The sequence below is a fragment of the Mobula birostris genome, chromosome 25 (genome assembly GCF_030028105.1).
Source record: "Mobula birostris isolate sMobBir1 chromosome 25, sMobBir1.hap1, whole genome shotgun sequence".
Classification (NCBI taxonomy): Eukaryota; Metazoa; Chordata; class Chondrichthyes; order Myliobatiformes; family Myliobatidae; genus Mobula; species Mobula birostris.
This window is the reverse complement of record NC_092394.1, coordinates 32,109,497-32,253,675: the sequence shown is the minus strand read 5'-3', so window position 1 is coordinate 32,253,675 and position 144,179 is coordinate 32,109,497.

Genomic DNA, 144,179 nt, shown 5'->3' with positions numbered 1-144,179 from the left:
CAATTTAACTCTTTGCTCAATCATACTCATGTATGATTGAATGATAATTAAACTTAAAATTGAAACTAAAACTTTTTATGCATGTACTTTGCAAAGGTCCCACAGAATCTTATAGGTTTTCACAAGATCACCACTAAGTTGAAGGGCAGGTTAAAATAAATTAACACCATCCCCTTGGTGAATACCAGTGTTTCACCGAGGCTTGGCATTTGGAGCCTTGACAGTAGGCTCCAGTTCTGACTGGGATGTGTTGGGCTGGTTCATGAGGTTAAAATTGTGTCATGTTCTGAGCACATATGACACAGTCAACCCAGTATGTTTTCACAACAGATCTCATATTACCATGTGCCTCCACTTTCTTATCGTCCAATGCGGGAGACTAGCTTGAAGAAAATCTGGGCCAGGAAAGGATTTCGTTTGGAAGGAAGTCATTTATGCCTGGGTGATTTTCACTGTTCTCAACACTGCCAGAGTGATTCTCACTGTAAACTTGGCTGGAGTTCGCGAAGCTGCAAGGTGCGAAACCCACTGCGCAGGCAAATCATAAGACTGCCTGAGCCAAGCTAGTGGAAGGCACAATAGCTGCTGGTTCGGAAGGGATCTCCCCAGATCTACCACATCCACACCCACACGCAAACAAAATAAGGAGAAGCAATGAAGGTGTTTGTTTTAGAGTCCAGACTATTAGCTCACACACATCAGGAGGAGGACAGAGTTAGTGCTGTTTCCTTCAGCTCTATACCAACTACAGAGGTGGCAGACGAGGGGTACAATGCACAGGAGTAGGAGGAAGCCACCCAGTTCTTCGAGACTATTCTACTGCTCATTAATGTCATATTACAACTTTACCAAACACTGGTTAGAGTACTGTGAGCAGTTCCAATCACAACGCCAAAGGAACGATGAGATTATATCACAAAGGCTGCAGAGCAGATTCACAGGGTGTTGCCTGGATTTAGATATTTGGAGGATTTGGACAGGCTGGGTTTGTTTTTTCTGGAGCAAAGGAGTCTGAGAGAGGTCCTAACATAGATGTATAAAACTATGGGAGGCACAGATAGGGTCGATGGTAAGAATCCTGTTCTCATGCTTGAGTCAATTTATAATCAGAATCAGGTTTATTATCACCAGCTTGTGACATGAAATTTGTTAACTTAGCAGCAGCAGTTCAATGCAAGAGAGTGTATTCTACAAGAGGGAGCAGGTTTAGAAGGAATCAGAAGGGCACACTCTTCAGACAGTAAGAGGCTGCTAGAAGAGGTAGTGAAACCAAGTACTTTAACATTTCGGAGACACTTGAATAACCAAGGTATAGAACACATACCATGGACCTAATATGGGGAGATAAGATCATTATAGTTAGGTTAATGGTCAGCATTAGCATGGCTGACCGTAGACCTCATTTCTGTGTCGTACAACTCTTTGGCTATGAATCTGTGATATGAACAAAGACATCAATGCTATTTTCCAGAATATTCCACATTCAGTAATGTTTAATCCTTTAGTGTCCAGAAATCTATCCGTTTCTTTATTTTGAATGGACACAAAGACTGAACTTCCACAACCATCCAGGACAGAGAGAATTCCAAAGGTTCACAGTCTTCTAAATGAAAGTAAAATTTATTACAAGAATATAGCGGGAGAATGCGCAAGTGACAAGACCATAGCGCGGAAAATGATAAACTGCAAAAGTGGAATGCCCCTGATCTAAATCACCCTTCTTCATAAATAGCACAATGATCCACAGTATAGGCAACCCAGGTTCAATTCCTGCTGCTGCTTGTAAGGAGTTTGTAACTTCTCCCTGTGACCACGTGGGTTTACTCCAGGTGCTCCGGTTTCCTCCCACAGTCCAAAGACGTACTGGTTGGTAGGTTAATTGGTCATCGTAAATAGTCCCATGATTAAGCCAGAATTAAATGGGAGATTCCTGGGCAAAGGACCAGAAGAGTCTACTGCACTGAGTCTCAGAAAATAAATAAATAAATGTAAAGTGAAAGACAGACAAAATGCCTCAGTACATCCGATCCCTGCTATTCCTTAACAGGTTGCTCCAGTTTCCTGCCAGAGACTGAAAAAGCAGAGAACTGGGAATTCCTCAAGATTTTGATGGCATGGCCTTAAGTTCACAACATGAGACACAGAGCTGGCTGCAGAGAGAAGTGCAGGGGAGCATGAATGAAAATGAAGGACTCAGAATTCGAGTTTGTACAAGTTGGGCTTCAAAATAATGATTAGGTTTAGTTTTGATTTTCAAAGACTCCTTTGATGCTGTGGAACCTCATTGCAGCTGATTTTAAAACAAGCCCAACACCTCTGGTATAGATTGCTCCATTTCATGGCAAAGAATTTTGGATATGATTCAGATACTGCACAACCGGTGACTACAGACTTCATTGAATGCCTGGAAGTCATACAGATGAGCTGTTTGCTACATTTTCTCAAGCTTCTGATCTGCCGCATTCCTGATGCTGATGCATCCTGATCCGGCTATGCACACAAACAATCATCTGCGATTAAAGGCGGGATGTTGGAGAGAGAGCTGATTGAAATTTGTTTTATTTATACTTACGTGGCACAAGAGTAAACGCTGCACAACAGCATCTTCAAATGAGTCTAGAAACAGTGAAAATGTAATGCAACACAACCTCTTCTGTAAATATGTCCCTCAATATGCAGAATGACCCTCTTATTTGCTGCTCATACCTCATCACGGCAAATTGAAGCACACTGGGGAATATTCCTTCCAGCTGAGGCAACAATTTCCCTACAAATCTGTTGGGGCCATCTACTGTATCTGGTATTCCTGATGAGGTCTCCTCTACATTGGTAAGATCCAGACGTAGGTTGGTGGACTGCTTTGTTGAGCGCCTCCATTCCATCAGCCAAAAAGTGGGATTTCTCAGTATCTAACCATTTTTCTTCTGATCTCCATTCCCATTCTTACATGTCCGTCCATGGCCTCCTCTTTTGCCATGATGAGGCCAGGCTCAAGATGGAGGAGCAACACCTTATATTTCATCTAGTTAGCCTCCAACCTGATGACATGAACATCTATTTCTCCAACTTTTTCTAATTTCCCCTCCCTCAACCCCCTTCTAACAACATGTTCTGGGATCTTTACAACTCCTTGAGGCGAACTGTGAACTAGTTGCACGAATAAGAGGTTTCAGCCATAAGGTTAGACAGGAGAACCTGAACTTGTCCATGGGGGGAAGAAGTGAGAGGAAAATTGGCAGAGATGTTCAAGATAATGACTGGTTTGAACGGAAGATGTAATTGGGAAATGGGTAGCTTAGATGTTTGGGAGTCATACTGATTTCAATGTTTGGGCAAAAGGTACAAGGGGGAATGCGAAGGAAACATTTTTTACTTAATGTTATATTGTGTGCATTTCTAGTCACCACACATTAGGAAGGAGCTGATTGGTCTGAAGAGAGTACAAAGGAGATTCAATCAGATATAGATAGGACTAGAGGCTAGAGGACTTTAGTAATGGGGCTGAGTTGGACAGGTTTGCTTTTTCTAGAGTGAAGGAGGTTGATTTGTGACCTTATAGAAGTATATATGGTTATGAGGAAATATATATAGGATAATCAAATTATTTTTCCTTACCGTAGAGTATTAACAGATAGAGGGTGTAATTTTAAGCTTCGAGGAAGGCGTTTTAAAGGGGATATAAGGAGTAAATTTTTTTACACAAAGAGCAAAATTGGTGGAGGCAGCAACAATCATTATGTTTAAAAGGCATTTAGATAGATACTTAAATCAGCAAACCATAGAGATATACGGCTGATCGTATGGGATCACTGTAGATCAGCTTGCAAGTGCTGGGTCAACGCACCCTGTACTGTACTGAACGGCTCTATGTCTCAGTGTCAGTCATTGTGTTCTGAGCTTCAAAATCGTTGCCTTTAAAAAGGAATTGGGTGAGAATCTGAGGGAGATCCATTCATGGGGGAGAATCGAGGAAATGGGGCTGACGGTGTTCATTTCCAGAATCAACCTGGCAGAACTCCTCTGCACTGCTACCAATGCAAGGATGTCTTTCCTCAAGTAAAGAGACCAGTCTGTTTCAATTCAGTGGGCTGAATAGTCTTCATCTGTGCCATAACAATTCTATGGTGCTACATGCATGTCTGTAAATAGCATGGATGATGCGGCAGGAAGAAAAGCCTTTTTGTTTACAGTACAAAGATTACAATTTTGTTACCTAACTATGTCTCCTGATTGCCAGTCTGACCTGAATTGACCTGATCTTGCCTATAACTCTAATGCTTGAATTCCATTTCTCCCTGTGGTATCACTTCACTGAGAAGAAAAGCCCAAATAGTGCTCACTGTCTGTAAAGGGAAGAACTGCCCGAGGCTTTCGCGATGCTGTGAAGAATGCTCGAAGTGGTTACACGGGATTTGCTTCTTTACAGAGTTAAGCTTAGTTCAGAAAGTGATATAAGTGCTTGCTCTACCAAAAGAGATGATAAAGTACATTCTATGGCAGGTAATTGAAGTTGCTTGAGCTGAATCAGTAACTTACAATTAGTCAGTAGCTTCAGTAAAAAGCACAAAAAGCAATTTAGGTCTTTATTTCATTTTTATTGCAATTGCTTTGAACTTTCCTGCTAAACACTATAATTTAGTACTTCCCCACAGGATGAAAATAAGCATGATGTCTCCCATTGTAATTTTCTTTCACTGAACAACAGGCTTATCAACACATCAATGATTCACTACTGAGCAGCCTTAGGAAAAGGGGAAGCAGTTACTGATAGTTTTAAAATTCAAGCTCATTACAACATGACTACCATCATGACACAGACCTGTTTTAAGAAGAAAAAAAGTGGACAATCCCAGAATATCAGCTATAGTCATGGCCAATTATGAGGTTGTCACGAGTAGAAACCTTCCCGGAATCCTCCTTCCTCTGTTAAATTCACAACTCCCCCACACTAAAATAATTCACACACACGCATCATGCACTTCTCTCTGCAGTGGAACCGTCATCTTCAAGCCTGTGGGAATGCCTAAGAAGAAGAGGGCCCAGGACACCACAAGGATAGTGTAAGGACGCAACTTATATCTTTGTCATGGTAAACAATATGGCCAAAATAGTTGATTTTCTGGCTGAGACCCTTTGCTAGTGGAGAGTCTCGACCTGAAACATTGACTATCCATTTCCGTCCATAGATGCTGCCTGACCCAATGAATTCCTCCAGCATCTTGTGTATTGGGATCTTCACATCCCATTATCTGAAATCTTCTGTGGTTCCAAACCTTAAAGAGCACTTTGCCACATAGAAATCGATCACCTGCCTTGAATAATGACAAGCTATGAAAGCAAAAACGAGGTATTTTGCTGAATAGATTTGTCCAATTTATTCCCTAACAGATGTCGTCACTATGAATGGGCATGAGACCTTCCTGTAGTAATGTTTAAGCTGCACCCTCTCAAGGCTGATTTATACTTGTGCGTACAGGCTACGCCGTAGGCCTGATTTATAATTTTGTGTAGCCCTATGCCGTAGTGAGCATGTGTAGTTGTGTCTGTGTCACTCTGCAATTCACCGCCAAAATGTTAGTTGGCAGTAGGGTTTATGCCACTGTGTTGAGTTTCTCCATGACAGACATGGACAAGGAAATGCATTTCAAATATTTTTGGATGTCGGCAGGTAGATTTGACGATTTGGTTCATCGTCTCCAACCATTTATTTCGCATCAGTGTACAGACATGGCGGAGAAAAGCAACTGGCAATGCGATGCTACCAAGTGGACCAATCACAGTTGTTGCGATCTGCGTCGCCGCGATGCGTGAGTTACATTTTTGGGGAGGTGCACGTCACCCTATGGTGTAGGGTATGGCGTACATTTGACACAGAAGTATAAATTGGGCTTTATGGGGCAGCACGGTGTAGCAAAGTGGTTAGCACAATGCTTTACAGTACAGATGACACAGGTTCAATTCCTGCTGCTGCCTGTAAGGAGTTTGTACGTTCTCCCCGTGACCGCGTGGATTTCGTCCGGGTGCTCCAGTTTCCTCCCACAGTACCGGTGGTAGGTTAATTGGTCATTGTAAATTGTCCCATGATTAGGGTCGGATTAAATCCGGGAGATTGCTGTGTGGCATGGCTTGGATGGCTGAAAGGCCTAATCTGCATGGTATCTCAACAAATAAATAAATAAAAACCTATTGTTAGAAGCCTGTCAGCTATTTCACAGTAGTAACTCATACTCCCTGCCATCGATGATGACGTTCTTTGTTTTGAGATGCAGTGGCCTTGACTTTGGCGCTTCTCCCCACCGAAAGCACTTGCTTGTTTATCCAGATGGACTCTGTGTGATCAAACACTAAGCTGTACGCACAGCTATTTCATAAAATTATTCCACTACACCTAAAGCATGTTGTGCACCAGTAAATTGGGCAGTAATGATTTTGAGTATTAGGGATGATACAAAGATTACCTGAAGGAAAAGCTTGTGACTGAAGAATTGTGCTCCTATGAAAATGATGCATATTTATTAAACCATGACAAATTTTCTTTCCACCATTACTCTTAATAAATATAATTGTATCCACAAAGCTGTGGTGGAGAGGATTTTTGAGTTCCACTGCATTCCAAAGTGGGGTACTAGGAAATCAATACAGATAACCACTGTTTCGTTTTTTTTTTGCCATAATGATCAGTAATTCCCTTTGGGATAAAAGTTACAAACTGGTAACTTTACCCAGTGGGTCAATTCTGGGGACATTTCATCATGGTCTAGAATGGTACAGTAATCATAGCCAATCTTAGCATTGGCAATCACTACAGATTAGTTTTGATCTACTTTAAGATCAAAGTTAGCATTCTCATAATCTATGTGGCATCAAATCTCAGCTCCCTGTTACTGCTGTTTCTTAATGAATTTTATGACCATAAGACACCGGAGCAGAATTAGGCCATTCATCACATTGAGTCTGCTCTGTTATTCCATCATGGCTCAGTTATTATTCCTCTCAACCCCATTCTCCTGCCTTCTCCCCATAACCTTTGACACCCTTACCTATCAACCTCGCTTTAAATATACCCAATGACTAAAGAAATTCTTCCTCATCTCTGTTCTAAAGGGGCATGTTTCCATTCTGTGGCTATGCCATCTGGTTCTAGACTCTCCCACTATAGGGAATTATCCTCTCCACATCCACTCTATCAAGGCCTTCCAATGTTCAATAGGTTTCAACAAGGTCCCCCCTCATTCTCCTAAACACCAGTGAGTACAGGTCCAGAGTCATCAAACACTCCTCAAATTTTAATCCTTTCATTCCTGGGATCATTCAACTGAACCTTCTCTGGCCCCTTTCCAGTGACAGCACATTCTTTCTTTGGTAAAGAGCACAAACCTGCTCACCACATCTTATAAGATAAACTTGCAGCTTGCATCATCGCTACTTGCAGACAATAGCCCACTTGCTTCTAAGAAATATAACCTCTTTTCTGAATGCCATACACTTGTGAATTATGTGGTGCAATAGGTACAACTCACACTCTTGCCCCAAATTAATATCGATTCCTGTCCAATCCTTCATTGTCGCTGAGCGTAACTCCTTTCATGTTCCTCATGAGCAGTTTTATGACCTGAAGATGTGCAGTGTTTCAGATAGGTGGCTCACCACACTAGCGTCATGAGAACTTCTAGGATTGGCCAACAAATGCTGGCCTCACTGATGGCACCCTCATGCAATATGAACAATTGCAAGGAAGATCACCTGAAGGGAGTTAGCCCATGTTAGAAATTAGAAATCTTCACTCTAATTTAATCTTCAAATGAATTGTCACTTAAAGAACTCACAGTAAAATATTGGATAGCATAGATGTGAAATGGATGCCTGAGGATTCCAACTGATGGACGTATTGCATGCATCCATTGCATATCTGAGGGGTTCATCGGCCATATTGGATCAGGGTCCATTGGTACTCAATACATGTGCCAGGAAAATCGAATTCATTGGTTAGTCTATCTAAATAGGGATCATTATGGTGAAAAGGGAAATATTTAAGTATGAGATATTTACTGTGAATGTTAATTGCATGAGAGGGAAGAGGAAATTTGCTATAATATGGCCAACAATGTCCATTAACATATAATTACAGAAGAAGAATTGTTTATCAATTACTACAAAGTGGTTCACTGTTCTGTTCTTTTTAATTAGCCAGCTAGCCAATGTACAAATGATTGCATAATTCCCCTGCCAAACAAGCTCGATGACTGCTCTGATATAAGTGAATGAGATTAATTTATGAGCAGAATTTACATGCAACTACCCTCCACTCACTGCCATTTTTTTCTCAAGGAAGTTGCCCTGCCTTTAGTTGGAAAAGTTGTAACTTCTGTTGTAAAGTTTGCTTTGTTGTGTAAAAAATGTAAATAAAGGTGTTAATTTGTTGTAGAAAAATGATGCTCCTTTCTACAGCATGGTTGAAAATTTGACCAGCTTGGAAAACAGATTACGAGTGTTGGTAATCAAACATATCCTGCTATTGATGCAAAATTTTTGAAACCAGTTGGCTTATTCATCAATTCACAAGCTGAATGATTGACCACTGCACATTCTGTTTCTGGTCCAATATTTTGCAGACTGCTCCAAGTGTTTCATGTGAGGATGGCTATTTTGCACTTTCCTATGACAGATGGTCCTCAGGCCTTTTTCATGAGTGCTCTTAGTCAAAGTGCAATATGGCTGTTCCATGGGGGCCGTGTTCCTGATGAGGCACTCATGCTACTGTCTGAAAACTTTGGCTGCCAGTCGCACTGGCCTTATTACAGCAGTAACAAGATGCTGCTATGCACAATTCCCTAGCATAATCAAAACTGTTGGCAGATTCATTGTTTGCACAGAGAATGCACACAGCCTTCCAAGAATGCTGAAGGACAAAAGGCAAGTTTATGGAAGCAAGGTTAGTTTTGGCTCATATTCCAGAAAAAAAAAGTAAACACACTTCATTTTCTGGGTCAATTTCATGATCAGTCTCGCATTATTTATGTTCTTTCAATTTTCTGTGGTATCTATTTGAAATAATGCTCAAGTTGTTTTTGAGGTAAGGGTTCATATACCCAACGTACAGGCTTGCATAGACAATCATGTTCTAGCCGGGTCCATTTCTGCCTCATGGACATTACACAACAGATGGCAGGTATTTCATTTCACAAACTCAATTACAACATCTCCATGCAAACAAGAAACACTTTGGTATCATCTGGCAGTTAAGGTCCACGGGTTAACACATATTTTGAGTTCCAATCGAAGGCATTCAGAAAGGGTAATAGCTGACAATGTGCCAAGGATGCATTGTGGTTTGAAGGTATTTTCAATAGGAAAATATGCATCGTATCAAGAAGCATTGCAGCTGACAGCATCACTGAAGAAGCACATAAATTCTCTCCCATTAGGTAACGAACACATCAAATCCAGTAAGTGAATGACAGGAATCTGTTATACTGCTTTAGCAGTTTAAAGTTTAGTCACTAACCACAAATTTTGATTGATAGAATTGCCCAGAAAATGGATGCAGAGTGTTTTTCTTTTCAGCACCATCCAATTGAAAGTTTATCTAATCTCGAGTAAACTTCCTGGTTAAATCACGGCAATGAGAAATCCAACAGGCACCTTCAGCCATGCATAATCCTTATGATGCCAAAGGATTTTCCTCTTTACGGACAATGGAATAATTTCACATTTTTGTGCAGAATTTATTTTGGAGCATTGCAGGGAAAGTTGGACTGTGTTGTCTTTGGGTGCCCATTCCTGGCACAACATGATTGTCTTAACCTCTGAGGGGTGACTTGGGAAATAGTTCACAACAGAAGCTTGTTTAAAAATTCCTGTGAAACCCCTTTTTACCAGGTGTCTCTATAGATGCAGCTCATTAGCCCCTCGCTCACAGTCACCAGACTCAGCGGTGAGAAAACCACCTTTTTACAGGCTCCGTGAGTCTAGGATAGATATGACTTGGATCCCACCAAATCTGAGAGGTTGGGATGCCTTGCCCACCCAAGCCCCAGTCTGTGTGAATACTGTGTAAATACTAGCCCCGTGCAATTGCCTGTTGGCAAGAAATAGCAACTCGTACACTGCATACAATAATAAAAAAGTACAAACTTTGTAGATTTCCAAATGTCAGCTTTATCAAACAATAGGAAAAAAAATAAAAAGGGCCCATTAGTCAACCCATTCCAAATGTGCATATAAATTGGAACTCATCTTGCAGTTGTCTTTAACTCACGCGCTGGACCCTCGGTCTGCATGAAAGCACACATCACCTTCCAAATGTCGCTCGAAATCCATCTCAAACAAATGGGCTTCCCCACGGGAGTATAAATCCTTCCCCCTTGAAGCTATTCATCTGCACAAAGGACCTTGTGCAATAGGGATGGCATCCTCAGCCATTTTCCTTCCAGATCTTCTCCCAGATCCCCCCAGAAAGACTTCAACCCACACCAGTGTCCGTCACTGAAAACCTCTCGGCCCAGCGTTCTCTAGAAAACCTTCTCCCAAATCCACCATCCTGATTTGCTGACACAACATTCCTAAGCATACAGACTCTCACAGCTATCTGGATTATTCCTCTTCTCACCCTGTCTCTTGCAAAAATGCCATCCCCTTCTCGCAACTCCTCCATCTCCGCCGCATCTGTTCTCAGGATGAGGCTTTTCATTCCAGGAAGAGGGAGGTGTCCTCCTTTTTTAAAGAAAGGGGCTTTCCTTCCTCCACCATCAACTCTGCTCTCAAACGCATCTCCCCCAATTCACGCACATCTGCTCTCACTCCATCCTCCCGCCACCCGACTAGGAATAGGGCCCCCTGGTCCTCACCTACCACCCCACCAGCCTCCGGGTCCAACATATTATTCTCTGTAATTTCCGCCACTTCCAACGGGATCCCACCACTACGCACATCTTTCCCTCCCCCCCCCCTGCTTTCTGCAGGGATCGCTCCCTACGCGACTCCCTTGTTCATTCGTCCCCCTCATTCCTCCCCACTGATCTCCCTCCTGGCACTTATCCTTGTAAGCGGAACAAGTGCTACACATGCCCTTACACTTCCTCCTTTACCACCATTCAGGGCCCCAGACAGTCCTTCCAGGTGAGGCGACACTTCACCTGTGAGTCGGCTGGGGTGATATACTGCGTCCGGTACTCCCAATGTGGCCTTCTATATATTGGCGAGACCCGACACAGACTGGGAGACCGCTTTGCTGAACACCTACGCTCTGTCCGCCAGAGAAAGCAGGATCTCCCAGTGGCCACACGTTTTAATTCCACATCCCATTCCCATTCTGACATGTCTATCCACGGCCTCCTCTACTGTAAAGATGAAGCCACACTCAGGTTGGAGGAACAACACCTTATATTCCGTCTGGGTAGCCTCCAACCTGATGGCATGAACATCGACTTCTCTAACTTCCGCTAATGCCCCACTCCCCCTTGTACCGCATCCGTTATTTATTTTTATAAACACATTCTTCCTCTCACTTTCCTTTTTCTCCCTCTGTCCCTCTGACTATACCCCTTGCCCATCCTCTGGGTCCCCCCCCCTGTCTTTCTCCCTGGGCCTCCTGTCCCATGATCCTCTCATATCCCCTTTGCCAATCACCTGTCCAGCTCTTGGCTCCATCCCTCCCCCTCCTGTCTTCTCCTATCATTTTGGATCTCTCCCTCCCCCTCCCACTTTCAAATCTCTTACTCACTCTTCCTTCAGTTAGTCCTGAGAAGGGTCTAGGCCCGAAACGTTGACTGTACCGCTTCCTAGAGATGCTGCCTGGCCTGCTGCATTCACCAGCAACTTTGATGTGTGTTGCTTGAATTTCCAGCATCTGCAGAATTCCTGTTGTTTGCGTTGTAGAAAGCAGAACAGTTTGCTTTTTCAGAGCTGCTAAAATGAAATACTACAACATAGCAGTAAAAATCTTAAGCAGGGCATTACATTAGTATATGAGAAACTTGACTAAAAACTCAAGCCACATTTGCCTTCCACCACCATATCACTCCTGTAGATCTCCCTCATACTCATTTCCTCTAAAATCCCTGATCTGCAGCTACCTGATCCAATTCTTCTCTTCCCACTACATTTGCTGGTGCTTTTGAGATACCTACAACAGTGTCACCAATGCTATCCTCCATTTCTGATCTCTGTGTATCAAACAACTTCCCCTCCACTCACATCCCCGCCATCCACCCCTCAGCCCAGTGCACAAAATTCACAATGCCCTGTGTTTGTGGGCTCACAAAGATGATGGTTATTGTCACCCTGCATTAACACCATTGCAGCCCATCCTTCTGCCTTCACAAGAATTTTTAAACAAGGTTCTGTTGTGAACTATTTTGGTCAATTTATGAAAAATAGCACTGAGACAATTATTTGTTCATAACTTGGTGTAATCTATTGAGCCTCTTAAATTTGCCATCTCCAAAACCGTCATCAATACAGTGCATATTTCTGTATTTCCTTGGAAATACAGCATTTGTCCGATTGAGCCTATGCCAGCTCCTAGAGTATTCCCATCAGTCTCACTCCCTCCCTTATCTTCCTGAAACTTGTTCTATCTTATGTGCTCATCCCAGTTCTTGTGCCACAAGCGACAATAGGAGCAATTTCTGATTGCTAACTAACCTACCAGTAGGAGTTCGAGATGTGAGAGGAAACACGTGTGGTCATGGGGAAAGCCTACAAATGCCATGTAGGCATCTTCAAAGGGCAGGTTCGAACCGGGCTTGCAGGAGCTGCCTGGCACAGAAATATCACGGGCACAACAGGTGCCGGTTAGAGCCACGTCCCTGCTAGCATTGATATGGAACTGGCGGCGTAGAGATACGGAACTGGTTCAACCTTGCCTCCTCGGCATTTTAAAGAATGTTACAGTCATTTATGCTCAATGGACCGTTCAGAGTTCCACTAACTGAATTCTGAGTTGCAGTTAATCTGAGAGTCACTGATTCATGGAAAGATACAGTATGTAAACAGGCACGCCCATTTGAGTCCATGCCATCAAGCACCTGCTTACACTTAACTTATTCCATCCAACTTTATCCTCTCCACATTCCCATTAATTTCCCTCAGAATTTCCCATCCATCTACATGCTAGGGACAATTCCCACTGGCCAATTAACCTACTGAATTTCATGTTTTTGATATGTTAAGTGAAACTGTACCCCCCAGAACAAACCCATGCAGTCGGAGAGAGAATATGCCAAGTGCACGCAGACTCACCTAAGGTCAGGGTCAAACCCAGGTTGCTAGAACTGTGAAGCAGCAGCTCTGCTAGTTGTGGCATGGCGCCACAGATTTTCCACTGTAATATGCCGTAACTTTCTGAAATGTATCAAGCTGCTCGAGATACTCGACACTTAATCAAGCCTTCACACAAAAATAACTAGCTATTAAATAAGCAACATATTTTTAACATTTTAATGGATTATTAACAAGATATGCTAGTAAATATGATTTCTCCTGGTCTTGTCATGTTCATGAAGCAAGAAACCTTTCTTCACTCAGCTTGTGCTTTCGGAGTGAGAAACAAATGTGAAAATGAAGCTGAATGACTTCCAGGCGGCCAGCAGAGGTGTGAAGGCATCTGTGTATTCTGGTGGACAAAGCACAAAGAAAATGAAGCACTTTGTCATTTTCTGATTTCATTAAAGCTAACCTTACCTTTATAATTTTTATTCTTTTCCCCATTACCATTCTCCCTTTCCTCTCCAAGGTTTTTACAGGGTGTCATTGTTCCTTTTATTTGTGCCTGTCTCACCAGGAGCCTCTTTGTCTGAATCCATCCATCTGCCCCTGAGAAAATGCTGAAATGCCTTTATCCTATAGGACACTAATAGTACCCTACAGGATTAAGTCTAAATTGTCCCTCTTGGTCCTTCTGAACCCACCTGACATCTTTGACAAGGTTAACCAGACATCCTGCCATGTATTTTTACTGTTATCTAGCTAGGACCACATTCACCTGGTTCCATTCCTACCTGTCCATTAACAACCAAAGAAATCGCCTGCAATATCTGTGCTGATAATGTGCAGTGAAAGATTTATTCTTGCTCCCACTAATAATTCTCATCAATTTGCTTCTCAAAATACATATGTCACCATTTTCTGCATGTGAACTCCATCTTACCAGCACTTATTTTGGCCCTTTTACTATTCCTAAACTATCCAATAGTTTGACCGCAGTCCCTGCCACAGACTATACCCAATCCGTCATGGTCTGGTCTGAAATCTGCATTCCGGTTCACGGTCCGGTCCGCGGACTCCAGACTCCGGGTCTTCTGGCTGTCCCTTGTTTTGGTTGGACTTAACCAGAAGCACCAGATGCTCACCTTGGGGCTGGGAATATAAGTGGTCCTGGGAGCGAGTGTGGTTGCTGGGTTGTCTTGTCAGTCTCCCCTTAGAGCAACCCACTTGTGGAAGGCTAGTGCAGTCATTGAGATATGGATTTGTCTGTTCCGTAGCCCGCTGAGGTTACTGGCTGCCTCAAGTCTTAGAGCCATCCCACACCTAGCTCCCTTCCTGTCCTTTGCCTCCGTTGGGAAAGCCAGGCCGATTGTCATTACCCTGTGGTTCGTTCTGTCCCTTCCTGTCCCTTGCCTCTGTCGGGTAAGCCAGGCCGATTGTCGTTACCCTGTGGTTGGTTCTGTCCCTTCCTGTCCTTGTCGCTGTCAGGTAAGCCAGGCTGTTTGCTGTTACCCTGTGGTTGGTTCTGTCCCTTCCTGTCCTTGCTGCTGTCGGGTAAGCCAGGCTGTTTGCCTTTACCCTGCGGTTGGTTCTGTCCCTTCCTGTCCTTGCCGCTGTCGGGTAAGCCAGGCTGTTTGCCTTTACCCTGCGGTTGGTTCTGTCCTTGCCTCCGTTGGGTAAGCCAGGCCGTTTGCTGTTATCCTGTGGTTGGGTCTATCCCTCCCTGTCCTTGCCTCTGTGGGGTAGTCTCGCATCCTGCCCAGGAGATGCCTCAAAGTACCCTTGCCCCATCATGTCTTTGCCTGGTCTCCAGGAGGCCAAACCCCATCACATCTTCACCTAGTTTGGGGTCCGAGCCTGAGTCAAGACCCAGATTCTGGGTCCTTGTCCAGTGTCTGGTTCGGAGTCCACGCCCAGGCTCCTTGTTCCCAGTCCCTCATCCTGGTCCTGCTTCCCCAGCTTAGTCTGTGTTCCTGTCCCTAAACCTAGTCTGCATCCTGTCCCGTCATTTAGTTTTGTCCTGAACTGTTCCTAGTACTTCAGTGTCTGTGTCTTACATTTGGGTCCGATCCCAATGCCCCCCTCTGTGACACAATCACATCCTCTGACCCTCTATCTAAAAATGGCCTGACACTACGTTGACTTTGGTGATGAGCCCTGACTATTTCTACACTGTAACCTACAATGCAATTTTCCTCAGTCCTTCAATAAACCAGCACTCTTTAATTCTGGCTGCATGATCATCCCTAGTTTAATCAGCCCAAACTTGATGGTCATGCATTCAGTTACCAAGACCTCCAGACCCTCCTTAATCCTCCCAAGTTTCTTAGAATTACTGAGTCATAGAGCTCAGAAACAGATCCTTCGGCCCATCTGGTCGATGCTGATCAAATCACAAACAAGAGAAAATCAGCAGATGCTGGAAATCCAAGCAATGCGATCAAGGTTCTTACCTAAGCTAGTCCTATTTGCCCACATACGGTCCATGTCCTTCCAAGCCTTTCTGATCCATGTACCTATTCAGGTACCTTTTAAATGTTAACGTATCTGATTCCTCTTCCTTCAAGAGAGGTTAAAACATTCTACCAGTTTAATAAAATCATCGGTCTTCTTTGTTTTCTTGTGTGCTTCAGTGACAATTGCCCTGTCTTGGTATATTAAAGATGCTATTTAAATAACAGTCATGGTGCACCACACACACGAGATTCTGCAGATGCTGGAAATCTACAGCGATACACACAAACTACAGAAGGAACTCAGCAAGTCAGTCAGAATCTATGGAAGGAAATAAACAGTGGATATTTCGGGCCAGGACCCCTATTTCTTTCCCTTACCCCCATCTTCTTATTGTGGCTTCTGCCCCCTTCCTTTCCAGTCCCAGTGAAGAGTCTCAGTCTGAAATGTCGACTCTTAACTCTCCACCATAGATGCTGCCTGACTTGCTGATTTCCTCCAACATTTTGTGTGTGCATTGCTTTAGTTCCACAGGTTAGCTTACAAGCAAGTTGACGACACACTTGTGGGAGGAAGTAATGTAGTGGTCTTGCTGCCAAATCCCAAAGGAGTAATTTGAATTTGATGGGCCGAATAACCTCCTTCTGCTTTGTAACCTTTCTGTGAGGCTGTAATTAAAATTAAAGTTACACTGGGATTCAATCTTGGATGAAATCCCAAGTTTGTTGAACAGCTGTGCAGGATGAATTTTGGATTCAGAAGACTTATGCATTAAGGAGCGTGATTAAAGTGCTACATAAATAAAGTCTAGATCTGCTTCCTGTGAAGGAAGAAGTGATAACAAGTGAATTTATTTTTATTCTTACAGTGGCAGTGAAGAGAGTTCATTTTAATGTAATTACACTTAGCACATGACAAGAATTCTGCCTTCACATGGGACCAACTTCACTTTAAAGCATAATGGATGACAGGGACTAAACTTTTGTTCAACATGTTTTAGCAGCACATTCTCCAACAGAATTAAATAACAACCCAGTCAGTACATACTGTCAGCTGTATGATAGTGCAGGTAAGAATTGAAGATTTGATTTGGACTGTTTACATTACTTAATTATAATACAATTGTTTCACCATTGGCATAAGGTTTGCAGGTATATAGATCTTGCATTTTAAATTATAAAATACACCCAGTGGCCACTCTATCAGGTACACCTGTACACCTGCTTAATAATGCAAATATCTAATCAGCAGATCATATGGCAGCAACTCAGTGGATAAAAGCATGCAGACATGGTCAGGAGGTTCAGTTGTTGTTCAATGCAGACATCAGAATGGGGAAGAAATGTGAGCTAAGTGATTTTGACTGTGGAATGATTGTTGGTGTTAGCTGGCGTGTGTTGGAGCCATGCAGCTGTTCTCGATCGGTATTGTACTCATCCATCCCGATCAAAAGGGTGCAACAGTGCCTTTATTTCCTGCGGAGCGTGAAGAAAGCTCACCTCTGTCCCAGGATACTGATGGACTTTTACCACTGTACCATTGAGAGCATACTCACCAACTGCATCTCAGTGTGGTATGGCAATTGTCCCGTATCAGACCGCAAAACACTCCAGCGGGTGGTGAAAACTGCCCAGCGGATTATCGGCACCCAATTGCCCACCGTTGCGAACATCTACCATAAACGCTGCCTGGGCAGGGCGAAAAGCATTATCAGGGATGCATCTCACCCTAACCATGGACTTTTTACTTTCCTCCCATCCGGCAGGTGCTACAGGAGCCTCTGCTCCCACACCAGCAGGCACGGGAAGAGCTTCTTCCCTGAGGCTGTGACCCTGCTGAACCTCACATTCCAACACTAAGTAGTATTTTACCCATATTGTACTGTCTCAGTACTTTTATACTTGTGTGCTGTAGCACTTACTTTTTATTCACAGTTATTTTGCAAATATCACTATTCTTTGCATTTCTGGTTAGATGCTAACTGCATTTCATTGGCTTTGTACCTGTACTCGGCACAATGACAATAAAGTTGAATCTAATCTAAACTAATTTTGTGTTGCGGAGTTCATCATGTTTATTATGGTAACTAGTCACATGAGAGGGGATGTGGTAAAGGCAAAGAGAATAGTCTTGCTTATTCTTGCTTATTTCATGGGACTCTGGGTGATGGAGACCACTAGATGTCATATCTTTTGCTGACCACTCAATATTGCTCAATAATGCTCAATTAGCTTAGCTTTCATGTGGGCACACCTAAGATTCATCACTTCAAGACTGTATGTTTGCTAATGAATAAGAATGGATTGAATAAAGGATTCAACTTTTGGAACGACCATTATTCAAGTAGGTCACGACATGCAAGTACAACAAATCCGTAGGGTTGCCAACATTGGCAATGGTTTTGGTTTTGAGTATCCTCGGATTTTCACACATAACATTCTCCAGAGTTTACAGAGAATGGTGTGAAGAACAAAAAGCATCCAGTGAAAGGCTGTTCTATGGGTGAAAAAGCCTTGTTAATGAGAAAAGCCGGAGGAGAATGGCCAAACTGGCTTAAACTGACCGGAAGGTGACAGTAACTCAGATGACCACACGTTACAACAATGGTGTTTCAAAGAGCATCTCTGAACACACATGTTGAATTTTAAAGCAGAGGGACTACAGCACCAGAAGACCATGAACATACATTCACTGGCCATTTTATTGGGTACAGGAGGTGCCTAATGTACTGGCCACTGAGTTTGTGTTGACAACATGTACATCGAACTTGTTCAAAGCTCTACTGCTGGCTGGAATATTGTGAGCTTTAATCAGATACCAATTGATAAAGAGCTAAGAATATGTCTATATTTATATGAAATATATATATGGATCAAAAAGGTCTGTATTATGAAAAATAATAAATCTCATTTATTGTTCTAAAAGTGCATTAGTGCAGTTAGAATTAACAAAGCATCACAGATGTAATAATTTGTTTCATTCTTCTGCTCATGCATGCAGAGCTCCTGTCAGAACCTGTCAAATAACATAATTGTGAAACACTTGTAAATAGGCAAAATAAAAAATAACAGTGAAACATCCAATTTTTAGCAGGTGAGTCCTGGTGATGTTAAAGTTAAGGCATGCCACTTCCTCACAATTCCCTTTGACAACTTCTGAAAAGTCGCAGTTGTAGAAATATTGGTTGTGAATAATGGTTGTTGCTTGTACGGCTGGCACTCTTGAAGGATTGGATCATGTGACTTGCTGTTTGTAAGAAGTTCCAGAGGAAGTCCGTGAAAGTCTTTGAATAGGCAAAATACACTCTCTCTGAGCTAAATGTCTGAAGTGTAAACTCTTTATATGGACTTCAATACAAAGCATAAAACTTCAATGGATTTGGTTAAAGGTTAACAAACCACAAGTATATATACTTCGTAAAGTTGTGACTTGTCAATATTGTAATGCTCTTTATTCTCACATGCATATTCATAGTCATAAGTATGTAGGTGAGAAATCAGTGTAGACATTGTCTGTATGTCTCCTTGACCTCCCCCCTCCATTTTTTTGTACCCAGTAATTTCCTGGATAATTTAATCTTTAGCCTGAGCTCCATTTTTTTGACTAGTCTTGATGAAATTATCGATAACCTTGTCAGAGTCCAAAAGGTCTCTTCACCTATTGACCAACTGGGAGTAGATATTTATTCCTTCTCCACTACTGACCTTGTGGAACTCAAGTGAATCTGTGCTGATGAGTATTTTTTAAAGTTCTGTTGGAGATAATCACATAGAAATAGGCTGTGTTTTATTATTTTTTATGTTATTATTTGCCACAGTCTGCTTTTCCCAACAACATGCTTTAAATTACATGTGTAGGTCTCCAAACTGAATTGTTTCTTTTTCCTATCACAGGAAAAGAGCAACAGGATGAATATATATATACTAAGTTAAAGGCTCCCATAGTGAGGCACCAAAGAAATTTGCCAACACGTCCTGAGGCATCTACAGAGAGTAATGAGAGGGAGGGAAGATTAGTACTGTTACGTGAATGAAGCCAACAGAGAAAAGTACTGGTAGGTACGAAGCAAGTTCTTTATTCGACAAAACAAGGTACAGTAGGCATCATACAGAGACGCTTTAAGACAAAAGGTCTTGATGGCTCAATGTGGGGCTTGGTATTTTATGCCTGAAATATCAAAGGACAATTCCATATTTACAAATTATGGACAATGCTTTCTTTGAAACTACACAGAAACTTCTCACCTCCATATTCGCAAGCACACCACAGACATCCAAATGAATTTTAATCAGCATTGTCTGGTCTGAGATGTATGGCCTTTAGGAACACATTGTTCAGAGCTGCAGATTAAATCCACAATACATATTCAGATGTGAAGACTGGTGGCCAAAGTGATTGGCTAAATGTAAATGTGCTAAACCCAAAAATTGTTCTAACAATTACCTGCAGCTCTGTTTTGTGCAAAATTCCTATTGCGTACGAGACAGTAATATGAGACAGTATTTTAGTCCACAGGAGCTCTCTGTTAGCTCTAACGTTGCAGGTATCATGGGGCTGAAATTGTCAGGGTTATTTGAAGAGTATATTAAGAGGATCAGAGTAGAATGGGGGGGGAGGGAATTGGTGTAAGGGGAAAGAGGATGAGGCCAGAAGTGTAGGCGGTAGTATTTGTCCATTTCGGAGTTAATTCAGAGACTTGGTGATGCACTACTAGTGTGCATCACCCCAATGTCATCTTACTCTCTTTCATGAGTACCATTACTTTCAAGTTGGCTTAGAGTCATGAGTCCATCCTAAATTCTCTTAGATATCTATGAAGCTTACTCCATCGAATACTAGACCATGAAGTGAATGGTGTGGTTAAACTGTCAATGGCACACATATACTGTCTCAGAAGACAGGGAATACAAGAAGCAAACAGAGAACAAACTTCCCACCCGAGATGGAGTGGGCTTGCAATGAGAGGTCTGCTATAAATAATCACAATTACTCTGTCACAGCGTAGACAATAAAGGAAAGATGGGAAAAGATCTTATAGGATAATAGTCTAATTAAGCCATTTGGAAGTCATCCTAAAGGGTAAACATTAAAGTAATATATGTATATCAGTGTGATCCTTGAAGGGAATATAAAACTCCAGCACTAGCTGTTTCTTCACTTGTAGTAAGAGTTCCTTGCTTTTATCTGAGACTTCACATCCGAAATTATAGGGAATAAGATCATAAGTCCATAAGATATAGGAGCAGAGTTAGGCCATTTGGCCCATTGAGTCTGCTCTGCCATTTCATCATGCCTGATCCATTTTCCTTTCAGCCCCAATTTCTTGCCTTCTCTCCATATCCCTTCAAGACCTGACCAGTCAAGTATCTATCAACCTCCGCTTTAAATATACATAAAGACTTGCCTCCACAGCTGCCTTAGGCAACAAATGATACAGATTCCCCACTCTCTGGATAAAGAAATTTCTCCTCTGTTCTAAAATGACAACCCTCTATTTTGAGGCTGTGTCTTCTGGTCTTAGACACTCCCATCATGGGAAACATCCTCTCCATGTGCCCCCTATCAATATTTGAATGTTTGAATAGGCTAGCACTTTACTGTCTGGAGCACAGGAGATGTTTTATATTTTATGAGGGACATAGATAGGGAGAACGCTTACAGGCTTCTTCCTCTCAAGTTGAATGAGACTAGAACTAGAGGTCATCTATTGAGGGTGAAAGGCGAAACAATTAAGGAAGATCTGAGGGGGATCTCCTTCACTCAAAAGGTGGTACGAGTGTGGAATGAGCAGCTAGTGGAAGTGGTAGGTGAGAGTTCAGTTGTAAATTTAAGAGAAGTTTGGATAAATACACGGATGAGAGAGGTATGGATGGCTACGGTGCGAGTGCAGGTAGACGGGACGAGGCAGAAGACCAAGCTGGCACAGAGTCAATGGACCAAAGGAGAGCTTCTATGCTGCAGAACTCTATGACCTTATGATACTGTCAACAGTTTTTGGTCCTTTACATAAAGGAGTTCGGGGAAATCTCACTAAGATCATCCCAGACATGGAAAAATTGTCTTGAGGAAAGGTTGAACAAACTGAGTTGAGATTAGAAGAATAAAAGTTGCTCTTATTGAAACACTTAATATTTTTAGTGGCTCGATGTGATGAATTCCGGGAGACAGTACCAGAGAGTCATCCAGCATGGAACATAGAACATGCAGTATTGTGTAAAAGTCTTAGGCACATATATATAGCTAGGGAGCCCAAGACTTTTGCACGGTACTGTAGTAATTTTATATATTGCACTGTACTGCTGCAAAATAAAATTCATGACATATGTAAGGGATGATAAATCTGATTCTGATATGGATCTCCCTTGTGGATTGAGAGTGGGAGGGGGTCAGGGAGAGGGTAATCATGCTTGGGAAAAGGGGACTGGTGAGGGAAGGGAGTGGGAAGCACGAAAGAGACATTCTGTAATGATCAATAAACCTATTCTTTGGAATCAAACGCCTTTGCCTGGTGTCTCATGGCTGGGTGTGTCTGCACCTGCACCACCCCACCCCTGGCACATCTTCTCTGCCACCTGTCCCATACCACTCACGCCATTGCCATTCCCAACATCCTTTGCTCCCGCCAGATTTACAATCTTGCTCTCCATTCCACTTTGACAAATACAATACTGTACATAAGTCTTAAGCACCCTCGCTATGTAGTATTTGTGCCAAAGACTTTTGCACAGCACTGTATTTGTCAACATGGAATGGAGAGCAAACCTATCCAGAGCCCTATGCAAGTGCTCCATAAACTACCTCCATATTTCCATCAACACACACAAAATGCTGGTGGAACGCAGCAGGCCAGGCAGCACCTATAGGAAGTACAGTCGACGTTTCGGGCCGAGACCCTTCGTCAGGACTAACTGAAAAACGTTTTGGGCCGAGACCCTTCATTAGGACTGAAATGTCGACTGCACTTCTTCCTACAGATGCTGCCTGGCCTGCTGCGTTCCACCAGCATTTTGTGTGTGTTTCTTGAATTTCCAGCATCTGCAGATTTCCTCGTGTTTCCATATTTCCATTGTACTTTATCCTGAGAACGTCTATTCCCAACTTATGTTACCAATTTCCTAATTGCATTATAATTAGCCTCCCCCCAATTAAATACTTCCCCCAATCAAATTCTTTTCAATTCTACGATAAAGGTCAGGGAGTTGTGGTCACTGTCTTGAAATGAGTCACCTGACCAGATTCATTGCCTCATTCTAGATCTAGTATGGTCTCTCCTCTCATTGGTTTGTCCACATGACATATCATTTGGCCCACTACAAATGTTATTGCTGATCATAAAGTACTCATCTTTACTCATTCTATTTTTCAACTTTATGTCTCTGGTCTTCTGTGCCTTGAGATTCAAATGCTCACCTACCTATTTGACAAATTTTGCAGGGGTTTGTAAGACTCATTTACAGCTGAGAGGATGGAGAATGTCTTCTTTCAGAGGGTTGAGGGTTTTGAATCTTTAGTTCTTCTTATCCCAGAAAGCTGTGGAAGCTGAAAACTAGAATATATTCAAAATTAAGATAGGTCTTTAATTAGTAAATGAATCAAGATTCATGGAGACTGGATGAAAAAGTGAGCATGAAGAAAGTTGGGTAAGTGGAGACCTTATGGAATTGTGGAATAGGTTTGAGGGGCTGAATGGCTTACAATTCCAATAGCCTAAAGGTCTTAATGATGGAATTAATGGTGTGATCATCAGATCTTTCAAAATTTCAAATACCAGACAATTCTTCAAAATGTAATTGTGTTTAAAATGCATCCTTCCCCCAGCAGAGTTGAATCAATATTTGTGAGGTAATCAGGAATGTTGCTTTCAGAACTGTTTCGGGTGCCATTGCTGTAAGTGTATTCTTACTGAAGAGCACTAAATAACAGGTGGCAAGGAGTGATTGCTGAACTGAACTCTAAATCAGAGTTTCAGCTAATGCAGGGGAGCTTGCTTCAAAAATTATCTTTGACTGATCTTAGATATGTATTAAATATACATAAATTATATCCAGGCATTTGCATTTCTTCACACAGTCACTGATTACTAAGACCTGTGTTAGTCCCTTGCTGCCCTTGAGATTGAATTGATATCATTAACCTTAAAAGTGAAATTCAAACATCTGCTACCCATTGTTTAAAAATGTTACTTATTTTGTGTGTCAGACTTTTCTTTCCCATTTAATGCTAAAGATCACAACAGCAGGTGAGCCCTCACATCCCTTGCAATCAACAGTATTTGGACATGTTACACTGGGAAGGTCAAACGGAACCTTCCTGTTATTATAATGTGTTTGTTGGAGAATACACAAACATTCCCGTGTCCCGGTTCATAGATTAGGAAGTATTACCATTCTGTTGAATTATATGGCTTTGGGTATAATCAAGTTTATTAAAAAGTTAAAATTAGCAGCAAGCATCAAATATATGCAGCTCATCAACTAGATTAGAACAGTTAACATACAATCTGCTTTGCAAAATAATAAGATAACAGCCGTGCTAACTCCTAAATGACACTGAGTCTGGGCATGTAACCATGACAGAACATGTATTCGTATTCCCACTGAGTTTTCACATGCTCACCTCTCCACAGGCTGTAGCTCATTAGAACACAAAGAACTAATGAGAACGGCTTCCCACTGAGGTTGTTGCTCTACTCCTTTAATCTCAGGAAATGATTGACAGTCTGAAACCATACTCAGTTGAAGAATATTATCAAGTTATACTAACGACTTCCTAGACCCCATGACAGGCATGGGCACCAATCTATTCACGCCCAGTCCAAAGCCTTAATTGATTGCTTTATGAAAAAGTAAGTAGATTTTTTTTCCACAAAACCATATTGGAATGCCTCCCTACAGAGAACCTTTTGTATAATTATAGAATTCCATGAGACAGAAGGAGTCTATTGTGAATGCACAGGCTCTTTGAGACAATTAACTCCACTGTCCTGGTCTATCCCCATGGCTCGACGAGATTTTCCTTTTTAAGTATATATCCTGTTCCCTTTTGCATGTTCAGATAATATATCTAAGCATAAATATATCCCGCTGTTGTCTGTAAGAAGTTTGTACGTTCTCCCCATGAATGCGTGGGTTTCCTCTGGGTGCTCTGGTTTCTTCCCAAATTCCAAAGACATACGGGTTAGTAGGTTAGTTGGTCACATGGGTGTAGCTGGGTGCAGCGGGCTCGTTGGACCAGAAGGGCCTGTTACCATGCTGTATCTCTAAATAAAAAACAATCACTCTGATGCAAAGTGAATGGAATGCTGTGCTTTGCACTGTCACATACTTGTAGCTCGTGATACATTTGTGAACTTTATGAACCAAGTAATATTTTTGGAAAAGTCTTCCCTTTTGCAAGCCACTATTGAGTCACCACTTAGCATTTTTTCAGCTAGGGCTTTTCATTTTTTTAAAGTGTTACTTCTACTTTGGCTTTTATTCCAATCATTACCATTCTGCCTATTGAAATGTTATTCCGGTTTCACCATATCTGGAGATTGGTTATCAAACAATATCCATTTCAACCATACTACTCTTAATAACCATGCCAGCTGCTGCCATGCTCAATGCACGGACTTCATTGCATTAACCCACTTCATTCCAGTCTACTGTGTCTATTCTGGCAAGAAAACACTGCATATCAGTGCTGCTATGTGTTGTTCTTTTCCATGAACCATGGTCCTTCATATTTCAAAGGGCCTTGAGCCACAGTGGTTCTACTTTGCAGACATTTGCTCTCTCTTCCCCCCTCACCACCCAGAACAAAGATAGGTCGCACTTATTCCATACCACTAGTTTCCATATTTATGCTCTGTACTTAATATAAACTCAAATATGATGCCACCAGCAAACACGTTATCGCTTCCACATAAATCATTCTGAGAAAATATTCCTATCCAAAATCCTTCATTCATTCTTCCATCTCCACCAAAACACACTCTTTCTCCCAACACTTTCCAATACACCATAAATAAGAACATAAGACATAGCAGCAGAATTAGGCCACCCGGCCCATCGAGTCTGCTGCACCATTCCATCATGGCTGATTTATTATCCCTCTCAACCCCATTCTCCTGCCTTCTCCCTCTAACCGTTGATGCCTTTTCTTATTATATCTACCCTAAATATACCAAATGACTTGGCCTCCATGGCTGTCTGTGGCAATGAATTCCACAGATCCAGAATTCTCTGCTTAAAGAAATTCTTCCTCTGTTCAAAATGGATATCCCTCTAGTCTGAGGCTGTGCCCTCTGACCCTGGTTTCCCTCACTATAGGAAACATCCTCTCCATGTTCACTCTGTCTAGGCCTTTCAATCTTCGCTAGGTTTCAATGAGATCCACAGCCCCCCCCCCAAACGCCTCCAGTCACCTAAAGTTGAAGGAGTACAGACCCAGAGACAACAAATAAAGTCAATTCAATTCCAACGCTACTCGTCCGTTAACCCTTTCATTCCTGTGATTGTTCTAATGAATCTACAGGAGGTGCAATACCTCTTCCCCTTCCACCATCCAAGAAAGCAAACTCTCCTTCTAAGTGAAGCAGCAATTCACCTGTACTTCTTGCAATGCAATCCATTGCAGTCAGTTGTAATAATGTGATCTCCACAACACTGGATAAACCAAATGCAGACTGGCTGACCACTTGGCAGAACACCTTCATTCAGATCTGTTTTGGGAGCTCTACTGTTGGCCATATATGTTAATGACCTAGATGAAAATGTTGATGTGTGGGGTTTAGTAAACTTGAAGATGATAAGATGGATGTTACTTGGAATAGTATAGGAGATTGTCACTATAATGACAATAATAATGATATAATGGGATGTAGATCAATTGATTATATGGAGAAAGCAATGGCAGGTGAAGTTTAATCTGACAAAATGTGAGGTGTTGTACTTTGGGAAATCAGATATAACGGGACCGTACACTGCTAATGGCAAGACTGTTAACAGTATTGATGTACAGAGGGATCTTGGGGGTCGAAGTCCATAGCTTCTTGAAAGTGCCTGCACGAGTTGATAGGGTGTTAAGGAAGGTATATGACATACTCGCCACTATTAGTTGAGGCATTGTGTTTTAGAGTCAGGAAGTTATGCTGCAACTTTCTTAAACTCTAATCAGGCCACATCTAAGGTATTGCTTTCAGTCTGCTCACCCCATTATAGAAAGGATGTGGAGAGGAGACAGAAGAGGTTTCCTAGGATGACAATACTCTTTTCTACATATGCTGCCTGGTCTGTTGAGTTTCTCCAGCATTTTATCTGCGTTACCAGGATCCTGCTTGGATTAGAGGACAGGTGCTGTGAGGAGAGGTTGGATAAACTTGGTTTTTTTCTTTGCAGTGGTGGAGGCTGAGGGGAGTTCTGATCATGAGATAGATTAGGCAGCCAGTATCTTTTTCCCAGGGTTGAAACGTCCAATAGTAGAGGGCATGCATTTAAGGTGAGAGGGCTAAGTTCAAAGGAGGTGTGCAGGACAGGAGTTTTACACAGAGAATGCTGGGTGCCTGGAACATGCTACCAAGTGGTGGTAGTGGAGGCAAATACAACACAAGCATTTAAGTTCGTAGTTAGGTGAATGGATGTATAGAAAATGGAGCGATATGGAGGAAGGAGTTAGTATAGTCAGGCATTTAACAACTAGTTTAGTTTCAGCACAATATCATGACCGAAGGGTCTGTTCCTCTGCTGTGCCAGATTATCTTCCAGACCAAGGATTCCTAGCTAGGGGTCCATGGATGCCTTGTTTAATAATATTAGGCCATGGCATAAAAAAGTTTGTGGCCCCCATTCTAGACCATGGGAGGCTCTGAGATTCCAAATGTCCATCATTTTAATTCTGAATTCTACTCTTTCTTTTTGTCCAGTCACCTTTTCAATGAAACCCAATGTAAGCTTAAGACACGGTTCAACCCTCAGGACTGAACTAGTTTGCTTCCCAGGTTTTATCAGAACCCTTCAGCATTAACTCTATTTTCTCTCACCGAAGATCCTGATGAAAACTTCTGGAATTCTCAGCTTTGCTTTAGATTTTTAATATCAAAATTACTTTATAAATCACAGTTCCAGTTGTTTTGTGCCCCCCTTTCTTTTCATTCACCTCCTTCAATAATAAAAACACACAATTCAACAGTTAAAGCAGCATCTGTGCAGAGTAAAGCAGAGTCAACATTTCAGCTCAAGAGCCTTTCTCCAAAACTACTGGGAGATGCACCAAAGGGAGTGTGCAGTAAATGGGACGATATTGAGAGCTGTGGGAGAACAGAAGGACATTGGAGAGTATACCACCGGACCTTAAAGGTAACATACAGATTAATCAAGTGTTTCAAAAGGCTTTTCTCTATAAACCAAGACATACACTCAGTGCCCACCTTATTAGCTACCTCCTGTACCTAATAAAGTAGCCACTAAGTGCATGTTCATGGTCTTCTGCTGCTGTAGCCCATCCACTTCAAGGACTGATGTATTGGGCATTCAGAGATGCTCTTCTGGACAGCATATGGTTATCTGAGTTATTGTCAACTTCCTGTCTGCTTGAAGCAATTTGCCCTTTCTCCTCTGACCTCTCTCATTAACGAGGAGTTTTTTGCACACAGATTGCCGCTCACTGGATTATTTTGTTTCTTGCACCATTCTCTCGACACTCTAGAGAATGTTGTGTGTGAAAATCCCAGGAGTTCTGGAGTTTCTGAGATAATCAAACCACCCCATCTGGCACCAACAATCATTCTACAGTCAAAGTCACTTAGGTCACATTTCTTCACCATTCTGACGTTTGGTCTGAACAACGACTAAACTTTTTGACCATGTCTGCATGCTTCTATGCATTGAGTTGCTACCATGTGATTGGCTGATTAGATATTTACATTAATGAACAGGGGTACAGATGTACCTAATAAAGTGGCCATGGAGTGCAGAGCATAAGAATAAGGAGATTAAACTAGAACCATAAACCATAAACAACGCTAGTTAAGAGCGCAAAGCAGTGTAAACTGTTCTGGTCACCACATTACAGAAAAGATGAGATTGCACAGGAGAATGTGTGGAGAAAACATAAAAAAAACGATGTCAAAATTTGAGAATCGTAGCTATGAGAAGGGTGGGATGAACTAGGCGATGAACTGGAGCAGCACGGTAGCGTAGTGGTTAGCACAACGCTTTCCAGTACCAGCGACCCAGGTTCAATTTCCGCCACTACCTGTAAGGAGTTTTTTACGTTCTCACCGTGACCGCGTGGGTTTTCTCAGAGTGCTCCAGTTTCCCCACGATAAGTTCATAGGTTAATCAGTCATTGTAAATTGTTGCATGATTAGGCTAGATTAAATCGGGGATTGCTGGGTGGTGTGGCTCGAAGGGCCAGAAAGGCCTATTCCATGATGTCTCTCAATACAATAAAAATAATTTTCTTTGGAGCTGAGAAGTTTTGTCGGGAGACTTAACTGAGGTGCACACAAATATGAGTAGTACAAATAAAGTAAATAAGCAGGACTTTTATTTTCCTTTAGACTGAGGGTTAAAAAAGCAGGGACAAATATTTAAAGTGTTGGTTGAAAATATGGGAGGTTGTATGGTTACAGAACTTGCTGCCTGAAAAGATGGTGACACTCATCACATTCAAACAGTATTTGAATGTGCACTTGAAGGGTGATTAACGTAGGTTAGAGAGCTCTTTCTCAGTCAGCACAGACAGACTGGCCAAATAGTTCGTTTCTGCCATAATTTCTATATGATTTAGATTGTCAGGTCATCAACCCAAATTGCCAACTCTCTGTCTGTACATATACACACATAAGTGGAAATGGTCAGCATGCTTTATTATCACTATATTCTTCCCTCAAGCACATCTTTAATGCTCCATTTTAAGCACTCCATGGGAGCACTTCATCACATCAACACTTCATAATCTTTCCTTCATGTTGAGCCTTTCTCCTGAGCCTCTGAAATAAAATGATTCTAGCGAAAAGCAGCTGTTGAGATTACCTTCTCAACGGCAAACTCCAATCCTAAATTGAACCATTCTGCAAAACCTCCAATTTGCTCTTTTATAAATTCTATGGCAGCTCTCGTGGATTTTAATACTAACTACAAATACATTTACCATAAAATTCATCATAGAGCCGAAGCTTATTCGGTTAATACTTCCGACAAATAATATATTTGTGCCTTAAAGCTAGTTGTAGTACTGTAACACCAGGCCGTTAAGCCACACTGATCGCTACAATTGATATGGTAATCTCACAGCTATCAGTAACATGTTCTACTTCAGCCTGCTTTTTACTGTCTGTTGTTCAGATGGACTGGACAGAAAATCCACCCCAAATGAGGACAAATTGCTAAAAATCACACATCAGTAACATAGATCTGACTAGGTTCTTAATCTTCTCAGCTTCTACACGTGTTGAAGCAGTACGAAGCTAGTTAAGGCTGTTTCATTGATAAATTCAGAAATGAACTTTTATATTCTGAATTGGTCTCAGCTGAGTCACTACAAGGAATATATTTAGCTATCATCTCCCCGTTCTAATGAACATCAGCCAGAGCTTTCAGTTCTGATTAAAAATCTTTGAAATCTTCCAGGTCTGAAATCACAGCAAATTTAACAGGCAAGAGCCTATTTGGCCCATCATTTTTGTGCCAGTGAAAAATAATAATACAGCCTAAACCCCTTCCATTACTAGGGTCCGTAGCCCTGCAGGTACATTTCCAGTGCATACATAGGTACATTAAAATGTGTCAGTAATTTCTGTCTCAATCATCCTTTCACCTTCTGTGTGAATTTTCTGTTCTCTAAGCCACCTTCCTCTCAGTTTTGAAGCACATCCTTTGGTCTTTGATCCCTCAAATAAGGAAAACATGACCCCTCATAATTTCAAGCTTCTCAGTTAAATGCCTCCTCTATTCCAAAGAAAGATCTTTAGTTACAATTTTCCACTCTTGAAAACATCTTCATAAAGTGTTGCGCTCTCTAAAGTGGACTGTATACACAATTCAAATTGTCTTTTAACTAATGCGTAAGCATGTCAACTTAACTTTTCTACCCATGCTGTATATTACATGCCTTGGTAAATGAAGGAAAACGTCCCTTATTCCCTTTCAATCCCGTTATTGACCTGTCCTTGTACGGGTCCATTGACATTTACACGAAGGTATTTATGTTCCTCCACATTTCTCACAGCCCTTCCATTCAAATTGTGCTTTAACTAGTGCTGTTAGCATTTACTGTAGTTCCTTATGCTATGAAGTGCCTCTCCAAATGCATTACCTCACACTTCCATGGATTAGATTCTGATTGTGTCTTCCTGCCAATTTGTCTATCTTCTTGCAACCTGAAGTGTTTCTCCTTACTTGCAACCATTATTTTCAAACTTCATTATCGTTTCCCCTGCATTCCTCCACGTTGTTAATCTGTGTTGCAAACACACAAGGGACTAAACTGTGAGCCATGTGGAATGTTACAAGTAACGGCATTCAAATCATAAAAATATCGTCAACCTTAAACTTTTCCTTCACGCCACTGAGCTAGTTTTTGAATCTAATTTGCCATTCTCCATAGGCTTTTATTTTTTCACCAGTCTACCATATAAAACCTCATCAAAGTCTTGCTAAAATCTGTCAAACAAACTGCCCTCATCGACCCTCATTATTTCTTCCTCAAGGAATTCAATCATGGGTGAGACACGACTGCCCCTTAACAAAACACACACTGAATGTCCCTGATTAATCACTGCCTTTGCAAATACCACATTTGACTACTACCGAAGTTAAACTTTCTAGTTCAGTGACTACATCGTTTTTCTTGTCTACCTTCTTAAATAAATGGGTGTAGTGTTGATGGCTCTTCACTGGTTTGGTTCCACTGTTGCAGCTGAGAAAGATGATGATTATAGCATTTGCTGTTTCTTCCCTTGCTGCTTTTTAAAAGCCTGAGAAATATTTCATCCACTTTCAGAGACGCTTAACTGCTTAATATATCCCCTCCGGTATGGCCAGTGATCAGGGCAAGTTCCCCTGACCTCTGCAGTGTGAAGTTTGCACAATTTGAGTGCTCAAGTCTTACTCGCACAATGTAGGTTGGTTCTGGACAAGAATCAGGAGCTGGCATTAAGCAGGAGGCCACCTACTAGCGTGAAAGTTGTGGCTGGGCTGAGTCAGAGAGTCGGACCCTAACCCGTCTTTGTGTGCCCCTGAGAATCACTCTGCTTTCACCGGCTCTCTAAGGATATGAACAGAAAGTTAAATTGCTTTACCTGATTAGGTTTCTTGCAATCCAGCTCTTCGTACTGAAGATTTTAACTGGATGAGAAATCTCATCTATTTAAAACTGGTGTTTGGATGTTTGATTTCAGACATCAATTTAAAAAAGCAGCCAGGGCCTGATAACACTATTGCAAATGAGTCTGTTCCCCCCACCCCTGCCACCGGCTATATAGAAACATAGAAAACCTACAGCAGAATACAGGCCCTTCGGCCCACAAAGTTGTGCCGAACATGTCCCTACCTTAGAAATTACTAGGCTTACCTCTATTTTTCTAAGCTCCATGTACCTATCCAAAAGTCTCTTAAAAGACCCTATCGAATTTGCCTCCACCACTGTTGCTGGCAGCCCATTCCACGCACTCACCACTCGCTGCGTAAAAAACATACCCTTGACATCTCCTCTGTACCTTTTCCCCAGCACCTTAAACCTGTGTCCTCTTGTGGCAACCATTTCAGCCCTGGGAAAAAGCCTCTGACTATCCACACAATCAATGCCTCTCATCATCTTATACGCCTCTATCAGGTCACCTCTCATCCTCCGTCACTCCAAGGAGAAAAGGCTGAGTTCACTCAACCTATTCTCATAAGGCATGCTCCCCAATCCAGGCAACATCCTTGTAAATCTCCTCTGCACCCTTTCTATGGCTTCCACATCCTTCTGGTAGTGGGGCGACCAGAACTGAGCACAGTACTCCAAGTGGGGTCTGACTGGGGTCTGACCAGGGTCCTATATAGCTGCAACATTACCTCTCGGCTCCTAAATTCAACTCCACGATTAATGAAGGCCAATACACCGTATGCCTTCTTAACCACAGAGTCAAGTTGCGCAACTGCTTTGAGCGTCCTATTGACTCGGAGCCCAAGATCCCTCTGATCCTCCACACTGTCAAGAGTCTTACCATTAATACTATATTCTGCCATCATATTTGACCTACCAAAATGGACCACTTCACACTTATCTGGGTTGAGCTCCATCTGCCAGTTCTCAACCCAGTTTTGCATCCTATCAATGGCCCGCTGTAACCTCTGACAGCCGTCCACACTATCCACAACACACCCAACCTTTGTGTCATCAGCAAACTTACTAATCCATCCCTCCACTTCCTTATCCAGGTCATTTATAAAAATCACGAAGAGTAAGGATCCCAGAACAGACCCCTGAGGCACACCACTGGTCATTGACCTCCATGCAGAATATGACCTGTCCACAACCGCTCTTTGTCTTCTCTGGGCAAGCCAGTTCTGGATCCACAAAGCAATATCCCCTTGGATCCCATGCCTCTTTACTTTCTCAATAAGCCTTGCATAGGGTACCTTATCAAATGCCTTGCTGAAATCCATATACACTACATCTACTGCTCTTCCTTCATCAATGTGATTAGTCACATCCTCAAAAAATTCAGTCAGGCTCGTAAGGCACGACCTGCCCTTGACAAAGCCATGCTGACTATTCCTAATCATATTATACCTCTCCAAATGTTCATAAATCTTGCCTCTCAGGATCTTCTCCAACAACTTACCAACCACTGAAGTAAGACTCACTGGTCTATAATTTCCCTTTCTACTCCCTTTCTTGAATAAAGGAACAACAGCTGCAACCCTCCAATTCTCTGGAACCTCTCCCATCCACATTGATGATTCAAAGATCATCGCCAGAGGCTCAGCAATCTCCTCCCTCACCTCCCACAGTAGCCTGGGGTACATCTTATCCGGTCCCGGCGACTTATCCAACTTGATGCTTTCCAAAAGCTCCAGCGCATCCTCTCTCTTAATATCTATATGCTCAAGCTTTTCAGTCTGCTGCAAGTCATCACTACAATCACCAAGATCCTTTTCCATAGTGAATACTGAAGTAAAATATTCATTAAGTACCTTTGCTATTTCCTCCGGTTCCATACACACTTTCCCACTGTCACACTTGTTATGACACTTCAGAAACAATTCATTTTCTGTGAAGCATTCAGGTTTGTAAAATTCAATAGAATATACTGAACTGGACTAAAAGAGTTGACAGGACCATTTATTTTAATGTTAGTCTTGTTATACAAAGAATTTCACTAAAAATATGTGCATCACAGTTCTACATATTACATTAGCATACGGAAACAATTTCTTTCTTCAAAGATCATTTTTAATTGAGAAGCTGAAATTGACACTCTCTTTTTTTTGCAGCCTAATTGTGAAACTCTCAAAGCTGATCATGAAATGCTTGCAGGCACCGGAAGTGTTATAACAAGATCCCAAGGTTTCCATTACTTGTAAAGAAATCTAATGAGAATATAGTGGCTGGGAAGAGCCTCTCTTTAACCAATCTTAATTGGAAAGTGCAGGACATTGGCACATCATTGGGGGCAGTGGCATCTTGGAAACAATTTTTCAAATCACAGTAAAAGGGCACAGTACAGAAAGACAGAAAAGAACACGGTTGGATAAACACCAAAGGTACTGGAGCCACACTGCTCTCATGCACTGGAGCTCCTCAGATCATGCATTTTGGAAACTTTTGACTGCAAAGGCTCCCTTTATGATCAGGTTTGTCATGGGAATAACATTTTGTCGGTTCAACCTCACCACACCTCTTGATGATGTCTTGGAGTGCACATAATGAACATTTACTTGGAAGAATGAGCTGAAAGATGGTGAGTGAAGAAAAAGTGGGATCTCCCAGTGGCCACCCATTTTAATTCCACTTCCCATTCCCGTTCCAACGTGTCAGACCATGGCCTCCTCTACTGCCATGATGAGACCACACTCAAGTTGGAGGAACAACACCTCATATTCCCTCTGGGTAGCCTCCAACTTAATGACATGAACACCGATTTCTCAAATTTCCGGTAATACCCCCCACTCCACCTCTCATTCACCATCCAAATGGCCATTTCCCTTTCTCACCTTAGCTCCTTAAAGAGAGCTGGGAAGGTGATTGGTGAAAGAGAAGGGGGAATCTGATAGGATACAGAAGGGAATTGATGGATATTCATTTAATGCAGGAAAGTAGCACTGAGATCAAAACTCAGTCATAACTTTATTAAAAGCATGAAGGGTGGAATAGCCACCTCCTACTTTCACTACTTGAGTTTTTATGGTCTAATGCAGGAGTTCCCTACCTTTTTTTATGCCATGGACCCCCTACCATTAACTGAGGTGCCCATGGACCCCAGGTTGGGAACCCCTAGTCGAATAGGTATGGAGCAACACACATCAAAGTTGCTGGTGAATGCAACAGGCCAGGCAGCATCTCTAGGAAGAGGTACAGTCGACGTTTCAGGCCGAGACCCTGAAATGTCGACTGTACCTCTTCCTAGAGATGCTGCCTGGCCTGCTGCGTTCACCAGCGACTTTGATGTGTGTTGCTTGAGTTTCCAGCATCTGCAGAATTCCCGTTGAATAGGTAGTAGTAGTCCTACAATTTCATGCCTTTTTACCCAGGTTATCAAACATGGACATCCTTTGCATTTCTTAACAATATGGAGGGATTATCCAAAGAGTGTCAATAATAATTTAGTTTTTACTAATAGCCTAGTATAATTGATCCTTTTTGGTTAATTTTACATTAAAGAACGTCTGAGCCTACGGTTGTGGAAGTTGTCTGTTATGTCTGACAGTGACTGGAAACCTATGTAAATGAGCTTTTAAAGTTGCACTGGAGCAGTTCCACTCTCTTGACCTCAGAAGTCTCGGTCCAATGTCAGCCCAAACTGGGGTCTTTCTTACTTGCTATGGATGACCTTGACATTTTCTGTGCCTTGTCACGCCCTTTGCACCCCATGGAGCATTGCAGTACTGCTTCCTGGCTGTTGGACCTCACAATAGATCTCATCCGCTCAGTCCACCAGAGCTGACTTCGCAAGCTAGGACAGGCATGTCCCTATCCCACCAGAGTATGAGGTCCACAGGCACCCTCCTCTGGTTTATCTCGCCTGTCAAAGCAGTGTACCGGGGTATGGCCTCCGTTGCATGCAAGTAGCTACTTGGAGCCGCACATGAAAACTGAGTGTCCGGTAGGGGCCAAAGGTGAGTGAGATGCCCCAGAATGGACACGAAGAGCCCCTTCAACAGATGTGCTACCCCTCCATGGACATCTCACAGCCTACTGTAGTACAATATTCAGAACTCCATTCATTTTATGTCATGAAATATAGAGGAAGCTTGACCCAAAAGCAGAGCAGCTGAGCAATTCATCAGTGAGCAGTAACTTCAATAATAAATTGCAAAATAACAAGGGGCCACAAAGCAAGAGAGAACAGATACTAACCACAACAGGCAATAAGGTAACTAAAGCCTAGGAGCCAGATGGTTCAATGAGTGAACAAGGACCATGGATGAGACCTGGGGTTAAATAGACAGCCGGTGATGAAGTAGAAACGAGGGGCAGGTGACTCCTACTAGCTGGATGGAGACTGGGAGGTGTCTGCATCTGCAGGCCTGACAGGACCCTCCCACCACCAAGACAAGCTTTGCAGCCCTGTGGACAGGCTGATTCTAAGCCGGTGCCACAGACTGAAGTGTTGCAGGTAAGAATGGGACATCAGGAGCAGCGGATCAGCTGTTGGATGCTCTGTACTTGAGGAATAGTGCTCTCTGGTGGGTGAGCGATTGATGCCAATTCTCTGGGCAGGGCACTCAGATAAAAAAAAGCAGTGTGACAGACTTTTAACACCATAAATCAGTGAGATTTTTTTTATGTCTCCCCTCTCCCTGTGAAAGGAGACACCTCTTTTTCCCTTTATTGGGGAGAGAGAGAGCCTGTGGCAAGTCAAATTGTCGAGTGAATGATTAGTTTTTGTTGTACTGCAGATCGTGGTCTTTATGAGGCAATTTGCTATTGCTTGCTTGATGGGGGGGAGGGCGCTGATGCTTTTTTGCGGAAGTGGGGGGGAGGGTCATTGATTTGCTGCTGCTTGTGCATATGAGGGGAGAGTCAAGGGGGTTTAGGATTCTAAAGTTTTTAACAGTCACTCATTCTTTGGTGCACTCTTCTGCTTTTGTGGATGGCTGCAAAGAACAAGAATTTCAGGATGCATATTGCATTTATTTCTCTGATATTAACTGCAACTATTGAGCCATTGAATATGTATACTGAACAAATTGAGTGATATACTTGAAGCTAATGAAATAGCCAATGAAAAGGGAGTGCCAGTTTTTGAGTGCAATTGGTGGAAGAGCATACAGTTCGTTTTGAAGTTTGACTGCTCCAACCAAACATGATGAAATGAACTTTGCTGGTATCATGAAAATAATCCAGGAGTATTTAGAACTGAAACCATTGTTGAATGAAGAACACTTTAAGTTTCATAAGCAGAATCAAAAGGAAGGGAGGGGGCCATTTCAGTGTACATGGCTGAAATGAAGAAATTGTCTGAGCATTGTTCGTTCAGAATTTGCAACAAAGTAAGACACATACAAAGAGCATGTTGGGAAGACAAAAATAAATGGACTTCAAAGGGAAGACAAAAAGCTAAAGAGTTAAGTTGCAATTTCAAAAAGAGCACTAATCTGCATGTTATTGATGAAAAACCTGATAATGTTATGAGTGACACAGGATTGAGTAGCCTTGAGATTTACAATGAAAAACCTACTGGAGACAAGCAATACGGCTTACACCATACGGAAACACATATTAATTAAAATGAAAATGGACAATGGCTCAGCTGTTTTCAGTCATTCCACAAAATGAGTTTGAATGGCATTTCAAAGATACTGAACTGAAGCCTGCAGATACCCAACTAAGAACTTAAATAGGAGAAAAGATAATTCCTGTGGGAATGATATTTGAAACAGTGAAATTCAAAACCGACAAGCAACATTGACCTTCTCTATAGTAAAAATGGAAGGGCCGACTTGTGGGGTTGTGATTGGCTGACAGAACTACAACTATTCAGGACATTCCCAAAGACAGGTGTGTAAAAAGGGCCCGAAGGGTCATTGGGAACCAGAGTCACCCCAACCACAAACTGTTCCAGTTGGTACCATCCGGGAAACAGTACCGCAGCATAAAAGCCAGGACCAACAGGCTCCAGGACAGCTTCTTCCACCAGGCCATCAGACTGATTAATTCATGCTGATACAATTATATTTTTATGTTATATTGACTGTCCTGCTGCACAAACTATTTATTATAAATGACTATAAATTACACATTTACACAGAGACATAACACAAAGATTTTTACTCCTCATGTGTATGAAGGATGTCAGTAATAAAGTCAATTCAATTCAATTCAATTAATTGAAGATTCATCCACCAGATGCATGCCACATCCCCTGAAATAGAGTCAACTGTAAATGAATTAAGAAAGATATTGGATAATGTCACAGAAGTGTTCAAGAGTGACACTGGAAAGCTCAAACATATCAAGGGTAAAATGCTGTTAAATGAAAATGCCACACCCAAGTTTTTGTAAAGCCCATCGGGTTTACTTATTTCATTACAGGGTATCTGTAAAAGTACGTGATTGTCGTATGTCATCCCGCCCCCACATCATAAGTGCACACCTCAGTAAAAGTAAAACAAAACTAACACACTACCTGGACTCTCATGTTTTAGTTTTTGGCTTTGAAGTTATAAAGCATAACAGAATGGTGCCCATGTCAGATGCCTCCACCTCTACAACAAAAGATCTAGAGGTGTTTAGATGACATGGAATGGGAAAGGTGAGCTCCTCGAAAGAATAGTCAATGGCAGCAGACCAGGTGACTTCATGAGGGAAGGGTTCCGGCCCGAAACGTCGACTCATCGTTTCTGACTGATGCTGCCTGACCTGCTGAGTTCAACCAGCGTACTGAAAGTGTTGCTTTGACTTCATGAGGGAGGTGAGAGAAGTGGCAATTTGGCTATAGTTCCTGATGAAATGGCTGTAGTAGTTGGAAAAGCCCAAAAAATGCTGTAGATGTTGAGGGAGTGTGGTTGGGGCTATTCAACAATGGCATGAACTTTCTCTGGGTCCATGGTGATCCCTCAGAGCGAAGGAAATAACTGGAGTGCAGAACTGGCATTTCTCTAACTTGCAATACAGTTGATTTTCAAAGAGACACTGAAGGACTGAACAGACGTCATCTTGAGGATCCTTAGAGAAGATGAGGATATCATCAAGGTAGATGAACACATAGCTGTGTAACGTCTCAGTATTTTGTTAATGGAAGCTTGGAAAATGGCTTGACTGTTAGAAAGTCCGAAAGGCATCACCAAATCTTTGTAGCAGCCAGTGTGTGTTAACAACAGTGTCTTCCATTCGTCCACCTATAGAGGACGTCCAATCAGGTTGTTTGCACTCTGTAGATCCAGTTTGTTGAAGATCTGGGCCCTGCAGAATGTTTCAACTGTGCTATCCATCAAGGGTAAAAAGTAACAGTTCTTAATGGTGATTTTGTTGAGTCCATTGTAGTCAATGCATGGACGAAGTTGCCCATCTTTTGTTTTGACTAGGAAGAATCCTGCACCTCCTGGGAGCTGAAATACTCAAATGAAACCATGCTGTAGCACTTCAGTAATATAATCATTTGCGGCTTTAGTCTCAGGAGCACAGAGGGAGAACAGACAACCTCGGAGAGGGAAGGTGCCCTGGAGGAGGTCAATCATGCAATTAGGAGGTGGCAGAGTGCCGACTTCCTGTCTACTGAAGGCAATAGCTAAGTCATGGTATCCCTGAGGGAGTTTGGTGAAGTCGAGGGTTTCCTCTGTCTCCATGAATTTACAGGGTGAAGTCAACTGAGGTGGCAGGCAGGTGGGTCCCCAACTCAGCAGTGACCTGGATGAACAAGCAAAGTGAGGGTCATGAGTGGAGAGCCACTTGTAAACCTAGATGAGAGGAGTGTTGGGCAAGTCGATCAGGAGGAAATAGATGGACTCACGGTGCTCTCCAACACTCATGCACACATGCTGTGTGCATGCTCTGACCATCCCAGACCCCACGGGACATCCATCAATGGCCATGATGCAGAAAGGGTGAGAGATAGGCTTGGTAGGGAGTCCAAACTGCACACACAGTGTCCCGTCCAGAAAGTTATCTGCTACGTGGTGAGGGACAGAGAAAGTGAGTCAGGCAATGGTGCTGCACTGAGGGGCTGGGGGGAGATTACCAGATAGAATGTCCCTTGTCTATACCTGGTAGTGACACTTACTGGATGCAGTGGGCATTTGATGTGTTGGCAATTGGTTACTCTGCAGTAAGCGCACAAGTTGTTTCTCCATCAACGGTCGTGTTCTGTGGCGGAGGGGAGTTTAAGGGAGATCTCCATAACTCCATGGTTTTTGGGGTCATTGATGATGTGGATCCTGCAGCCTGGAATGGTTCTGGGAATGGAACTGGGGTTCTGGCTGATGATCTGCAGGGTGGTTCCATCAGACGCTTGTCAATCCAGAAGGCCAGAGTGATGAGGCTTTCAAGATCAATGGGCGCCTCTCAAGTAGACACTTGTCTTTGAAGCGCCCTGAGAAGCCGTGATGGTAGTGGGCCAGCAGTGCTTCTGCGTTCCAGGTGCACACCACCGCAATGGTCCTGAATTCCATGGTATAATCCATCACCAAGCGTGAGCCTCGACGCAGGTGAAGTATGCAACCTACTGCTGCCCTTCCTCTTCCCAGATGGTCAAAAACCCGGTGCATCACAGTGATGAATATTTGTTGCAAATGGTGGTTTTGTTGTCCCAGTTAGTGGTGGCCCATGTCAGAGCTCACCCAGTCAAGGGCGAGACGAGAAAGGCAATCTTGGCTCCTTAAGACCATAAGATATAGGAGCAGAATTAGGTCAGGTGGCCCATCGTGCCTGCTCCGCCATTTCATCAATGCTGATCCAATTTTCCTCGGTCCATAGAGTACAGAGGTGGCTGGATCTTGAAGTGCAAGACGCACTAGGACAGGAAGTTGCGGCTTTGGGTTGCGGATCTATCAAAGTGTTCAAGCACCGGAATATGGGGCTTAAAGGAGGAGGTTCACTGATGCAGAGTTGCTGTATCAAGATGGAGAGTTGGAAGAGAGTGGCAAGCAGATGGCCAATGGCTCCTTGCTGCTTCTGGATCATGTGATTTAATGGATGACTTCCTTTAGGTGAGCATATTCTGCTGGGTCAGTTGATGCTTAGTCATCTTGTCAAGAAACGTAGTGGAGGTTTGACCCTAAAACAGGGTAGTGGAAATGTTCTGGCAGTGTGCAATGACTTTAATAATAGACTGCAAAATAACAAGCCACAAGAGACCAGAGAACAAAAGAGAACAGATACTAAACACAACAGGCAACAAGGTAACTCAAGGCTAGGAGCGATTTTTTGAGGCCAGTTGAACAAGGATTGAGAATGAGAGCCGGGGTTAAATAGGCTGCTGGTGAAGAGTTAGAAACAAATGGCAGGTGACTCCTTTTAGAGGGGCAGAAACTGGGAGCTGCCTGCCTGCACAGGCCTGAACATTCAAAGTGTAAAAACCAGCAGAGAGGCAAGCAGAAATGTACTCAAAGATGTATTTATAGTGCTGGTTCTGACTAATTTGTCAACTTGTCATTACAACTTAATTAAGCTAGCAGAGGTAGACACGATTTAATAAAACACATTCAAATCACAGTTTCTTGCAAGGTAAGCTATATTACCTTTCAATGGTTCAGTAAGTTAATCCGATGAATGGTTGAAAACATAGACCTAGAAAATTTCATGTTTGATCTACAGTCTCTGCTGAGCTCGTAGAAGGAACGTTATAGGTAATCAGCATGTCACCAACATTAGATTTAGGATGGAGAAACAGGTATTCAGAAACATCAATGGTAGTAATGTGATTTAAGTATGGTTAATAAGTTTCTCAGCAAGAAAATATTGTATCTGCCTCAATGAGCATTGAACTGTTGGATTAGAGTCATAGAAAAGTACAACACAGGTCATTCAGCACACTTAGTTCCTGCTGAGCCATTTAAACTGCCTTCTCCCGTCGACCAGCACCAGGGTCATAGCCCTCCATACCCCTGCCATCCATTCACCTATCCAAACTTCTCATAGATGTTGAAATTGAACTTGCATGCACCACTTGCACTGACAGCTCATTCCACACTCCCACGAACCTCTGAATGAAGAAGTTTCCCCTCATGTTCCCCTTAAATTTTTCATCTTTCACTCGTGACCCATGACCTCTCATTGTGGACCATAGAACCTTCTTCCAGCTGACTCCAAAGTTCCCAAATGCCTTCTGGCAACCCTAGCTGAGATTTCATGGGAGTTTTTTTCCAACAGTAGCTTTCTCTTTGCAACTCTCCTATAAAGCTGCAACTAGTGAAGCACCCAGGCAACAGCTGTATGCACAGTGCCTCCCATCTTAGCCACTGAAGCTTGTAACTCCTCCAGAATTGTCATAGATCTCTCAGTGGCCTCCCTCACTAGTCTCCTTCTTACGCGGTTATTCAGTTTTTGAGGACGGCCTACTCTAGGCAGATTTACAGCTCTGCCATATTCTTTCAATTTCTTGATGATTAACCTAATTGTACTCCAAGGCATATTCAGTGACTTGGAAATTTTCTTGTATCCATCTCCTGACTTGTGCTTTTCAATAACCTTTTTGCGGAGTTGCTTGGAAAGTTCTTTTGTCTTCATGGTGTAGATTTTGCCAGGATACTAACTCACTAGTAGTTGGGCAGTCCAGATACAGGTGTATTTTTACTGCAATCAATTGAAACACCTTGACTTCACACAGATCTCCAAAAACAGATCCCCAGTTAACTAATTACGAGTCTTCTAAAACCAATTGGCTGATCCAGTGATGATATGGTGTGTCATATTAAAGGGGGGGTGGTAAATTATGCAACCAATTATTTAGTGCTTTATATTTGTAATTAATTTAGATCACTTTGTAGATATCTGTTTTCACATTGACATGAAAGAGTCTTTTTCTGTTGATCAGTGTCAAAAAAGCCAAATTAAATCCATTGTGATTTAATGTTGTAAAACAATAAAACATGAAAACTTCCAAAGGGGGTGAATACTTTTTGTAAGCACTGTATTTGTACCAGCACAAATGAGCATTTCAAGCATATAAGGCACTGGCTATCATATCCTCAGAACAGTTAGAGATAGGGAATAAATATGGGTCCTGTAGTGACACCCATGTCCCACATGAGAATAAAAAGAATAAACCTCAAATACAGAACATATATTTTATGTTCTCCATAAATAATAAAGAGGGGATATCCATTAAGGAATCCCAATCCTGAGTGTTGTTGGTGGTCCTTAATTGAATTGTGTGGGCAGGAGGCAGAAATGAGCCCAAGTTTACATTTGGTAGTCAGGCAGGTCACCTTAACTCATATGAATATTGATACAGAAGTGATGACCTTCTTTGAGAGGGAGTAAGCAAAAATACACACACTGGATCAGCTTCACAGCAATGGCCTGTGAAATGGGGCACAAATAAGTGTAAAGATGAGTGCAGGCACAGAAGCGACAATGGGTTGTGGAATCTGAAGCGCTAAACAAACTGCTGGGGGAATTCAAAAGGTCAAGCTGCATCTGTGTAGATATTGCTTGACCCACGGAGCCACTCTAACAGAGAAAGGAAGACATTATAATTCAAAACATGCAAAACATCAAAATTATACTTATTAAATTGACATATAAATGAAGTTGAACATAGTGCAATCTGATTTTGATTGATTGAGTACGTTCGCTCTAATGAATTAATCATTATGGACAATTCCCAATATGCACACAAGGGCGAGTGCTGAGTGGCTCTATAACCAGCTGCATGCTCTCCTTTGTGGGTCCATTGATTTTTTTTTTCCTTATTCATAGATACTCATGTACCTTTGTACCTTCACAGTGCAATCCAGAAATTAAATCTGAAAATGCTCCCCAGGTCACTTCCAAGTATCGTCCCAGTCTCAAAGGAGTACAGCTGAATGTAAAGTTGGAACCAAAGCAAATTGCCAACCTCATGTCAGTCTGTTTATTCTTTAAATATGAAATTTAAATGTTCACATTTTGACCATTCTTTGTGCACATTAGTCATACCTTAGAGATAGAGAAAATGGGGAACTGTTGACCTGTTTGAACTTAATGAAAGGGAAAATGGTGAATCTATAATGAAAGATGCAATAATAGAATATTTTGAAAAGGATAACATGATTGAATGAAGTCAAGAAAAACAGAAAATGCTGGCAAAACTCAGCAAGTCAGTCAACATTTGCAAAAAGAGAAAGAGCCAACATTTTGGTTCTGCAACCTTTCAAAGTTCTTGCAAAGGGACGTTGGCTGCTTCTCTTCTACAGATGCTGCCTGACTTGTTGAGTGCTTCCAGCATTTCCTGTTTCCATTTTCGATTTCTAGCATCTGCAGTTGCTTTTAGTTTTACTTGCTGCTGAGTCGTGAGATTATTGATTGATGAAAGTAAAATAATATTTGATAAATCTACAGGAATCTTTTGAGGTTGTAACTAGTTGAACAGAGAAGCAGGAGCTGATGTATTGGTAGAGCCACGGCAAGAGCAGTATTGAAAAAAAAAATGACATGTAGAAATGCAAAAGCAAATATTTCACAAAATGGAAACATCGATGTACCCAACATGGAGGATAGAGATGGAGAACTGACTCAGTATTTTGGGACTTGTCCACATTCTATTTCTGTTGTCAAAGACTGAACTGTCTTGTTGGGTTTCTGCTTATTGGTATGAGACAGTTCACGCTATATACTCAAGGTCATTGAAACCTAAATCCACTGGTTCAGAGTCAGTGAACAAAGAGCATGGTAAGCATCATGGGATAACCCAAAGCTGTCATAAGACGGTCATACTGTTCCCTTATAGCTGATTAGAACTGGTTGGGTATGATATAATGTATGCAATAGTTCTTATTGCTATTGATCTATAGATAACCAAGGATGAACTGAAATAAATTACAATATTAGATGTTTTCCTTTGCTCTGCAGAGGAATTAACTGGAATACACACACACACACAGAGGCAAGAAATCTTAGGTATATATATATATATAAGCTAGTGCTAGGGTGCCTAAGAGTTTTGTACAGTACAATATTTATCAATGTAGAGCAAAGAAAATCTTGCGGGAGCAAAGGATATTGAGATTGGTTAGAGTTGAGTGCCATGGGAGCATTGTGACAGAGCAGGAGTGCCAGGGTTGGGCTAGCATGGGTGCAGACTTACCCAGCTCTGAGACACCCGGTAAGGTCATTTGATTCCAAACAACTGGTTTATTGATCATTTCAGAATTTCTCTCCTGTGCTTCCTGCTCCCTCCTCTCTCCATTCTCCTTTTCCTAACCATGATCCCCTTCTCCCTGCTGCCTTCCCACTCTCAGTCCACAATAGGGACCCATATCAGAACCAGGTTCATGTCATGATTTTTGTTTGTGACAGCAGTACGGTACAATATATAAAGTTACTACAATACTGTGTAAAAGTCTTAAGCTCTCTAGCAATACATACAGCATCTTCCTCAGACTTTTACACAGTACTGTACAGTGTTCAAACAGGGCCTAACTGTTCATGTACACAAGTCACTGAGACCAACATGCAGGTGCAACAGGCATTTAGGAAGGCATTTATCATAAGAACATTTGAGTACGGTGTTAAAGATGTCTTCCCACAATTATATAGAGCAATGGTAAAGCAGACATTGAGTATTGCATACAGCTTTAGTCTAATCCAAAACAGGATATGCTTGCTGTAAGGAGTGTAGAGTCAAGGTTTTCTAGACTGATTTCAGAGATGGGATGTTTACCATATGAGAAAAGGTAGAGTGGAACAAGCCTGTATTCTCTAGAGTTTAGAAGAATAATAGGAAATCTCTTTGTTACATAATCAATTCTTATAGAGCTTGATAGACTAATGTAGGAAGAATTTTTTCCATGGCTGAGATATCTACAATGAACGGTCATGGTCTAAAAATAAGGACCATTTTACACTAAGATGAGCAGAATTTTTTTCATTCAGAGGTTGGTTAACCTTTGCATTCTTTGCATTCTTTAGCTTGTGTGTGGGAGGGGGGAGCTGGGGTGGGGTGGGGGTCTTTGTGGTTCTAACATTTTAACTGCCATTCGTCATTCATTCTTTGGGGCACCCTTCTGTTTGTGCATGTACCTGCAAAGAAAAGGAATATCAGGATGCATATTGTGTACATTTCTCTGACATTAACCGTATCTATTGAAACTTACTGTGGAGCTCTGTCATTGACAGTAATCAAAACAGAGCTCAGTTAAAGGAATTGAGATGTATTGTGGTGGAAGATGAGCCATGAATTCCAGAGCCAGGTTGATGGGGCAAGTAGACCACTCCTCTTCCTATTTCTTATGTTCCCACGCTCTGAAAGTCAAAGTTAAAGTACGTTTATTACCAACGTATGTATGTTATTTACAACCGGGAGATTCATCTCCCCTCTTCCCTCCCACAACAGTCACAAAATAAAGAAAACTGCAGAATCCTTTCAAGGAAAAACATCAAATCTGCCCCCCCAACTCAGATAGTGTGGGAACAGAAAAAAAATGTGGAACTGTGTGTAGATTATGGATTATTGTCACATTTCTATCCCTTTTTCTGGAACAGTCACTTGTTGCTCTTCAAGGTTGGGATCCAGCCTCCTTCCTATTTTAATAGTCTCTTGTACTATTACGCTCTGCTCTTTAACTTCAGATATGAGTAAGAATTCAGGTGAACAATGACTTAAGCATTGACTGGTGGCTTATAAGACTGAAATTAAATGATTCATAATGAACAATGTTACTGCCTCCAGTGTATACAATTTTATGCACTTCACTGTAACTGTGATGTTAGCTATAATTATTTCATGATTGTTAAAACAAATTATTGCATTGTTATGTTATGTTGTTGCGAAGATTTTTCCCTGCAGTAACATTAAAAAACATACCATTCTCTCAGCAACCCTTTTACTTACTGTTTAATTGAGTCAGATCTGGGTCCTTAGACGGCAATGAGGGCAACACTGAAAGTGTGATTCCTTTTGCTGGTCCCTGCTCTTTCTGTAAGGTACTTTATAATTCAGTGAAAAGATATTGGTATAAATAGTTGGAGCTGTTGTCTATGAGGAAAAGTTCATCTCCTGAATTTTCATTGCGGGGTGGGGGGGGGGGGAGAAACTGGGCACAAATTTAAAAACTGGCCTGACCATACTTCATTGTTCATTGACCAAAAACAAGTACTTGTACAAATTTATATAAAGCAACTAGAATTGAAAAATCCATAAGTTTAGTGTTTATTCTGCAATTGGAAAGTATCGGTTTGGCAAGAACATTTTGAGCTTATGAAGTTCAGCACTTTGAGATATTTTACGGGATCAACATGTGCTAATGCACTTTGCTTCTGTGGATGGAATACAGTCTTTGACAGCAACCTTTGTTTTTCCAATCTTTCTTTCTGTCCAATTACAGGACAGCGCTGGCAGTTACTTGGCTGCTCTGGCTTGGGAACAGAGCAAGGCGCCAGATGCCACCTTCTTTTGTTAGTTTTAGAGATACAGCATGGTAATAGGCACTTCTGGCCCAACAAGCCCTGCTGCCCAGTTACACCCATGTGACCAATTAACCGACTAATCCGTGCACCTTTGGGACGTGGGAGGAAACCGGAGCACCTGGAGGAAGCCCACTCAGACAGGAGAGCATATAAACTCCTCACAGAAAGCAGTGGAATTGAACCTGGGTTGCTGTCGCTGTTGTAACGTTACACGAAACATTTCGCAACTGTGCCACCTAATTATATAGACTGAGAAAACTAAATCTGTGATCAGGGACAGGTGGGAGGGGTTTGCTACTGAGCATTCTGTTATGCTTAATAGCTAAACAGCTTATTAGCACAAAAATGCCCCCTAGCATAAACAGGTGCCGTGCTCTATGATAACCAGTGGAAATCTTAGATCCCATCAATACTTTGCATAAAGGTTTGCTTTGATAAAAAAAACTATGGACATTGTTCAGTGCCTGAGAATCAATCGTAAACAAAGAGCTCCCTGAATGCCCTGATTTAAGTGCTCACTGAATGCACGCAGTAGATAAATGGTGGTTGATGGACACCTCTACTGGATGATATTAGCATTACAACTCCAGCGATATTTTTTAATTTATCTTCTCTTTCTTTTTGAAACATCCACTTTGCCCTCCTTGCACCACAGCGTCTTTGTTAGGTAATGTTTAATGAGTTTCTTTGAAATCTTGTAACTGTCCCAACAGAGGCTGCACTAAGTTCCCCAGACCCATTGATACCCTCCACTGCTGTGATTAATGGACTGTAGCCATTGATGTCCAGTAAGCGATGAGCAAAGGAAAGCAAATGCAGCAGGTTTTACATTATCCTGACTGCAACTCGCCCATTCTGTCCTGTCAGCTTTAACCACAGAATTCTGATTATGAAATATGATGTGTGTTGAATCTAATGAGTTTCTTTGCCCTTCCAGCAAGTTCATTCCATTGAACTCAATGCCATCTCATCTTCTCTTACAACCAGCAATAAAAGAAGCATGTTAATGATGATTGTGTGGGTCTTTGCCCATAAAATGTTTGTAGTCAGATCCTGTGCCCAGAAGCAAATTCAGTGTCAGAAGATAAATTCATTGTTCCACCACACAAACATTTGTAACAACACCATAATCATAGACAGGATCAAACGTTAGTGGTGTAGAAGAAATACTAGACTTATCTCTGGAGACCTATAAGATGTTACCACTGAAACAGAGGTATATTAGATGATTGACTTTGATTTTTACTCTTCTATAAACACCATAAACAAATATTTAAAGCAATTAAATAGACTCATTTCAACAAGATACATTATTACACTTGCCATTTGCTTCCAAATTTTGTTTTCATTCTCTATGGGTATGGAGTAAAGATACGACTCCTTCCCTGCACTACTCTGCAGGTCATCCTTGGGCAAGGTGTAGCACTGACTCAGCCCTCCCACCACCCCCCCACCCCGATCAGGGTCATGTGAATGCATGGGAGCAGGTGGTGGGTGGTCGCATGAGCAGCATGCGTGTTATAAGTCCTGGTTATGTGACCACTGATGCCAGGCAGACAGTCTCTGAAGAGAATTGATAATGGCTGGGGTTGCCTGTCTTGTAAAGGCACCGTCCAGAAGAAGGCAACGGCAAGCCACTTCTGTCGAAAAATTTGTTAAGAACAATCATGGTGAAGACCATGATCACCCATGTCATTCGACATGGCTCGTAATGATGATGATGAGTGTACCTGATAACTATAATTGAACCATATTAGAAAATACACTAAGATGGTCAATTAGATCAGGATATATCACAAGTATTGTGACATATTGAGGAATATGGGTGAAATATGCGAATTGTAATTGTAGTCACTAGGCGGGTAATGAAGAAAAGAAATCAATAACTTGGGATACTCATGTGCTTTGTGTGTCTTCACAGTCTTCACATCATGCACCCAACATATGATGGCAATCCATTGATGTATAGAGGCTGCTTTTGAGCATGTCTTTGGTCTGTAACACTTGCTTTCACACTCCTGGGTTCCAGATGTCAGGGCAAAAGAGGAAAGGTACTGGTGACCTGACTAGAAGAATGATTGAGTGAAGTAGAGGCACATAGAATGATATGCAATGTGTACAGGTTCTTGGGCTTCATACTAATACCAATGAATATAAAAGCAGAAAGGTTATGCAAAATCTGTGCAAAGCCTTGGTTTGATGCCATTAGTATGACCGATTTCCCATTTTAGGAATTATGGAGAAAAGAAGGCTGAATTAAGGTGGAAGGAGCTATGTTGAGATGGGCTAGAGAGGTTAGATAGAGAGATGTTTATTCATTCATTCAACGATAGGGGTTTCAAATTTAATTGTTAAAATATTTAAGGGGAATTTTATGAGATACGTTTTGAAATAGAGAGTCTCTTACAATCAATGCCCTGACTGATGAAGACAACCATGTCATTTATCATTTAACTGTGTTTTCACGTCACTTTCAGGAAGCTGTGCACAAGGAGCCCTCAGTACATCAATGCTTCTCAGGTTCCTGCTGAATGGTTGACAAGCTGAATCTGAGGAACTTGGATAGCTGCAATGTACATCACAGTCAAAAGCAACTAAAGGACCCAGTCTCTTCTAAAATCCTTCTCAGTATTCTTTAATTCTCTGAAAGGAAGGTGGGTGAAGCAGACAGGAGTAGGATGTATTGTTTATTCCTAAATAACATTGAGAAACTGAGCTGCAATCCTGAAGAGCTGCGTATTGGAAGAGTTCCCACAGTGCTATTAAAATATTTCATATTTTTGATCCAGCAACAATGAGAGAATAATGATTCTTTTTTTTCCCATTGAGGATGATGTGTGACTAGGGAAAGATCCCACAGATGGTAGTTTTCTTGATTGCCTGCCACCTTATCCTAAGAGTAGAGGTCTTGGATTGGGAAGGAATGAACACTCAGGGTGCTTTGCCTTGGGGAGTGTTGAGTTTCTTGAGTGTTGTTGAAGCTGTGCTCATCCAGGCAAGTGAGGAGTTTTCCATTATACCCCTGATGAAATTTTCTGGATGGTGGGGATACTTTGAGGAGTCAAAAAACTAGCCAATCACTGGAGGATACCAAGTCTGTGACTGGCACTTGTGGCCTCGGTACTTAAGTGGCAGGTGCAGCTCACCTTATCAACATTCAGGATATTGATGGGGGGAGGGAGGAATTCAAAATGTAATACCATTGAACGTCAAAGTAAGGTGGCTAGATTAATAACAGAATGGCATTTATATGGCACAAAAGTTGCTATTAGCTCTTATCTGAATATCATCTTAGCTTTGTTTAGTAAGGACATGGGAGCTTCAATCCCCAAGGAATTGCAAGTATAACTGAACTGTTAAGTCCTGCACAAATATTCCCTTATAACAGAAGGAAGGTCATTGGTGAAGCAGACAAAAGTGGTTTCGGCTTGGGCATTGTCTCGCGGAACGCTGGCAATGATGCCCATTGGATATAATGAATGCATAGAATTTTTACCTCATGAGGTCACTATCCAATGTATAGGAAAGTAGACTTTGATTAACTTCTAATAATTCTTCTTCATGTTGCAATATGTTAAGTCTGATGTTCGATTAATGAAACGGACATAGTGCAATTCCCAGTGCCTCTGCTGCAAAGAAGAATGGAAGTAAGTGGATGGATTGCATTCAAGTAAGGGGAAAATAGAAAAAAAAATTGTAGTCTTAGAGAATCTTCCAATTTTAAAGCCACAGAGCAAATTTACTTTTTAGATTGTAACAGAGTGAACTCCAGTTACCTGAAAGTAATGGTGATGAAGAGTTCATAGAACATATAACATAGGACATAGAACAGTACAGGCACTTTGGCCCATGATGTTGTGCTGACCTTTTAACCTACTCCAGATCAATCAAATGCTTCCGTCCCACATAGCCCTTCATTTTTCTATCATCCTTTTGCTTATCTAAGAGTCTCTTAATTCTCCCTAAAGTATCCACCTCCATTACAACTTCAGCCTTTGTCTAAGGTAAATCTGCAGCACTGACAAGTAGCATCTAACAAGGATATCTTCTTATTCCCCATTTCCTCTTACATATTCTGGCAGCTAGGGTATTTACAGCACAGAACACAGAACAATACAGAGGACAAATGCTTCAGCCCACAATATTGTTGCAACATTTTAACAAGCTTTCTTCCTGAATAGCCGTCCATTTTCTTTCATCCATGCGGCCATCTGGTGTTGACCATCGTATCCAACAATGACAGGAGACCTGTGCGGGAGAGATTTAAAATGGAAAAGCCACTGCACTGGAGCTGTTCTACTCTCTCGACCTTGGAAGTCCAGATCCAGTGGCACAAGTAGTCATCACAGACTGGGATCTTCCTTGGTTGCAATAGATGACCACGACTTCTTCCATGCCCTTCACTCTCCACAAAACGTTTCAGTGTCTTCCTGGCCACTGGATCTCGTTGTTTATCTCATCCCGCCCTGTCTGCATGAGCTAACTTCACATGCTAGGACAAGCATGGCCCTGACTCACAGAGGTATGAGCCCTGCCGGCTACCCTCACCTAGTGTAGCCCACCTGCCAAAGCGGTGCACCAGGTATGGCCTCTGTTGCATGCAAACAGCTACTTGGAACCAAAGACGAGGGCTAAATGTCCAGTGGGCCCAATGGTGAGTGAGTGGCCCCAGAATGGACATGCCAACCCCTTCACCAGAGGTGATACCCCCTGTGCCTAATTAAGAGTTTCTTAAATGTCCCTAATCTCCCTTAATAAAAGAGAACTTACACCACCCTTTGACAGGTCTTACTCAAAGATGTATCCACGTATAAACTAGAGCACGTCCAGCTAGCCAAATCAAAACAAAAGTATAGATGTTGGAAATTTGAATTAATGGCAGAAACCGCTAGAAACACCCAGCAGGTCTGACAGCACCTGTGTAGAAAGAAACAGATGGTTTCAGGTGGAAGCCCATCTCAGAACATTTTCAGCTACTGTATATTTTGATATTTAAAGTCTGTACTATGATCTGAAATAACTTTCTACATTTTTTTCAGTCACTGTCACCATTAAACACACTCTTGTCAAAAAGTATTCCATAGAGGGGTTGAAGTTCATTCTGTTCCTACTAGTAGTATGACTAAATTACAGGTCACAGTGCCTCCGCTGATTTTAATTACAGTTTACTGCCAAATTTTAATCAAAGGAACTGTTTTCATGCCAGCTGTGAAACACAGCCACTGGTAGAAAGTGTAAATGTCAGCAGAGTGAATGATTCAGGGGAGAATAACAGAATCTATCCTGCAAGTCAAACTTGTCAGAGCTTCTTCCTGCCTGAAATTGAAATATATCTTCCTTTGATCTTCAACAGCATATTTCTACATCTCACCTTGCCATGCATCTCTCTTTTCCAGGGGCACCACATGAACTCATGACCACCCACTTGATCTGGTGAGCCCATAATGGAAATGACCTCGAAGCTAGACGTAAGGGAACTAGAGAGGCACAGCTTGGAAATAGGGCTTTTGGCCCATTGTCACCCTTACTATCAAGCACCCCATTTTCACAGGAGTCCTTCATTTATCCCATTCTATTCTCACCTGAATCCCCTCAATTCCCCCTATATTTTACCTCAACTACACAGTAGGGTCAATTTGGGGTGGGCACAACCCACCAACTCTGGGAGTTGATAGGAAACCAAAGACTCCGGGGAAATCCAAAGCATGGTAGTGCAGTAACATCAGCATCATCACCATTATGTACCGTGTCATATGATGTGAGTGATCGTGGCCTTGGCATTGATTGCTCTTGGCAAATTTTTCTACAGAAGAGCTTTGCCATTGCCTTCTGGGCAGTGTCTTTACAAGATGGTGACCCCAGCCGTTATCAATACTTTTCAGAGATTGCCTGCCTGGTGTCAGTGGTCACACAACCAGGACTTGTGACGTGCACCGGCTGCTCATTCAGCGAATCTGCACCTGCTCCCATGGCCTCACCTGACCCTGATCAGGGGGCTAAGCAGGTGCTATATCTTGCCAAGGATGACCTGCAGACTTGCGGAGGGTAGGAATGCCTTACACCTCCTTTGGTAGAAACGTATCTCCTCCCAGCCAACCGAGCACAATAAAATAACTCTCTAAAAAAATGCTTGTTCAGAATAAGATTTACTAGTTATATTTAGAGTAGGGTGAAAACAAAGGTAGCATTTTTTTAAATATCAAGATTTCCCTTCTTATTTAAAACAACATTTTTCAGAGACATATTGTTTTCAAAGTGTCTCCAGAGTGTGCAAGCTCTCATGACTGGGCACTTCTTAGCTTGACAACCTCATTTATTCTGAAATGCTCCCAATGCACCTTCTGGTCTACATCAAGGATTTCTGCAATCATTTTAAATGGAACCAGGGTTCAAATAGGTTGAAAAATATACCGTCCATATCAATGGTTGAATAATTTGAGACATTTGTGAGGACTTTTCTGAAATCTCCACAGAATTTCATGCACAATTGGTACAACTGAAAGCATTTCACAAGATTTATTACACCAGACATTATCTTTCCAGATAAATGATATTCTTGAACTGTACTGTATTAAGTGTCCACAGACAGTAAAGCCCTTTCTCTGTGCATTTTGAAATTGTGCAATTAGATATCTAACACTCAAAATAAGGCTTATAAATAATCTGATTATCTACTGTTTTCTTTGAAAGGATCAGTGCCTCTAGAATTATTTTGCATTATTTAAGACTTTATAGAGCAGTTAAATTCAGAATGCTAAAAATTTGATCTTTCCATCTTTGAACAGAAACATTGGGGAAAGCAAAACAAATGTGAAGACTACCACCAGTTCTGTTCCCTGGCCATCCAGTCTGAACCTAGGCTGAGCTTCCAATCACATCTCTTCATCTATGTCTATCTTTGTTACATCCTGCTGATGGGAACTTTGCCCTTTCTTCTGAAATTTTCACCGTTCATTATTTCAATATCTTCAGTTCCACTCTCCATAAGCTTCTAACTGATTCAAAATTCAGCTGTATGTATCCTGACTTCTGCCAGTACCTCTTCGTATATCATTACTGCCTTTGCTAACCTACTTTGGGGATCCTGATCATTTTTTTAACTCAAGGCGGAGGATTTTAAGTTCCCATTGGTGAGTATCTTTATCTTACTCTCACTTTGCCTCTGTAGTCTCTCTGTTCAGCCTGTATCACGTTAAATCAAATCAAATCATTAAATCAGCATTATCTTGGAAGTCTTTTCCAACAGTAGCACTAAGTACCATACAGTAATAGTATGCTCTGCCCCTTTGAAATGTGTTCCATTTTTCAGGGTTCACTGGTGGGAGAGTCATGATCAAGAAGGCATTTTTATGAATTAAGACTTGTGTAGGACCCATGCACCTGTTTTCTATCTGCATTGTATTCTGTGTTACGCATTTATTATGTTTAATATGGTAATTAGTCACGGGTGGGGGCGTGGTTAAAGCAAAAGGAATAAATTACGTATTCATGTTTTGTTCTGGGCATTTGGTTCTGGGAGCTGCCGGGTGACATATCTATTCTTGAGCACTTAATTAGTGCCTAATTAGGCTTAATTACATTGTTTCAAGATTTTTTGTTTTCCTAATTGCTAATAAAGGATCAAATACATTTCTTTGACTTTTGGAACATTATTATAGGATTGATTGGAAGGCACATCATACAAGGATAGCAACTCATGCTGGGTCACCAGCAGTGGTGTTGGTTTGTTCGAGTTGCTGCTACAGTTTGGTTATTAAAAACTGAATTGCATTTCTTCCAAGTGAATTTCTTCCAATTTCTTAGTGATTCTCTGAAATTCTGTGCCCCAGAGGGTGCATGATCAGATTATTAGATTTATTTTGAGACAGATATTCACTTCTTGGTTGTTTGCTAACTTAGCCTTATAAACACAGCATCTGTGACTTGTAAGGTCACAAATAGATGTAAGTAAACTTCCAATTAATATTGTTTTGTTTAGCTTCCGGTCATAAACGAGAGTCCGTCTTCGGTTCTTAAATTGTAATGGCAAGCAGTAATCAGCTTGAAGTTAAAACAAAGTGTTGTCAATAGAGCAGCTTTGCAGATGCTCTGTCTATGAGAAGTAAACGCTAGCTCACAGCATCTTGTCTTACTGCTCAAGAGTGCAGGTTAAGACAATGGATGGTTTAATTTGTCTTGTTTCAAAACAGACAAGCTCACTAAGTTGCCTAGTTCAAGGAAGCCTGCAGATCAGAGGGAAACAGTATATCAAGTAAATGATGTGCTTATTGTTGGAAGGTTTATGTACTCAAGGAAGTTAGCTTCACAGCAATAATTGTGAATTGTACTTATTATTTAGAGAACTGCATCTCCAATATGCTTTTAGACCTTTTGTGTAAAAAGGATATCAAAGGAAATATCATATGTATATGAAGACACCCAAGTGGCAGAAAAAAATAGTATAAATGTAGACAGCAGTTCAGGCTTATTAGGAATGAGGTAAGAACTTCAGGAAATGTGAAAGAAATATGGGGTGAACAAGAATCCATTCCACTAACTTCAGTTTCTGTGACAGGTGATTTGTTCATCTGCATCTTTGTTATGTCTTTTAGGTTTATAGGAATTGTACTTGTGTTTTGGAAATCCTTTGTGCTTGTGTTTTAGAAATGGTTTGTAATTTGGAAATGTTTAAGATAAAAATTCTCTGGGAGTTTTAAGTGTGCTTTAAGAGTTTGGATGTATATTACTGTAAATATATGAACAGTGTTTTGAACCACATTGTTAGCTAGAAGTATCTTCCCCTTTCTATGGAAAAGGTCCCACTGCTTAAACAGTGGGTATAGCAGCTAGCCTTGCCACGGAGAATAAACAGGAAAGTGAACTAGTATTTGAGAAATAGATTGTTACAGTATAATCCCCCTTTAATAAGAGTACCCATGGTTATTTATATCTGATAGAGCAGAAGTTCTCTGTTTCAGTTTAGAACACTATGGTCAGCAAACTCAAATACCATCACAATTTATGGTGGAGTTTGTTAAATATTTGAAAGATCAAGGAGTTGAGGGCTATGGGAAATGGAACAGAAGTGGAGTTGAGGCCAGCAGAGATCAACTGTGATCACATTGTATGAGGGGGCAGACCTGAGGGCTCAAGTGGCCGAGATCTAATCCTTTTTTAAAAAATGCGTTCTTGTGAGTGCACCAAGTACTGTTGCCATGGAAAATTTTTACTGCTACCAGCCAGGGATGAATTTCTGGGCTTATATGTCTAACTGGTGGCATTTGTTCTGTGTTTCTGTGCTCCAGGTCCCACAAACAATTTTTAAAGTGTACGGATGTTTCACTGGAAACATAGAACCCTGTCTGCAAGATCTTCTCAATTGTGAATAGTTTTTAAAAAATCTGCGGGTGCTGGAAATCTCATGTAGTCATAGAGCTACAAGCACAAGAAAAGGCACTTTGGCTCAACTCCCCCATGTTGATTAACTTGTCTATGATTAATTCCAACATGATTGCATTTGGCTTATGTATATCCTTCTAAACCAGAAGTTCCTGAACTTTTTTATGCCCTGGACTCCTATGATTAACCAAGGGGTCCATGGAACCCAGATGGGGAACTCCTGCTCTGAATCCATGTTCTTGTTCAAATATCTTTTAGATATCGTAATTGTACCTGCGTACGCAACTTCCTCTGGCAGCTCTTTCTATACACCCATCACCATCTCTGTGAAAAAGTTTCCCTTCAAGTCCATTTTAAATCTTTCACCTCTTACTTTACACCTATACCTTCTAGTTTTGAACTCTCCAGCCCTAGGGTAAAGACCGTGAGATAAAAGCATGAAATGCTGAAAATATTCAGCAATTCGGGCAGCATTTGTGGAAAAAGAAAAAAAATTGATGTTTCAGGTCCAAGTCTCACCCTATCAGAATTTAACAGTACACATTACTACCAACCATTGAATATTTTTTCAAAATTGTACCAATTCTTTCAATACCCATGTGCCAATATTATGCATCGGTCCTGTTGAAGGGTTTCAGTCTGAAATGCCAACATAAGAACATAAGAAATAGGAGCAAGAGAAGACCATTTGGCCCATAGAGCTTGCTTCGTCATTCAATAAGATCATGGCTGATCTGGCCATGGACTCATCTCCACCTACCTACCCCATAACCTTTAATTCCTCAACTATGCAAAAATCTATCCAACCTTGTCTTAAGTATATTTACTGAGGAAGCCTCAGTAAATTGGGCAGAGAATTCCATAGATTCACAACTCTCTGGGAAAACAACTTTCCGGCCTCTACCTTATCTATCCCTTTCATAATTTCAAATGTTTCTATAAGATCTCCGCTCATTCTTCTGAATTCCAGCAAGTACAGTCCCAGGCGACTCAATCTCTCCTCATAGTCTAACCCCCTCATCTCTGGAATCAACCTGGTGAACCTCCTCTCCACTGCCTCCAAAGCCAGTATATCCTTCCTCAAGTAAGGAGACTAGAACTGCACTCAAGTACCCTGTATTGCTTACTTCTCTAAATTGATGCTGCCTGACCTCTTGAATTCCCCCAGCATTTGTGTGTGTTGCTCAAGATTTCCAGCATCTGAGGAATCTCTTGGGAATATAATCCAGCTGATTCAATGTACAGTAGTTGGCAGACGTATACATTGGCACCAAATTGTCCCAATCCCAATTGGGAATCTGGTAAAGAGCATCAGATAAAAAGAAAGGATTTTGAATACAGTCATCCTGGGGTGGCCCATTACTTTGATGTGTGCTTTATAACCATATAACCATATAACAATTACAGCACGGAAACCAGCCACCTCAGCCCTTCTAGTCCGTGCCGAAATATACCAAAAGAGTACATGATTCCCCTAAGTATCCAGTAATTTGTCTTTATTTTGGTGCTGACAAATCAGCAGATAGGAGGGAGATTGAAAATTTGTCTGAGTGGTGCCACAACAACAACCTCTTGCCCAATGACAGCCAGACCAATGAGCTGATTATTGACTCCAGGAAGAGGAAGCAAGAAGGTCATGATCCAGTCCTCCCTGGAGGATTGGAGGTGGAGAGGGTCAGCAACTTTAAATTCCTCAGTGTTATCATTTCAGAGGGTCTATCCTGAGCCCAGCATGTCAGTACAGTTGTGAAGAAAGTACAACAGTGCTTTTGCAGAAGTTTGCAAAGATTTGACATGACATCTAAAACCTTGAACAACTTCTATAGATTTATACTGGAGAGTATATTGACTGGTTGTATCATGGCCTGGTATGGAAAAATCTACAAAAAGTAGTGGATAGAAACCAGCCCACCACCGGTAAAGCCCTCCCCACTGCTGAGCACTTCTATACAGAGCACTGTTGCAAGAAAGCAGCATCCATCTTCAAGGACCTCCACTACCTAGGGCATGCTCTTTTCTCATTGCTACCATCAAGAAGAAGGTTCAGGAGCCTCAGGGCCCACGCCACCGCTTCCAGAAACAGTTATTACCCCTCAGCTGTCAGGGTCTTGATCTAGTGGGCAGAACTTCACCCAACTTCAATCGCTCCATCACTGAACTGTTCCTACAACCTATGGGCTTATTTTTAAGGACTCTTCATCTCATTTCCTCAATATTTATTGGCTATTTATTTATTATTTTTATTTCTTCTTTTCTTTTGGATTTGCACAGTTTGTTGTCTTTTGCACTTCGGTTGTTTGTCCATCTTGTTGCGTGTGGTCTTTCATCAATTCCATTATGTTTCTTGGATTAACTGTGTGTGCCTGCAGGAAAACAAATCTCAGGGTCGTATATGGTGACATATATGTACTTTGATAATAAATTTACTTTGAACGTTGAACTTCAATCCAGGAAAGGTAGAATTCCCAGTGTGGAGAATTCCACCTTGACTTTGTCCCTTCTGTACAAGTTCAACCTCTCACAATGATGAATGAGAGGATTTGGAGTAGGAAGTCTGCCATGATTTCTTCTTGGCTTTCTGTATTAATCCCATTAGATTTAAGGCCAGAATCTATCAGAATACGTGAGGAAATATGATACTTTGGCCATCTATCTTTCTTCAGTACATTGAGACAGGTAGATTATGCTGGTACGTTGGCTTTGAAAGCCATGAACAGTGAAAATAAAGCCTACTGATCAGGAATTTAACCTTCATCTTTTCTTCATTCTAACTGCAGAAGTAAAATAACACTCATGCCCTTGAAGAGAAGTTTCAAAAATTGCTGTCACAATTTTTAAGATGCAGCATTAATACGTTGACCTGTCTGTGTTGCAGAAACCACTCTGATTCAATTCTTATGATACAGAATACTGTAGCATTGAGTCTGAGACATTGCAATGTCACTGCCAGTAGCACATACATGCTCTACATTTATAACGTGCAATTTATGTCCACCAGATTAAATATCCAGCAGTTTTAGCCTCGCAACTCACTCTTAATGGATTTTATAACACTATGATAGGATTTACTGCCTTACTAGACTTTAGGCAGTTTGCCAAGTCCTATTCCGCAGCAATAAAACACATACAAATTAAGGCATCTCATGTGTAAAATTCATTCAAGAACCACAAAAGCAAAATAAATGGTAATTACCTCATCCACAATGTGGTCATAATCAAAGCAAGACTGAACTGTATTTGCAAATGTATGGCTTTATTTTAACAACTGAGGTAATTATGTGTTATGGAAATTAATAACTAGTGCAATGTGTAAAAGAAGTTCATCGATAGTGATGTCCAGTTTATATCAGGTTCTTGGCGAAGAAAATATAAATGAGTCAGGTACAAAGAGGTGTTTAAACACTGGTACCTGAACATCTTTTCACAGATTCAGTCATAAATATTTGCAAATAGCATGTTGGTATTTTCACCTCCGAGGTATAATTTCACACTTGAAGGCTACTGATGTGAACTCCATGCGTTCAAAATGAGTTTGCTTAGCTTTATTTGTTAAACATAATGGTTTCCAATAAAAGGCCTGAATAATAATCATTTTAAACAACAAAGCCGGTCCCAGCTTGACAGAGGGTCCCTTTCTCTGATTCAGGGATGGTTTCACAGCTCAATTTATAAATAAACCAGCAGAGAGAAAAAAAAATGCTTGTGTAAACAATTACACCTTGTGTTAAAGCCAGGAAACATTATGAGGTTAATATCATTCTTGTCTTGGTGGTCTGAACACAAAGCCACACATTACAAATGTAAAAATGTTTCTGAAAAGACTTTCATGTGATCTGAAAATGAAGTTAAACTGGTTGAATTTTAACGTTGACACCTTGCGGTTACAGTCTCAGTTAAAAAAAATTGGACTAAAAATGTGCTTAATTTACCATTCCTACATTCCTATTGGTTCCCAAATAACCAGTGCTGGAGACCTGGTAACTCAGTCATTGCAAGCTTTCATTAATTACAAAGAACGTAATTGAAAAATACAGCACAATCAGTGTTTTTTATTAGTAATGTGCATGGTGCGTAAAAGCCTCAGATAAAATAGATAGCCTGTGATAAAACAAATCAGCTAGCTTCCTTCTCAACTGAACCATCCTGTGGCAATTAATCAGTTGTAACACAAGACAATTATGCAGTCGCACACCACAAAGCAAAGTCAACAGACCACACAAAGGTACCCTCAACTGTGTTTCCCCTCAGGCTCAATCCTTTCATACTTATGTTCCTTTAGAGTCCTTCCCTGTATGTGTAGGTTTGAAACAATTCCCAATTGGTTGCTCTGTAATCATGACTGTGATTAGGGACTTCTTATTTGTAGAGCCTTGGGCGATACTCATTCTCCTAGTACACTATGCCACACTATATTGGTACCTCAAAGCAATGTACAATTATACAGTGATATCTGATTGCTTGAGATACTGAATATCTTAATATATCCACTGTGAATATTATAGGCGTGCAAATATATAGGACCTTCAGAAAAATACTCAAGATTTATATAGGGAGTAAAACTAAGAGAACACTCTGGCCCATGGTGGAAGGGATTTGGATGCTGATCATTTTTTTTTATTTAAAAAAGGTAGCAATTTCAGAATGAAGGAGCAAAGTAAAACCGACTGAAGGTTTTGCCTTCTGGACTTCCAAATATGAAGATATAACAACAGGAGATATGTGAGGTATAGTAGGTTAAGTATCCACTTTGTGTTTATAGACTCCAGAAAGAAACCCGACCATTTTCAATATGAAAGTCAGTTTAATTTATATGCTGTGAAATACTAAATAACATTTTCTACATCATATGTGCAAGGTTACAAATTGGTACCAGACCTTCAAAATTTAGATGAAATCCTGTAAAAAGCAGACTTCATTGGAAAAATACAAAAATCTAATTGATTCTGAATTTAGAAATAATAATTATGTATAACATCATATTTTAGTGCATTAAAATTTCAAGGCATACAATAAAACAAATGACAAGCCTGTGAGTCAAATATCCACACCATTACCTTTCATTGTAGAACATTAAGCATTGCCCATAATTGTTATTTTCTTATTTTAGTAATCATTTTAACTTCTACAACACTCTGCCATTAATCAACTAAACACTTTTCATAAAACAGGTTGAGTGAACTCGGCCTTTTCTCCTTGGAGCGACGGAGGATGAGAGGTGACCTGATAGAGGTGTATAAGATGATGAGAGGCATTGATCGTGTGGATAGTCAGAGGCTTTTCCCCAGGGCTGAAATGGTTGCCACAAGAGGACACAGGTTTAAGGTGCTGGGGAGTAGGTACAGAGGAGATGTCAGTGGTAAGTTTTTTACTCAGAGAGTAGTGAGTGTGTGGAATGGGCTGCCAGCAATGGTGGTGGAGGCGGATACAATAGGGTCTTTTAAGGGACTTTTGGATAGGTACATGGAGCTTAGAAAAATAGAGGGCTATGGGTAACCCTAGTAATTTCTAAGGTAGGGACATGTTTGGCACAACTCTGTGGGCCGAAGGGCCTGTATTGTGCTGTAGGTTTTCTATGTTTCTATGTTTCGAGAAGCAGATTTGTAGATAAAGAACTGACAAGCATGAGAACAAGTGAGATTGCATCAACTATAGATTATTTAAAGTAACATGACCTGAAAATCAGTTATACTTATTGAAGACAGGTTGGCCCCCTGGTTTGATGACTAGTCTATAACAAGTTAATCAATTTTTGGGTTTTCTGTATGTTCCCAACTTGGAAAGGATGCCAATATTGTTATATGAATAGTTAATGAAGGAAATAGGATTGATTTATTGCTACGTTATGGTTTTTTGATCAACTTCAAAGAGAAGTTCATCCTATTCCTGCCAAGTAATGTCAGAAAAAAAATTAGGATTCCTTCAGCTGATTCTACATGGTTATATCACCAGAACAAAAGTATTGAAGCAAAAAGCCACATCTTCAATTTTTAACTAAATTTTTAATGAGTGGGATTTAAATAGTTCAATATTCTACCTCAGTAGAATGAGTATATGCACAAAATTATGTTGATGGCAGTATCTTAGTATAAAACAATTCCTGATATCAGAATCAGGTTTAATATCATTGGCATGTGTCACGAAATTTGTTAACTTAGCAGCAGCAGTTCAATACAATACATAATATAGAAGAAGAGGAAAAAAATAACAATAATAAAATAAGTAAATTAATTACATTATATGTATATTGAATAGATTAAAAATCGTGCAAAAACAGAATAATATATCTTAAAAAAGTGAAGTAGTGTTCACGGGTTCAATGTCCATTTAGGAATCGGATGGTAGAGGGGAAGAAGCTGTTCCTGAATCACTGAGTGTGTGCCTTCAGGCTCCTGTACCTCCTACCTGATGGTAACAGTGAGAAAAGGGCATGCCCTGGGTGCTGGAGGTCCTTAATAATGGATGCTGTTTTTCTGAGACACCGCTCCTTGAAAACGTCCTGGGTACTTTGTAGGCTAGTACCCAAGATGGAGTTGACTAAATTTACAACCCTCTGCAGCTTCTTTTGGTCCTGTGCAGTAGCCCCCCATACCAGACAGTGATGCAGCCTGTCAGAATGCTCTCCATGGTACATCTGTAGAAGTTTTTGAGTGTATTTGTTGACATACCATATCTCGTCAAACTCCTAGTGAAATATAGTCACTGTCTTGCCTTCTATATAACTGCATTGATATTTTGGGACCAGGAACTTGAAACTGCTCACTCCCTCCACTTCTGATTCTTCTATGAAGATTGGTATGTGTTCCTTTGTCTTACCCTTCCTGAAGTCCACAGTCAGCTCTTTCATCTTACTGACGTTGAGTGCCAAGTTGTTGCTGCGACACCACTCCACTAGTTGGCATATCTTGCTCCTGTAAGCCCTCTCGTCTCCATCTGAGATTCTACCAACAATGGTTGTATCATCAGCAAATTCATAGGTGGTATTTGAGCTATGCCTAGCCACACAGTCATGGGTATAGAGAGAGTAGAGCAGGTGGGCTAAGCACACACCCCTGAGGTGGGCCAGTGTTGATTGTCAGCGAGGAAGAGATATTATCAACAATCTGCACAGATTGTTGTCTTCCAATTAGGAAGTCAAGGTTCCAATTGCAGAGGGAGGTACAGAGGCCCAGGTTCTGTAACTTCTCAATCAGGATTGTGGGAATGATGGTATTAAGTGCTGAGCTATAGTCGATGAACAGCATCCTGACGTAGGTGCTTGTGTTGTCCAGGTGCATGAAGAGCCATTGAGATTGTATCTGCCGTTGACCTGTTGTGGTGATAAGCAAATTGCAATGGGTCTAGGTCCTTGCTAGGCAGGAGTTCAGTCTAGTCATGACCAACCTCTCCAAGCGTTTCACCACTGTCGATGTGAGTGCTACCGGGTGATAGTCATTAAGGCAGCTCACATTATTCTTCTTAGGCACTGGTATAATTGTTGCCTTTTTGAAGCAAGTGGGAATTTTTGCCCGTAGCAGTTTTTCATTTCTAGCAGTTTAAGAACATTGTGCGATTGATAGAAAATTTGCCAAGAATGTTTACACTGAAAAACCAATACATATTGCAGCTGCAAAAATGGCCAATTTTACCTACACTATGAGGATTTGGCGTCTGCACAATAAGAGGTGGTTTGTGGCTCAAATGTCTTGACATTTGTATTTTTCTTAACTGAAATGTATTTCTACTGTAAACCTTGAAGTGAAACTCTGTTGATAGTGTCACCCCATTTTAGTTGTTGAAATTACATTACACTATCTCAAATGTAATTCAAAATTATGACTTCACAACAAATTAGAAATTATACCAGATGGTTAATGCTGATTCTAGGCTGGAGGTAAGGAGTGTACAAACAGAAAGGATGCTTTGCGTATTCAAGACAACAAGAAAGTAGGAGCACACGTAGGCCATCAGATCAAAATTGCCTTGCTATTCAGTATTATCATAGGCCGATCGATGCTGCCATCAACTCCTGTGCCAGTTTTCCATAACCCTCAATTTATTGATCTTTCAGTTACTTAACTAGTTCCATTTGGTCTGGGGTAGAGAATGCAAGATATACCCTACCCTCTGAATTTAAATGACTGGCTCTTGATTTTGTACCTGTTCCACTACACTCACTGTACTGTACTCTCCCACATGTAAAAATATCTCAACATTTACCCTTCATGCCCCCTTAAATCTTATATCACCAAAACTCTAAGAAAAGCAAATCCTGTTCAGGTTTTTGAACGGGAAACCCTTTCATCCCAGGAATTATTCCGGTGAAATTGTTCTGGGCTGTCGCCAGAAGGAGGAAGAGCGTTAGATCAAAGGCAAAGCTGCAATTTCAGTTATAAACAGCTGTCCGATTTTAGCTTATGCACAGAACCTCTCAGACAAATGGACACTGTAATGACGGAGGATGATCTAGTCACTCATCAGCAGACTGGAGAGATAGGAGCTGTAGTGATGAGTCACTAGAAGTCATGGTACAACAGATCATCAATGGATTAATGTACCAGACAGCCATTAAGTACACGTGGCCCAGCACATAGCAGAGAGAAAGAAAGTGAAAGAGAAGCTGTTACGTTATGTGTACTATAATCTCTCAACCTCAAGTAAAGGTATACCACCAGAGAATAAGGTTTGTTGTAAGTTATTAAATCTCTAGTGGGGATACAATTAATGATCTGTTGTAAGGAAAGGTTGGCAGCGGAAGACACCAGACCTGCCGATTTTATTCTGATTTTGCTCTGGGTGTAAGTTTGGGGCTGGTTGGAAATTACAATGGCCTTTGTTCATGGACTGAGGAGAGATCACTGCTATAATTATTACTCTTAATTGCTGTGCTTGATCTCCTGCTATAAAGTGCCACCACTTGAGTTAATTAATTAGTCACTTCATTGGCTCATAGTTTTTAAATGTCTCTGAATGTCGGAGATATTTAAAAGCTGCTAAATTCCACTTGCAGTTTGACAGAGGCATCCCAGGGGTGCAGGGGTCATTGTGATCTGCTCTCCACATGCCACCAGGTGAGTGTGGGTGTGCTTGGACTCTGACAGCGTCATCCTACTGTAAGCAGATCCAATGTGACCTGGCGCAAGTATTGGTATGCGGCTTTGAGCCTGGCAGTAGTGCAGTTACTCCAAGTGGGAAGGTCAACTGTCCATTTTGCACCATAGGCTCAACCTGACCCATTGAGTTCCTTCTGCTTTTCACTTGCTGCTCTAGATTCCAGCTCTACACTCTTCTTCACCTCCACTTCATCGGTTAGTCCAGATGAAGGGTCTCGACCAGAAACTCAGCTATCCATTTCCCTCCATAGATACTGCCTGATCTAACTGAGTTGCATCACCATTTTGTGTACTAGCCCCTAGTGTTCGTTACTTGGGATAAGAGATAAACATTCAATACATTCATAATCTGAAACTTCACACTGATACAAAGCCTGTGCAAAAGATAAAATAGTTGTACCCAACTATATTAGAAGTGAAGGACAATTAGAGTCCAGAAACAATCCCTCCACTTCCTGGGCTAAATGTAAGTCTCCTTGGGAAACAGACCCATTATCCTAATTTTTCCTAACCTACAATTGTGCTTCAACTGATAATTAATGGGTTACTAGTGTACATGGCTCAGCTGATTCCCTGGTACCCTTCCCTTTCTCTAGAGAGAAAGGGAAGGGTACCAGGGAATCAGCTGTTAATTAAGGCTCTTGTAATCTCTCAATCTCAAATAAAGTTATATCAAGAGAGAATAAAGGGAGTTGAAGACTTCCTTCACCCTGATAGGAATGCAACACAGTCTGACCAGCTGCACCTGGGAGCAAGCAGAGGGAAGAGGAGGAGGAGGAGGAGGAGGAGGAAAGATATAGTCTCCTATGCTCCACAATATTCCATGCATGTTTTTAGACAAACTTGCTAATAATGTGATTTTTCTTGAACACGCTGATCCTTTATATGTAGACTGCCTTAACCAAAAGGAAATGCCATGTCTTTTTCTGTGAGAGAAAGGGAACTGCATCTGTGTCCTGGGGGTTGATATTTGACATTGTGGAGGCGGATACTATAGGGTCTTTTAAGAGGCTCCTGGATAGGTACATGGAGCTTAGAAAAATAAAGGGCTATGGGTAACCCTAGGTAATTTCCAAGGTAAGGACATGTTCGGTACAGCTTTGTGGGCCGAAGAGCCTGTACTGTGCTGTAGGTTTTCTATTGCCATCTCTTTCCATTGCCACGTGGCTTTCTTCAGAGTGGGGGGTGGGGAGGAAGAAAGAGGTCCTCCCTCCAGAACCAAAACCTAATTATCAGAGTGGGAGATACAAGAGACTACAGATGTTGCGATTTGAAGTAGCAACCTGCTGGAGCATCTCAGCGGTCGAGCTCAGGGGGGTCATCTGAAAATGGAATATTTAATGCATGTTGAATAATGAACAGTGATCATTCAATGAAAATACAGGAGTATTTTCCAATCTCAGGCATCCCACACCTGTTTCCCCACTCTTCCCTTCCACTCTCTCTCTCTCTCTTTCCAATCCTCCTCTTGTCCCTCTATTTTTGTCCCTTCCACATAACCCCTCTCCAGCAGCCCTGCCATCCCACTTCCCCTGCTCAGTTCCAGCCACCTACTACCCATACAGTTTGCCCACCAGCAGTCCCACCTTCCTGGTTTCTCTTGTCTTTCACCTTTTCCCCAATGGTTTCCATTGTCACCTTTCTCTGGAGCTGGTTGCCATAGTTTCCCTGCCTACCAGCCTCCTATAGCTGTCTCCAGTCGTCATAGCAACTACCCCCCACCCCCCCAACCATCTACCTCCTGACTCCAGCTTAGACTCTTTATGATCTGCTTTATCCATCATGTCTCCCAACTCCACTACTCACCGTCCCCTACCTGGCTCAATCAGCTCAACGTCTGCCTACACGATCTCCCCACCCTTCCAGTCCAACACTCGCTTCTGGCCTTTGTCTCACGCTCCTTTTCCTCTTCAAACTGGCTATTTGCCTCTCCTCACTCAGTCCTGAAGCAGGGGTTCAACTCAAAGTGTCAACTCTTCCTTTTTGCCCATTGAGTTCCTCCAGCAGTTTGTTTGTTGCTGATTATTGGAGTGTCCACTCTATTCTGCTTTCCGTCGTGACTTATTGCATGCTGTGCACTTGCTTCCGATGTCATTTGCTGCCACAATTATGCCTCCCCTTTGACAAGAGGCAGGAAGAAGCTTCCGCCAGTACCAGATGCTGAACCAGTCCTAACTGCCCATGGGAATAGATAGCACAGAGGTGTACCTAGGCCAGATTCAGCGTGGTCATTACAGATTGGATGATGAACTCTCAATAACAAAGCCAGAACTCAAATTTTGGGTTTGACCTCCTCTGCCTTGAAACCCCACTGAAGAATTTGTGTGCTAGTTCGCTCGATAAATAGATGCAGCAAGAGCAAGTCCAACATTATGTTCCACCATAAGAATGCAGTTAAGAAAGATCTAGAGGGAAATGAGGATAACATGCAGCGAAGATCAAATAACTTAAAATATATTTGCTTGAACATCTTCAAACGAGGATACCCTAGTGCTTGGCAGATCCTTATTGAAAACAGCTTTGCTCATTTCAGAAACCTGCTGCCAAAACACATTTATCTGCCTTGTCAAAAGCTTTTTGTTCCCCCACAGTGAGAGAGACTGCCAAGATCACAATGCAGAAAGAGTGACAGCAGTGAATAAGGTTAATGAATCCTCCAAGTGTAAGTGGTGGTTCTGAAAGCGCTCTTCTGTCTCTTTAAGATTAACAAAATAAAATTAAAGGAACCAGGAAATCAGCCAATATTTTGGCAAGGACGTTAACAGCTGCATCAAAGAGGCAAACAGATCCATAGCTGCAGTAACAGGGTTTGGCAGTGCCAATGGTTGTGTGAAATTGCTGCTAGCTGCATGTTTCCTGTTTAAGAAGAAATAGCACAACGAAGCTTGAGCATAAATCAGAGATAGAAGTTGTGATATAGATTTTATGGTAAAATGAACAATTGACTAGGATTGCGATAATTTTGTTTGGGATGGAGAGCTTTTTTTTTGCCAGAGTAAATAATGGATTGGACAGAACTACAGGTAAGAAGGCAAGATGTAGCCATGATATCTGCGGGCAGAAGTACACTCAATGGCCACTTTATTAGGTACCTGATAAATTGCCTACTGAGTGTATGTTCATGATCTTGTATTGCTGTAGCCCATCCGCTTCATGGTTTGCCATGTTGTGCATTCAGAGATGCTCTTCTACACACCATTGTTGTAATGTGTGCTTATTTGGGTCACTGTCACCTTCTTGTCAGCTTGAACCAGTCTGGCCATTCTCTTCTGACATCTCTCATTATCATGGCCTTTGAACCAAAGAACTGCCACTTACTGGATGTTTCTTTGTTTTTCACACCATTCTCTGTCAGCTCTAGAGATGTAAACTACAAAAGAGATGCAAAAGGGAAAGCAACACACATAAATGTTGCTGGTGAACGCAGCAGGCCAGGCAGCATCTCTAGGAAGAGGTACAGTCCACATTTCGGGCCGAGACCCTTCGTCAGGACTAACTGAAAGAAGAGCTAGTAAGAGATTTGAAAGTGGGAGGGGGAGGGGGAGATCTGAAATGACAGGAGAAGATAGGAGAGGGAGGGATGGAGCCAAGAGCTGGACAGTTGATTGGCAAAAGGGATATGAGAGGATCATGGAACAGGAGGCCTAGGGAGAAAGAAAAGGGGGAGGGGGGGATAAAAGCTCAGAGGACGGGCAAGGGGTATAGTGAGAGGGACAGAGGGAGAAAAAGGAGAGAGAGAAAAAGAATGTGTGTATATAAATAAGTAACGGATGGGGTACGAGGGGGAGGTGGGGCATTAGCGGAAGTTAGAGAAGTCGATGTTCATGCCGTCAGGTTGGAGGCTACCCAGACGGAATATAAGGTGTTGTTCCTCCAACCTGAGTGTGGCTTCATCTTTACAGTAGGGAAGGCCGTGGAAAGACATATCAGAATGAGAATGGGACGTGGAATTAAAATGTGTGGCCACTAGGAGATCCTGCTTTCTCTGACGGACAGAGCGTAGGTGTTCAGCAAAGCGATCTCCCAGTCTGCGTCGGGTCTTGCCAATGTATAGAAGGCCACATCGGGAGTACCGGATGCAGTATATCACCCCAGCCGACTCACAGGTGAAGTGTCACCTCACCTGGAAGGACTGTCTGGGGCCTTGAATGGTGGTGACGGAGGAAGTGTAAGGGCATGTATAGCACTTGTTCCGCTTACAAGGATAAGTGCCAGGAGGGAGATCAGTGGGGAGGGATGGGGGGGACGAATGGACAAGGGAGTCGCATAGGGAGCGATCCCTGCGGAAAGCAGAGAGAGGGAGGAGGGAAAGATGTGCTTAGTTGTGGGACCCCATTGGAGGTGGTGGAAGTTACAGAGAATTATATGTTGGACCTGGAGGCTGGTGGAATGGTAGTGAGGACAAGGGGAACCCTATTCCTAGTGGGGTAGCAGGAGGATGGAGTGAGAGCAGATGTGCGTGAAATGGGGGAGATGAGTTTGAGAGCAGAGTTGATGGTGGAGGATCAACCACAACTCCCTTGTCCATTCGTCCCCCCCATCCCTCCCTCCTGGTACTTATCCTTGTAAGCGGAACAAGTGCTACACATGCCCTTACACTTCCTCCCTCACCACCATTCAGGGCCCCAGACAGTCCTTCCAGGTGAGGCGACACTTCACCTGTGAGTCGGCTGGGGTGATATACTGCATCCGGTGCTCCCGATGTGGCCTTCTATACTTTGGCAGGACCCGATGCAGACTGGGAGATTGTTTTGCTGAACACCTACGCTCTGTCCGCCAGAGAAAGCAGGATCTCCCAGTGGCCACGCGTTTTAATTCCACGTTCCATTCCCATTCTGACATGTCTATCCATGGCCTCCTCTCCTGTAAAGATGAAGCCACACTCAGGTTGGAGGAACAACACCTTATATTCTGTCTGGGTAGCCTCCAACCTGATAGCATGAACATTGACTTCTCAAACTTCCGCTAATACCCCACCTCCCCCTCGTACCCCATCCGTTATTTATTTATATACACACATTCTTTTTCTCTCTCTCCTTTTTCTCCCTCTGTCCCTCTGACTATACCCCTTGCCCATCCTCTGGGTTTCCCCCCTCCCTTTTCTTTCTCCCTAGGCCTCCTGTCCCATGATCCTCTCATATCCCTTTTGCCAATCACCTGTCCAGCTCTTGGCTCCATCCCTCCCCCTCCTGTCTTCTCCTATCATTTTGGATCTCCCCTCCCCCTCCCACTTTCAAATCTCTTACTAGCTCTTCTTTCTGTTAGTCCTGATGAAGGGTCTCGGCCCGAAACATCAACTGTTCCTCTTCCTAGAGATGCTGCCTGGCCTGCTGCGTTCACCAGCAACTTTTATGTGTGTTGCTTGAATTTCCAGCACCTGCAGATTTCTTCGTGTTTGCAAAAGGGAAAGGAAAGGTGCTCCTCCCCGTCACTTTCTTCCATGGTCTTCTGTCCTCTCCTATCAGGTTCATTCTTCTCCAGCCCCTGATCTCTTTCACCAATCAAATTCCCAGCAGTTTACTTCACCCCCTCTCACTCTCCTGGTTCCACTTATCACCTGTCACTTTGTACTTCTCTTCCCCTCCCCCACCTCTTTCTCTGACCTCTCCCCTTCCCTTCCTGTTCTGCTGTAGGGTCCGAGCCCGATACGTCAACTGGTTACTCTTCTCCATAGGTGCTGCCTGGGCTGCTGAGTTCCTCCAGCATTTTGTCTGTGGTGCTCAATCATTCCACAGTCAAAGTCATTTAGAACCCTCTTCCTCTCGGTTTCTGATGTTTGGTCTGAACGACAATCGAACTGTTTGACGATGTCTGTATCTTTTTATGCATTGAGCTGCTGCCACATGATTGGCTGATTGGATATTTGCATTAATAGACAGGTGTACAAGGGTATGTAACAAAGTGGCCTCTTAGTGTACAATGCCATTCAGAAACAAATTTCACTGGATCATCCCTACAGTTTAGTTGGAATTATAACTGCACACGTTGGAGGGGGTCCATCTATTACTGATACAATACAATGAAGTATTTGAGCTTCTATCCATGCATCTTCTTACAGAGGTATTTCAAGCTGTTCTGATGCTTAAGCTGGAAAAATCAAGTACTTAATCAATAAGATTATATCATGGAATCAAAGGATTCAGTCTAAAACAGTTGAAAATTGAAAATAGCATTTTGTTCTATTTTTCTTGAAAAGCCAAACTGAGTTCAGCACCATTTTATTATGAAAGAGCAGCAAATCAATAAGGTGCAAAAGTGAATGTTTTATGATAACGAACTCACACTTCAGAATCAAAATCAGATTTATTATCGCTGACTTCGATGATAAGAAATTGGTTTCTTTTCTGGCAGCAATAGAGCGCAAAGACAAAAAAACACAAAAATAAAAAAAAATAGTGAATTTAAGAAATAATAAGGCAGTGTTCACAGACCATTCAGAAACCTGAAGACAGAGGAGAAGATGATGTTTCTGAATCACTGAGTGTAGGACCTTAAGCTCCTGTATCTCCTGCCTGGTGGTAGTAAAGAGAAGAAGACATGTTCTGAATTGTACTGACTGGAAGATTGGTTTTGCTGACTAATTTCCATGAGGATCATATGCTCCCAAAGCTACCTGCACTGGGCATTGGTTGCACAAATCACTTATGAGTTACGAGCCACTTTTATATGTGGCCAACATCTCTTAAGGGGTAAGTGCATTATGAATAATAATAATGGCATCAGGAAGTTGACTGATTTTGAAATGTTTATCCTACAGCAGCTCAAAATATCACAGAGAAAAACCGAAAACATTTTTAGCTATTTTCAGGGTTTAGAGAGAAGTTGTAAACAAAAATCATTTCTGCAGGGCAGGAAGCCCTCAAGACATTTTGGAGGCAGGAAAATGTAATGGCAGAGACTAAAGGACAAATTCATCTCCAAGAATACAAATGAAATTCCTTGCGTGGTCAAGGTGAATGTGTTCAGTCTTAAAATACTTTCACTGACAAATTCATTATTTGTCCTTTCCTTTCCACTTCTCTATTCATTACACACTCTTCGCCCACCTATTTATTATCCCTAAGAATTTGTTACATAAGCTTTAAATGTTTTGTCAAAAGACAGGTCATCAGCGTTGTTAGTTAATTTATTGTCCACTCCTCAGTGCCTGAAATGAGTGGCTTGTTACTGCAAAGGACTGTCTTATTACAATTCCTGATGAAACATTATCAGTTCATTCATTTTCATAGATTTTTCCTGGCCTGCTGAGTTCCTCCAGCACTTTGAGTGCGTTATTATCCTATTACAACATCATTGTGATCATTCAAGAAAATAATTCTATTGTACAATTAAAAACAACAAGAAGTTTACACGTTTCAAAGAAATAACAAGCAGGATAGACAAAGGAGAATCTATTGATGTTACCTATTTGGATTTTCAGGAGGCCTTTGTCAAGGTGCCAAACGTGAGGCTGCTTAACAAGCTACGACCCCATGGTATTACAGGAAAGATCCTAGCATGGATAAAGCAGTGGCTGATAGGCAGGGGGCAAAAAGTTGGAATCAAGGGATCCTTTTCTGGTTGGTTGCCGGTGACTAGTGGTGTTCCACTGGGGTCTGTGTTGGTCCAATTATTATTACATTATATATTAATGATGTGGATGATGGAATTGATGGCTTTCTTGAAAAGTTTACAGATGATATGAAGATAGCTAAAGGGGCAAATAGCTTTGATGAAATAGGGAGGCTACAGAGTGACTTAGATTAGAAGAATGGCCGATGGAATATAGTGTCAGGAAGTGTATGCTCATGCACTTTGGTAGAAGAAGTGAAAGAGTTGATTATTTTCTAAATGGAGAGAAAATTCAAGAAACTGAGGTGCAAAAGGTCTTGAGAGTCCTTGTACAGGGGTCCCTAAAAGTTAATTTGCAGGTTGAGTCTGTAGTGAGGAAGGCAAATACAATGTTAGCATTCATTTCAATAGGATTAGAATGTAAAAGCAAGGATGTAATGTTAAAACTTTATAAAGCACTATGAGGCTTCACTTAGAGTATTGTGAGCAGATGTGTGTCTCTTATCTTAGAAAGGATGTGCTGAAATTGGAGAGGCTTCAAAGGAGGTTCACAAAAATGTTCTGGGATTCAATGGTTTGTCATATGAAGAGCATTTAATGATTCTGGGCCAGTATTCATTACAATTCAGAAGAAAGAGGGGTGACATCATTGAAGCCTATTGAATGTTGAAAGTCTTTGATAGAGTGGATGTGGAGGATGTTTCCTATGGTAGGAGAGTCTAAGACCAGAGGACACAGTCTCAGAATAGAGGAATATCTTTTTAGAACAGAGATGAGGAGGAATTTCTTTAGTCAGTGAGTGGTGAATCTGTGGCATTCTTTGCCACAGGCAGCTATGGAAGCCAAGTATTTAGGTATCTTTAAGTAAGAGGTAGGTAGATCAGGACATGAAAGGATATGTGGAGAAGGAAGGTGATTAGGATTGAGAGGAAAATTGGATCAGACATGATGAAACGGTAGAACAGACTCTATATGCCAAATGGCCTAATTCTGCTCCTATATCTTATGGTTTTATGGCCTAAATGCAGTTCTCACATCCCTTCTCTTGTTCTAGGAAATATTAAATGTAATAGCCCTTGACAACACTCAGCTCTAACTACAGATAAGGAAAAGACTGGTCAATAATCCAGGAAGCAAGCAGTTCTCAAGAGAAAACAAATCTCTCACGTCCCTTCTGTTATTCCAAACCTCTGACAACAGTAAATAAAGTGTAGGCACATGTTTTCTGTTCATGATCCTTGGCACTTTGAACACCAACCCAAAATTTTTCTCCATCAATGGCAAAATCTCACCTTCATATATACAAGATGAAACAACTTTCTTTGCATGGCAGACCACCACATCAACTAGCTTTAATCAAGTTGTTAAACATAGTAACCATTGCTGTACCAATCATGATTTAAAGTTAGCTGAACATGTTTTCAGTGGAGTGTATATCACGACTCTTCTAAACCAGTTTAAAGTCCTTGCTGTACCTGCTTCATACTATGTTATGTTAATTACCTTGCTATGGGTCTAGGGACCAGACTGAGTAAGGAAGGCAAATTCCCTTCTCTGAAGGTTAGTATTATTTTTACAAACCTGATGTTTCATCGGGTGGCAGAGTAGCAACACGTCTCTGCCAAAGGTGGTGTAAGGTGCTTCTTCACTCCGCTAGTCTACAGGTCACCCTTGGACCAAGATGTAGCAGCTGCTTACACCCCCCACCCAAATCAGGGTCACGTGAAGCCATGGGAGCAGCTGGTGTCTATCACAAGCCCTGGATATGCAACCACTGACGCCAGGCAGACAATCTCTGAAGAGTATTGATAATGGCTGGGGTCACCCAACTTGTAAAGACTCTGCCCAGAAGGTGGCAATGGGAAGCCACTTCTGTCGGAAATTTTGCCAAGACAATCTAGGTCATGGATAGAGAAAAAGAAGAACAGATCATTGCCTATGGGTCTTCCTCACAGGCAACGATCTGATTAAGAACATAGAACATAGAATAGTACAGTACATTACAGGCCCTTCGGCCCACAATGTTGTGCTGACCCTTAAACCCTGCCTCCCATATAACCCTCCACCTTAAATTCCTCCATATACCTGTCTAGTAGTCTCTTAAACTTCACTAGTGTATCTGCCTCCACCACTGACTCAGGCAGTGCATTCCATGCACCAACCACTCTCTGAGTGAAAAACCTTCCTCTAATATCCCCCTTGAACTTCCCATCCCTTACCTTAAAGCCATGTCCTCTTGTATTGAGCAGTGGTGCCCTGAGGAAGAGGCGCTGGCTATCCACTCTATCTATTCCTCTTAATATCTTGTATACCTCTATCATGTCTCCTCTCATCCTCTTTCTCTCCAAAGAGTAAAGCCCTAGCTCCCTTAAACTCTGATCATAATGCATACTCTCTAAACCAGGCAACATCCTGGTTAATCTCCTCTGTACCCTTTCCAATGCTTCCACATCCTTCCTATAGTGAGGCGACCGGATGAAGACAGATTAAAGATAGATGGAGGACCATGATAGTCCACGTCACGTGATGCGGGACACGATAATGATGATTAGTGTTTCTGATAATAGCTAGAATTCTTTAATTGCTTGTATTTGAACAAGTACACTGCTGTGGACCTCAAATGAACAGTTCAGATCTCAAATATTTGTCCAATGATTCTACAGCTTGTACCATTTTCTCAAGCATGTAGCATTGTGGCAAACCGTTCATGTCCAAATTGCTGTCTGCATACACTGGCAACTTTTCTACCATATCAAGCTCCTACTCCATTGCCATTATACAACATCAGGCAGCAGGACTGGAAAGGATCAGCAAACATTGAATTTTCCAGATTCAGGTAACATTTATCTCCTCTATTCCCCCCTCTTCCTCCTTCTGTTCTACATCTGTTCTTCCTATTTCTGTTCCCTTTCCTATCACCGCCTCCCATCACCCACTATCACAGAGTCATGGAGTTGTGCAGTGTAGAAATTGGCCCCTCTCATTCCCCTCTCCCTCCTGTTTTCATCCACTGACTACCCACACACGTCACCTACCAGATTCCCTCCGCATCCGGTTCCATCTGTCCTTCATCTCTCCCTTAATGATTCTCACTACCACCTTCCCTACTCTTCAGATGCAAGCACTTGTGTTGTTGGTGTCCCTGCCTATCACCCTCCAGCTCTGTCTTGCTTCCTGACCTCCCAATCTCCCTTTTGTTTCCTTGTCTGCTTCTACCTATCCCCCACTTGCTACTCTCTCCCCATTCCACTCCTTTCTTCCCTATACTTGTCTCCTTCTGCTACTCCCTGGCCAACCCATCGCCTACCAACACCTGGCTCAACACATTCCATCTCATCTGTATATCGGCTCTCTTCCCTCAGCCCTAATACTGGGCCTCAGTGGCGGCGCCAGAAATTTTTTCTTGCTGGTGCTACAGTGGGGCTGAATTATTCAGTGATGGTGCTGAGGGATGTACCGTATGGTGTTCGCAAGGCCAGACACGTGGCGTTCAAAAGTCAGTTTCCAGCATTATGTGCCTACTATAAATACCTCTGTTGATTCACAAGCAACAGCAATTGATAAATATAATATAGAAGTGAACTGTGCCAGTTTCAACAGCATCAGAGACAACCTGGGCTACACAGATCATAAACCAGCAAACCAACAGAGCATCTGATCCACAGCGCACAACGTGAATCACACATAAATCCCGCAATCGGCGTCAAATGCATGCTTTTCAATTGAAAAACACAACACTAACCCACAATGTCCACTGCTATTCGCATTAAATAGACTGACAATGCCAAAAGATACACCGTTATTAAAGTCAAATAAGGCAAACAACAAATGCAAGGCTTTACCAGGAGTTTCGTACTCTGACCATGCAATACCTCAATTAATTCGGCTACTGAATTTAAAACAAAAATCAACAGAATCACCGCTTGGAAGTCTAAGCAAAAATTAAGCAAGTTTAATAGCAGTAAATGTAATATTTTAGGATTTGCAGGAAACATGAGGACTATGGGGTATCCACCACAAAATGATGATAATAATAATCAGCATTTGTTTTGGCCCAAATTTAAAAAAAAGAGCAACTGCACTCACCATTGATGTTTTCAGAGAAGCACAGTCCGTCTGTTGTTGTGGTTGGTGGCGAAAGCACCAGTGATTTTCTGGATGTCAAGTGCTTTGGTCCTCCAGCTGTTTATGGCCAACAGGGCCAAGTTGCTGTTCCGAGCATCGCCGCTGCTGTTCCTTAGATAGTTTCTGAGGCAAGAGAAACTCTACTTGCATGAGGCAGATGTCACAGGCAGAGTCAGTGATATGCAGATTAGTTTGTATAAATCTATAAGTGCATCGCGGTAGGGTCTCATTAGAGCTAGAAATTCCACTGTGTCATTCATTATCTGTTCTTGCTTTTGTTTTGTTTCCAGCAGACGCCGAACATGATGTAGCTCTGCAGTCAGGTTCACTTCAGTCACTCCATAGTATTGGGCTATTGGCCAAAGACAATTCTTGTCTAGGAAGAGCTTGTGTTTGGGACTCAATGCTGAGACTCCAGCCAGAACACCCTCAGTCTCAATTAAGAACCATCTTTTCATTTCAGTCAGAAGTCTGTCTATAACCGGATAGAAACAGTGCTTGCGAAGGTCATCAGAGGATGTGACAGGTGTGCGTTCAGTTTAGGCTTCAACAGCAAAATCATGTAGGCGGCGGGGTGGCTGGGCCTGTCTCCTTTCATGTGTTCTGCTTTGTATACCGGCCTTGACGCACAGGTCCCTAGCTCTTGTCTGAATTTCACTCCATGATTCCTCTCCCCATTTTGCTGAGAGTGCATCGATAACAGACTGAGCCAAGTCCATAGCGGATGAAAGCTCCAAACTGGGAGATTGTAGCTGGTCTGACATGAACTTGGTGACTCGGAATAAATTCTCAAACAGAGTGAGAAGTAAAGGAAACTACTCATCAATCAGTCCATTTACAGCTCTGGCCTCTGTTTTCCTCCGTTCGTTTGGTTGACCCATAATATCCTGTAGTGTAGCTAGAATGGCAGGGAGTGATTTCCTTATAGCCCACAGAACTGTATGCTGCCATGCCCAGCGTGTATCTGACAATCTCTTCAACTCCACAGGCTGTGCAGTTGATTCCAGTTCTCTCTGTTTCTTCATGAAAAGATCATGGGCATCAGAGTTTGAAAAGAAGTTGTGAAGCAGCTGCACAGTTTCAAAAAACTCAGCTGCCTGCTTGTTGTACATTGCTCACAACATCCACTAAAACAAGGTTAAGTCTGTGAGCATGGCAGTGTATATATAATGCCTGCGGGACCTCTTTCCTGAACCTCTCTTTTACCCCGTTATTGCACCCGGACATAACTGCTGCCCTGTCATAACACTGACCTATACACGAGTTCTTATCAATAACACACTGGGCGAGTGTCTGTTCAATGCTTTTAAGAAGCGACTCTGCGTCCAACCCTTCTGCTGGAGTGAAGTGCAAGAATTCTTCAAGCACTGTTTCGTTATTCAAATACCGCACCACCACTGATATTTACTCCTTTTTACTCAAGTCTTTACTTTCATCCACCATGATGGCAAAATATCCAGCTCCTTTGATTTCTGCACTTATTTGACGTCTGACCATATCTGCCATAATACCCATGATTTCATTTTGGATATCGTGATGGGTGTTTGTTTTTTTGCAATTTCATGATTGTCCTCTATTTTTTTTAGCTACAATCTTATCAAACTGCCCAATTACACTGAGCAACTCAACAAAGTTTCCCCTATTGCCAGATCCATCATCCTGCCTGTGTCCTCACTGGGCAATACCTTGGCACACAATATAGCGTAGAGACTCAACCACTGCTCTCATATACTCACGATTTTCTTGGACAATCTTTGCATTTCCTTTATCAAGCATATTTCCCAATCTTGAACCATCTTGTTTTCTCATTCTGAATTCAGCCCATGCCTCCGCAGCAAACTTATGAGCTGCACTCACATGGTGGGTTTTGAAAGCTGCTGTAGCTTTCGGCCAGTTGCGGTAACCGGTGACAGTGAAGGTAGACTCAGAATGGAACCCATATCCTCCACACAGGAAATGCCTGCATGCGAAGCAGAACGTAGTATCTTTCGTGATCGAATATTCCAGCCAGTCAAACCAGCCACAAATAAAACTCCTTTGCTGATTGCCAAACTGTTGCGAAGGGTATTTCTTCAATGGTGGCCGACGGGGTCCTTCCTCAGGCTGCTGGATAACATCGCTAACAGTATTCCCACTAGCACTAAGAGCAGCTTCATCCACATTCTCTTTCAAATCCCACTCCCTTTCTTATTCCTCTACTTCGCCCTCATGCTCCTTCGATGAACTGCTGGCGTCCTCATCCCCACTTACTCCTTTCTGCATGTCACTTTCAATTAAGACAGGCTCAGGGTGAGACACCACTGATTCCTCTGGATGAGGTCGTTTTCTCACTAAAACTTGATCCATTTTTCACGCCGGCCAAAATTATGCACTTGCCAGGCCCACGCTAGCTTGTAAAAGCACAATCAGTGTGTGTGGCATCTGTTAGTCTCACGAGACCATGGATCTGTGCCTGGATGTATACTATCAGTCTCTCGCATGAGTGAGAGTGAGTGACATCACCATCTTAAGTGATCTTAGATCAGCTTAACTGATCTGAGGACAGCAATGGCAAGACATTGACAACGAACGAATAAGCAGAAGTGTAGAGTGGACAAATTTCAGTTAATTTCTTGGTGGTACTATGATGGTGCTATTGTAATTTCTGCTGGTGCTATAGCACCAACTAGCACCACCTCAGTGCCACCCCTGCTGCGCCTCGATCTGAAACATCATCAATTCCTTTCTCTGCTTATCCTGCTGAGTTCCTTTGTTATTTTTCCAACCTGTTTTAATGCACATGAGGCTATCAGAGAGCCACTGAGTCTTTAGGAATTGGTGGTGTTAAAGAAATTAATAAAGAAGTATTTTGCATATAGTCCTCCTGATTCAGATTTATTTATCACATTGTCATTTACGTTAGCAACCAGCATGAGTATGTGCAGGGGGCAGCCCATATGTGTTGCCACCCATTCCGGTGCCAACATAGCATTCCTACAATGGTCAACACAGAAAAACACGTAATACAGAATGAAATAACAGCAACAGCTAAATAAGTACCTTTTCTTCTTTTCCACCCTCTCACACACATAGGCCTCCAACTCCAGTTCAGGCTGCCTCTGGACTCCTAGTCCTAGGCCACAGACTCTCTAACTCACAGACCTCCAACCTCCACTGTGTGTCCTTGACCCCAATATATGCAGGCACGTGGCCTCTAACATCTACTCTTTGGTAATGGTTGTGCCCTCTACCTCCAGACACACTGGCTTTAGTCTTTAACCTTTTGAAATTTCTACCTCCGAACCCTTGACATGGCCTCCGGACTTCGCCGACCTCTGGGTATTGACCCCAGGACTTAAAGAACAAGCCCAGGACCCTTCCTTCGACATCTCTCCCAAATATTTTCTGATTCCACAGATGGTAGATGAACCAGTTACTTGCTCTCTCCTCTTTATCAGAGCTCATTTCTGCAACTGATCTCCAAGAAATGCAACCATCCTAACCGGGCAATAAAAGAAAGGTGGAGAAAATAAACTGAAAATTTTCAGTTGACCATATGCAGAAAGTCACCAACTGTAGCATTTTAGAGGTTGGAACAGAGAACAGATCTGACAGCGATGGAACAATTGTGCAGGAGGCAGGATGGGAGCAAAGGATTACACAGACAACATTGCTTCTGGAGGACAAGTGTAACAAGAGAGCTATGGATGGTGGTGAGCCCAAGTGTAGACTCTGACTCCGGTTCCATGAAGGAATGTGGCAAGCAATAATAGGCAGTCTGAATCTTAAAGGGACAGTGGTATGCCAGGGAATTGGAGTGCCAAAATTTGATTACTGCCACTGCTCAGCTGGCACCATGATAGGCAAGGTTACACACAGGTTCTGCTCCAGGCAAGTAAGCAGAGGAGACTGTTTGGCCCAGGCTGCAAATCTAGCCAAAATACAAAGTAGAAGATGGTGGAAGCACTTGGCAAGTCAGGCAGCATGTCAGGTAAAAGACTCTCCACTTGCACAACCTTTGCTCAGTCCAGCAGAACAACAGGATTGCCCAGGAAGAATGAGCATGGCGCCATGGACCAGGGACCCACTGTCCTCCATCAGGAAGATAACTTTCTGGCTCCCTCACCATAATCCGTCAGTTTCCTCCAACGTGTCTGTTCGTCAAATGTAACAGCCCAGCTGAAATTATTCCAGCCCATAACATCTCTGCAAGCAGAGCCACACAGAACCAACGTTGTCTATGAATCAGTCGTTGCCTTCCATCATACAGACACTGCAGCTCTGAGGAAACACCTGGTGGTGCATTGGGTTAGACAAATGGAAGGCAGGCACCAAGAGTCATGTTTCATTTTATGAGCATTACTTAATGAATCAATTTATAGAGTCCGGTTTGAATGAGCATCTTATGTCATCAAAAATAGGTTGATGTAATGGTCATGGATAGAGGGCAACTCTGATGAATGGTTGGTGCGTACTGAGGAAAGTGAACAATGTTATTACAGTACTGGGCAAAAGTGTTAGCCACATATATATAGCTAGGGAGCCTAAGACCTTTGCACAGTACTGTTTAATCTTTTGTATTGCACTGTACTGTGCAAAAAATAAACAAATTTCATGACATGATATGTGAGTGATGATAAACCTGATTCCAATATGGGTCTCTGTTGTGTACTGCAGGAGTCCCCAACCCTTTTTTGCACTGCGGACCAGTTTAATATTGACAATATTCTTGCGGACCGGCCAATGCGGTGGGGGGGGGGGGAGGCGGTGTTCAAGTAGGGTTGCCAACTTTCTCACTCCCAAGTAAGGGACAAAAGTAGTAGTCAAATATGGGTCAATTGCGTTTACCCCAAGAAAGAAAAGACTACCATGACCACGAAGCCTTGCGCGGGCGCCTGTGTGCACATGCGTGACATGTGCATATATGATGTGTGCATGCGTGTACGTACCGATTTTTTTTCTACAAATCGGTTTTGGCTTAATCTTCCTGATTCTGTTAAGTGAAACTACACTGTACATACATTATTTCTACTTTATATAGGCTGTGTATTTATCATATCATTCTTGCTTTTACTATATGTTACTGTTATTTAAGGTTTTATGTGTTATTTGGTATGATTTGGTAGGTTATTTCAAGTTCAACAGTGCGTGACAGGGAATGAGGAAAGGTGCAGCTGACTCATATCGTTTCATATCGCCAAATCATATCATTTCCTCGTGGCCCGGTAGCACATGCTTTGTGGCCTGGTGGTTGAGGACCACTGGTGTACTGAAAGTGGGAATGATGTAGGGAGAGGGGAATCATGGTTGGGAAAAGGGGCAGGAAGATGGGAGGGAGCAGGAAGCACCAGAGAGACGTTCTGTAATGGTCAATAAACCAATTGTTTGGAATCTCAAGGTTGGGTGTGTCTGCCCCCTGCATCACCCGGCCCCTGGTGCCCTTTCTCTGCTGCCTGTCCCACACCCCTCCCATGGAGCGTCACCATCACCATTCCCAACATCCTTTGCTCCCGCCAGATTCGGAAACTTGCTGTCCACTCCATGTTGACAAATACAGTACTATGCTAAAGGCTTAGGCACCCTAGCTATATATGTGTGCCCAAGACTTCTGCACAGTACTGATTTTATTTCAAGGGAGAATTCCTACTTCTAAAGTGCCCCTGATGGAAGCAGAAAGTTTAATTTACAGGGCAGGGCACAATGTGAGGTATTGATTTCCTGAGGTACATGTTTTAGATGCAGTTCAGAGAAGGTTTACTACACATATCCTTGCAATGTGCCGGTTGCCTCATGAGGGGAAGGTTGGACGGTCTAGGCTTGTTTACACTAGAGCTCAGAAGAGTGAGAGGGATGACTAAATCACATATGATCCTGAGTGGTGTTGACAAGACGCACAAAGGGAGGATGTTTCCTCTTGCGGATAAACGCAAAATTCGTTGTCATTGTTTAAACGCAAGCAGCAGCCCTTTTAGGATAGGGAAGAGATAACACTGTTTTTCTCAGAGAAAATAGGGAAGAGATAACGCTATTTTTCTCAGAGAATCTTAGGATCTCTCTTCTTCTCAAGGCAACAGAAACAGAATCGGAATACTTTGAGGCAGAAGTGGATCGATTCTTGAAAAGCAAGGCGGTGAAAGGTTACTAGAGGATGAAGACAGAATTAGTTTATTATTGTCACTTGTAACAAGTTGCAGTGAATAACTTGGTTTTACATATCATCTATACAGATCATTTCAAACAAAAATGCACCAAGGTAGTACAAAGGGCAAAGTAACAACAGAATGCAGAATATAGTGTTATAGTCACAGCTATAGTCAGATTTTCCATGATGTTACTATGAGTTGGACAGACTCGAGGAGTCAAAAGGCTTCTAATTCATTTACAATAAATTCCAATTAATTGGACCATCAGTTAATTGAGGCAGCTGCTTATCTGGGACAGCTCTCAAAGAAAAATGTTGAGAAAATAGCTGGGATTCCCTTCGTTTATTTGGGACACTATGCCACTTAACTGGGGCAGTAAACTGTCGATGAACTATTTCTAACTAGTGTCTACTATGTGCACTTGCATGGCTGTTAGACATTATACCATGCTTTCAGAAATCCATTTTAAAATAACATCAGTTGTGTATGTTTGTGTTTAAAAAACAACCGTGATTTTTGTCACTGGTAGCTGGCAAGAAAAAACAATAAGACAATTCGGAACTGTTTTGCTGACTGCAGTTTCAAGATGTCAGAAATGGCTGGGAGTGAAAATGAACCAATTTCACTGCTTCAACAGGTTAGAAATTACAAAGAATTTGAAGGTATCTTGAATGTTACCATGAAAATGAAGATTTGAAGGATGCAATTGTCTGAGGCATTGTATGAATGCAATCCATTATCTGCACTAGGCGTGTGTGCTGATTTTGTTCATTTACAGTTAATCAAAAGAACACCGCAGATGAATTCTTCCATCAATAACTATTAGGAAATTATACAGAGTTTTATGGTACTGTAGAGATATTGCCAATGTTCTAATCTGTCAAAGTTTTATAGCACTGTAGAGATATTGCCAATGTTCTAATCTGTTTTGTATTTCATTTAAATACATAAATGGTTATCCAGTTAAATGGTAGTTTGTCTTTTTTATTCCTTTTGGCTATTTCGATGAAACTTCAGCTAATTAGGGCGGCTGCTTAATCGAGCCGAAATGTACCGGTCCTGAGGTATCCCAATTAATTGGAATCCACTGTATGTGTAATTGTGATCAGTTGTCACTCATGAATAAATTTAATTATCTTGAGCAATCTCATCACGTTCCTTCATCCAGTGAGAATGGTGTTTGACTTGCCTTGTTCAAATACAAATGGAGTATTGGAGGAGCTACCCAGAGTCCAGTACTGGACAGATGGCTCTGTACCGAAAGGGGAATTTAATGACTCTACATGAGACCATATGATTGGTAATATCATAAGGAAAAAGATCAATGTGGCATTTTCCTTATAATATTTCTAACCTGACCAACTGATCGAATCTCGAACTAGGAAAGACACAATGGCCAGGATTTTGCAGTGGGCAGTAAGCACTACTTGATAGAGATGCTGGCCCAGGAGGAGATACGACTTTAGCTCATCTCTCTTGACAAAAGGATTTAGAGGATTTCGTACTGATGGTTCTTCTCCATTGCTTTGAGGTGCCAACTGGAAGTTGTCCACATCTCCAAACTACAGGAGTTGGGAGGAGTGGCAGAAACTCTGTGGACCATTCCTGGTACTGGTTTTGGTATCTTGGTTGTGAATAACCTCTTCCACAGGCAGCAGAAGGCTGTGCTGGGGTACTGGAGGCAGTACTAGATCTTATCATTGTGCCTCTCTTCACTGTGTACTAGGGAAGTAATCCATGTTAACAAGGCCTTGCCATGGATCAAGACTATCAAGGTGGCAGTACTGCGTTGTGAAGACAGTTTGGTGAGGGACATCCGTGCTCCTGAAATTAAGCCTACGCTCTCATGCTCTCAGTAAAGATAGGTGCGGAACTCACCCTCAGACTGCTGTTCCTTGATGACTGACATTAAGGCAACCTTATTTACCCAGTAGAAGTGACAAGCCATTTCAGTGGACGTCTTGTTGGAGATGAGGTGAAATATGGCTACGAGGAAAACTTGAAAAAAGGTGAGAAGGCAATGCCATAAACACAAGAAAATCTTCAGATGTTGGAAATCCAGAGCCACACACACAAAATGCCAGAGGAACTCAGCAGGCCAGGCATGGTGGTGGTGGTGGCATCCGTTAGTCTCGCGAGACCATGGATCTGTGTTAGAGCAGCGTCTGTGTGGCTGTAGAGGCCCACACAGGAGTGACAGTCTCGGCTGCAGCGACTGCACTTGAAGGCGCTGTCCTCCAGTGTTGTCTTGGTGCTGTTTTTCCGACGAGTGCACTTTTCTTCAGCAGCAAGCCTCAGCTTCTCTTCTCCTCTTTTTAGACCTCTGCGTAGTGCCAGTCTCCAGTGAGAGTGATCACTTGCGATGTCCTCCCACCTCTTGATGTTCATTTTCAGTGACTTCATGTCTCTCTTGCAAGCGTCTTTGAAACGAAGATGGGGCCGCCCTTGTGCTCTCTTGCCGGAGGCCAGTTCCCCGTACAGCAGGTCTTTCGGGATCCTCCCGTCTGACATGCGGTGTACGTGGCCCAGCCAGCGGAGACAGCATTGTTGGAGCAGGGTGAAGAGGCTGGGTATCTGGCTGCGGGCCAGGACCTCATTAGGACTGGAAAGGAAGGGGAGAAGTCAGTCCTGATGAAAGGTCTTGGTCTGAAGCTTCAACTGTTTACTCTTTTCCAGAGATGCTGTCTGGCTGCTGAGTTCCTCCAGCGTTTTATGTGTGTTGCTTAGAAGATAATACCTTATTTTTTGTTTTACCTTTGCTATCTAATTGAAGCTGCTTCTAGTCAAGTGTATTGTTATATGCACAAGTATACTGTATATACACAGGTGCTTTGAAAACTTGCTTGCAGCAGTAACATGGGCACATAGCATCAAAGAAGCAGCATTCACAAGAAAAACATAAATTAAACATAAGTTATACATAATTTTTACATGGGAAAGAATATCCTGTGATGCTTAATATAAAGTCAATGCACTACCATCCGTTTTTGTATTCCCACCCAAATTATGTTTTAGCTCTGCAGAAGAGTTTTTAAATCAATATTTCCATTAATTTTCAAATGCCTCAAACTGCAGTGTACTAACGCATCTCAGAGCATTGATTTGGGATTTATCCAACCATGAAACTTCAGTGACAAGAACCACAGGGTGTGGGAAACTCAGAGTGAGTATGTTAGGGCATATTCTGGAGTTAGGGGATATAGCAAATATTAATTTCTCCAACAACCAGTCTTCAGATTTGAATGTGAATTGCAGATTGAATTTAAAACACAGCTCAGAGCAATTAGACCTCAGATACCTATATTTGCATTAATGTGCCCAAGAGTTGGTGACAATTAACATTCATTTTGGGTGTCTGGAGTGTGGATGCGAAGAAGGAGTTGTTTGAAAACTATATATAATTCAAAGGAAGCATTGCAGATACATTGTAACTATAGAATTGTCCTGCTGTTACCTTTGTTCTTTAACATATAAAAATTTCATGTAATATTAAGTCGGATAGGCTTCTTCTTCCAAGAGTGTCTCGAATTATGATGCCTGCTGCTTCTTTTGTTGAATAAACACTTATATATCCACTAGCTTCAGAGACCCTCCAGTAACTTTGTTTGCATGACAACAGTGTTAACAGTTAGGCACAAATGTTCTCAATGGCACTGGAGTGTCAAGGCTTGTGGATGTGTAGTAAGGACTTTCAAAGAGCAAATCATGTAACCCTTAGATCAGGTCAGATGGTGGTGAGTACTTTCCTGTGGCATATGGCATTAGCAGATCCAAGAACACAACAGTGGACTGATTAAACAATCAGTGATATACAGTATTTATATAGTTCATTTGATTTTCCATGATTAAGATAAATGCCAGGAAATGGTGAGTAATCAGCCACTGGCTGTGCGCAAGACCCAATAAGTTTCACAAGCCCTGAGAATGTTGCTGTCTGCAATGCACAGAAGTTATGAGTTTTCAGCACTTTATAGGAGAAATTATAGCAAGAAGGGTCATAATGTTCTGAAGTAACAAACAAAAATGAATGTGTCACTGTATATCAAACATTCATTCTTTAAAAACAAGCAGCTAAGCTTTCCAATTTAGGCATCAACAAAAAATATATGACTATTTCATAAAACTGAACGTTTGCTGGCAGAAACAGAGGTAAACCCTTCCATCATTAGGAGCCAAGACTAGCTACAAACTGAACTCCAAACTCACCAAATCAGTTGATGGAATTTGATTGTAGATCAAAACTTTACTCCAGTATCTTCAAACTTTCTTGTATTTATGATTTACTCCAGGAATGCCACCTGGCACCAATGAAAGGATCTAATTACACATTTGTGTGACATATTCTACTCCCTTTGTATCATAAGAACATAAGGCTTATGAATAGAATTAGACTATTCAGCCCATCTAGTCTGCTCCTTCAATCTATCATGGCTGATTTATTATTCCCCTTCAAACCAACTGCCTCCTCCCCCTAACATTTGACACCCTTACTAATCAAAAACCTATCTACAAACCCCATTTCCAGAAAAGTTGGGATATTTTTCAAAATGCAATAAAAACAAAAATCTGTAATATGTTAATTCACGTGAACCTTTATTTAACTGACAAAAGTACAAAGAAAAGATTTTCAATAGTTTTACTGACCAACTTAATTGTATTTTGTAAACATACACAAATTTAGAATTTGATGGCTGTAACACACTCAACAAAAGTTGGGACAGAGTTAAAATAAGATTGAAAAGTGCACAGAATATTCAAGTAACACCGGTTTGGAAGACTCCACATTAAGCAGGCTAATTGGTAGCAGGTGAGGTATCATGACTGGGTATAAAAGTAGCGTCCATCAAAGGTTCAGTCTTTGCAAGCAAGGATGGGTCGTGGCTCACCCCTTTGTGCCAAAATTCATGAGAGAATTGTTAGTCAGTTCAAAAGGAACATTTCTCAACGCAAGATCGCAGAGAATTTAGGTCTTTCAACATCTACAGTACATAATATTGTGAAAAGATTCAGAGAATTCAGAGACATCTCAGTGTGTAAAGGGCAAGGTCGGAAACCACTGTTGAATGCGTGTGATCTTCGAGCCCTCAGGCGGCACTGCCTAAGAAACCATCATGCTACTGTGACAATTATAGCCACCTGGGCTCAGGAGTACTTCGGAAAACCATTGTCACTCAACACAGTCCGTCGTTGCATCCAGAAATGCAACTTGAAACTGTATTACGCAAGGAGGAAACCATACATCAAGTCTATGCAGAAACACTGGCGAGTTCTCTGGGCCCAAGCTCATCTCAGATGGACCGAAAGACTGTGGAATTGTGTGCTGTGGTCAGGTGAGTCCACATTTCAGCTAGTTTTCGGAAAAAAAACAGGCATCGAATTCTCCGTGCCAAAGATGAAATGACCATCCAGATTGTTATCAGCGAAAGGTGAAAAAGCCAGCATCTGTGATGGTTTGGGGGTGCATCTGTACCCATGGCATGGGTGAGTTGCATGTATGTGAAGGTACCATTGACTCTGAGGCGTATATTAGGATTTTAGAGAGACATATTTTGCCATCAAGGCAACGTCTCTTCCCAGGACGTCCATGCTTATTTCAACAGGACAATGCTAGACCACATTCTGCACGGGCTACAACAGCGTGGCTTTGTAGACACGGAGTGCGTGTGCTTGACTGGCCTGCTGCCAGTCCAGATCTATCTCCTATTGAAAATGTATGGCTCATCATGAAGAGGAGAATCAGACAACGGAGACCACGGACTGTTGAGCAGCTGAAGTCTTATATCAAGCAAGAATGGACAAAATTTCCAATTGCAAATCTACTACAATTAGTATCCTCAGTTCCAAAACGATTAAAAAGTGTTATCAAAAGGAAAGGTGATGTAACACAATGGTAAACATGCCTCTGTCCCAACTTTTGTTGAGTGTGTTGCAGCCATCAAGTTCTAAATTTGTGTATGTTTACAAAATACAACTAAGTTGGTCAGTAAAACTATTGAAAATCTTTTCTTTGTACTTCTGTCAGTTAAATAAAGGTTCATGTGAATTAACACATCACAGATTTTTGTTTTTATTGCATTTTGGAAAATATCCCAACTTTTCTGGAAATGGGGTTTGTACCTCTGCTTTAAATATGCCCAATGACTTGGCTTTCACAGCTGTCCATGGCAATGATTTCCACAGATTCACCACCCTCTGGCTAAAAAATTCCTCCTCATCTCTGTTCTAAAGGGATGTTCTTGTATTCTGAGTCTGTGCCCTCCGGTCCTAGGCCACCCGACTATAGGAAACACCTTCTCCACATCTACTGTATCTAGGCCTTTTAATATTCATTAGAGTGCAATGAGATCCCCTCTCGTTCTTTTAAACTTCAGTGAATATTGAGGTAGAGCCATCAAAACCTCCTTGTAAGTTAAACCTTTTATCCCGGGATCATTCTTGTGAACCTTCTCTGGACCTTCTCTAATGCCAGCATATTGTTTCTTAGATAAGGAACCCAAAACTGTTCAACATAGTCAAAGTGCAGTCTGAACAATGCCCAATAAAGCCTCAGCATTACATTTTTACTTCTATATTCTAATCCTCTCAAAATTAAGGCAAACATTGCATTTGCCTTTCACTGACTCAACCTGCAAGTTAATCTTTAGATACTCCTGCACAAGGACTCCCAAGTCTCTTTGCTCCTCTGGATTCTGAATTTACTCCACATTTAGAAAATAGCCTACACCTTTGCTCCTTCCTAAATGTGCATGACCATATACTTCCCTACACCGTATTCCATCTGCCACTTCTTTGCCCATTCTCCTAATCCATCAAAGTCCTTCTGCAGACTCCCTGATTCCTCGATACTACCTGCACCTCCACCTGTCTTCATATCATCCACAACCTTGGCCTCAAAACAATCAATTCTACCATCCAGATCAGTGACGTGCAACATGAAAAGAAGTGGAGGTCTCAAAACACTGACTCATGTGGAACACCACTAGTCACCATCAGCCATCCAGAAAAGGACCCCTGTATTCCCACTCTTTGTCTCCTGCCAGTCAGCCAATCTTCCATCTGTGCTGGTATCTTTCCCGAAATACCATGAATCTCAGGGATGTATATGGTTATATAAAGCATATGTATTTTGATAATGTATACTTTGAACTTTGTCGACCCTGCCTGCTATGTCCTTGAAGAATTCCAACAGATTTGTCAGTCAAGATTTTTTCTTAAGGAATCAAGCTGACTTTAGTCTATTTTAACATGTGCTTCGAAGTACCCCAGAACATTATCCTTAATAAAGGACTCCAACATCTTTCCAACCATTAAAGTCAGCTTAACTAGCCTGTAATTTCCTTTCTTCTGCCTCCCTCCATTTTTAAAGAGTGGAGAGAAATTTCTAATTTTCCAGTTCTCCAAAATCATACTAGAATCTAGTGATTCTTGAAAGATCATTTCTAATGCTTCCACAATCTCTTCAGCTACCTCTTTCAGAATCCTGGAGTGTAGTCCATCGGATCCAGGTGACTCATCTACCTTTAGACCTTTTAGCTTGCCAAACACCTTCTCCTTAGTGGTAGCAACTACACTCACTTCCGCCCCCGACACTCTCAAATTTCTGGCGTACTATTGTCGTCTTCCATAATGTAGACTGATGCAAAATACCTATTGAGTTTGCCTGCCATTTCTTTGTACCCCAATACTACCACGCCAGCGTCATTTTCCAGTGGTCCAATAACCACTTCCTTCTCTCTTTTACTCTTAATGTATCTGAAAATGCTTTTGGTATCCTCTTTTATATTTTCTTTCATATTTCATCTTTTCTCTCCTTATTGCTTTTTTTTGTTACCTTTTGTTTTTAAAAGCTTCCCAATCCTTTATTTTCTCACTAGTTTTTGCTCTTTTTACTTTCATGCTGTCTTTAACTTCCTTTGTCAGCCACTGTTGCCTCATCCTCCCTTTAGAATACTTCTTCATCTTTGGGATGTATCTATGCTGCGCCATCTGAATTGTTCCCAGAAACTCTAGCCATTGCTTTTCTAGTGTCCTCTTCCATTAAACTTTGGCCATCTCCTTTCTCACGTCTTTGTAGTTCCTTTAGTCCACTGTTATACTGATATATCTGATTTTAGCTTATCCCTCTCAAGCTGCAGGTTGAATTCTATCATGTTATGATCACTACCTCCTGAAGGTTCCGTCACCTTAAGTTTCCTAATCAAATCAGGTTTACAACAGAACACCCAATCAATCTCCAGTACTGCCTTTTCCCGAGTGGGCTTAGATATGGCAGTTATTTCCCATGGTAGGGGAGTCTAGGACAAGAGGGCATGACTTCAGGATTGAAGGACATCCATTTAGAACAGAGAGGCGGAGAAATTACTTTAGTCAGAGGATGGTAAATCTGTGGAATTTGTTGCCACGAGCAACTGTGGAGGCGAAGTCATTGGGTGCATTTAAGGCAGAGATAGATAGGTTCTTGATTAGCCAGGGCATCAAAGGGTATGGGGAGAAGGCAGGGGAGTGGCGATGACTAGAAGAATTGGATCAGCTCATGATTAAATGGTGGAGCAGACTCGATGGGCCGAATGGCCTACTTCTGCTCCCATGTCTTATGGTCTTATGGACTCAAGAACAAATTGCTCTAAAAAGCCATCTTGAAAACATTCTATAAATTCCTTCTCTTGGGATCCAGCACCAACCTGATTTTCCCATTCCAGCTACATATTGAAATCCCCCATGACCATCATAACATTTCCCTTTTTACATGCCTTTTCTATCTCCCACTGTAATTTGTGAGTCTCCCCTTTGGTCGGAGTCAACCATGAATGTTTCATCCCTGTTGCCTACGTGACACAATAGCCAGGACAGTATGATATGGGGAGCAAGCTGTTTCCCATGTAGCAGGCTCCCGCTCTCCACGCAGCCGAGGAATCCAAACGAATGGCAGAGACTGATAAAGTTTGGCACCATCAGTGTCACAGGAGTTGCCAGTCAGCACTGAACTCAATGTAGAACTGCCTGAGAGAATCCAGCTGTGGATATTTCCTTAGTGCTCACTCATGAAGCCTTCACCATGAATGGGTTTGACTGCAAGAAAGGGAAGATCTGAAATTAGAGTTTTCTTTCTCCTAGTTGAGCTGCCAGCCATGGCTGACAAGCTCCATCAGCCTGAAGCGACTAGTTTTAAGGCACTAGTAACCCACCTTTGCCCCTTCTCCTGTCAGTAGAAACGGCTCTGCCAGGCTCAGTAACTAAGCTGCACATGAAGGCCAGGAGTTGGACTTGGTTGTCAGAGGCGATTTGAGATGCGCACCATTAAAAGTATTTAATAGATAGTGGGAGTTTATCCCCACTACCTCCCTTGGCTATGACAACCTTAAGGAACCATTGTAATTTGTAATGTAATGAATATCTTGTGATTTAGAATAACAAATATAGCAACAAACAATTTTCACTTCTATGAAATATATTTACATAAACTATATTTATGCAGGACACACTTGCTAAACATTAACAGGTCAAAATCATGTTGTATAAGTCTATGACTGGTTCAGTTTTGAAAATTACCTGGTATATCAGTCCTACAGCTTGCTATTTTATAATCTATTATTTCTCCTAGGTGGACTTGTCAAATTATTTCTGTATCAGTCCAAGCAAGAGAGAAAATAATTCTGGTCACTATTCATTCTCATGGTTCACATGTCTGTTAGCGGTGAATGCATTACAAAGAAATTTCTGAGAGTTTTAAGAAGCATTTTCTCAGTATTTTGATCTCATTGAAGCCTGAACAAATAATTTGTATCAATGTAGCACCTATTCAAATATTCAGCATGAACTAAGTGAATTTACCTCTTACTAGCTTTACTAATGCAGAGAAATGTAGCTGTCTTTTTCTCAACAAACTTGTACGGAAAACATTAAGACGAAGAACCTTTTAATCTACTTTAATAGTATTAGTTGAGGGATAAGTCACATCAAGTCATGATTACTGCCATTTAACTATATACAACATATAACATATACAGTATAATCAAATAATGTAAAAAGAAACGAGACATCATTTCTCCAAACCAGGGTGTAAGGCGCAGTAATACAAACACATGATAATTTATGGAGATAAAAATAAAATCTATGGATGAATCACGCATAAATAACTAACTAAACTGCATAAATTAAATACTGTAAGGTATGGAACAGTGACACTTCGAATGCGATGCGGCAGGGAGTACAGAAGCCTAATGGTCTGGGGGAAGAAATCCCATCCTGACCAATCTTGTCTTTATGTACTGGAAACTCCTGCCTGGTCAAAAGGGATGCTGGATGGATGGGTGAGATCCTTAATAATACTAAGGGCCCCGCGTAAATGACGCTCCTGATAAATGTCCCTGATGGATGATAGGGAGACTCCTATGATCCTCTCGGCTGTTCACACAGCTGAAGGGTCCCAAGCCCAAAACGTTGACTGTACTCTTTTCCATAGATGCCGCCTGGCCTGCTGAGTTCCTTCAGCAGTTTGTGTGTGTCGCTTGGACTTCCAGCATCGGCAAGTGTTCTCTTGTTTGCGATAAGATAAGTTAGGATGAGAAAGAAGTAATTCAATAACTAATTTTATTCATCCACAGAGACACTTGTCCATGTAGTGCAAAAGGTATGCTTGAAGTCAGGTATATGACAGGGATAGAAAGGAAAGGCAGCAGGTCCTGATGAATTAGTAATAGAGTAAATTATCACCCTTGAAGATTATGGAATTGAAAAACTTACTGATTTAATCAATGACTTTTATGAGACTGGAATAATACCAGAAGAGATGAAAAAATCAGTATTTATCACTCTTCCTAAGAAACCTGGAGCAATAGAATGTGAATTACACAGGCCCATAAGTTTAACGAGTCATATCATTAAGATACTTCTAAGAATTTTGATGACAAGAGCTAAAAGTAAGATACAAGCTGAAACAGGTATAGAACAATGTGGTTTTGTGAAAGACCAAGGTACAAGAAACGTGATATTGATGTTAAGGACACTATCAGAATGAAGCTATTCAACTGCAAATAGATTTGTTTGTTTGTTTTATTGACTACACAAAAGCATTTGATAAAGTGAAGCACAATAAGTTATTCAAAATATTACAGGAAACTCTAGATTTAGATTCGAAAGACCTCCACCTAATCAGAAATCTGTACTGGGAACAAACTGCCGCTGTAAGAATAGATGGAGAAGTGAGTCAGTTTATGAAAATCAAGAGAGGCGTTAGACAGGGGTGTGTTTTCTCCCCTGATTTATTTAATGTGTACAGTGAAACAATATTACAAAAAATAAGAGACATCTTGGGAATCAAAGTTGGCAGTGAAAACATCAATAATTTCAGATATGCAGATGACACTGTGTTAATTGCAAATACGGAGGAAGAACTACAAAACTTAATTAATATAATTGTTGAAGAAAGTGCAAAAATGGGTCTATCTATCAATTGCAAAAAGACAGAATGTATGGTGATATCCAAAAAGAAGGAGAATCCTATCTGCAGGCTGAGAATAAACAGGGAAGACATAAAACAAGTACAGAACTTTTGCTACTTAGGAAGCTGGGTGACATCAGATGGCAGGTGCGACATGGACATCAAAAGAAGAATAGGGATGGCAAAGGACACCTTTATGAGAATGATGAGTATACTGACCAATACTAAACTAGGCATGACAATCCGCCTCAGAGCACTGAAATGCTATGTTTATCCAATTACGTTAGATGGCTCAGAATGTTGGACAATATCCAGTAACATGAGGAAATGAATTGAAGCAGCAGAAATGTGGTTTTTGACGATGCAAAGAATATCATGGAAGAAATGAATAACTAAAGAGGATGTCATGATCAGAGCAAGCACAAAAAGAGAAATAATGTATGAGATCATGAAAAGGCAACGTGACTTCATTGGGCATGTGATTAGGAAAGAGGAGTTAGAATGCACGGAAATTATGGAGGGAAAGATTGAAAGGAAGAAAGCAAGAGGAAGGCAAAGACAAATGGTGATGGAGACAGCAGCCAGAGAACTGGAAATGAATACCAATGAATTGATCCACTTGACCCGAAACAGGAGTGCGTGGGCCATGGCAGTCAGAGATTAAACTGGGCATGGCACCTGATGATGATGATGATGATGATGATAATAATCACAGGGTTCCTTACTTTCCATATTCTTCAATACAGTGATTAGATCTCCTTCCTGCCAGTGTGGATTGCATGCTCTAGGGCATGGAGTTGTGCAGTACTAGAATATAAAAACAGTAATTACCTACTAGTGTGGATTGGATGAAGTGTTGTACCAGCCATGGATGGATCTCAAGAGCCTGGGAGATGGTAAAAATCAATGTAGCCATGGTGTAAAGTGGCAGAGGGTGGGGCTGTTCTGACTGGGATGGTGTAACACATCAAGCGGATTTAATACTAACAGTGCACTGACCTTGAGGATGCAGGGCATCCTCACTGGAACTGTGGTGATTTCCAGGTCACAGTTATGGTTAGGGGTTGCCCAGTGAAAATATTAACTGATACAGATGCAAATAATTTTAAATAACTCTTATTTTTAAATGTACATTATTTATGAGGGTACCATGGTTGTACAGCAGATCGAGCAACGCTATTGGAGCTTTAGTGTGTCAAGAGCCTTTGATGGTCTGATGGAGCTCAGAAGGATATTGAGGGAACTCACTGAAAGGCCAGTATAGAGTGGACGTGAAGAAGATGTTTCCATTGGTAGGCAGGTTTAGAATCGGAGGACTCTGTGAGTCTGAGGAATAAAGGCCCCTTTAAAACTGAGATGAGAAGGAGTTTCTTCAACCAGAGTGGTGACTCCTTGGAATTTGCCACAAAGGGCCATGAAAGCCAGGTCACGCAGTGTATTTTTTAAGGCAAAGACTGATAGGTAAAGGGATTAAGGATTATTGGGAGAAGGCAGGAAAATGGGTTTAATAAAAATTAGCCGTTATTGGATGGTGGAGCACACTCGAGATTGAATGGTCTAATTCAGCTCCTATATCTTATAGTCTATGGTCTATTACAATTTCAGCCCAGATTGTGTGGTCAAATTTTGCAGTGGAGTGAGTATTGCCAGTGATGGCCTGTATTATATCCACCACTTTCTGTAGCCTTTTCCATTCCTGGGCATTAATGTTTCCATACCAGGCCATGATGCAGCTAGTTCGGATACTCCCTACTGTGCATCTACAGAAGTTTATTGAAGTTTTAGTGACATGCTAAATATATACAAAATGGTAAGAAAGTAGATTGCCTTCTTTGTGACACTCTTACGTGCTGGTTCCAGGACAAATCCTATGACATGTTAATATCAAGGAATTTAAAGCTACCGACCCTCTCCACCTATGTCTTCTTAATTTTTGATTTGCTCATAGACCTCCAGCTTCTTCCTCCTGTAGTTGAGAATTGGCTCTTTGGCTTTGCGGATGCTGAGTGAAAGGCTGTAGTTGTAACACCGGACAATACTCAACAGGTCAGGCAACATTTGTGCAGAGAAAAATAATTTCACTTCTTCAGTCCTTCAATAAAGTCAAAAATAATACTGTTTTATAAAAAAAGGCATAAAAGATCTTTGCAGGATGACAGTCCTCCCCTCCCTCTCCCTGGGGCATGTTATCCTGTTCCACAGCATTTCTCAGCCCGTGAAGTCGTGTATGACCAACTAATTGTATCAGTATTCTACCAAATAGTGCTGTTGTGAAGTCAATAGATCAATAACTAAGCAGTCAGCTGTAAATAGTACGATTTGATGAGCTGCATTTTTAGCCTTTACCCCCCCTGTTGTAGTCATGAGTACAGTTCTGAAAGCACATTCCACGTACTTCCTGTAATGCGGGCATGTATAGCTTCCACATCCTTCCACATCACAAGCACGTGGAAGCCACGGAAACAGTGCAAAAAGATCTTCATCAGTATGTTTCCTGGATTACATAATAATACCTACCTATGTGGAGAATTTGGACAAATTTGGATCACTTTCTTTGCAGTGGGAAAGCTGAGAGGTGACCTGATAAAATTATGAAAAGTGATGATAGTTAGAACCTTTTTCCCAGAGTGGAATTTTAAATACTTAGAGGACATAACTTTAGAGTTAGAGGGGAGACATTTAAAGAAGATATACAAAAAACTTTTTTTTACATACAGTGTTAGGCATCTGGAAGATGCTGCAGGAGTGATGGCAGAAGCGGACACAACAGCAATGTTTAACAGGCATTTAGACAGACACAGGAACTGGTAGGGAATGGGGGGACATACAGTATGTAACGGATGAGCAGATAGGATTGATTTAAATGGGCAATATGTCAGTATAGACATCGTGGGCCTGTATTATGTTTGATATTTGCCTTAGGTCAGTGTACATTGTTTCTTGTCCCATGTTCTCACTGTTACACAGAACAGACTCACTTGCACGTCCTTCATTTTGTTACTGACTGATTCCATTGTAGTATCTATTGTGAATCTGGCCTTTGATAACACCTCTGATAATAACCTTCTCTGTTTCCACACACTAACTGGTTTTGTTGCATTTGGGAGAGTGTGTTGCTATAACCACAACCTTTGTTAACCTCCTCAATTCAGCTACATACTTAGCCATTATTTTATTAGGTTTTCTTAACAATTTTGCTTGGCTTTGATTTAAAGGGTTTTTTCAAAAAATCCAGCAATTCCTTAACTTTTTATTATTAAGTTTCTCTGGGCTCAGCAGATTCATCATTAACTACTGTAGGGGTTCCAACTGCACTAATTAGGTTGGACCTCTGTTTATTTTCATTATCAATATCATTTGCAGCAAATAAATATGAGTGTATTTACAGTATTCCTGGGTATGAATGTCAGGTGCTGCAGTCAATCCTGTCTGTGTTGCTATTTTCCTGTCCCTGTTCTATTCTTCGTTTGAAAACAGATGGTTGTTAAAATTTCCCATTCCCTCTTTCATTAGAAAAGCACCTCTTCGGTCACATTTGGCTTCAAGAATTATTTTCCTTGTTGCCAACATTTACATCTGAGCAAAGAACAAGGTGGAGTCTGAGTCTTCGCAAGACGAAGTTTATTTCTTCGAGCCTACTGAGTATACATACTAGAAAACACATTCTTTACAGCAAAATATCAAAATGAAGTCCGCCAAACATCAAAACAGTGATGCAAGCCCCAAAAGGCAATATGACCCCTGTTGACTTGCCAAATAGATAAACAAATAGACTGGAAATAAAAATTACATACATTACTAGAATTTCTGGAAGACAGGCATCCAATGAAGCATCAGTTTCTGACAAGTCGTGGCAATGCTTTTCATTCCTCAATCATTTTCCTGTTTTGGGGCTCTGTGTCAAAAGAAAATGTTTGCATCTTCAGGCATCCGAAGAAAAAAATACCTATTACCATGCCATTCCCATCCCTCAGATAGTAATAATACATGAGACAGTAGACAGTAATACATTAATAAATTAGACTGTAGTTACACTATTAGAGTATTTACTGATAACACTTCACCTCACTGAGCTGCAGTCATACGTAGAGTGTATGGTTTATGACAAGCAGTCTATTGTTCAGCAAACATTCAGTCAATCATTTGCATTTTGACTCGCTGTAGCACTGTTAATCTCTGCTCCCTTTATCCACCTGCACCTGACCTCGTACAGAAAATGAATGCCAGGAACGTGACACAGTGAAAAGGCCAAGCCATTGTGCTACTTTAATAAGAGGTGAAGTCCATCATGTTTAAAAAGAGTCCTGTGCGATACAAATCAGAACATTGAATGGATGTCAGAGCTAAGACAAACCAGTGGAATTGTCTGACAGGTGGCAAATTAAGCACAATGTACAGAACAGCACGGGTGAACCTTGGGTTGAAAAGCAGGAAATGGCAAGATGCAGAAAGAAGGAAAGAAGCATAGAAGGATGTTAAATTTTATGGGTGAAGAGGAAAACGGAGGAAGTCATATCCAGAAGTATTTGAAGGCGTAATAGTAGATAGAAAAAATTTGAAGGCTAAAAGCATTTACACTTAATAACTAGGCACACATTAAAAAGAATAAAAGGGTAACAATGATTGCAACACAAATGCTAGGGTGCAGGTTGCACATACTGCAGAGTTTGGAAATCCAATTGCAGTCAACATTTTTGAACACATGGAACCCTTGCACCAAAGCTTCATGGAGATGAAACCAAGGAGAGGAGCATATCGACGAAAAAAGTTCTGTAAAAATTGCAACCTTCTCTGCACGAGCAGAGAAGGCTAAGAACATTTATGAAGATTTTTGATATCATTAATAGAGAAAGACAAGTATGATTAATGATAACAGAAGTGGTTTGGGGGAATAATCAAATTAAAATCATCACTGAGAGGTTGAAAGTGATGAATTAAGAGGAATTTAATTGAGCATGAGATTGAGTCAAAAACCACTGCATTTTCTAAGCAATAAATGAACAGAGGATGGTGTAGGCTAATAGAAAAATACAAAACATCGTAGGTGCTTTGGAAATTAGGAAATATTTTTCCAGCAAATATTTCTTAATATAGAGCCTCAAATATAATTCAATATGCATAAAACAATTTAATAAGGATTCATACTTTAAATAGGAAAAATGTATTTTGTTTCCTGGAACTAATATCATCTGTGGTTATTTATAATATTGATTCGCATCTTGGTATGAAAGCATTTCTCTTCTTTCTTCTGTGATCAGTTTTTGCTTAAAGTTAGCATCAGTAGTTCCTGCCCTTCTCACTGAAATGCAATAACTGGCTGAGCTGTAGATAACAAGGTAGCTTTTACACTTGAGACAACATCACTGAAACTCAACCAACCACTAACTCCACACACTGAAGTGAAGGGATGGTGGCTTTTCTGACAGTACCTTGATGAAGACTATACAATCTGGCAGCAGTCGTTCCCCATTCCCTCTGTAGATAGATAAGCACGTCTCCACAGATGCTTTAAGTATGCCTCAAATCAAATCTAAGAAATAGAAGTCAAGCAGACTTGGCAGAAATACAGTACAGTGCTGCATTAAGGAAAGAACAGTGCGGCCTATGCAATATAGCGTCAAAGATAATCCAGCAACTCACGACCTCTAAGATTATTGTTCTAACCGGCAAAGAGGAGAGACAGCATTAGATTCACTTTGATAAATGTAATCCAGGTGCTGCAGAACCAATTTTTAAATAATACATTTTCAGGATAGAACTGTGAAGCCTTCTTATAAACTTAAGAGATGACCTCTGCCTGATTATTTTCTTTTCACTTACCGGTTGGTATCCAATAATAAGACCATAAAAATGCAAGACTTACAACTAGGGGTGAACTATTCAGGCCTTCAAGCCTGCTCTATTATTCAAGAAAATCACGAGTGATCCTAAGCTACAAGTCTGCTTGCTCAATAGAGGAAGTGCAAGTGGATGACTGTTTCACCGTTTGGACCCTGAAAGGGAAGAGGTAAGAGGATGGGCATTGCATCTCCTGTGGTTGCTTGGAAAAATCCAATGGATAGGGAAACGATTGAATGAGATCACTGAGCAACCAAGGAGTCCCAGAGAGAATGGTCTCTTTGGAATGCAGAACGGATATGTGAGGAATAGAACTCATAGAACTCCATTGAAGATGGCAGAAATTGTAAAGGAGGACCCGCAGAATAGAGAGGTGGGTTGGTCAGACAGTGAGGACCAAAGGGGTTCTATCCGTGCTTTGTCCAGAAAGAGGAGGGATGGGTCTAGAGGTGGAAGATCTAGATGAGAAGTGATCAGGGTTCTGACAATTATGGTGGAGGGGAAGCTACAGTTCAGGAAGAAGGTGAACCTCCCAGAGGCTAACTGTGTGCACTCCTGCTGAATATTCCAGGTACTTTTTGTTTTTATCTCAGACTTCGAACATCTGCAACAGTTTAAAAATTTCTTTTATGAATATTAACGTTTATAGAATGGAAGTAAAGGTTTATGAGGAAAGTACACTTTCATATCTACATAGCAAACAATGGAAAACAGAAAGAAAAAACAGAATAAAATTGCTAATGTACAGTGCTGTGCGAAAGTCTTGGGCACACATATATAGCTAGGGTGTCTGACTTTTGCACAGTACTGTATTTGTTAACATGGAGCAGAGAACAAGTTTGTAAATCTGGCGGGATGTTGGAACGGTGAGAGTGGAACGCCACAGGAGGGCTGTAGGACAAGAGGCAGAGAAAGAGTGCTGAGATGAGGGGGGTGCCATCAGTGCAGGCACACCAGCCCTGAGATGCCAGGCAAGGTCATTGGATTCCAAACAAATGGCTTATTGATCAATGCTGAATGTCTCTCTGGTGCTTTCCACTCCCCCCCTTCCCCTTTTTGCAACTATGATTCCCCTCTCCTTGCCCCCTTCCCACTCTCAGTCCACAGTCGAGACCCATAACAGAATCAGGTTTATCATCAGTCACATACGTCATGAAATTAGGTTTTTTTGTGGCAGTAGTACAGTGCAATACCTAAAATTACTGCAGTACTGTGCAAAAGTCTTAGGCACCCTAGCAATACATATGTGCCTCAGATTGTTGCACAGTGCTGTTTCTCCTGTCGTGGAGTCAGAGGAACCCAGAAAGGGAAGGAAGGAATTAAGGACAAACAAATGTGAACAAAATGGAAACTGGTCGGAAAGTAATGAGATTTTCTGATTCTGTGCACTTGCTGAAGGCAGCACCAATGTTCAGGAAAAAGACTTGATGGCAACGGTCTAAGTAAGACCAAAGTAAGAACTGTTGCATGTCAGCAAAGCATGGGCCCATATTACCTGCCATAGTTACACCATTGTGAGTCTGTGACATGCTACATTAACCAGCTTTCTCTTTTTATGGATGCTGCCTGAAATGCTGAGGGTTTCAAGCATTTTCTGTTTTAAGGTCAGCCATGAACCTTGTTGACAACTATGATCTCCCCCTCCCCCTCCCACTTTCAAATCTCTTACTATCTCTTTTTTCAGTTAGTCCTGACGAAGGGTCTCAGCCTGAAACGTCGACTATACCTCTTCCTAGAGATGCTGCCTGGCCTGCTGCATTCACCAGCAACTTTTATGTGTGTTGCTTGAAATTCCAGCATCTGCAGATTTCCTCATGTTTGCGTTTTCAACATCCTTGTAAATCTCGTCTGCACCCTTTCTGTCATTTCCACATCCTTCCTGTAGTGAGGTGACCAGAACTGATGTAGAAGCTGATTTGCAAATTCGGCAAGTGGGACAGAAGACACCGATTACAAGTAAGCATTTTAACTATTTATTTACAGACAAGCAGTGAAACACTCAATCAAATACCAAAGTCAGACAAGTACTTATCTAAACCCTACTAGGTTACAAAACTGTAACACTAAATGTACTGTAGCATTTCTAACTCAAACAGGTAAGTCCCCTCAATTTACTCAACTACAACACTAAGCATTTACCCAACAAGTATTTATCTAAGTGTTCATGCACACTTTCCCAATATCCCTTCAGCCCTGAACACAACCCAGTCTGAAGGGGAGCCTCAGGCGAAAAGAGCTAGAGGGTCTCACATGCCCAAAACTGGAAGCTGGTGCAGTGGCGCGAAAGCCAGCCAATGGGTGAGAGCTGCCACATCCTTCGAATGGGCTAATCTCGGCAGCAGTGTCTTTCAGCCGACAGGTAACACCTCGGTGACTGAAACCATTATTGACATGGCCTGCTTACTCTGTCCCCAGTGCGTGCCCATTTTATCATTAATCCTCCTCCGTGCTCAGCTCCACAGGCTGCCTTCCTCAAATTCTTCTGCTTCCCTCAGAGAGCACTTTACGTTTCCAACCCTGCAAAGTCCTTCCTAGAGTCCCTCAAGGACCTTTCATTGGCCTCCATCCTTTTGCCCCTGAGCTGGCTGCAGGTAGGTGAAGAATCATTTTTCAAGCTACGGGAATGGCGCTGAGCTTCATCTCTCAAAGCAGCAACTCTCCAGTTAATATAATCTTAAATGAACGATGATATTCTCTAGCTGTGAGTTCGGTAGAGTGAAGACATTGATTTTAGCTCTGGAGTAAAATATGTTCCCCAGCTAACCCTTCATATTTGTACTTTAACGAATTGAACCGAACTGTAAAAGATCATCATGTCCTCCTCATCACAGTATCATTCACCACCCCACTGAGATCCTCTGCTTCAATCCCACCCTAGTTATAAACATGCTGTCCATCTATTGGTAAAAGTTATTATTGAAGAATTGGAAAGGAAATTGGAACTCAAGAGGTTTAACCTTCAACATCAATGCCTTTTAGTTGCAATTGTTCAGCACATGTCTAAAGACAGTAATACATCTAATGGTGAACTTGAAAAAGAATTTTCTTTATTTTTATCCTGCACTCAAGTTCATTCTACACTCTCTTAACAACAGCTTTGCAGAGTGTCTTAGCATCTGGTTGATTCAAGGCTGCAGGCAAATAAAACCTGTGCACCAACCCATTTGCCCTAAATGATGTTCCTGAATGTTACAGATAAAGCTTCAGATCTGCTGGTTGTTCACATCAGCTCAAACAGCCCAATGCACCACCCATACATGTATTTTCCCCATCACTCCCTAACTCCCAATAACGTCAAGCAATACAAAGTATTGTCATTGGTTTACATACTTGCTCTGGTCCTTTATTCCTGTTATCCTTGAAAAAGATAAATATAAACCCCATGCTTATCCCTTTACCTCAATTGAACATCAATTCCTTGAACTTCTGGTAATTAGACCCCCTCCCTTCACTATTCCCCATTCCCATTTTCCCCTCTCACCTTACCTCCTTACCAGCCCATCACCTCCCTCTGGTGGTCCTCCCCATTTCCTTGCTCCCATAGCCTTCTGTCCTCTCCTATCAGATTCCCCCTTCTCGCACCCATCTACGTTCCAGCTCTTTACCTCATCCCTCCCCCTCTCCCTGTTTCACCTTATCACCTACTACCTTGTATTTCTTCCCCTCCCCCACTTCTTACTCTGACTTCTAATCTCTTTCTTTCCAGTCCTGATCAAGGGTCTTGGATTGAAAGATCAATTGTTTACTCTTTTCCATAGGTGCTCCCTGGCCTGCTGAGTTCCTCCAGCATTTTGTATGTATTACTTTGATTTCCAGTATCTGCAGATTGTCTCCCATTTGTTCTATCTCTTTTTGATTAATTTCCTCTGAATTTCTACTAATGTGGACTTTAAAATATTGGTGAAGGGTTTGCAATGCATTTTTGGAGCCCTTAAAAACCTGCAATAAATTGTTTCCATTCCAGCATATTAAAGAAGTTTAGACTATCATTTTCTGAATTCAGGACAACAATGAAATATTAAGCTTCTCTTGTGTGTAAAGATCAAAGAAGAATCATATCCAATTCTTATTATAGGCTTTAAAAATTCCATTTACTTGCTTCAAGAGACACAGTTCAGAATTTCCAATAAAAAGTAGTCCTTTGTACGTCACAGGATCAAAAGATACAATGTTTTCTATTTGGATGTTAACAAGGTCTTTGACAAGAACTCGCTTGGCAGACTGGTCGAGAAGGTTAGGTCTGATGGAATCCAGAGAGAGCAAGTTAGGCTGCTCCCGGTGTGGCCTCTTGTATATCAGTGAGACCCGACGTATATTGGGAGACCACTTCGCCGAGCATCTATGCTCCGACTGTCCAGAACAAGCGTGATCTCCCAGTGGCCACCTATTTTAATTCCACTTCCCATTCCCATTCCCATTCCAATATGTCCACCCATGGCCTCCTCCACTGTCGGGATAAGGCCACACTTAGGTTGGAGGAATAACACCTAATATTTCGTTTGGGTAGCCTCCAACCTGATGACATGAACATCGATTTCTCAGTCTTCCAGTAATGCCTCCACACACCCCACCTTCACCATTTCCCATCCCCTTGCCCCTCTCTCATGTTATCTCCTTGTCCTCCCATCGCCTCCCTCTGGTGCTCCTCCCCCTCCCCACTTTCTTCTTTACTCCATGGCCTTCTGCCTCTTTCACTGATCAACTTCCCAGCTCTTTGCTTCATTTCTCCCCCACCTATCAGGTGGTGTTTCTCTCTCCCCTCCTCCCACCTTTTAAATCTACTCCTCAGCTTATTTTCTTGAGTCCTGTGGAAGGGTTTCGGCCCGAAATGTCAACTGTACTTTTTTCCATAGATGCTGCCTGGCCTGCTGATTTCCTCCAGAATTTTGTGTGTGTTGCTAGGTTGATTCAAAATTGGCTCGAAGGTGCATAGCAGAGGGTTGAACATTGTTTAACTAGTTGGTAACTAGTGCCGCAGGTTCAGTGTTAGTACCCTTGTTCTTCATTATTTATATAAAGGATTTGGATGCAATTGCACAAGACTTGATCAGTAAGTTTGCACAAAATTAGGAGATATTGTTCAGCTGCACTGTGTAGCCAAGCTCAAATGCCATCTATAAATTCCATAATGACATCACTGTTGTGAGCAGAATCACAGACAGCGACGAAGAGGCTTACAGGAGCAAAGTCGTTTTGTCTGCGTCGAATGGCTGTCACAACAAACATGCACAGAGCATAAGCCAGACCATTGAGCTGACTGTGGGTTTCAGGAGGAGGAAGTTGGGAGAACACACACCAATACTATGGGGTAGAGGATTAGGGAGAGAGGGGAATGGTTTTAAAAGGACCTAAATGTCAATTTTTTCACGGAGAGCTGTGAATGCATGGAATGAGTTGCCATATTTCTATGTTATACTGACTGCCCTGTTGTATATTCTATTTATTATAAATTACTATAAATTGCACATTGCACATTTAGACAGACACATAACGGAAAGACTTTACTCCTCATGTATGTGAAGGATATAAGTAATAAAGTCAATTCGATTCAGAAGAAGTGGTTGAGCCTCATACAGTATAATAAATAGCATCATTTAAGAAGCACTGGTTTCAGTACATCGAGGAGCAGGGCTCTGAGGGATATGGACCAAATGCAGGAAATTGAGATGGACTGGGTGAGCGCCATAGGCTGCCTGAACTTATTGTGCTCTATCACTCCATACCTCAGCTGCGTTTTCACTGTAGAATGTAATCCCTACCTCAGAAGAAAGGAAAAATGTGAATTTAGGACTAAATTAGAGGCACTACATTTGTTTTTTAAGGTGCTAATCAGCATTTTAGCACTCTAAATCGTGCGTGTATGTAAGAGAGAGAGAGAGAGGTCTGACATGTTGGGGATCAGAATCCTGCATCTATACAGTTAATGACCACTTGTGGCATATAGACCAATTATGGAATTATCAGCACATGACAAGAAGTTGAAATCCTTTGATGCCAAACTGGGTATATGGGTTGAGTAGTTAAATTACTAAACTAGAATCCCAAAGACTGTACTGGACTAATTATCAAGTGACGTGAGCTCAAATTCCGAAGAGGCATTCAAAGGAACTTAAAATCATGGTATCCATCTTCTATTAGTTGTTCATCTTTTTCAGGATCTGAGGATCAAAGGCAATGCCAGAATTTGTTGTTCATTCCTACTGCTCTTGAACTGATTGGCTTGTTAGGCCATTTAAGTGTCAGCCTCATGATAACTAGTCTGGTAAGTTAGTTGTTGTACCACCGCTACAAATCACTGCTTTATTCCGAACACCTGCACTTCACTGCAAATATCTGAATGCACAACATGTCAAACTTTCAATGGACGGGCTACAGCAGCAGATCATGGACACTAGATTAGATTAGATTATGAGGACACTCAGTCCTCGTTTATTGTCATTTAGAAATGCATGCATTAAGAGATGATACAATGTTCCTCCAATATGATATCACAGAAACACAGGACAGACCAAGACTAAAACTGACAAAAACCACATAATTATAATATATAGTTACAACAGTGCAAAGCAATACCGTAATTTGATAAAGAGCAGACCATGGGCACAGTAAAAAAAAGTCTCAAAGTCCCGATAGCCCCAACATCTCACGCAGATGGTAGAAGGGTTGAAACTCTTCCTGCCATGAACCTCCAGCGCCGCAAACTTGCTGATGTACCCTGGAAGAACCCGACCACAGCCGACTCTGAGTCCGTCTGAAAACTTCAAGCCTCCGACCAGCCCTCCGACACTGAGCATTGAGCACCATCTCTGCCGAGCACTTCGACCCCGGCCCCGGCTGCCGAGCAACAAGCAAAGCTGAGGACTCGGGGCCTTCCCCTCTGGAGATTTCGGATCACACAGTAGCAGCGACAGCAAAACAGGCATTTCAGAAGTTCCACCAGATGTTCCTCCATGCTCTCATGTCTGCCTCTATCAAATCAGAATTGTGCACGGCACGCTACTTGACAGATAACAGATATTCATCACCGGAGTGGCCACTGCGTTTGCACTTGGTGGCCACATTATTAGGTACAGGAGGTAAAGTGGCCACTGAGTGTATCTCAGGAACTGAAAAGCCAATCTCTGTACAGGCAATCATAAAGTACTAGGTTTTTATAGAACCAAATGTGATTCTATAATCCCTTTCTGGGCATAATTTTAAGGTGATTGGAGAAAAAATAGGGGAGATGTCAGAGGTAAAATTTTACATAGGCTATGGTAGGTGCATGGAACTCGCTGCCTGGAGTGGTGGTAGAGGCAGGTACATTAAGGACATTTAAGAAACTCTTAGATAGGCAATATGGATGATCGGAAGGAAGGTTAGATTGATCGTAGATTACATTAAATACTCAGCACAACTTCATGGGCTGAAGGGTCTATACCGTGCCGTAATTTCTATGCTCCATGTTTCATGAAATCAGCTATGTTTCCTGGCTGATTTCATGTGACTCTGCATTTACCAACTCTTAACTTCTTTTAGTGTAAATATTCCGGGATAGACAATGGATACTGACTCTGCCAGTGATGTCCACTTCCTGTAATTGAATAAAAACAGACTACAGGCAGTGCATTGCATTTGCTCAGCAATGCATTTTATGATCAATAATGTGAACTGGTTGTTAATAATCTCTGGTGCTTTAAGGCTGCAGTACTTTAAGGACTGTAGAATGTGTTTAGCTGCTCTCTGTTTACATGTTGCAACAATGATTTGTGCAGAACTGAGCAGATCTTATCTGTCTCAATGAAATCAATCCTCAGAAAGAGGTGCCATAGGATCAGTAGATGAAGAAACCTTGTGGGCTGAGTTAATAGAAAAGCAAGGGTGAAAAGACTCTGATGAGAGTGTTATACATGCCCCCGTACAGTAGCAAGATGTGGAATATAAATTTCAACAGGAAATAGAAAAGGCATGTAATTAGAACAATGTCGCAATATCATGAGGGATTTCAATGTGAAGGTAGATTGGGGAAATTAGGTTGGTGGTTGATCTCAAGAGAGGGAATTTGTAGAATGCATGTGAGATGGCTTTTTAGAGCAGCTTGTGGTTGAGCTCACCAGGGGAAAGACAATTCTGGATTTGGTGTTGTGTAATGAACTAGATTTGATTAGGGAGCTTAAAGTAAAGGAACCCTTGGGAGGCAGTGATCATAATATGATAGATTTCATCCTGCAGTTTGAAAGGGACAAGATACAGTCAGCTGTATCAGTATTGCAGTGGAGTAAAGGGAAATAAGGAGGCATAAAAAAGGAGCTGGCCAAGTTTGATTGGAAAGACGTACTAGGAGGGGTCATGACAGAACAGCAACGGCTGGAGTTTCTGGGGGCTATTCAGAAGATACATCCCAAAAATTAAGAAGTATTCTTAAGGAAGGATGGGGCAACTCTGGTTGATAAGGGAAGTCAAAGACAGTTAAAAGCAAAAGAGAGAGCACGTAATATAGAAGAAAACAATGAAAGTTAAAGGATTGAGAAGCTTTTAAAAATCAACAGAAAACAACTGAAAATCTATACGGAGAGAAAAGGTGAATTACAAAGGTAGGCTAGCCAAGAATATCAAAGAGGATACCAAAAGTTTTTTTTTTCAGATATACAAAAAGTAAATGAGAGGCAGGAGTGGATATTGGACCAGTGGAATATGATGCCTGGATGGAGGAGTTCAGGAGTTAAGAATAAGGTTTCAGGGTACTTGTGGATGCACGATAAAATAAAGTCAGCATGTTTTCCTTGAAGGGAAAATTGTCTGACAAATCTATTGCAATTCTTTGAGGAAATAACAGATAAGATAGACAAAGGAGAGTCAGTGGATGTTGTTTACTTAGATTTTCTGAAGGCCTTTGACAAAGTGCCACACATGAGGCTGCTTAACAAGATAAGAGCCCATGGTATAACAGGAAAGATACTAGCATGGCTGGAAGACAGGCTTACTATTAAAGGGGACCTATACTGGATAGCTGCTGGTGACAAATGGTGTACCTCAGGGGACGGTATTGGGATCACTTCATTTCACATTATATGTCAATGATTTGGATGTCGGAATTGATGGCTTTGTGGCCAAGTTTGCCAACAAAACAAAGATAGGTGGAGGGACAGCTGGGGCTGAGGAAACAGGGAGTCTGCAGAAGGTCTTGGATAGATTGGGAGAATGGGCAAAGAAGGGCCAGATGGAATATAGTGTAAGGAAATGTATGCTTCATGTACTTTGGTAGAAGGAATAAAGGTTTTCTAAACAGGGAGAAAATTCAATAATCAGAGGTGCAAAGAGACATGGTAGTCCTTGTGCAGAATTCCCTAAAGGTGAACTTGCAGATTGAGTCAGTGGTAAGGAAGTCAAATAAAATGTTAGTAATTATTTTGAAAGAACTTGAATATAAGAGCATGGGTGTGATACTGAGGCTTTATAAGGCAGAGGTGAGGCCTGTACTCACTAGAGTTTAGAATAATAAGAGGGAGGGGATCTCATTGAAACCTATCGAATATTCTTAGGCCAAGACTGAGTGGATGTGGAGAGGATGTTTCATGTAGTGCTTGGGTCTAGGAGGTCGACTTGGAACAGAGATGAGAAGGAATTTCTTTAGCCAGAGGGTGGCGAGTTGTGGAATTCATTGCCATGGACTGCTGTGGAGACCTAGTCATTGAGTATATTTAAAGCAAAGATAGTTCTTTGTTAGTCAGAGAGTCAAAGGTTATGGGGAGAAGGCAAGGGAATGTGTACGAGAGGGATAATAAATCAGCCATGATGAAACGGGGAGCAGACTTAATGGGCCAAATGGCCTAATTTTGCTCCTATATCTTATGGTCTCTTTGGATGAAAGTCTTGCAATCCTGGCAACAGTTTTTCTTTTGCTAATAAAAGTACCTGAATGTTCTAAAAAGTTACTAGTAATACTCAGGAAATCAGACAGCGATCATGGAAAAAGATCTGTGGGCAAGACTTCATCCACCACCTTCTCTAAACTTACTTTTTCTATTTCCCTTTCTAAGTTCTGACAAAGGGCCTCCAACTTAAAATGCCAACCATTACGCTTTCCACTGGCCTCAAGAGTTTTCCACCAGCTTTACTTTTTACTTCATATTTCCACCTGCAGTTTTCGATTTTGGTTCTCATCACCTTATCTAGCCTGATAGACCTTGTCCTATGTCAGAGAGAGTTACTGAAGCCTATGGCATCAAAATATCCTCATCCATCCACCAACTCCACCTAACTTAATTATAATCAAGTCAGTTGCTGCATTTAATTCTTCAGCATGGTCATCCAATAATATCTACTTTTCTGTGTTTATCTAATATTTCAATGATATGGCTGGTGCTATTGTAATGGGACAGTTGTACATAGAGCATAGCTTACTGAAACCTGAATCAGAGTCGGCTCTCAGCCAGTGAAATGACTTGAATAATGCAAACAGTGAAGCATAGTCTCTATGCTGCTCTTGTATCCTGACCTGTGTCCCTACTCTTATCTTGTCCATGGCTGTCAGGAATTGAATAAAACATGTTCCAAAAGTACAAGTACATTTCCAAGCAGTCATGTGTGAAATCTTTTATCAGTTCCTAATTTTGTCCTGATGGTTGAGAAAAGTGCCCAGCAAAAATGTTGAATGGGTCAAAAATCTTCACAGCCATCCAGAAATATTTTTTATAAACCTGTTTATTTATTATTAATAATATTGAATCTAATGCACCAATTACCTCCTAAGCCACCTTGGCTTCTGGACATTTAAGATTTTCAAGTCTGTACAATTTGTGGTTGTCCCTTTCTGGTTAGTTTCTGGTACTTACCACAGGTTAGTTTGGCAATGGCCAATCTGAATTTAACAGTTTATAATCGTTTCCATACCAGATCCAATCCTGAGATATTTATAGAATACTATGCCCAAAATACTGACACTGGATCAGAACTGATATACATGCCCACAAATAAGCTGAGGTGAGTGGTACCATGCCACCATGGCATTGAGGAAGCCAATGGTTGAAAATGACCATCCTGACCTCCCCACTCCCTGGGTAGATTTACTTCACTGAGGCAGCCTTGAAACCGACACAGATTCTGCTCCTTGAAACCGACACAGATTCTGCTCAAATGGCTGAGTTCTTCCAGCAAGTTGTCTGCTGCTCACCTCATCTCTGCACCTTCCTGAAAACCGAATCTCTTATGATGCTCCTTAACCCTTGTTATTTTTTGTAAGCGGTTCCCTCCCGGAGTTACATTAATAAAATAGCTGATCTCGGGTTGTGACTTAAATTAATGAAGTGATTATCTTAAACTGAATAACCACTTACTGAGAATAAGCACATTATACAGCAGCAAGGCTACTACAATTTATCAAGACAAAGTGGAAATAGCGATGATTATATTTTCTGAAACCTTAAACAGATTGTACACTGGGACATTTTACTAAGAGCTCTTCAGATAATTTCTTTAAGGTAATCAGTCTTGATTCAGTAGTGACAGTTGAGTCCATGAGTTAGAAGGTTCTGTGTTTGTCCTATATCGAACTTGACAAATTGGGCTCATTGACAAACATTTTGAGATGAATTATTATATATGTTGTATTGGTGAGGTGATTGACAAGTGAAAAATGCAGATTGGACAACCATGGTATCTGTCAGCACTCAACTCTAACTATGGTCCCAGCTCATGTGCTCCCTTAATCTCACACAACTGAGCAGAGTGGGGAGGGTGCAAAGAGGACAATAAGTTTGGATTAATGGAACCCACTGCCATTCCTTTTGGTAATGAATTTGTGAGTCATTTGAAGGAGAGATCACTGGGCCTGTGGAAAGAATAAGCTCCAAGCCAATGTGGAAATTTCTCCACTGGCCAATTTCCCATCATGCCAAATGTCCCAATGTGCATACCCAGAGTCGTCCTTCAGTAGATTACCTTAGGATCACATTCACCTGTGCCTTATGTAGCAGTACCTGTGTGTGGCCCCGTGCGCAAACAAACTGGCCCCTCCACTATTCATAACCCTTGCTGTTGAGTCAGAAACAAAATATTTTTTACCACCAATACCAGCCTCTGAGACATGCGCACGGGAGATATATCACTGGGGCTAAGATGTCATTGGATGCTCTAAATATGGACTCAAGTGCATGGCAATGTATTTGAGTGAATTACCAAGAACTCCACAAGCAGTTACATTTTAAGGCAACACATACAAAATGCTGACCAGGCAGCATTCATGGAAAAGAGTAAATAGTTGACATTTGGAGCTAAGACCCTTCATATACTGGAAAGGAAGTGGGAAGAAGTCAGAATAAGAAGGTGGGCGAAGGGGAGGAAGAAGTACAAGGTGGCAGGTGATAGGTGAAACCGAGCGAGGGGGAGGGGTTGAAGTAAAGAGCTGGGAAGCTGATTGGTGAAAGGGATAAATTGATGGAGAAGGGGGAATCTGATAGGAGAGGATAGAAAACAATGGAAGAAAGGGAAAGGGTGGAGCACCAGAGGGAGGTAATGGGTAGGTAAGAAGAGGTGTGAGAGGGAAACAAGAATAGTGAATGGTGAAGGGGGGAGGTGCAATTACCAGAAGTTTAAGAAATCGATGTTCGTGCCATCAGGTTGGAGGCTACCCAGACGGAGTGTAAGGTGTTTTTCCTCCGACCTGAGGGTGTTTTGAATTCCTCTGCACATCGATGTTGTTCTCTCCTGTCCACTCACTGTTACGCTGTAAAACTGGGCCCAAGGTAACTAACTGACTTCTTGAATAACCTGTGAAGATAGTAATCTATTTTCATATTTAATATTTACTTTCTCAGTCCCCTCACTGATGAAATTTTTGATCAAGTACTCAAGCATTTTTAGTTTTAGTTATCTTAAGTAGAATTTTTTGCAGTTAAGTACATTTGTTTTATAGGGAAATGTTTTTAATTTTAATCATCATAATCCATTTCCTTAAAAACTTGTGATGGTCCAGTACTGTACTCGTTTATTACTGGAGGTTATGCTGTGCATTCTGTTGACCTCTTCTATATAAAGAGACAATGAACAAATTGTAATTCAGTCTAAAAATCTAAACTGCATGCTTTATAAAGTGCTGACAGCAGCCTCCAGGGAATCTGGGCTCCAGATTCGAATGTCAACCGAAGACAGAAATGGCTATTTCCATTCTGATTGCTATCCTCGACAGCACAACCCAAGTTCAAATAAATGTAATTAGATGCACTCCAACCTAAATCATTGCCTTTTCTATTTCTCATACATAGAAACAATTGAATATGTTGTATTCCACTTGGACACAAAGTCCATCAAATTGATACAATATGTAAATGTAGTAGGGGTATCTACAAGAAACAAGGTTATTACTTGAAATTAATTTGCAGAATTATCAGGAACAGAGTAGACTACTTCAAGTTGGTTATTTCATCGTTCTGAATTATACAAGGCAATGATTTGTCAAAATGCTTTGGATAACAGTTTACTAATTCCTAATTATTATCCAATTGGGCAATCCGATTCCAAAGAAGAAATAAATAGTGCATTTATCTTCAGTAGCCTTATTCTCTTCTTCTTGCATGATGCAGTTTTACTGGAAGTTATTAGGGAAAGACTCACCAAGGCCACGTGAAGGTCTTGTACTACCTGACAGCCATCCAGTTGTACTGCATTGTCTGAAGCAAGCTCGGCATTGGCCTCACATGCTTACCACACGGTTACTATGGAAACTGTAAAGCCCCACTGGTTTGTTTTAACAAATTAAAAATGAAATTTGAAACACAGACAAATCAAAATCAACCAACCTGTAAAATCTAATGTGAAGAGGCGAGTGAAAGATGAAAAATATTCAGTCACTTTGTTTGTTGTTAAGCTTCATATTATCTTCTTCAGTTCTATTTGACTGTAACACCTGTCTCTTTATATTCATTTTCCAGAATTGTGCAAGGTGTACATTTTCTTAAAAATGCATCCGCTTGAACTTACTGCCAAATATGGATACAATTTTATTCAATTTGCTCACAGAGTGTCAAATAAATGAAAGCTTTAGCAAGTGTATGCAGTGCCTTTAAATTTAACTTATTTCTTTTTGCTGATAGTTATGAATTTTACAAGATGTTCCAGTAACAACCTCACATTGCCCTTAGAGAGGCTTGTTGTGAAATACTCTGAGTCTTTGATTTGAATTATTACATCTTTTGGTGATGTTTGTGTTCTTCAAAATGAGAGGTGAGTGACTGGCAAGGACACTACTGTGAGCATACACAGTTGTAAGTACAATTTGGCGGGACCACTGTAACACTGCTGAGAGACACAGAGGAAAGCTTGTTCTCAAAAACTGTAGAACTGTAAATGCTTGAAATCTGAAATGAAAACTGAAAATTCACAGCAGGTCAGAAGAAACAGTTAATGTTTCAAGTCAATGACCTTTCATTAGTACAAATGCTTTTAAGTCTTCAGTTATTTTAATCGCCAACAAACTAATAGCTCTAAGCAAAATAATTTGCATAGTTTTTCTAAAATTATTAAATAAAAACTGGTTTGCTCACAAGTTGATTTTCTGGTTATTTTTATGATGAACCAATTTTCAGCTATATTAATTAAATTTAGGAAGTTGAAATTTCAACTAAACATACTGGTTTGATTATTTCTGGATGTTTTTAAGAATGTGATGGTCAGCTTTCTTCTTTAAACATTGCAGTCTGTGTGGAGAGGTTGCTCCCACAGTGTCCTAATGAGGTATCTTCTAATCCTTTGACAAACAAAATGAGATTTCTGAGATCACCATAATGATGGTGAATGTCTTGGATGGTGTCCCTATGCACTGGTTTTCAGAGAGGGTGGAGGTTAGTAATATGGACCATGCTGTCAAAGAAACCTAGGCACATTAGTGCTTTGCATTCAGCAAACAGAGCAGAAGAACCATAAATATGCTGATTGTTCAGAGAGGGTTTCTTTCAGTCAATGAGGCAGATTCCAGACTCGTGGAAAACTTGGTCCCCAATGTTTTCCAAGTTTGTGTATTGCTGGAACTCTGCCCATCCAGGCAGGTGGAATATTTTCCATTTCTATTTCAGACCTGTGCTTTCTACTAACCAATCCACAAGTAAGGATCCATCGTTGTCTCTGGTCTCCTCTGCACATGGGTTCATCTGATCTATGTCTCTCCTGGTAGTCCACTGGTTAATGATACAGAACTTCATCATAACAACTTTGGTTCAAACCCAGCCTGGCTAGGTAGTCATGGTGAATAGATACGAGTATATGCCCCAACAAATCTTGACCACCCTGCAGTCTCGCACCGAGATCATCCAGTTGAGTTTGGAAACCCTGCTGTCACCCCAGCTCCTGAGCCTCTGAAGCACCAGTGTGATTTTATGGCAATTCAGGGCCATGTAGAAGGTTTCTTACCTTGAGTTCTCTGGTTCTTGAGCTGTAAAACACAAAGTTCCTCTCCAAACACCGCAAGGGAGCCTATATCATCACTCTCCTCTCTGGCAAACCTCTTGCCTGGGCAGTGGTGCTCTGGGAAAAGAACTTTCCAAGTTGTACAGTCATATCCCTCTTCACCAGTGAGATACAGAGGGTGTTTGATCACCCAGTCAGCTGATGAGAGGTGACCAACTGCTTCCTCCAACTTCATCAGGGTACACATAGAGTGGATCACCATGTAATCAAATTCTTCACTAGGGAGTAGATGGAACAATAAAGCCCTTATAGTCATGTTCCACCATGGGTTATCAGGTGAAATTAAAGGAGAATTGGTAGCTAAAGACCCAGTTGATGATCTTGAGACTCTCATCAATACCTCCATCTGGGTTAACAATCATTTCCAAGAAAGGACAAGAGAATACCGCCATGAGACCTCCAGGGCAGCCAGTGTCTGACACCCCCCTCCTCTTATTGTCCGCTGTGTGGTCATGCACACCTTCCCCAGTTCCCCTCAACTTCTTCCAGAGGAACCAATGCAATCTGAGCAGAACCTGGCTTTCTCCTGCTGAGTTGCACTAGCAAATGAAGGGAAAGTGCTGCCTCTACTGTAGTGAGCCAGGTCACTTCCATTCTGCCTGTCCTAAGCTGTCAGGAAAACCTCCAAACCCATTCAGGGAAGGGAGTCTATCCTCCCAGCTCTGCTACATCTGGAATCATGCTGACTACCTCCACCTCCTGTGACAACCAACAACATGCCGCTGGAGGCTTCATGGATTCTGGCACAGCAGGCAATTTCATGGACCTTAGGTTAGCAAGGCATCCCTGAGTTCCCTTGGCCTGTCTCAACCAACTGGCCATGGCCACAGCCACAGCTCTAAACAGAAGACTTCTGGCTACTGGGAGGATCTGGCACCTCACTGCTCCCATCTGTCTATATATAGAACAGCATACCAGACTACCCAGTTTCACCTTATTTATTCTCCTGAGTTCCTATTGATCCTAGGACTCCCCTGGTTGGCTTTCACACCAATAAATTGACTGGTCCATCAGACTCTCCCTCCTGGGCTGTCCCATGTTCCTCCCGAGTATGCAGACCTGTTTTTAGTAACATTCTCCGCAACACTGATCAATCCTGACCGCGCAATTGAATTGCTGCCCGAACTTGTCACCCCGAGGAAGGCTCAACAACCTGTCAGCTCCGGCAAGGGTGGCCATGGAGGACTACAGGTGACGTCTGGTTTCATCCCACCCCTCAGCATGCCCTGCTGGTGCGGGCTTCTTCCTAGTGAGAAAGGATGGTGGGATCTGATCACTTATAGACTGTCGAGGCCTGAATAAGATCACAGTGATGAACCAGTACACCTCGCCAGTGATAGCCATGGATTCCGCGTTGCTGAAAGGGCAATCATCTTTACTAAACTGGACCTCAGAAATGCATACAACCTGGTCCGCATTTGGAAGGGTGGTGAATGGAACACCCTGTTCAGCACCTCCACTGGTCACTACAAATATCTTGTGATGCCATTCATTTCAGTCAACACCCTTGCAGTCTCCCAGTCCCAGTATGAACCACTAGACCTGGTGGTTGTCCCAGACCACATCTGCATGATGTCAAAGCTGGTGGCTCCATTCCGATGGGAGACTGAGGCCATTAACAGGAGAGCTCAACAGCAGGAGGCAGACCCAGGAAACGGCCCACTGGTTCGTCTTTTCTGCCCTAACCCTGTCATTTCAGATGTGTGGCAGTGGGGCATGCATCATGTATCGCAGGAGATCCAGGGACAGCAGGGTTCATCAAGAGACAGTTCTGGCTCGGGGCCTGAAAGGTAATGTTAAGTCATACGTGGCAGCCTGCCGCACTGGTGCCCAGAACAAGGACCCAGATCAGGTCTACAGGGGCTGCTTCCCCCCACTGTTCATTCCTTCCCGTCCCTGATCCAATACCTCCATGGACATCACCATGATTATGGTTATGGTGGACTAGTTCTCACAGACCTGCCACCTTATGTCCCGATCCAAGCTTCCCTCATCTTGGAAGACATTCAGCCTTGTGCTCCAACATCTGTTTAGAGTACACTGCTTTCCCCAAAGTGTTGTTTCTGACAGAGGTCTTTGGTTTCCCTCCCACCTTTGGAAGTTCTCTGTCAGCTCATTGGAACTATGATCAATCTCTCTTTGGGATTTCACCCCCCGGTCCAACAGGCAGAGGGAGAGGACCAAACAGGACATGGAGAAGACCCTGAGGCAGAAATGGAGGAAAGCTCGGGTGAAAGCCCTTCTAAAGACGTCTCAGCAACAACAACAGCAAGCCAACCATTGGAGGCAGCATAGGACTGTGTTCCAACCAGGTCAAAGGGTCTGGTTCTCCACTAAAGACCCTCTTCTGCGGCTTGAGTCTCGGAAAATGGCATCATGCTACATAGTACTGTTTCACGTTCTCCATCGGATCAACACAGTTACCTACCATCTCCAGTTACCACCCACCATGAATACCAACCGCATGTTTCATGTCTCCCATGTAAAGCCCATTCTGTGCAGTCAGCTGGTGCCAATTGTGAGATCACTCCCGGCTCCTCACGTCATCGACGGTCAGCCGGCGTACACCGTCCATTGGCTTCTGGACTCCCATCTAATTCGTGGCTGGCTCCAGTACTTGGTGGATTGAGAGGTTTATGGCCCAGAGGTAAGATCGTGGGTTCCCTCCTATGACATTCCAGACCCGGATCTGATCAGATACTTCCACTGTCACCCGCCACCCGCCACCTGGATTGCCAGCAGTCATGCCTTCAGTCTGACCACTTGGGGTGCCAGAGTCCTCCAGGCTCCGACCGCCCCTCCTTTCCAGATCGTTAGTTGATTATTTTCACTTGTATTCTTTTAGTTATCAATGCTTCTGTGCCTTGTTTTGTTTGTCTATTTAAGTTCCCACTGTTTTGTTCACCTTTGCTCAGTCTTGAGTTTACCCACCCCGTATGTAGTGATTCCTGAGGCCTAGCCTATGCTAACCAATCCACAGGTGAAGATCCTTTGTTCAATTCCATCCTCATCTCTGGTCTCCTTTGCACTTGGATCGACATGGTCTAAGTCTCTCCTGGTTAAAGATAACGAACATTGCCATAACAACTCTGGTTCAAGCCCAGGATGGCAACTATTCCCTGTTACAGGCAATAGTATCTCATTAAATAACAAGAAGAGCTAGGAATGCCTTTTTGTGTTGGAAGCGGCCTGTTCCTGACACCTTTGTGACATCTGTTACACAGAACAGTGCAGCAGAGGAACAGAGCCTCTGGCACACAATGTTATACCAGGCAAATTAAACTAATAATTAAATGCCTAACTAAATTAATCCCTTCTGCTTAGATAATATGCACTGAGGATGTTCTATGAGTCTGTGGTGGCCAGTGCTATCATGTTTGCTGTCGTGAGCTGGGGCAGCAGGCTGAGGGTAGCAGACACCAACAGAATCAACAAACTCATTCGTAAGGCCAGTGATGTTGTGGGGATGGAACTGGACTCTCTCACGGTGGTGTCTGAAAAGAGGATGCTGTCCAAGTTGCATGTCATCTTGGACAATGTCTCCCATCCACTACATAATTTACTGGTTGGGCACAGGAGTATACTCATTCCACCGAGATACAGCACTGAGCGTCATAGGAAGTCAAACTTTACAGTTCCTCCCTTGGAGGGTCAGGCACCCTGAGCCAATACGCTGGTCCTGGACTTATTTCCTGGCATAATTTACATATTACTATTTAATTATTTATGGTTTTATATTGATATATTTATACTCTATTCTTGGTTGGGACAACTGTAGCAAAAATTGATTACCCTCGGGATCAATAAAGTATGACTATGACTATGACTAATATCCCTCTATTCTTAGCACTTGTATGTGTTAAAAGCCTGTGTCATATTTGCCTCCACTACCACCGAGGCATTGCACTCCAGGAAACCACCACTCTCTGTGGGGGGCGGGGAAGAAAAACTTACCCCACGTATCTCCTTTAAAATTACCCCATCTCACATTAAACGCATTACCACTAGTATTAGACACTTTGAGTTGTACCTGCTATGTATCCATAGAAGCTTGGATGTTGTCTAAGTCCTGTTGCATGTGGGCAAGACTACTTTCTTCTGGACGGACTGAATTGAAAAACTCCATAGAGCCATCAGCCAACAGTCTAATTTTTTGTACCAAGTATTAGAAGATCCACCATCCCTTTCCTTCCCCAAGTGCTTTACTTTAACATGTTCCTTGATGTCCCATTCTGTGAAATGGTGTCTTGAGTCAAGGGGAATCACTTTCACAACATCCCTGAAATGTGCAGGTTTTAACCAAAGCTCCAGTGCACTCTGAAGTTGAATGATTCTGGCTGAATCTGAACTGAATATTGGTGATAAAGTTAAGAAAGTGGTGGTTAATCTTCTTCCATGGCTTTTCTGATGACTGAAAGTAGACTGATGGGGCAATAATTGACTATGTTGGAATCGATTACTGCTTTTAATAGACTGGATATATCTCCTCATTTTTCCACTTCATTATATGCTTATGTTAATCCTCTTTTGGAATATAATTGATAGGGGAATATTGAGACAGTGTAAATTCTTCTTTCTCACATTTTAATATTTTTGGGTGCATTGCTCATAAATCCTGTGACAAATTTCCCTTCCAAACTAATCTTTCAACATTTTGAAAGATCTGATATCTCATCAACAAAATGACTGTCATTTCGGCATGGCTTTATGTTCTGATTAATAATAGCAGCAACTTTATAAATGTCAGCTAGGCAGCACCTTAATTATAAAAAACAAGGTTGTGGCTTTGAATCCCAACCGAATGCATTACCTAGGATGCCACCTCTGTGCAACACTGAAAGAACACTGTGATAATGGAAATACCTTATTTTGTATTTTGAAAATACCTTAATTGATGGAAGTTGTAATGACATGGAATACACTGTCTGAAAGGACCTATAGAAGTAATTCAGTTGTAGCTTTCACAAGGGCATGGTTACATATTCCAGGATGTATTTGGCCAGAAAAAGCTCATGCATGGGGACTATTTAGCTCAGTCTTGATGGGCTGAATGGCGTCATTCTCTGCTGAAAGATCCTGTGATTTCACTGCAAAGTTGAAGCATATTTCTGGCTCCTATTTATTTCTCAGTTAATACTAAATTAGTTTAATTGCTTCTTCACCTCAGTGCTGCAATCGTTGACAATCCTTGTGCAGACTGATACCTGTATTTCAAGTGCTAATTATGGAAGTTTTATTTAAATCTATATTTATATCAGCTTACCTTTGAACCTGTTGCATTATGTAATGATAATTCTTCTTAATTAAGTGCTAATGTATGCTCAATAGAATTCCAGTTAATGAGCATGACACTATATACATGCAATCAAATGTTAAATACTAAGAGTTTTGTTATGTTTTTTCTGATCACTTTTACAAGGAATATAAACAGATAAAATGATTGAAAGAGCTTGGGATGCTCTCTAACCTTCTCACTGAATTTGCTGCCTTATAATCTCATATACAGTATGCAATTATTAATTTAATCAAGAAAGTCATGATTAATTTTAATAGCTATTTCTTTTATTCATCTCTTTTTAGTGTCTAATAGTTAAGTCAAGTTCCTGCAAACTTGGGAGAGAGATAAGAGTACTACTTTGGTAATGCCATCTGCTTCATGCTTAAGACTTATTGGCAGGCAACATTGCATTACCTGCTTAGCTAATTTCCTAGCGAACATCAAGGTGGGAAACCAAGACAAGTGATATTAGACGCACACAAAACCCTTTTTAAAAAACGCTGTATACTCTTCCATGTCCCTTGACTTTGATTTTTGAACTGCTGATGCTCGGAGAGCCTGGTTGTCTCTCAGCCCCATATAAATTGCATATTCCGTTACCATCGACTTTGAATCAACTTTGCATTTGGAGAACTGAGTTGCAAGAGGGTAGGGAGCTATTTAAATGGTTCAAATACAAAGGGGTAGAGTTATGTTGTAGGAAAGAAAGTCCTGGCTGGACTGCACCTAGAACATAATTGAGAACTCTGTTCACTTTACCTAAGAGAGGTGCTGGAATAGTGAGGTGAAGATATACTATAGTATTGCCTAAACATTAAGGGCTCAATTACAAAGGATGGCTATAGAAAATAGGGTTGTATTTACTGGAAGTGAAAGTTTGGTAAGATGGCAATGCATTTGATTGCAGCAGCTTCTACGGGTCAACCAAGGGTGTTATTATCCTTTTTGAATGTATTTTTTACGATCGCAAGATCTTGCTGGATGCTCTGAACTTGAAGTACTGTAGGTCTACCCCATTGGCGAGTTGCTCGCTGGTGGAGAAACTGATGAAACTGGACTTGGTGTGGATCGCACAGCAGCCCGTGTCACAGAGGCAGAGGAGGAGTCCGTGCACGAAGACGGTACGCAGTCTTCAGCGAGTGATCGCCCTGGTCACTTTCTTCGGTACTCACAAGCCCCTGTTGAATATTGTGAATTTGGAATGCCGTACGCCTGATTCACTGATTCATTGGTAGACAGCAGGAGAGCCGCTTGGCCTAGTGTGTAGCGAGGACTAGGCTTCAAATCACAGTGTCGCCTGTTTACAGCCGCCCAGGAGAGAGGCACTAGTCAGTACACGTCACTGGAGGCAGAGTGGCGTGGCATCCAAGCAGGAGTCAGTGCTGCCCCCCAGTGGCTGCTCAGCAAAATTCAAGCTGTATTGTGTTCAACCTCAGATTTCTGCAGCATTCATAGATTCCAGGTCTTGGACTATATATTTTTTTGTGTGATTGTATTTTACTGATAGCTTATTGTGCTTGCCATCTTATATGTGCCTTGTGCTATGTATGACTGTTGGTACCGTGGAGTAATGTTGTTTCGTTTGGCCATATTCATGGGTATTCATGTATGCTTGAATCACAATTAAATTTGAACTTGACGGGGTAAGTTGATCAAAAGTTTCAGTCTGTTAGGGTAGAAATTGTAATGAGGAGCAGCATCTTATAAGCTATGATCTCAGAGGAGGAAAGGCTAGATACCATTCTCCTTTGTTCTCTCCTGTTCCTCCTGCTTGCACCAATCAATTGAAGAGTGACAAAATTTAACTAAGGGCCAACCAGGAGAATGAGTTGATCTTCCCATCTGGTGGACGTTACAATCTTTTCACCCACCTCCAGCCTGATGCACAGTATCAAATAACGTCAGTTCCATCTGCAACCTGCGTCTCTCATTATCCCAGAAATGGAAAAGCGGAGTTTGAGTGACGTTGACCGAGCTTCTGTTGTGCAAACGGTAGGTAGAATAAATTGTACTCTCCTCGCAGATATCAGAAAGACTTGCACTTTGAAAGATAGTTGATTTTAGAGACATCATCTGTCCACTAAAGTCAAAGGAATCTAATCCAATAAAAGTAATGAAGTCATGTCAGTACTTCACAACTTGTATTTCTGAAGAATGCTGTATAAATGGCATGTGTAATAAATAACACTTCAAATACTCAATATGTTTGAAAGCAAAATTCAATAGAGCACTGCAATGAATTATACTTTTTTCTCTCTAATCTGCGTGATAACATCACCTCTCCAACTCTTTTATCTCTGTGCTATTGAGAGGCTTGACGAAAAGATACCAGCGCAGCAATCCCCTGCCTCTTGGTTTTGTGTATCCATAAATGTTTTAAAAGACAAGTCTCAGTACCTAGTTTCCATTTAGTTGAAGAATGTGACCCAACTATTGCCTTTGTGTGGAGCTGACAATCTTCCTGAATATTAATGCTTGAGGCCAAGTCAGTATTACGCGCCTATTTTCCCCAGGAGATGCACTTGAGCTTCTTGTGTACCTCGATCTTGAAGCCTCTCAGGTAGTAACAAACAATAGCCAGCTGTTTCTTTTACTACTTGTAATAAAAACAAACTTCATAGTTCTCCAAATCCCTGAGCAACTCAGTGGCACTCTCCATCACAATGAATGCCATATAGAGCTCCGTGTGGAAAGCTACAACTTCTCAATGGTTGTAGCTTTCTTTAGCAATGCCAGAGCGTGGCAAGATGGCCAATGATAAAACGTGGAGGCAGCTGATCAAAAAAGAACATAGATCAAAGGGAAATTTGATCAGGGAAACTTTTTTGTTAAAAAAAAAGCTTTTTTGAAGTTTATTTAAGTATTAACTTATTCTAAAAGAAGTTCTCCAGAGAGGGTAACGTGCATGTAAATGAAATTGCATCAAACCTACTCATGTGTGTTTTTCTGAAATTGTATCAAAGCCAGTTACCAATGATTTTCTTTTTTTAGTTGAAGCACAACATTGCTAACGTCTCCCATACACTTTCACCCATAATTTAATGATAGTGCTTTCAAAATGATCATTTCTGCATCAACATCACTGCTTTATTTTCAGATGAACAACAGTTCTCGTTACATACTGTAAATGGTGTAATGTGCTGACCATGTGCTTCATACTTAAAGAAAAGTTCTATGGTGAAAGACACAGCTATCTCAACTGTACTTTTCCCCACGCTGTCACTTGTAAAAATGCTATTCCCTTTTCTCAGTTCCTTGGTCTCTGCCACATTTGTTCACGGGATGGGTCTTTCCCTTCTAGAACATCAGAGATGCCCCCCTCCCTCAAAGAACGGGTTGCCCTTTCCTCCACCCTTGATGCTGCTCTAACCTGCATCTTCTCCACCTCCAGTAGCATGTAAAAAACGTAACAGTTAACTTATACACAATAAAATATCCAGTGCCACAATGTGGCAATTACCAAATCATGCACTCTTTCCACAAGTTTTTGCTGAGGCTTGAACATTTGCCAAGACACTGGAGAGATTTCAAATAATGTTCTTCAGATAAAGCTATTGGATTTCGTTAATTCTACTTGGAAGAATAAAGGCACTTTCTGCACCCCATTAGTGTCAAATTGAAATATTAGTGTGTGTTGATCTCTGGATTCAGACTTGCATCCACACACTCCAGGCTGAAAGGCAGATGGCTGTGGAGGGTATTTTTAAAGTAGAGGTTGATAGGTTCTTGATTAGACAAGGTGTCAAAGGTTACGGGATGAAGGCAGGAGAATGGGGTTGAGAGGGATAATAAATCAGCCATGATGGAATAGCCGAGCAGACTTGATTCACTCAATATCCTAATTCTGCTCCTTTGTCTTATGGTCTTATAGTCTAAGTTCCACAAAGCCAGCATCATCACATTGGAATTAACAGCTTCAATAGGTCAACCACCTCTTCTGAATAATTTTCCCCTTAAGTCACTTTGATACATTAATTAATGGCTACTTATCATTTGGACTTCGGCAAAATAAATTGTAGGCAAAGTAATTCAGTTTGCTGTTTGCCACAAACATAACTAATATTTTATGTTTTTTTGATCCATTTTTAAAATAAATGATTTATCTTTCTTCGCACAGTCATTTAAATAAAGAATAAAACAGGTATGTAGTGTAATATTGTGGATGAGTTGTATTTCTACGCAATTTTAAGACGTTGCTGCAGTGACGGACTCCATAAAGAAAGAACTGATTGTCATGATGCAGAATGAGGGGAAGAGAGAAAGGCAGAGAAAATTGCTTACCACTTAGGACATTTCGCTTGCTGATCTTTTTTTTTCACATTGCAAAGAAAACAACATATATAAATATGTAAAGCAGAGAACAGCACATTCTGCCGGCCTGGAGAATTTAGCAATTATCCACCAAAATAATGTTCACAATTACATGTGTGAAACTAAAGAACAAAAAGCTTGCATTTAATTAGTGCCCATCACATCTCTTACAGGGCCTTCTGGACTACTATACGGCCAGTTTGAAATGCATCCCAGTTTGGTGTAGAAAGGGTGGAATTTAACCTGCATACCGTAAGTTCCACAAACAGAAATATAACGATAAAATAATTAGTTTACTTTTCAGTGATGTTGCATGACAGATAAATGTTAGCAAGGAAATGGTGCACTTCTCCTGAACTTCTTTGAAATTCTATCTGCAGGAGTTTCACATCCACCTGACAGAATGGAGGAGTTCTTGGTTTATTGCATTATTTAGAATGTGAGTCTGCTGTTACTGCATTTGCCCCTCAATATAGTGCTGGAATATTATTCCTGACTTTTGTGCTCATGTCTTTAATGTAGAACCTAAGCGCAGAGCCCTCTAATCCCATACATCAGTCAGAGAGGCATGAGAAACATAGAAAACCTACAGCACAGCACAGGCCCTTCGGCTCACAATGCTGTGCCAAACATGAGGTTACCAGAAGCTCAGCTGACAGAAAATATGAGGAACTTCAGCCATTTCCAAATTGCCTTCCTTTAAGAGTTGATGCTGTTGTACTGATATCATAAAGCGCTCGTAAATGAACAAGAGTTTTCACTACCCAAATACTTCTTTGGCTGCTGGCAGTCTTTATTTCCATTGTCAGGAGCAGTAACCACATTCTACATAAGATGCTTTTATGCATTCTGCACATGATTTAATATTCCCAAAGTATTTGAGTTGCTGCATCATTAAAAACTCTCAGCAGGAAAAAGTAATTACACAACTCAATAAGCTGTGTTTTTAGTCAAAGTACAGATCTCTTTTTTTTAAAGAGAAAGATTTGCATTTATATGGTACCTTTACAATCTCAGGATGTGCCAAAGAAGTGTATCATTATGGGGAAGGTTTCACTGCTAACGTAACGGTCTTTCTGTAGAAGCAGTGATGGTCAGAGATAAGGGGTGCTTTGCAATGTGAGCTGGGTCCTTTCTTAGGCAGGAGAGGAAGAGCGAAGATGCTGGAGAGAACTGGTCGTAGGATTCGACCTGGCGGGAGACCGTGATTCGAAAGAGCAAGGTGCCGCAGTCAGCTGAGGATTGGTGAATATTAATTTTGGAAGAGTTGAGCTCCAATTTGTGCACATTTGACTGTTCAATTATAATGGACCCTTTTTAGTTTTTTTCTTTCTTTTCTTTACTAACCCTTTAGTTAAGATTCATAAATATAAATCCTTCAATCTTATGCAGTGTGCTGTCTATTATTTCTGGGCACTGAGCTGTAACAGGGTAGCAAATTACACAGCATCCACACAAACCAGCGTTTGGGGTGGGAGAGTGTCTCAATCTCATGGGTTTGGCAGGACTGGAATGTGTCTTCCTTAAATTTACACAGCCAAAGAAACCATCGGGGTTTCAGAAGTTTACAGATAATTCTGAAATGTAATCGCTCTGTAATGCGAAATATGTACCACATTCAGTAATGTGAAAAGACAAGGTACTCTTTATTTATTGTGTGTGAGGGGTAAATATTGATTAACGAACCAACAACATTTTCCCTCTCCCCAAAGTACCATCTTTGCATCCTTCAAAAAGCATAATACAATAGGTTGATCGAGGTAGGGCTTTTCTCTTTGGAGTGAAGGAAGATGAGAGGCAACTTGATAGGGGTGCATAAGATAGTATGAGGAATAGATTAAATGGAAATGGCTAATACCAGGGGGTATAATTTTAAAGTAATTGGAGGAAAGTATAGGGGGATGTCAGAGATAATTTTTTTACATAGCGTATTTTGGGTGGATGGAACACCCATCCAGGATTGGTAGTAGATGCAGATACATTAGGGACACTTAAGAAACTCTTAGGCAGAGTTATATTGATCTTAGATTAGGTTAAAAGGTTGGAACAGCATTGTGAGCCAATGAGCCTGTATTATACTGTAGTGTTCTATGTTCTATGTTCAAAGCAGAATGAGTCTTAGTTCAGCATTTCATCTGAAAGGCAGCTCTTCTGACAGTGCAGAGTCCCCTCAGTACTGCACAGGGGCAGCAGTCTGAATTGCCTTTTTATATTCTGTGCTTTTTTGCTCGCTTTTGCCATTTGTGCAATTTGTTCTCTCTTTCTGGGGGATTTGATGGGTTCCATGGTTTTCTCAGTTTGGTGGCTGCCTGTGGGAAGGTGAATCTCAGGGTTGTGTACTGCATACATACCTTGATAATCAATGTACTTTGAAATTTTCAAAACATTGTGCTCCAACTCTGGCAAATGCCTGACTCTGAATTTGAATGTTCCAGTTGCAGAACCACAACAGGCATAATAGATAGTCTTACTGATCTTTTAGAAATACTTCATAGGAATTAGAGAAATATTGTTTCCACATTTTGACTAAAACTGAGCGGAGTATTATCACAAGAAGAAGGAAGGGAGATATCAAGTAATTTGGAAGAAACAAAAATTTCCATAATTTAGATTAATCCCACTTTCCAGCTGTCATTCCTTATTTCTACAGGCTCTAGCTTGTCAAATGCTCATTCAAGTACTTTTTACACTAGAATTCTCCAAACATTAAGTTCCAGACCCTCACTACTCATTGAAAGAAATACATTTTTTCCTTAATTCCTTCTAATTTCCATATGAATTAACTCCATTCTGGTAAGAGTGTAGTAACTTGTGTTGATGTTCAGATTTCCTGCGTTGCAGCATATTGGTTTCCCATTAATCTTTTTAGCACTGGTATAGGGAAAGATTGATGAAAATCAATGGACAATTCACAATATTCATGTTGTTATTTTTTTTCTTTTGTTTATTAATTACGAAGGACGCTTTAGGCTGGAGCAAGGGCTGCTTGACTGGATCAATCCTCAAGCAGCTCTTCTGGTCTGACTCTGCTGAGGATTGAAGGGCAATTTGCCAGATTTGTCCCCTGCAGCAGCCACCATTGTAACCTTGAATGTAGGTGTAGACAGCACTGGCAGAGGCTGCCGGGGTCACCATGGTCCACCTCTAGCTTACTTTCAGAAGGATCGTTCCGGGCATCAGACATTGACGCTCATGCTATCTCCCAATCTGATGATTACCAACGTTGACACGAGGAAATCTGCAGATGCTGGAATTTCAAGCAACACACATAAAGTTGCTGGTGAACGCAGCAGGCCAGGCAGCATCTCTAGGAAGAGGTACAGTCGACGTTTCGGGCCGAAATCTTTCGTCAGGACTAACTGCAAGAAGAGCTAGTAAGAGATTTCAATCTCTTCCTAGCTCTTCTTTCTGTTAGTCCTGACGAAGGGTCTCAGCCCGAAACGTCGACTGTACCTCTTCCTAGAGATGCTGCCTGGCCTGCTGCATTCACCAGCAACTTTTATGTGTATTACCAACGTTGCATTGTAATTACATCCAAAACCTATTTTGCTTTAGCTGTGAGAGATAGCTCAGACTCATTTAAGTTGTAAGTGCTTTCAGTGCTCCCATGTCACCAAGCTCACTATAGGATGTAAAACAATTCACACAAAATGCTGGAGGAATTCAGCAGGTCAGGCAACATCTATGGAAAAGAGTGAACAGTTGACATTTCAGGCCGAGACCCTTCTTCAAGACTGAATATAAAAGGGCGTCAGCTGGTACATTGATTTCTCTGTAATATTTTATCAAACTCATTACATCAAGGTCATTAACTCTTTTTTGATAGGTGGTGCAGATAGAAGATCACCAGTTCTGTCCCTGTTCAATTACACCAGAAATATGCAGGGAGATGCACAGGGAGAGAATTGTTAATCCTCTATCTGCACCGCCTATCAAAAAGAGTTAATGACCTTGTTTCAACATCTTCTGAGCAAATTTATTCACAGAGAACAACAGAAACTGGAGTGGAAAATAACACTTGAGCAAATTGCTCAAAATCCAAATGCTGTTCTGTCTTTTCTAATTCAAGTTAAATCTTCAGAGATCAGAAAGTAATGTACCAAATGCATTTATAGGGCTCTCTTTGCTTAATGCATTCACTCAACATTTTGATGCAATTATGTTTACATTTACATAAAAACAATAAAGGCTCTTCAGCATTGACGATAGATGTATTATGAGCTTTCAATGACTTAGATACAAACTGCTCAAAGTTAATGTATTTAATTTGTTCCTGCCATATTAATAACTCAGCATTCTCCAGTCGGTATTAATCTGCAGTGACTGTTAGCATAAATCAGTGCTGGCTGTAAGATTACTTCTGTGCTTGCAAATGGAAATGATTGAGGTTGAACTTAGAGTATGGTCACAAGTTATATTCAAAGCAAGTGTACCAAAATTCTCCTGCAAAAATTGCACCTGTCAAATGCATCTTACGGTCCCATCTCCTGAAGCCAGCGGGTGATGAACAGCCTGATTAATTATAGTGTCATAACAGTACCTTCCTGCCATGGAAGTATTTATGAGAAGCAGTGGAAATGTGAGGAGTGGAAACTGATGGCAGCACTATTGAGGAAGGCTTGGGCTATGCCATATATTAGCAACTTCCGACTTTGTGCTTCATGCTTAACAGAGAGACTGAACAAACCCCTCCATTAGAGCCAGTCCTGATGGAGGACTGGTTCAGTCTCTCCATGAAGTACGAAGGTTGAAAGATGCAGGATGGACGGACCTACTCATGTTCAAGGCAACTATAAATGTAAGGCTAGTGTTAGGACTGAGTAGACAAAGCACATTATTGATACCTTCTTTCCCATCCCCCTCGTCCTTAGATCCTTCTTTTCACAGGATGAAACACAAACACGAGGAAACCTGCAGATGCTGGAATTTCAAGCAACACACATAAAAGTTGCTAGTGAACGCAGCAGGCCAGTCAGCATCTCTAGGAAGAGGTACAGTCGACGTTTCAGGCCGAGACCGTTCATCAGGACTAACTGAAAGAAGAGGTAGTAAGAGATTTGAAAGTGGGAGGGGGAAGGGGAGATCCAAAATGATAGAAGACAGGAGGAGGAGGGATGCCAATTCTCTCTCCTTTTTCTCCCTCTGTCCCTCTGACTATACCCCTTGCCCATCCTCTGGTTTCACCCCTCCCCTTTTTCCTTCTCCCTAGGCCTCCTGTCCCATGATCCTCTCATATCCCTTTTGCCAATCAACTGTCCAGCTCTTGGCTCCATCCCTCCCCCTCCTGTCTTCTCCTATCATTTCGGATCTCCCCCTCCCACTTTCAAATCTCTTACTAGCTCTTCTTTCAGTTAGTCCTGACGAAGGATCTCGGCCCAAAACGTTGACTGTGCCTCTTCCTGGAGATGCTGCCTGGCCTGCTGCGTTCACCAGCAACTTTTATGGGTAGTCAGAGGATGAGGTGGTTTCTGTCAGTGCTGGCTTCATTTCCTGTCCCCATTGTCCTAATAATTAGTGTCGAGGACAACATATCACAAAAATATCGATCTCTCTTTCTGATCAGTATAATAGATATGATCCCAAATTCCGTTAGTATTGTAAGCATTGCATAGCAATAAAAGGAGCAAGACATTCAGTTAGCTTAAGGGTGAATTGTACCTTGACACAGTTTACTTATTTTGGTTCTACCTATAGGGCAGCACTCGAACTGAGGAACATTGATAGCCCATATCCAGTGTCAGTGCTCTTGACTTTCCCTCAGTCGTGCATCCTCACCGAGCCAGGTGGAAAATGTGATGAAAAAGTATGAGGGGGCCCATGTGCAAATGGTGCCCATTTGTCCCAGTCCGTCAGCATGCTACCAACTTAATTTCATGAAACCAAAGGATTATGATGGAGTGCTACAAGCATCAGCACATCTTCTGGGGAACTCTGTAATTTTCTGGTGATGATCCCACATCAGCTGCCCATCTGAAAATAGTACCTATTCCAATTAAGGAATGATGTCAGGCAAATGATAATACGGGAACTCTACTAGGGATGCAGGCCCACTCGCTTGACCTGTTGGCTAAAGTTGTCCATGGGGAATTTGAGTTTCTCATTGTCCTTGACTAAATGTGTTCCCATTGCTTGTTTTAAGACAAGTCTACATTTTTACCTCAATGGTGATCAGCTGCCAGAGCTTGACAAAGCAGTCTTGTGTGGAATAGTTAAGTTATGCATGAACATCCTACATTCATTGTTCCGACTGCTACCTTGCAAAGCAAAAGTCATTTTGCAAAAGCTTTTGCCCTTTACGTATGGCAGTTTCCAATAGTGCACAGAGTAACTTCCCCTGTGCCAGAAGCAATTGGGTAGAGCAGTGAGAAGTCTCGCAAATTCTTGACATTGACAAATTTAGCTTGTCACTGGTCTGTTGCCAGTTCTCCAGGAAATTACTTCAGAATATTTGCTTATGCACTCCCACTGCTGCTGTTTAGTACAACAGCTGACGCTCCAACAACCTAAACAAATTCAGCATGAAGGTCACACTGCGCTCAATGATTGTCACTTCCCCCCACAATCCACTCCCCGTGAGGAGCAGTGAAGTGTTTCGGAAAGGTACTAATTTAAAGATTCTCCCATTCTGTCATTATACACAGGCACTTGGAAATCATGGAGTTAACTACAGATTGGTGTTGCTGGTTCAAGCAGCTTGCTCACAGGCAATTCCACCGGAGGCATTCACAGACTGTTGCTCATGATCCTCTCAAACCTGTGGGCTTGTCAGATTTCTGAAAGACAACGCCACCAAACGACACTCTGCTCCAGCAACTCAGCTCCGCAAACTTGCCCAGTATATTTTTTTCATTCCACATTTTTTATTCTATTGAAAATTGTACCTTTTTGCATTCTTTCAGATGAACAGATTATAAAGATAAAGATTAGTTTTATTAGTCACAGGCACATTGAAACATACTGTCAAATCAATGATTTGCATCAAATCAAATCAGCGGGGATTGTGCAAGTGTCCCAGTGTTCGTGGCTCCATCATAGCATGCCCACGCCTCGCTAACCCTAACCTTGTATCTTTGGAATGTGCAAGGAAACCAGAGCAACCAGAGGAAACCCACGGATCACTTTGAGAATGTACAAACTCCTTACAGAGACTGTCAGGAATTGAACCCCCATGACAATCGCTGGCGTTGTCATAGTGTGACATGGACCGCTACGCTCCTGTGTTGCCCCGGTGGTGTAGATTAAGCATTAATTTCATAATTCTAGTTTAATCTATTATGCATTACAGGCAACCAGCAATACATACAGCTTTATTTTGATGCCAGATTAGTAGACTGAAAACTTATAAGTAATGTGTTTATAATAGTAAGCCATTACATTCACTGTGCAATCAAGGAAGATTCTCCTTAATTGTTGTGATTATAATTGGAAGTGAAGGGTATCATCTGGAAATGACAGTGAGCAATATTACAACACAACTGCTGATAACACTTGTACAGAATTAATATAAATAGGTTAACACACAAAAAATGCCTGAGGAATTCAGCAGGTCAGGAGAGGAATAAGCTGCTGATACTTTGGGCCCAGATCCTCCAACAGGACTTCATATAATTAGGTTGATGCTTTTGCTCAGGAATTTAATTTTGGGGGCTGGGGTAAGTTAGTTCAAGTTAAATTATTATTCAACCATACGTGAATACAGCTGAAGGAAACGGCGTTCCTTCGAGGCCAAGGTGGAAAACACAGCACCAACAGGGACCCAAGCTGAATTCTGACATCAGGTGATGGACGTGTAGAGTTTGCACATTGTTTCCACAATTGCAAGGGTTTCTACTTACTCCTCCAATTTCCTCCTGAATCCCTGGTAGATACATTCAGTGGCTGGCCACTTTATTAGGTACTATATCTCTTGAGTGTATGTTCATGGTCTTTTGCTGCTGTAGCCCATCCACTTCAAGGCTCGATGTCTTGTGCACTCAGAGATGCTCTCCTCTGCTGGAACACATGGCCAACTGAGATGCTTTCTGTCAGCTTGAACCAATCTGGCCATTCTCTTCAGACCTGTCTCATTATCAATACATTTTAGCCCTCAGAGCTGACGCTCACTGGATGTTTTTTTTTTGTTTCTTGCACAATTCACTGCAAACTCAAGAGACTGTTGTGCATAAAAATCGCAGGAGATCAGCAGTCTCTGACATACTCAAACCACCCCATCTGGCAACAACAATCATTCCATGGTCAAAATCATGTAGATCACATTTCATCCCCATGCTGATGCTTGGTCTAAGCTACGACTAAACCTCTTGACCATGTCTGCATGCTTTTATGCATTGAGCTGCTGCCACGTGATTGGCTGATTAGACATTTGCATTAATGAGCAGGTATACAGGTGTAAAGTAGACATTGAGTGTAATTGGCTTCTGTAAATTCTCCCAAGGTGTAGGTTAATAGCAAAAGGAATTAAAGGTAAGTTGATAAGCTTGTATGAGAGAGAATGAGTTGTAGGGTGCATGGAAATAATGCAAAAGGAATGAGACATGGGATTACTCCCCAGGGGCCAACAAAGATCCTATCGGGCTGAATACGATCCTTTTTTGTCACTAATAATATATTTTCTTCCTGATATTTCCCTCAAATTCAGAGTTTCAGGCAATACTCTTATATGTATTTCTCAATCTCAGTAATTCAGTGTGTGTGTTTTTAAGTTTCCAATAACTAGAAAATTTGTAGCAAGCTGAGTATAATCTTGTCACTGTATTCCACCTCACTCTATAAGATGCTCCCTCTTTTGTTCGTCCTTCACTTTGAAAGTTAGTGGAGTGAACAACACACCAAGTACTTAAATACCCAAGCATTTCAACGCAATGTTAAAGGACACATAAAAAGAAGGAATAACCATGATCAGTAGATACAGCTTAATAACCCTCCAAGCTGAAAGGAATATAACTATTATTTTCCATGTGAACAGAGCTTGGCAAAAGTCCAGATCTTCTATGCTTTCCAGTGCTGGTTACCTCCTTCCCCATTGTGGGCAGTGGTCAGCCTCTCCCTCACCCTCCCTTGCTTCACTCCTTCCTCCAACCTGTGACACATGAATTACAGACAACATGTTCCCTACAAATGCTGGAGACTGGAGCCAGCTGCCCCTGGAGCTCTGCAGTCCATCGCTCAGGCAAAATGGTTGTCTAGCTCTTTAACCATATACTCTCTGCTTGTTCACTTGGCAGCTTCGGGGTATCCCACACAAAAGGTGGTATGTACATCATTACCATCAGCCGTGACGAGTGACTGTTTTTCATGGCTAGGCTCAGAGTCAGCATTAATGCATTTGATGGCTCTGGGCCTGTATTCACTGGAATTCAGAAAAATGAGGGGTGACCTAATTGAAACCTAATGAGTGGTGAATGTCTTTGATAGAGTGGATGTGGAGAGGATGTTTCCTGTGGTGCGGAGTCTATGATCAGAGGATACAGCCTCAGAATAAAGGGGTGTCCTTTCAGAATGAAGCTGAGGAGGAGTTTCTTTAGCCAGAGGGTGGTGAATCTGTGGAATTCTTTGCCGCAGACAGCTGTGGAGACCAAGTTTTAATGTATATTTAAGAAAGAGGCTGATAGATTTTTGATTGGTCAGGGCATGGAGGGTTATGGGCAGAAGGCAGAAAATTGAGGCTGAGAGGAAAATGGATCAGCCAGGATGAAATGGTGGAGCAGACTCAATTTGGTCTTAAAACCCACACCTGTCCATGTTCAGCTCGTTGCAATGTTCACACGCAAAGCCTGTTTGCTCAATCAGTCCCTTAACAAATATCGACTAAAATGCAGGTGCTGGAAATATGAAATAGAAATAAATGGAAAATGCTGAAAGCACTTAGCAGGCCAAGCAGCACTTGTGGGAAGAAAGAACAGTTAGCAATTCTGGCCCATGACCCTTAGTCAGAACTCTTGTAGTAAACCACAATGGGGAAAAATGATGAAAGGGCGTGCAGAAGCAGAGGTGGTACGAGGAGAGTGGAAATGAAGGAGGCAGACAAGAGATAGGGTGGGAGGAAGAGGAGGAACAGGAAAAGGGCCTTCATGCACATCCACTCAGAATGTTTAGGAATGAACTTGTGTGTAGCTGGATATTTCTAACCCAGAATCTACAGACTTTGTAACATTTCTCAGTTTTCCATCAATCATTAACTAAAGAAGGATACTACCAGGTCTATTTATGTGCTAGTGAGCAGATCTAGAATGAGAGAGCATCTTCCCTTTGCTGCCATGACTGCGTGCGTGCAATTTGATGGGTCGCTACCTGACTGTTTTTGATCACAATCTACTTTGTTCATCAGTTCACAGACATATTCTGTCATGGTCCGGTCCGTGAAGTCAGCACTCCGGTTCACAGTCCGGTCCGTGGACTCAGGACTCCAGGTCTTCCAGCGTCCCCCATTGTGACACATTCACCCTCTTGGCTTCCAACAATCGACTGATCAAATCCTTGAAATATTTGGTAATTGAAGGTCTTCGAAGCTTGGGGATTTTGTATATTCCAAGACTGGAATGATAGAATTCCTGGTTGCCAGGGAGGATTCTGTGAGCATAACACATGGGGGCATGGTTGCAGGAAGATGGGTGGTACATTTTGGAATGAGAACAAGGCAAAGCCTTCGTTCAGAGGGTTATAACAATGTAAAGCTCTCTTCTTCACAGGACTACAGCTGTTCAATCAGACGTCCACAGACAGCCCACACTCTTGAAGTAATGAATTGCAGGCAGTTGTCTCACCCGTTACTGGGGAGGTGATGCCGGGGAGAGATGGTAAAGATAGTGGAAGGTGGGCAAGCTCCAAGGTGTCTTAATGGCCAATAGCCGTGAAGCCAGTATGGGAGCTCATGCTGTTTTGAATGCACAGAAAGTATCAAACAACTTTTGTGAAGAACTAATCTCTGGTTTCCTGATGCTACTTAGGCTGTAGTTTCCTCTTAATGTTCCAGAGCAGGAAATATCAGTTCATCCATCGCAAATCACTTCAGTCTGTTCATCTACATCCATTGATGTTAGTAAAAGAATCAGGAAATTTGGAGACGGCAGGAAAATGGATAGATCAGTTCTAACCTTGGTGAATGGCAGAGCAGCCTTGTGGGTCCGAATGGTCTGTGTCAGCTTCTTTCTCCTTTGTCCTCATGTTAAACCTTTTATTTAGATTAGACTGTGTAGATCGTGCATGCTCAAGCAGAGTTTCGTAAATATTTTTCCAACAGATTTTGACCTTTATGAGATTCTGCACCACTAAGCAAACAGGCTAATTTTCTTGTGTTGTTAATCACCAGTGTTTCAAACATTAAAGACAGTAGCATGTAACAAAGAGTTCGTCTGTTGTCTGTAATCAAATGCATGACATCTGATTCACCAGTAAGTGAACTCAAGCATTATGACAGGCTTTAGTTACTTGAAGCTGCCAAGCACAGTCAATACATTGTGGTTAGGTTATTCTGACATACTCTTAAACTTTAAACCTGCACATCACAAAAACACAGCTGGCAGGATTTTGTTCCTTACGTTTGTTAATTTTCAATTCTGCTTTACACAGATGCATAATTTATTGTGAGTAATCTGTCAGTCTGACATTTAATTGTTCAAGACATGTTATTTGGAGAACAGCCCCCTAAGTGATCTCAACTCCGTCCAGATATGGGATAATGTACACATTACAGATCTTAACACACGTTCATTCTTTAACCACGCCTTCAAGGTGAAGCAGTTCAAGAGCGTAATTGAAAAAATTGAATTCCATTTGGTGTCGGGGGGAATGTGATGGCTGTATTTTCTAGCACAAAGACATTGAGAGAGTGGGTGAGGTGGGTAGATGCTGAAGTATAGAAGATATGGGCCCATAGCATAATGGAGTTTTAGTGAAGAGTCTTGGCCCGAAACATTGACCATTTATTCATTTCCACAGATGCTGCCTGACCTGCTGAGTTCCTCCGTCACTTTGTGTGTGTTGTTTTGGATTTCCAGCATCTGCGGACTTTTAGTTTATGAATAAAACTCCGACTCTTCCAGCAAAACCTACACGACTAATCTATCCAGCTCAGCGGTTGTTATGTAGCTGAAACCAAAAATGCTGGAAACATCTGTGGAAAGAGAAGAAGAGTTAAGAATTCAGACTGAAGGCCCTTCCACTGAACACCACATTTTGTTCCAGGGGCTTGCACGGGATCTTTCAAATGTCTGTAAAGAACGAGTTTCAATTTTGAGCGTTCAAACTAGAAATTAAGCTCAGAGCCACGCATTACTTTTCAGAGATGAATTAATTTGCTCAAACTCACTCATGTACCAGCAGCAAAAATTCTGGCATTGAGCAACAATCTAGAGCATACAGTACTTGGAGTTAATGTTAAAAATGTTCCTTGATGTTTCTAAGGGAGGTAATGTGATTTATTAATTTAGTTGAAATAGGTTTGAGACAAAGAAGTAGCAATTTTAACCAGAGTGTCATATCTATCACTTAAGAGAAATCTAATGTTAAATGATTGAAATTAACTTTAAAAATCTATAGCGAGCCATTTAGTACTATCACTGGTATTTAACAGTTGGTCATTTCATATTCTAACTAAAAGGTCTTAAAATTTATCTGCTAATATACAGTAGGCAACAAAAAAAAATTCATCTTGACCTTTCCTCACATGCCTAAGTATGAGTACAATTAGAAGCTTAATGCAGAGGCCTGAGACCTAATTGGAACAGGCCTTGGATCTTCAGCTCCTGTGGCAGGTGTAGCTGCATGGCTAGAAATAATTTCACCTCCAGCTATGTGATGATGAAAATCTCATGCATTTTGCAATGCTATTAAGTAATCCCCAGATGATAAACTTAATGGAGTTGCACATTACTTAAGAGCTGTAAAACTCCCTTGTTGTACGTTAAGTCTCTGATCCATATATTACAGTTCCTTTACTTTTTCCAAGCCTTAGGTCAGATTTTAAAGGGAGCTACATACGCTGTTTACATTCTAGCTGTGTTTTAATTCCGTGGTACATCTGCAATGTTTTCTCTCATTGTAAATGAATGGTGACTGTGAAAGTTATACAAATCTCCTAAAATTCTGTACTGATTATTTATATTGTATGAAATACAGTGACATTACTCAACAGAGGCTTAATGCATTCTCATAGTCTTCTGTTCTGGACTCTAGTGGATGTATTAAAATGCTGATATAAGTAGCTTAAAGTCTAACATACTAGATAAAGGACTGTATTAATTGCACTGCTACTTTCATGCAATCATATCTATTGGATCAACCAATATTCTGACATCCTAGCTGCCTATTCACTTCAGATTGTATAAATCTTCCATCTTTTACAAAAGACTAGGAATGTGTTCTCGCCATAAGCTTACAACAAAGCACTAGGAGGCCTTTAGCCTATCAGGTTCATGCCAGCTTCCTTCGACAATCCCGTTAATCCCATTCCTCCTCTCTTTACTTTCCTCTGCACCTGCAACTTATTCTCTTACACACAAGCTCATTAGCTCATCTTTGGTTCTTTTTCCATTAACTCACACAATAAGGTGTCAGCAATAACCTAACTACATATCTTGGAGAAGTGGGAAGAAACTGAAGCCCATGGAAACCTATGTAGTCATAGAGATGACATACTAACTCCACACAATCTGCGCCTAATGTCAGGGTCAAACCTGGGTCACTGGAGTTGGGAGGCTTCAGCATTAACTGCCACCTGATCTTGTCACCTTTACTGAAGATCCTTACACTCTCATAAATGCCCTGTTTTCCTCATAAGTCCCTCAATAGAGCAGGTTATGGTCCAGTGATAAGAATATCCAAAGTGCTTGCAGACCAAGCTCTGCCACAAATCAAACACAATCATATACATGGACATGTATACATGCAGTTGCTTAGACACACTCTGATCATTGAAGATGAACCCTGAGAACACAGTCACACAAACACAAAGCTAGAAGCTCTTGCTATATTTATCTTCCTTCTCCCTCCCTATTCTAATACCCTCCAGTTTTCGGCTTCCCCTGTCGTCCTCTCCACCCTGACTTGTTTTCCCTCCCTGTCACCCTCCATCTTAATGCTCCCCTCCTTCAACGTTATGTCCAGGGATGATGACAGAATTGACCGTGCTTCATTTGTCTATACTGTGGCTGGAACTGGTGAGGTCACCATATAGTGTCAATAGAAACTGAGCACCCGTAGTTCATGTTTTAAGTTGTAATTTGCAAAGAACATTTACATCTTTTTAACTCTTCTGTTTTGACATTGCTTTATACTTGCTTCCTTTCCTTTATCTCATACTGAACATGGATCCCCTTATTAACTGAAGCATTATCGACCACATTTTGTAGCTTGTGTACATAAGGATGTTTCTCAGAGGATCGTCATCTTGTCATGGTGGAGAGGCTTGTACGTTCCTGAGATCCCAAGAGTGAAGCCGCCTGGTAGCCTCACACATGGAGGAAAGGTCAATGGGGAAGTTCCAAACAAAGAGCGATCCAACTAAACCTCAGTGGTGGAGCTGGCAGAAGATGATGGCACATCACAACAGCAATAAAGGTGGAGGAAAGCTGCAGCAATGAAAGGTCACCAGCCTTCTTACGCTCCATGCCACCAGACCCTGACTCCCAATCTGTCAAGGACTTTGTGGTGACCGTGAGGCTGCCTGTGCATCAGCCTCCCCATCTTAAACAAAGTCACGCACGGGCGTTCTCCAGAAAGGGAATAACCCCTGAGAAGAACATAATTGACTCAAGTGATCACATTAAAACAAATCAGAGATTAAAAGGAAACTTTCTCCAGTCTGAAGAAGATTTAACTTGATAAAAGGAACAGGTTACTCATAACTTTAAAAACCTGCATAAGTTTCTATTGGATGCCACACATTACTGAGCTGAGCATTTTTCTTTCTTAATTCATGTCCATGTAGTTCTGATCACTTTATTTTCCTGCACTTTCTGTGTTTCCTCAGTGAACTCACAATGTCAACTTTAGAAGTAAAGAGCTCTCCTCCATCCCCTTCACATCAAAGCATCCAATTCACCACACTCCAAGTGAATTGTCACCACTCATTGTGAGCTCAATGAGTACACAAAGACGTTCCATAAAACTCCATTAACTTGGCATGCTCAGACCGTAAGATTTTCCAGACGATTGGATGTTCACAACTGCAACTCTTCGGTTTTTAACACAGAGTGGTGGGTGCGTGTGTCAGGGGTAGTGATAGATGCACCAGGGCCATTTAAGAGGCTCTTAGAAAGGCACTTGAATGATAGAAAAAATAGCAGATACATGGAGGGAAGGGTTAGCTTGGTCTTAGTCTAGATTGAAAGGTCAACACAACATCGTGGGTCGAAGGGTCTGTATATGCTGTAATGTTCCATAGTCTAAATCTTTTTCAATTTATTTTTTTATGATAGTACAGTATCGTATTTAAAATATTTAAGCCAACCTGAGCCAGTTGCTGAAACATTGGGATGCATGGAAAGTGGATTGTCACGAACACATAACATAGAGACTCTTAAATGTCCCTAGTATATCTGCTTCTATCACAGTCCCTGGCACACACACCCACCGCTCTCTGTGTTAAAAACCTAAGAGTTGTAGTGTGAAAAGGAATAACATCCAATCGTTTGGGAAATATTACAGTCTGAGCTTGCCAAGTTAATGGAGTTTTATGCACATATTGGACTCTACAATGGGTGGTGAATTCTACAATTCACTTGGAGTGAATTGGATGCTTTGATGTGAAGGGGATACAGGAGAGCTCTTTATGTCTTAAGTTGACTGTGAGTTCACCGAGGAAAGACAGAAAGTGCAGAAAATAGTGTGCTCAGAACTACATGGATATGAATTAAAAAAGAAAAATACTTAGCTAAATAATAGGTGGCATCCAACATCGATTTGGAACTACCAAAACTCAGCAGCCTCCTGTCACAAATGACTTCAGATTCCATTTACTCACACCCCTTCACTGGTTGCCCATCTCTATCCCCATAACCTTCCAATAACACTTCCCTGATTCTGAACTCTCAATGATCCCCAGGTAAAACTTGTCAAGATGCGAGACCAAGTTACTGAAGATGTGAATTAAAAATACAACAAGTTTGTACATTAATATTTTTTATATCCTACCTTAAACATCTAAAACTTAACCATCAAAATCTTTGGGAATACTCACATATTGTTACATATCTTAACATACAAAATGCTAGATGTTAGGTCTCGTTCTCTAAGAAATTTATTTCTTTTCTTCAAGCCAGCCATGTTCAAGCACAGATCACACAAAATGATGCTCACCAGAGGTTAAAACAGAAGCCAGAATAAGCCTACAAAAAGCATTGTGTCCTCCACCAGCATGGAAAACAATGATCATCTACATATATAAAATTAATTAATATAGATTACCACATATACTGTACACCTCTCTCTAACTTTGTAGAGGTAAACAGTCTGTCTGCAGTTACCTATTACTCTGCATTATGTATTGCTCATTCTTTAATTCTAGATTATTTTGGATCAGAACTCACCCTGGCAATCCCAAAGAAAGAGTGTTTTTTTCCCTAACTTTTCCAACTTTTTGATCATCTTCCAGCCACCAATTCTTATGGCAGAAACCTATCTTGTATGGTCTGATATATAAAAGAAAACAACCCAGGCCAGTAAGCTTGCTTGACGACCCAATCCCCCAGGCCATAATCCTTCACCTCATTGAACCCTGTGACCTGGACTTGACCCAGGTACAACATTTTCCTTGTAGAAAGTGCAGCGCTCTTTCAACAGCTCCTAAACTTTCAGCAACAGGGCGACAACTGAAATGATTGTCAGCATGTCGCAACAGCCAACATGGTGCACAAGTATTCCTAAGCAACAAATTTTGGTCAGACTATTATTTACTGAATTCTGAAGAAAATGGAGTTCAGCATTCTCTGTTTCAGCATTATTTCCTATGTTAAAATCATTAAATCTTTACTTATTGAAGGACAATCCTGGAGAATCCATGGGCTGTGGCAAAAAGAGTCAGAAGCAATTGCCTCCAAGCTTCATTGCGCGTTTGATCAAATGTGGACAAGGGAAATAAATTTCAGAAGTGAGTATAATGACTGCTGTTGATAATAAGACAGCATTTGAAGGGATGTGGCATCAATCAGCCATAGTTAACAGAAAATATAATCATAGGGAAATCTCTTTATCTTGCACAAAGGTTATGATTGATGAAGGTGAATTATTCCTATCATGGGAAAATACTACGAGAGTTAGTCAGAATTAGGTCTGACCATCTTCAGATGTTTCATCAAAGACTTTCCTTTCTTGTGCTGTGTCCTCTGCTACCTCAGCCTGATTAACAGTCTATCTCACTCTGTCTGCAGTTTGATTCATTGCAAGGAGCTTTCATGACAGAGTGGAGTAATTATGGTTGAGGAGTTGAATGGGGACAGGACAGGGAGAAATTGCAGAGGGCATGTAGAGATGGGGCCGTGGAAACAATGCTCAGGGCAACTGGCAATCTGTGGGTAACAGAAGGAGATCGAAGTGAGTGGTTTCAGAGATCACAAAGCAATTAAAGGAGGCCTGAAGTATTTGGGTGATCAAATGGGGTAGAAGAACCATGGCAGGGGGTGGTAACTGTGACTTGAGAGGTTATTATTGATGAAGGTGTATCCTTGAAGGCTATGTTGTGGGAGGGATCAAACAGTGATGGAGGTGGGCAACCTACAAAGTTAATTTCTTGGTTTGAGTGGAAACACTTCTGATGTAATGTCATATACCTGTGGCAATCTCAGTTAGTTTGGATACAGAAAGGTACCACAAACACTCATTTGATAATGATGAGTAGGGAATTGGCTGTGACTGCCAACCTAATCAATAGATTGATACCACATTGAAAACGTAGCTATGCCACAAGGTATTAAAAATAAGCCATGACAAAATTTGTTGCTTCTTCCACAGGTACTTATTCATTTAACTATTTTCCCACAAAAGTTATGTCAGAATAAAGTTTATTCCATATCTCAAACTTTTGGGTTGTGACATGAGAATTCCAGAAGGGCAAATTTCTTTTACCTGAACTATCAGAACATAAGGAGTCACCTGTATATATACATTTGTTTCATCCAGTAACAGAAGAGTATAAGATTTTATTTAGTTGTTCAGGCAAGATGGTGCCTCTGGTAGTTCAGCACTCACGCAGGGACACTAAAAAGTATCAGCTT